Source organism: Vigna unguiculata, chromosome 3, assembly GCF_037176805.1.
Source record: "Vigna unguiculata cultivar grain cowpea cultivar isolate G323 ecotype 2 chromosome 3, ASM3717680v1, whole genome shotgun sequence".
Taxonomy (NCBI): domain Eukaryota; kingdom Viridiplantae; phylum Streptophyta; class Magnoliopsida; order Fabales; family Fabaceae; genus Vigna; species Vigna unguiculata.
The window spans coordinates 9,635,575-9,779,753 of NC_140794.1; the positions used below are offsets into that span (position 1 = coordinate 9,635,575).

Here is a 144,179-nt window from a genome sequence, read left to right on the forward strand (position 1 = left end):
AATCGCTCTTTTGAATTACCTCATCCAATTTTTTAATTATTACAAAATACTAAATGCTCAATGTATTATCTCTGCAATTCATATGGAGAAAGAAGTAGTTATTTGGTTTCAAATGACAAATAGATCTACCATTTTCAACGGGAAAAAGTGTTGTTCTATACTTTGTGATGAAAAGTTCACACCCTCTCACAGATGTCATAATAAACCATATCTACTCTTATAAGTGTTTGATGAAAATACTTTAGAATTGCAACCTGTGATAGAAGAGGTGGTACAGGATGTAATTCAAGATCATCATTTATCATATAATGCCTTAAAAAGTTCAATGGACTTGGGAACTATGAAATTTCATGGCACAATTAATGGCTTGGTGATTCAAATACCGTTGGATATTGGTAGTTCTGATAATTTTTTTCAATCTAGAATTGCAAATTATTTGAAACTGCTACTGGAAGATGCTCCTTACATGGTGATAAGTTTCAATTGTCTGGTCCTACTGAATTCAATCAACTTCGAAGAATGCATAATGCTCACGCCATAGAGGAGATTTTGACCTTGCAGTATAAGCAACAAGATGTGCTGAAAGATAGAAACGATGGTTCAAGAAATGTTTACCGAAAGAAGTGTTTGAGCAAACATCAGTTCTATGCTAAGCTGTCCAAATACTCATTTGATTTACAATAAGTGGATTCATACAGTTTCAGGATAAGGAGTGATAATAGATAAAGACAGTCAAATCAATTTTACAATGGCCAGTACCTGAAAATCTTAAACAAATTGAGAGGATTTCTTGGAAAATTTTACAATTTGTATTTTGGACCTTTTCCTATAATTAAGAATATTGGGGAAGTAGCTTATAAACTTCTTTTGCCTCCATCTGCAAAATTTCACCTGGTCTTTCAATGTTCAAAGCTCAAATTGTGTAAGGGTGATCACGCTCAGCCATATGTATCATTGCCTATTACAAATTCAAATATAAGGTCAGTGTTATAGTCATAAGCAATAAGGAGTCGACCACAAGTGCAACAACATTTAATTAAGTAAGAAGGTTTGGAAGATAATCAAGAAACTTAGGAGGATGCCATTGTCATAAAGCAGGCTTTTCCATAATTCAACCTTGAGGACAATGTTTCTTTTAAAGGGGAGGTAATGAGACAAATGTAAATGCAGAGAGAGTAATTCGAGAGAACAGAAACCAAACAAAGTGAACATATGACAAGCAATGAAACAAAAAGGCCTAGAATAACTCACTTTAAGCTAACTCATTTTGAGTGGTTCAGATATTAGTATATCAAGGTAGTTAGAAGAGAGACAAAGGAGGATAGTTGTAATATTCTTTTACTTAAGTATCAGAATTTTGTCTTTTTTTTACTTCCTTTTTTAATATCATTAAGAGGAGTTATTAATTGGTTTAATTACTTTTTTTTGTCTCTGTTTTCGTTTAAGAATGTCAAGTTTGTTCATGCAATTTAGTTATTTTTATTAAATTTTTTGAAACAAATCAAGAATTTTTCATCAACGTTAAAATTGTTAATGAAAATGGTTTACTTTGTTGATGTAATTAACATAATCTTAATGTTAATTTTGATAAAAATCCTTAATCCACTTCAAGAAAAATAATAAAAAAGATTAAATTGCATTAATTTTTTCAAAACTTGGATCCAAATTGAGACTAAAAGACATTAAGGAACCAATTTGATGTTTTTAGAAAAAAAAAATTAAATCTTATTCATATTTTGTGTGTGCTTCCTGAATTAATTTTCATACGTGATTATTATCGTAGAGGAACAACATAAAATTGATGAAACTTACGAATTTGCTTCTCCAAATTATAACTCTAAGGTTAAATACAACACACTTTAGGTAACAGATAAATTTATAGAAACTTCTCCCCCGCAATATAGAGATCGTGCAAAATACCCACAACTTTAGTTTAGGGGAGAGTTGAAAAAGAATAACGAAAAGGAAATAAATTGAAGAAAATAAAACTTAAAAACCAGAAAATGGAGAGAAAATTAAAAAATATATTTTTGGTTTAGAAGTAGAGGTAAAAAATAGTAGGGTGAAGAACCAAAATATCTATATCTAGATAAAAATTCGTTCTCGTGCGTTCTATCTACTTTCACTCTAAACACGTATTCTAATATTCAAGCTCTTTGAGGTTTCCATATAATGATAAGAACATAATTAACTGATGTTTTATTTTATTTATAAAACTGCAATCGATTTTTAATTGAATGAACCTAAATTAAATGCACAAGAAATCTCTATACGTAATTAGAGCTTATTTATCATATCTTTTAGCTAATGCTTTAAGAAACTGGGATATTAAACCTATTGTTTAGTGATATTATCTCGGTTTATGAATAGAAAAATTGTAATTATTTACATATTTACTCTTCGTTATTTTCATATTACAATTACTTTGGTAATTTACATATTTTCAATTGTTTCCCAAGTATATTCAAAAGCGATTTCTGCTTACTGTTATTCACCCAAAAATAATGCTCAGAAACTTCTTTTTTTTTTTCAGTTTTCATACATTGAAATGAACTAATAGCCAACCTGAAAAATGTAGACAACTGGGTAATGTTAAAATATTAAGAAAAAAAAGGTATAGTGAACTTGAGCAATTAATTGCCAATATTAAGGCACACCATTGTTAGAGAATGCATTAATATTGTGAAAATGGTAGTAGTTATTATACTTTTTGCTTGTATGTAGACATCGAGAAAAGATTCACATCAAGTTAAAGATAACAATCCAAGAACAACCCAACTATATATTAAAACAGATGGTCATTTCAAATTGATTAAAACAATAATATATTCTTTTGATGAACCACAATATAAAATATCAAAAGTTCATGAATTTACAGGGATCATGAGAGGATAATTAAGCTAATCTAACTATTACATGCTGGTGTTGAGCATGTCATTGGGAGCAACATTTACAACATACAACTGAAGACAGTTGAAGAAATTTATGCAGACTTAACGAGTGACAACTGATATAGGCTCTTAATCTCTGATTCATCAGCAGCAACTTCTCACTCGTTCTTACAGCCAAGGCATCAACATCAGCATGCATGAAACAGCAAGCAGGATAGTTTTCACAGAGGATTGACAATCTGCATTATCAAACGAATAGTTTATAAAAGCCATTGTTATTTGGTAAGGAATACTAAGGAGCAGGTTGCAAGAAAATTTAGACACTCCTGATATGAAAAAAATAATAATAATAAAAGTTGAAGAAAAAAATAGAAGTGCAAAGAAAACATTTGGAGAAACCAGTAAGGAGAATAGATACATATGACCTTTAGCCCTACGACAAAAGGTACAACCCTGAGATGAAATTATTAAAAGTGATCCTATAGCAAATGAGACAAGGCTATTAATGTTGTTGAACAATTTTCCATAAAGTGAAATTTTTGTTCTTAAAAGAAATATGTAAAATTCCAAATGCATTCGTGATGGGATACTTCAGGGATTTAAAGTGCAAGGTGTTAATTTTTAAATGAGATATTACATACCTGCAAGGTGTTAATTTTTAACACTCCATGCGCAAACTAACACCTACTGTTTGTGGAGTGACTAGATCATAAATCAGCCCCCAAAAAAGAGATCAGAAACTGATTCTTAAAAAAATGGAAAACCAGCCGAGTGATCAGAAGTATAGCAAGTCAAGTCCAAGATAGTATGGCCACCTTGGATGATAACAAACGTTGAAACCACCATGTCAAACTACGCAAATCTACGCCTTTCTTCCTGTACAACTCCAGTAAGCATACTATCTGATCCATTTCGTAGTTAGCCACTAATGTATCCTTTTCCACAACGTGAAACTCAAATTATAATAACGTAAGCCATTTATACAACCCGAGCCCATGTTCCACCACACATTGGACAGCCATGTACCCAGCGGCTGATCCACCACACTTCCCGGTCATTTGGACTAAGAGAAGGAGGAGCATCTGGTGAAGCAAAAGCAGAGGTCTGCCGCTGACATCTCACACACTGCACCCATATAAGTAAACAAAATCACAAATAGAAGATGAAGAAAAAATGAAAGGCCAGGTAGAAGAATTTTAGAGTTGATAGATAGATTTAAAGGAGATCATTCCGTAGGATTATGTTAAGCATCGTAACTTAGGCATTAACACGCATGAACATTAAATGTATTATAGCATGGGATATATGAACAACACACTTCTAAGAATAATGAATGCTCAATCTTTTAATTCACATAACAAAAAATTAATGCAATAATCTTCTGAATTCCTTAATTGATCCAAGGTAATGTAACCTTTATAAGTTTTCTTGGGCCCGTGTAATTCACAAACCGCCCAAATAACAAGCATTTATAAGTTATGTGACCTTTATATGCATTAGAGAGAAACCATATCAACAAATGAAAAAGATTTCTTTTCCAACCTTGTACCAGACCCCTTCAAGGCCAGTCTTCCATGTTGCAGTAACAACATCTCTTCGTGATCCCATTATGCCAAGATAACCTCCCAAACCCACAGAAGTATTCAAGCCAAAAGCTGCATCTCTTTCAGACATTCTGCGCTTCCTAGGCCATAAGCGATGAGTTCCGTAGTAGACATCAGAATGTTCCATTGAGCTGAAATCAAGTGGGTCAGAATTAACGAGTTTAGGTGCATCATTTGCACAATATACATCTTCCTGATCAGACCAAGGTCCACCAAACATATTCCGTCTATGCCACTCTTCTGCTGGAGGGTGGAGTTCTAGTTCGCGTAGAAGAAGACCAGCAGCATCTGCACCTCTAGGACGGGGCATATTCTGCAAATTACATTTTTTATGCAGGGAGCATAGGCAGAAAGGTTACACATGCAAAAGAAATAAATAAAAAAAAAAGATAAAGAGATATCAAAGGTAACAAACTTAGCTTTATCTTATCATTAAATCAGTTATAAAATTTCACTCTATACAGGAATCCTCGTGTAAAATAAGGTAGCCATGTCACATCAAAGCCAAACTTAATTATTAACTTTTATATCGTCAAGAAATTCATCAACTAGCATAAAAAGAATGGGGTTATTTCATGATATATTAAGTATAACTAGCTTACGTTGTCTAAGATAAATAAGAAATTTAAAAGATTAAGTACCTGCATATGAGGACCAAGGGATGCTTCCACAACCTCTGGCAGTACAGTATAGTTTCCATCAATATAATGCAGCCGAACCTGAATGTTGTTGCTCCCCACTTGAGAGACTGGCAATGGGTGTTGCAGCCCAGCTGTTCTGCGGCATAGATCCATAAGCATCATAAAAAGCACCTTGACCTGCACAGTACATGCATCAGAAAAGTAAAATAACAACCTATGAATATACATTGTGTAAGACACAAATTACACAGAGACAGGAATCTTCATACAAGTTGCAATGTTTATTAACTTATACCTCTTCAAACGTATATCCCTGGCCAGCATTCCCACTACCCAATCTGGAACGACCAGAAGGTACTTCTTCAGCTCCTTTTGCCCCAGCTCGACCAGTCTGACCATCATCAGACTTCACCACAGCAGAGACTGGTTTTGCAATCTCCTCCACCTTGCCAGGGGCAGGAGTATTAGATTGAGGCTTTTGTGTATTTGCATCAGAAGTTCTATTTGCAGACCCCATATAACGAGGAAGTTGTGTTCGACGAAAGAAAAAGCAGAAGAGCAAAAGTTGGCATAGTCTGTGAAGGAAATGACAATCCCCAATAAGTCTAACTGCTGGTGTTCCAGGAAATGTTCCTGTATTGATGCTAATAGGCATAAATGTTGAAGGGCCACTGATGGGATTGGGAGTTGGATTGGAACCTCCATCAGTTGTATTGCTAATCTTGGCAATAGCCCCTTGCACCCAGGTTTGCAACTGGGCACTTCCCATAGAGCTGCTCCCATTTTGACCTCCTGAAAAAAATTTATTTATTTCAGTTAGATACCTAAATTGCAAAACAACAATGATCAAGCAAATGATTTTTTTTTTAAAGCATGATAGAGTAGTATAGTTGATCATATTCTATAAACATTTGAAGAGAAGCACAGAACCTATGCTTGTTTGTTAGAATATATGAAAATATCCAATTATATCCAGACTGCTTCAACAGAATAATTTAGAGTACCTGGGATTAATTCATAATAGTTTCCATATCTATATATATTCCTTAATTTGTTTCTTTAGTGGATTTCATTTAGGAATATAGAATCTAGAATGAGTATAAAAATGAAATAGTGTTGTTGTCTTTTCTATCAACTTAGATCAAATTAATACACAGTGAATAGTTTATAAGCTCTCGGTTTCCTTCCTCAATACCAAAACCACCATAATTTCACCACTTCTAAAGTAGATCCATAATTACGCCAAATTGAAGTAACTTAAAATATACAAGTACGGATCTATACATTTTTTTTCAGTTAATTGAATAAGCAGTAAAAATAGGTACACCAAATGTACCATAGCAATCTTGGTAAGCAAACACCCCAGTGGTTGAGCAAAAACAACGAAGTGGGTTGCCTAAAAGTTATTTTCACCCTCTCCGTTGAAGGAGGTTACTCAACACGCATAAGTGTATCAAAATATCTATATGAAGGCACAATAATTAGTAAAGCAATCTAAATGAAAGAAAATTTTAGCATAAGAAAACAAGAAGTCGGAGCATAGTGTATTTGTTGGAAATAGAACCATTCAATGATTAAGAAGTAGCTTAGCTACCGTATTTGGATAAGTTATAGGAAATAGTGATATTTTAATTGTTCCAAATAGTAGCTATTTAGTACCTTTTGAAATCATCATTATCATATATAGATAACCAGCCCTGCGGTATGCTCACTCAAAAACGAAATTAGAAAATAAGATATTTATTTCTATCGTCAAATTTAAAAAAAAAAAACTATAAGTCCCTCTATTTTAAAAACTTTATCAATCAGAGAATGGGCTGAACATTAAGAATAATGAACCTACAGGACTGCACTCATAGTTTTTAAATCATGAGGACCAATTTTAAGATTCATAAATACAAATGGATATGCAGATCAATTTAAACACCAAAAATTATAATTTTATAAATGCACACTGACCCTGACTTGTTGCAGGTGTTGCCGAACTTTGGGTAGGACTGGCAACCATATTTCGGTTGCTCCCAGTGCCTGCAGTCACAGCATGACTTGCCAATGTGCGACAGAAACTAGCATAACGTCTCAATCGGGTAATAAAATGTGAAGCCAAATCTAGAACTGAATCCACATAAGCCTGCAAAGGATTGAAACAAATAAGAAAAAGGATTTATTGAAACAAATACAATAAAATTCATAAAATGTAATGGAAATACATGCACTATCACGCTTGTATGTCCAAATTTTTATGAAAAATAAGAAATAATGAATACAATTAAAAAATTTGACATAACTGTAATTACAATGAAAAATAATTACTCAAATAAAAATATCTACACAAAAAATGTTATAAAAATAATTTACTTATTACTATTTGTTATAATTGTACCAAAAGAACACTTTCAATCTTTCATTATGACTCCTCGTTATGGGTAATTTCTTGTAGACCATGGAAACTAAAAAGTAGGTTAACGAATAAAAGGTTTAGAAGGATAAAAGAGGTAAAAAAAATAAGTAAATGAAAAGAACAGTTACAAACACCTCTACAAGATGAAAGAATAACATTTGAAAGAAGAGCAGACAAAGAAAATCGTATACGGACATATTCAAGTAGGCTGGCAAGCACCTCTACAAGATGCACAATTATATGCAATCATCTGTGCTCGTGTGTGACAACATAATAGTACACATAGCTATCACAAGAGCAACTAATAGCATTCTATAGTTTCTCGTAGCTGCAATAGAACTGACACAGTAAACTTTTTCTGTGGGTGGAATAGCTTGATTCATACGCAGAAATCAGAAAATTTGCACTATTGCAACAATTAAATCCTGATTTAGCCACTCTTCTTTATTACTCCTCAGATTTTTGAAGTAACTTCTAAATTTTCATAACTTTTCCCACGTCAAAATGAATTATGAAGATCAAGCCCCCTAATTCTTCAAAGAGTGGCAAACATGGTTAGTGCTTTCTTGCTTTGAACCATCCAACTCAAACAGTAAATGCATTTTCCAGTAAAGCCCCTGCTTTTCCAATAGCCAACCACCGTTTTCTAGCATCACATAACCTATGTTGAGCCTGCTTCTTCTGGACTCTATGTTAAAGAGTTCACCTCCCTTTTTGCTGCTGCTCCTTCCATGATTCCATTTGATGATCCAACCAATTGTGTAGAGGAGAACAGAGAATAGCAGCAAGTAACCGATGGGGAGGATCCTGTTATGCAGGGTCATAACATGAAACGTGTCAGCAGAAGAGGGAAAAGGGAGCTATAAGAATCGAGAGATGGGCGGGAATATGGGAGGGGAGGGTATGCAACGTCTAGGGAGTTGTTGGATGGCTGTTGCCACAGGACAGAGTTTTCTTTGAACTTTCCCTTCTCATTTATGTTTTATTTTTTTGCTACAATTATGGTACTGCAGACAAGGCTAGTTCCTAGAATTTCCCTCTCAATTCTACAGTAAATTTCAGTTCCAATAACCATCCTTTTTGTTTGACATCATCTTTTCTGGTATTCTGGCTCTTTCTGCTGCTGATAATCAATTTCAACCCCTCTTTGGTACTACTACTACCATGGCATCATCTCAGTCACAGTTAACCCAACAGAGCACCTCCTCGATCACAGCCTCCATTTCAGTCAGTTCTCATGATTATTGACTAGTTAAATGTGCCACATATTGATGATTATTGTATGTCAAGACTATGACTTTTTTTTTATTACCAATGATATGTCTTGTAATTTTTCAGTATCGTTTTTGGTTTATAAGCATTCATATTTGTGTTGTGCAAAATGTATATCCTACTAGAATCTTCAAGGTTGGGTATTCAGTACCACTATCAAGAATTGACAAACCTAGCAAAGACCAAGCATAAAAAAATGATGTGCGCAAAAAGACCAGAGAATCACAACGAACGAAATTACAAATTATATAATCTGATGAAGCAAATCAGGTAAGTAAGTTCCAAGTTGTAACTAAACCATACCTGAATACTAGGAATTAGTGCAGGTTCAACAGCCATTGTTTCAGAGTCAATGCTGGATAATGTTTCACCTGATGCTTGCCACGGCTCAGGAACTAAAGCTGAAGAATTTATCAACGCAGACTCGATTCCTTTCCCAAGCATATCCAATAACAACCTAGCTTGCATATCCAGAACCATCGCCCTCACCTCTTGGGCATTTGATCCTTCCAGCAGCCTACATTTTATCCTGTCTAGACTCTGCAATCGTTTAGGACAAAGTTCATTTAGCCCAAAAAAATCAGTAACACAGATACTGTCACATAGCAGTAAAAAAATACAACAATAAAGAGAAGTAAAAGAAAAGTCAGTATTGTTTAGATTATAATAATAATAATAATAATAATAATTATCCCATATTAAACAAGGTAAAAGGGATCCATGGCAGAATTTTAGGAAGCTTAAAAATCATTCAGACTCAAACCCACATGGACAATCAAAATTTTAAATTTACGGCAGTGAACAAACCCTTTCCACACCAGCACTTTCTCATTGACAACTCACCAAGTATAATATTCGCATATAAAGGTTAAGCCTAATGATAAAAGTCGAAGTTTCAACATGAAATACAAAATTGGCACAACCAAACATTTGCTGCTGGGTTCAAAATTCCATTTTACGTTGTATCCCAGAAAGAATCCACCCACGGTAAATATGGAACACTTCCTCTCTCACTACAGTTAATTGGAAAAGAATAAAACCCCGCAGAAACCAAAAATGAGAAATTCAAAGAGGAAATTGAAGTAAACTATTAAAACCAATGTCAAAAATGTTGAAAAGGAGATGGTTCAACAGTAACATACAGGACCATACTGTTGCCTGTGCTGAATAGAAGGGAGAGAATGGAAATCCGCATCCAAAACTGCAATAACGCTGTTAAGTGAAACTGAAACCAGGTAAAGAAAAAGGGTCACTTGCTAACAGAGTACAAATATGAAACAGTAAACTATGCTCTCTTTTCTCTGCAAAAACTAGAACAAAAAATAGCAAAATATCTTGACAATGAGAGCTGCCTTACCAATACCATCCTCAGCAGCACTCTGGGTGCAGCCCACAGCATCCCACCAATCAACTCCAACTAAAAGGCTCCACCAAAACCTGATTTTGTAGCAGATATTAGAACCAGGCAATCATGTAAAACATTGACAAAAAAAAAATCACAACTTCCACGACCAGACACAGTAGACTAATTATTGAAGCATCTGCAACTTTATAGAATATTAAGAAACAGTTAATATCTCATACTATAAGGGATTAAGGAAATAACCTTTCAGCAATTGCACGTTCCCAAGTTGATGAATTGGCTTTTACTTGACTAATGGGAATAGAAGGAGGGAGAACTCTTATTATTCTCAATATTGTACAATTTTTGCTAGAGTCATGCCAAACAGAAGCTGAACAACAGCTTGTTGAAGAAAAAGCAGGAGCAGCAATTGCAGAACCAACGTTAATCTGATAGTTGTCCACAGGTGTAAAATTTGGACCAGAAAAGACATGGACACCACCGCGAAGAAAAGCAATAGCAATTTCACCACCGTGAGCAGAGTAAACAACCCGGGCAAGTGTCCTGACATCACTTGGAAGATCAAACGGATCAAAATTGACCCTTTTCGATTTGTCAGAACCAGACTCAGAAACCTTTTGCACATCAGAAGTCATTCCAGTTGCAGGTGATTGATGGCTCTTGAAATCATTTGTTGGAGTTATGCTCAGGTCCACTTTGGACTGCCAAACAGTTTGCATAGGGGATTGACCACCCATACTAGAAGTAGGGTTTCCAAATATAGGATGGAGAACCACATGCTGTAGAGATGATTCCCAACGTTGCACTCTCCACCCTGTAATTGATGGGCCCTCGTCTGGATCATATGGGGACATGTATTGCCCTGTACAGGTAAAATCAGATATACATCAATTTTTTAGTTCAATTATCTGAGCAGCACATAAAGCCGTTGGTGTAAAATCCCGAAAAACTTTTAAATCACAGCCAGTATTGTCACACCATAGAGGACCAAGAAGGCAAGACAGGTATAGGGTGCTATTTTTAGGCGGATCTAAGCTAGGTTGCCCAGGCATGAACAGTGAAACATTGGACTTGATATTGCTTTATCCAGTCCATTATCATTTTATAAAACATTTCTTTTTTCTTTTAAATTGGGGATGCTTATTTTGATTCACACCAGATTAAGGACATTTTAAATGGCAAAATATGACTTTAACGACAATAAAAGAATACTTAAATGAGCTTTACTTGCAAATCCCAAACTGTAAGAGCTGATTTGGTCAAACAACTGTCATCTTTAAAATGCATAGAGTAAAGATTTTTACTTGAGTTAAAACAAAGGAAACTTTAAACCAAAAAGTACACAACAGAAATATAAGTGATTGAAACATTATCACTGTATATATTCACATCAGAATCATCTTCATACCCTCAACTATCACAACAGCTATCACTGAACCAGCACGAGTTGGATCAAAGGCTACTGCTGTTACACCAGAACCCCATGTAGTAGTTGCTGCAGATTGAGCTGCAGCTTCAGGACTCACATATGCTGAAAAATTTGAAACTGGTGAGCAATACAGAGGTACAGCGTCAAGAAGGTTTTGGTCTGTCTGTTTTTTCCCTTGCTTAGCTTCAGATAGTAGATAATCTTGCCAGCTAAATAAATATGCAGCTAAAGGTGCAAAACCAGCCCAGTTGGGTGGGCTAAGAGGTGGGACAGCACAACTAGTACTTGTCTTTGGAGCTACCTGGAAACCATTTCCAGGCCCAGGTGTGACCTCCCAAACTACAATGGTGGACGGATTAACAATTGGTACACCTGCTACATGCATGGCACCACTGTCTGTAATGATAGCATCACCAGCCATAATCCCACTGGGCCCACAACCCAAAAGTCCTTTACTAGTGCAAAACCACTTTGGTGTCGTGTCATTCTTACTAGGAGGCCACTGGGACCAGTGAAGTTGAACTGAGCCCGATGAGAACACTGAACAAACACACAGAAAATTGGGCCATCTAGCTGGAGGAAAAAACAATAGCACATATTAGTTGCACAAGCATAGGACTATTTAATACATATATCTTACAATAATTTAAAACAATATCAAATGAATAACAAATATGGAAGACTTGTTCACAATCCTTTCTTCCATGCCTGAACACAGCATATGGAAATTGATCTATCTTGTGTTTGTGAGAAAGTTCTATCTAAACATCTCTTTGAGAAGAGTGTCTGCATAAGTTCAATGAGCTGATATGTTCTCCAAGCTTCACTTGCCTACTAGAGTAAACTACTTTAGTCATTATTAGGTAGTTAAGCCAGTACATCAGTCACTAAGACAACTGTTTCTGTGAGGTCTATATAAGAGCCTCTTGTAACAGTTTGTAACAACGTCTCATGACGACAGATTATCTTCTCTCTCTCTCTCTCTCTCTCTCTCTCTCTCTCTCTCACATTTCAATTCTATCACTAAGCAAGGAAGACTTATTGGCAAAAAGTCAAACAATATGAAAAAGCTACATCTATATATATATATATATATATATATATATATATATATATATATATATATATATATATATATATATATTACCAGTAGCAACTAACAAAATTGTTCTGGAAAAAGAAACAAAAGAAAAAACAAAAAATCAATCAGAGCCAATAAGCCTGTAGCTCAATTGGAAAGCGCCTGAATTTTGTGGCTTGGACATGATTTCAACAGTTCAATCATCTAAGAGAGCAACTATCCCCCTACTCATGCGCTTAGAATGTATTTAAGAGAAGGCAGTGTTGCTTAATATCGGCCATGACGCCGACATGGCAGAAACCGGTAGCAGTTTTCTGGCCTGCTGCCATAACAGGCGTGGGCGAATCGGAATTTTCGTGGCGGCCGCTTTACGCGTGGCAGTGGCGGAGCGCTCGTGGCGAAAATCTCGGACAAAAGGAGAAAAGAAGGAGAAGATAGCAAAAACCTAAACCTAATTGGTCTTATACATTTGAAATTGGGCCTTGCCCACATCCCCCGACGTCCAAATTTCTTCATTTCACCCATTTAATATTCAGCCATGTCCAAATTTCTTCATTGCAACCTCATTTCAGCCATTGATTGTGTTTTTATCCCGTTGTCAATTAATAAATTTAAGAATTTGATTACGTCCAAATTACTTATTATTTTACATTTCTACCATAATACAGAAACCTCTTCTCTTATGATTTTACTTTTCTACCCTAATTTCAGTTTCTCTTCTACTATTATTTTACTTTTCTACCCTAATTTCAATTACCATTTTTATTCTTTAAAACCTAAGCCTGGCCCATTAAACACATAATTAACCTAGCCTATCAGTAAAACTTTCTTCATTCTCTGTTATTTTATTCTATTCAAAACCAAAAGTTTCTAAAGCTTTCCTACCGGCCACTGCCACCAGCATCACCGGCCGTCACCATCAAGTTTGTTTTTTTTTATCTTTTCTATTTGTCTAATTTCACTATAATTATTTTTTAAAAGATATACCTATTTTTCAGCAATAATAATGGCCAATGATAATGATCCTTCAAGAACATCCCATGGGAGTGATCCGAGATGGAAACATTGTCATCCGATGGATGAATCAAATTTAAATACAACTATTTGCACTTATTGTGGGAGAGTTATGAAAGGAGGAGTTACTAGAGCAGAAGAACATCTCATGGCAAAGAAGAGCGATGTTGCTACTTGCACCAAGACTCCGAAAAATGTGAGAGAAGAACTTTGGAAATTATATAAAGAAAAAACAGATACCTCCTTTATCAATCCTAGATATAATGCAACCAATGATAACCATGAGAGTGAAGATGAAGTTGAAATTTCCACGGCTAGCAATGATAAAGGGAGAAATAGCGGTGGAAGGAAAGGACCAATGAATATGTTCTGCAGAAATCCAGCCGTTGCGATAGAGAAGAGAAAAAAGGAAAAACTAAGGCAAGCTAACATCAAAGAGACATGTGACAAAAATTTAAAGGCCACGGTTCATCAATATATTACTCGATTTTGGTACCAAGGAGGCTTGTCATTCAACCTTGTGAAATTGAAAAGTTTTCAAGATATGATTGATGCCATAGGTGCTTATGGACCCAATTTACCCGCGCCTAGTTATCATGAAATCAGAGTTCTACTTCTCAACAAGGAAGTTGAGTACACTGAGAAGTTGTATGGGAAAGATTGGTACCAAAATCGAGCAATCTATTGATGAATTGAGGCCTTTAAATTTTTGTCACATGCCTCTTTGATGTTAGCTTGCCTTAGTTTTTCCTTTTTTCTCTTCTCTATCGCAGCGGCTGGATTTCTGCAGAACATATCCATTGGTCCTTTCCTTCAACCACTATTTCTCCTTTTGTCATTGCTAGCCGTTGAAATTTCAACTTCATCTGCACTGTCATGGTTATCATTGGTTGCATTATATCTAGGATTGATAGAGGAGCTATCTGTTTTTTTCTTTATATAATTTCCAAAGTTCTTCTCTCACATTTTTCGGAGTCTTGGTGCAAGCAGCAACATTGCCCTTCTTTGCCATGAGATGTTCTTTTGCTCTAGTAACTCCTCCTTTCATAACTTTCCCACAATAATTGCAAATAGTTGTATTTAAATTTGATTCATCCATCAGATGACAATGTTTCCATCTGGATCACTTCTATGGGATGTTCTTGAAGGAATTATCATTGACCATTATTATTGCTGAAAAATAGGTATATTTTTTTTACAAAATAATTATAGTGAAATTAGACAAATACAAAAGATAAATAAAAAAAACTAACTTGATGGTGGCGGTCGGCGACGCTGGTGGTAGTGGCCGGTAGGAAAGCTTTAGAAACTTTTGGTTTTGAATAGAATAAAGTAATGGAGAATGAAGAAAGTTTTACAGATAGGCTAGGTTAAATATGTGTTTAATTAAATATGTGTTTAATGGGTCAGACTTAGGTTTTAAAGAATAAAAATGGTACCTGAAATTAGGGTAGAAAAGTAAAATAGTAGGAGAAGAGAAATTGAAATTAGGGTAGAAAAGTAAAATCATAAGAGAAGAGGTTTTTGTATTAGGATAGAAATGTAAAATAATAAGTAATTTGGACGTAATTAAATTTTTAAATTTATTAACCGACAACAGGATAAAAACACAATCAGTGGCTGAATGGCTGAAATGAGGTTGCAGTGAAGAAATTTGGACGTGGCTGAATATTAAATGGCTGAAATGAGGGTGGAATGAAGAAATTTGGACGTTGGGGGAAGTGGGCCAGAAGTGGGCCAAGCCTAATTTCAAATGTATCAGACCAATTAGGTTTAGGTTTTTGCTATCTTCTCCTTCTTCCTCCAACCAACACGCCACGCACCTCCTTTCTTCTCTTCTTCTTTCTTCTCTTTTCTTCTCCTGTTGTCCGTGATTTTCCCCACGAGCGCTTCGCCACCGCCACCCAAGCCGCCGCCATGAGCAGCCACGAAAATTCCAATTCACCCCCACCCTGTTATGGCGGCTGACCGTAAAATCGCTACCATTTTCCGCCATATTGGCACCATGGCCGATATTAAACAACACTTTAGAACATAAAGATAATAACTGACCTGAAGTTTGAGATTGCTGCGAAAGAAACTTTTCCTCAAATGTCGACTTCACATTGGCAGTAGCACTTGATTTGGATGATAGCCACCTATACTATTGATTCAGAAAGTAATTGATTCAGATTAAAAATAAAGTAACCAATAATAAATTGAACAGACATGGTTCTAACCGTCTAACAAACAATGCTTGAGTTCTTTTTTGAAATAAAAATGGATCCACATTATAATTTGAAACTATGGTCTATCTTACTGAAAAATGATAGGAGATACACATAAGGAAACAGTTGCTCAGAGGTTCAATCATTGAAAAACCATGTTTGGAAACAACCAAAGCATAAAGATAGACAGAGAGAATCCATATCCCTTGAATAACTATATAAGTTTGAGGACAAATTTAGATAAATAAATGACTTGAGACTGAGACTTTAAAATATATGAGTAGTGGACTACAGTACCACTCTCCTCCTCTTCTATTTATAATGAAGCAAGTACATATGAAAAGACTACTCTAAGATACTAGGCATGATTACATGCAGCAGTAGATAGTTTCCTACACTCAACACCCTATACATAGGGTTAATGATACAATAGGTAATAATTCTAACACTCCCCCTCAAGCTGGAGCATACAAATTGTATGAACCAAGCTTGGAGCAAATGAACTCAATCCGAGGTCCCCTTAATGACTTGGTCAACACATCTGCAAGTTGGTCATTTGACCCAACGAACTCAGTACAAATTTCCTTGGTCATCAATTTTTCTCGAACAAAGTGGTAATCAATTTCTATGTCTTTAGTTCTCTCATGAAACACTAGATTTGATGCAATGTGGAGACCAGCCTGGTTGTCACAGTACATCTTCATGGTCTGAATTTCGCAGAAGTTAAGCTCTCGAAGAAATTGCTTTACCCATATGAGTTCACACGTGAGAGACGCCATTGCCCGATATTCAGCTTCAGCGGTGGATCGAGCCACTACATTTTGCTTCTTACTTTTCCAAGAGATAACATTTCCTCCAAGGAGGACACAATATCCCGTAGTAGAGCGTCTATCAATAGGAGAGCCTGCCCAATCAGCATCACAGTACCCAGAGATTTGAACATTTCCTTTATCTTCATTTAACAAACCTTGTCCTGGAGCCTTCTTGAGGTACCTTAAAATACGGATGATGGCATTCCAATGTTCAAGACATGGAGTCTGCATAAACTGGCTAACAATTCCAACTGCGAAAGATAGATCAGGCCTCGTAATAGTGAGATAAATTAACTTTCCAACGAGCCTCCTATATCTCTCTGGATCGGAGAATAATTCGCCTTCTTCCGTTGTTAACTTCTGATTTGGGTCCATAGGACTCTCTACTGGTCTGCAGTCAATCATACTTGTTTCTTGTAATATATCAAGACCATATTTCCTTTGAGAGATTACAACTCCATCTTTTGACTGAGCTACTTCAATGCCCAAGAAGTATTTGAGGCTTCCGAGATCCTTGGTTTGAAAATGTTTACACAAGTGCTCCTTCAGTTGAGATATTCCAGTAGTATCATTTCCTGTAATAACAATATCATCAACATATACTATTACGTAGACACATTTCCCAGGAGAGGTATGTTTGTAAAAGACTGAGTGATCTACCTCACTGCGTCTTAACCCAAATTTCTGAACAATGGAGCTGAATTTTCCAAACCAAGCTCGTGGTGATTGTTTGAGGCCATATAAAGATCGATGCAATTTGCATACCATACCAGACTCCCCCTGAGCAACAAACCCAGGAGGTTGCTCCATGTAAACTTCCTCCTCAAGATCACCATGAAGGAAGGCATTTTTGATATCTAATTGATGAAGCGGCCTATGACGAATTGCTGCCATTGCAAAGAAGAGGCTAATAATAGTCATCTTGGCCACGGGAGAGAAGGTGTCACAATAGTCAAGACCATAAACCTGAGTGTACCCTTTTGCAACCAATCGGGCTTTGAGTCGATCAACCTGACCATCGGGGCCAACTTTAATTGCATACACCCATCGACAACCAACAGCCTTCTTACCCGAAGGGAGGGGCATGAGCTCCCAAGTATGATTGCTTTCAAGAGCTTGCATCTCTGCAATCATGGCTTGTCGCCATCCAGGATGATCAAGTGCTTCATTCACATTTTTGGGAATAATAATAGAAGACACTGAGGATAAAAGTGAACAATAGGAAGGCGATAATTGATGATAGCTAAGAAAATTATAAATAGGATGTGGATTTCGAGAGGAACGAGTACCTTTTCTGAGAGCAATGGACCAACCTGAATCACCTTCAACAGGAGTCGTGGGATCAAGAGACAAGGGAGAAGAATCTGAAGTAGGGGATTCACCATGTTCTTGAACAACTGGACTATTCGTCGACGTCCTGTGTTGGAGAGAATCAATAGGTGGAGATGATGGCTCAGGAGGACTTTGGTCGAGACTTGGAGTGACAGGGACATTGGAACTATTGTACTCAACCACGGGAATAGGAAGGACCTGCTGTATGACATGGACATCTTGAACAGATGGAGAGAAGTAAGGGGTCTGTTCAAAAAATGTAACATTGGCAGACATGTAATATTTCTTGGTTTCAGGAGAGTAACATCGATACCCTTTTTGAAGTCGTGAATAACCCAAGAAAACACATTTGAGAGAGCGAGCAGAAAGTTTGTCTAACTCGGGAGACATGTCATGAACAAAACATACACAACCAAAAACTCTATGAGAAGTGTGAAAGAGAGGATTTTCTGGGAACAGAATGGAGAAAGGGACCTTATAATTGAGAGAGGAAGATGGCATCCGATTAATAAGAAATCCTGCAGTTAAGATGGCATCTCCCCAGTGATGGACAGGAACGTTGGCACTAACAAAAGGGTACGAGCAGTTTCAACTAAGTGTCTATTTTTTCTTTCGGCTATACCATTTTGTTGTGGCGTATGAGGACAAGTTGACTGATGCAGGATACCATGGAAACTCAAAACATTAGAAAGAGCAGACGAAAAATACTCTTTGGCATTATCACTTCTTAAGATTTTAATTATTTGACCAAATTGATTCTTGATTTCATTCAAAAAGGATGTGAAGAGGGATAATAATTCAAAACGATCTTTCATAAGATAGACCCAAGTACATCTCGAATATTCATCAATGAAAGTAACAAAATACCTAAAGCCAAAAGATGAGACACGACTAGGTCCCCAGGTATCGGAATGGATGACAGAAAAACTAGAAGTACACTTTGATTGAGACCTTTTAGGAAAGGTAGATCTAACATGTTTTCCTAGTTGACATGACTCACATTCTAGAGTCTGGAGACGACTAAGTTCAGGAAACATTTTCTTTAACTTGGACAAGTAAGGGTGACCAAGCCGATCATGTAACATTTTAGGATTGGGAGCTGCAACACATGACACACGTGGACGAGATCCAAAATGGTATAATCCGCCCGCTTCATATCCTTCTCCAATCTGTCTCCCCGAGCCACGCTCCTGTATAACAAAAGATTTGTTATCGAAGGTTACAGAGCAATTCAATGTTTTGGTTAACTGACTTAAGGAAATTAAATTGAAAGGACAATTAGGGACAAAAAGGACAAATTTTAGATTTAAGGACGGAGATAAGATGGCTTGACCGACTCCCTTTAAGGATGTTTTAGAACCATTCGCGAGGGTTATAAAATGAGATTTTTCTTGGAATGAAATGGTTGAGAACAAGGAGGTATTACCAGAAATGTGATCAGAAGAACCAGAGTCAATTACCCATGAATTGTGACCTTCCATGGATTGAGAGATGCAAACAGTTGATGTACTTGGAGCTTGAGATGACTGTGCCAAGCTGTTGGATTTGAGGCGTAGGTACTCTTGATACTCGTCCTCAGTGAACTTGGAGTCAGTAGTCTCTGCCTGGGAGACATTGGCTGTTTTGGCAGGAAATCCATGTAAAGTGTAGCAGTTTTCTTGGGTATGACCCATCCTTTTACAATACGTACACTGAGGACGCCCACGACCTCCACGTCCACCTCCTCTAGTTCCACGACCTCCTCTTCCTCGGGTGGCAACTATGACAGATGGTTCCATTACAGCAAGAGTTTCTAGAGTTTGAAGAGTTGGAACACGTATCATGCGGGAGATCAAAGTTTCCATGGAAGGAACCTCATGAGAGGTCAAAAGTTGATCTCGGATATGATTAAAGTCTGGGTGTATAGCGCGGAGGATCATTACCATATAGTACTTGTCAAGCTTTTTCTTCATTTCATCTAGAGAGTCGACTTCCAAGAACATTCGAAGTTCTTCCACAACAGCTTGAGCGTCATTCATGAATGAAATCATATCATGGTTAGTCATTTTCATAGATGCCAACTTGTTCGCCGAATAATAGAGGCGTTGAATATCATTTGCATAGATATTCTGAGTTCGCTTCCAAAACGAGTGGCAAGTTTTGAAGGCCCGTAGGGACATCAAAAGTCGTGGTTCCACCGACTGCCACAATAGAGCACATAGTTGGAAATCTGCTTGTTTCCACTGTTCAGCTTTTTCAGAAGGTACGTGGCTGCCATCTTTTTCAAGGTGTTCGTGGTGTCCTTGACCGAGAAACCACATCTCAACGGCAGCGGACCAAGATAAGTAATTTTGGCCATTTAGTTTCTCGGACATAATGCAGGGGCTTCCGGAGAATGAAATAGCATTCCCAGTACCTCCAGTGGCCATGATATGATCAAGAGAATAAACAAAAACAGAGAGGATCTCAAAAAACAGTGAAACAGTGACGATTTTCGAATTTGAAAGTGACGATTTCCACAAGAGGTGCTACTGGACTTCACCGGAACAGAGGTTTGAGGGTCAAAACGGGTAGAGGAGGCTCCGGCGACGGAGGTGGCGCGACGACGAACCGGCGACTGGAAGGCGGCGCGTGGGCGGCACGCGCCTGACAGCAGCGAACAGAGATGACGCAAGTGGAGGCGCGTGGCGACAGCGCTGCCTGCGACACCGGCGGGGTTGGCTGTCGCGCGGAGAGGCGGTTCAGATCCGGTGGTTTTCGGACGGAACTGCATCGGTGGACAGCGGTGGACGGCGGCGGAGGACTGCAAACAGTGGCGGATAGTGTTCAAAGGTTGTTTAGTTCAGAAACGAGGTTAAACGAACCTGCACAGCCGCGGACAGCGTTGACGGACCAGATGAGACAGAAACCAGAGCGGGATCGACCCGCTCTGATACCAACTTGAGACTGAGACTTTAAAATATATTAGTGGACTACAGTACCACTCTCCTCCTCTTCTATTTATAATGAAGCAAGTACATATGAAAAGACTACTCTAAGATACTAGGCATATTACATGCAGCAGTAGATACGGCAGTAGATAGTTTCCCACACTCAACATCCTATACATAGAGAGTTTCCCACACTCAACACCCTATACATAGGGTTAATGATACAATAGGTAATAATTCTAACAAAATGTTAACTAGACTTTATCAAAATAAATGTACATGGAATTTGAACATAGCAGTAGAAGACTAGCTAACATTATACCGGAGACACCCCTGATAACCACTTTGTTACGACTGCAATATCTTGCCGCCACTCATGCTCACGTTGCCAACAGCTAGTATCATGGACAAGATTAGTTGGCCCCTGAATGGAAAAACAATGTGAGGAACAAATATTCAACATAAGCAAATATGTGAAAAAAATAGAGAAACAATGAATGGGCAGAGATGGGCAAATGACTGATGAAATAAAATAAATTAAAAGATATGCTAAAATAGGATTCAACATCTCTAAAGTGAGAAAGTGGGTAAGATAAGAAATTAAAAGTGTATTCACAATTGATTATAACTGAAGTACCTTGCAAAATTACCCCACTCCAACTTTTTCACTTTAGAGGAGTCAAATACTCAAGAATGTTTACTAGGCACATACATTGAGAAGCCCTAAGATAAAGCTCACTTACTTGAGAAGGTTGAGTCCAAATAGTTACCCTCCCGTGGAAATTTGAAATCAACAATGCACGGGGACAAGAGGTTGGGGACCATTCAATGAACTGGACAGAATCACGAGGCGAATCTGCAGAAGTCATAAATACAATTAAATTAAAATTCTAAAAGAATAAAAACAAAAAAGATCATATTAAGGCATAGCTTTAAGTCCTTTTTTAATCTAGTCTGGGATGAGCTTATCAGGGACATAAAAAGATTATCCCTTTTGAGGAATCAAAGAAGCCTTCAACTTGAAACTATACTTGGAGAGAGGACTATTAAAACAAGGGGTTTTCACTACGACAGGATGTATGTGTTGCAATTTTAGTATAGACAATGAATACACGACTACAAAATAGAAAACAAGAGATGTCATACCACAAGTTTCTAAGTTTAAATATATTGGATTGATACTACCAAATAATGGAGAAATAAATGGAAATGTCACAAAATATACAAAGAGAGTGCCTAAGCACACATATTTAATCCAATTTTGCATGTGCTTACCAGAGATGCAAAAGAGATTATCCATCAAAAGGATTAGTGACAAAAATAGGTCACGAAAGATAGTACTACTATGGTATCATGTTGAGAAGAGAAAAAAAGAAAGCAATATACTGATAATGAAGAAGAGATACAATTGTAAGGAACAAAATCCATATCTATGAGAGAAATTGGGTACAATATTTTTCCCATCAAATCTTATTATATCTCTATATTAATTGTGTTGAATAATGATTGTCCTTTGTTGTATATATGTTTATTAAATTGCTTCTGTTGTACCTAGTATATGTCATAAGCAACAACCTTTATTCTGATTTCTCAGAGTTGTATTTTCAATTCCTCATGTGTGTGTGTGTAAAGATCAAGATCAGTGAGGTGTGAGGACACATTGTTTTTCAAATCCAACCAAAATCTTGCTCGCTTGACAATCAAATCCCACACTCCATTATTTTTCCTAATGAACAGCTACTCCATATTCCCCCAAGCTTGGATATGTTATGTGCTAGAGCTATTAAATATGTTTTCTAAGAATACTCTCATCTTCAGAAAGGCTAAAAATGTTACTCTCTAAAGTCAATAAGGTATTTCATGTTGGTTAATGTTGCCTCTTTTCGAAGAGCCTCCTTTCTTATTTACCTCCACACAAGTTGTCTCCCTACAGAAGGTGCTACATGTTCCTTCTTTTCAATTTGTGTTATGCACTCAAGAAGAAAATCAACCTAATTCTCCTACAAGTAGTCCTCCTGCAGTTGTTTCATCCCCTCCCGAGTATAGCTCAACAACAGATACAAAGAAATGATCCAACACTTAAGAAAATAAAGAACAAACAAGAGAAAATATATTGAGAGCTTGAAAAGGTCTCCCTTAGGTGGTTCATTTATATACAACACATTTGTGACACAATAATGAGAATGGAAAGAGTAAAAGACAAGTATTCCTAGGTACATATAGGTACTGAAAAACAGCTTTTGAGTAAAGCTTAATAAGCCTACTTTGAACCTATTCTACTTAGCCTACAATGAACCTATTCTAGCACCTACAGAATCTCCTTCCTCATGTCCTTCACCATTAGACAACCTTATTGTGAAGCCTAGTAATGATAATGTTGGCTAGCCCATTGCCCTTAGGATAGGTATTCAATCTAATAAAAAACCCTCATATTTACAATTTATTGAGTTATCACCATTTATCTCCTTCCTATTTCTCTTCTCTTTTCTTTCTATCTTTTCTCGTTGTGGCTATAAATGAGCATGCATCACTTCATCATCCTAGATTGCAAGCCATGATTGATGAAATACATGCTCTTGAGCACAGTGGTACATAGGATCTAGTTCCTCTTCCTCCTCACAGTAAATCATTTCTTTGTCAATGGGTTTAAACCATTAAATTTGGACCGAATCGTGAAGTTGGTCATCTCAAAGCTAGGTTGGTGGCTAAGGGATGCACTCAAATCTTTGGCCTTGATTATAGTGATACCTTCTCTCCTCACCATTGTTTAGCTTTTATTACTATGATTGTCATTCGTCACTGGCCATTCTATCAACTTGATATTAAAAATGTCTTTCTTTATGGAAAACTTTCAGAGGATATTTACATGGAGAAACCTCCTTTGTTTGTTGCTCAAGTGGAATCTTGCTTAGCTTGCAAATTGTGAAGATCTCTCCATGACCTCAAACAATTGCCTCGAGCTTGGTTTGGGAAGTTTAGTCATGTAGTATGGATTTTGGCCCAAAATGAAGTGAAGAAAATCATTCAATGTCCTATTGTCATACGTCTCCCAAGCAATGTGTCTACCTAGTTGTTTATGTTAATGACACTGATTACAAGGAATTATGGTAATAAAATTTAACAATTGGAAAGGCATGTATTCGACCACTTTCAAACCAAAGATCTTGGTTTCCTAAAATATTATTGAGTTGGCTCAATCAAAGGAAGGCAAGGAAAAAGACAGAAAGCAAAAAATATACCTAGTTTCTAAAAATATACTCCTATGAGCATTGGGCACATAGGGAAAGCACTTTCTTAGTAGGTTCTTGATACAATGTTGAAAGAATTAGTAACAACAAATCACAGAGGATGATATTGCTTTGGTACCATGTCAAGAAGAGAGAAACTGAGAAGGAAGATAATGAATTTCATATGGGAGGTACACATGAGCATTCTTGTTTCCGGTGAAAAGAAACAATAATAAGGAAAAAAATCAATATCTAATGATGGGAAATAATTTTTTTGATATTTCCCAATCAAATTATCATATCTCCTTGTTTAGTGTAACTAAATCATATTTCTAACACAATCAATTCATATCTCAAACATTATCCCTAACTGCATTCTTTTTATAAACATATAGTGAAAACACACGCACTATGCGCATATGTTTTAAAAAAAAATTATAATAAAATTATAATTATAAAAGTAAATATAAATAATTATTACTATAAAAATTAATTTTTATTTATTTCATAAGAATCTTTTTATTATAATAGTTATTTTAGTTTAAAAATAACGGTCATATAAAAAAAAACAGTTAAATTTTAAAATATGGTCACTTAAAGGGTAAAATTGGTAAGATAATTACTTTAATTTAAAAAAAAAAAAAGTTATTAAAGGTAAAATTAGAAAACGAAATGTGTACACCAAAAGGGTGAATACCCTTTATATAATGGTATAGATAATTTTAATTGAGGAGTCAGGAGATGAAATTCACTCCAAACATTAGCTGTGGAGATAAACTTTGAAACCAAAGGGGTTTAACTTGACTAGGAGGATAACAAAGTACATGCATTGCCATTCTAGCAAGCAACAAGATGAAAGTGGAAGTACGGATGGGAAAAGATGTCATAGCATTGTTTTCTCAGCTTAATATCTACGATTAACATTACAAAGTTATGGGGAAAAGATAAGATTTATTTGTGATCATAAAGTACCGATTATGCTTAATGGAAAATTTTATCACATTATTATATGCTCAGCCATATTCCATGGTAGTGAACGCTCGACCTCAGAGTAAAGAGAGAAAAAAATGGAAGGTAAAGATAACGTATGAAAACAAAGATAACGTATGAAATCGTTAAGATGGATATATGACCGCAAAATGATTGTGTACAAATAGGGTGACACTAATTGAAGAAAAGATCATAGAAAGTTGGTTAAGGTGATTTGGACATGTGCAGCAGACTGGAAGGACATGTCATAACAGTATATTAATATTCCTAAAATGGTATCATGTGACAACACTATGTTACATTATAGTCCTACAGTGGTATCAAGGTCTATCCTAAATTACCCCTTTGAAATCATGTCCAAGAGAGACAGTTTCAGAGACTAGCCATCAATATCTATTACAGCAGCAAGAAAATTAAAAAAGAGTGATCAAATGTCAAAAGAAGTGATTTTGAAAAGATTATCCAGATCAAGGATCTCCCTTTACTGTTTAATTTCACTTATTAAAGACAATAACTAAAAATTATGAGAGGAAGACGTGACGATTTTAACTAAAACTGCATAAACCAAAATAAAATTGTGTTATTATTAGTTGATGTTAAATAATAGTATTGGATAGCCTTGTATAGTGTAAGCTAAATGCTAGGAACGCATAAGAACTTCAAAAAATTCACCAGTCTAAGACTTCACAATTGCTCAGGCTGCTTTGGCATTAGATACATCATACGGCAAAGCTGAAGGATCCAAGGTTACCAAATGAAGCAATGACATCAAAATACCTGCTATGACATTGAACACTGCACATTCAGTCGGCCTCTCTGGGATCACAATATGTATTGGGATCCAAAATGGTGGATTAGCTGTTGAACTACGTTAAAAAGAAAAAAACTAATAAGCATTACAAATTAGCAATAAAACCAAACACACAAGTGCCAGCAAACTAATGAAACGAGCAAAAGATACATGAATGAGCAGACAAGAGAACATCTGTTCTAGTTTGTAAAAATAAAGTTATATTTGAGCTTAGGAAAAATATAGATGAACCTTTAATAAATGGTATGGGAAAATTAAGTTAACCTAACAAAGAACTTGAATGAGACAGATGCATTTCAGGGTACACTCAAAATTCAGGTCATTTAAACAAAATGACCTGTTCGGAGCTTTTTTTCTTCTACTGATTTTGTATGCTCATTACAAGGTATGGTTTATGAAGCCTATTTTTTTATTTTTTTTTCAATAATGCAATTGTAGAAATTGAGTATTGTATTTTCATTTTGAGTCTTCATTAAATGTTAGCTGTGAATTTTTCCAGTTACTCATTGCCAAATTTGCCAGCCAACAAATAAGGGAACTGGATAAGCAGAGGAAGATATTATATAAGCCCACAAAGAAACATGTTAAAAGACACTGTTAAAAATGTTAAAAGATAAATTCACAATATATCTGCTCAGTACATCATTTAGGTATCCATAATCAACAAAGAAACAAGTAGATCAGAAAGTTTGAGATGTCTGTCAGCTAAACTAATGTGTTTATTACAGCTTCTTCAGACTTGTTGTAAGATAGAAAAACTTGTTTATGTGTTTTAGAGAACTTATGATATGCTTATACATTGTTTTCAGCTTATTTTCAATAAGCTCCATAATAGCTTACTGAAAAAAAGTTTACAACTTAAATGAAAACAGTTTAGCCATAATTTCCCTTTGATTCTTAAGACAACTTATACCTAAGTGCTTTTATGATAACTACGTATTCAATAAGTACTTTAACTAAGCTATTTACCCACACGTTAAGTCTGGTTGACTTCAACAATAAAAAAAAATCTCCAAAACAAATCTCACAATCTTATCAATTCTATTGATTCTTCTGCAGTTCTACTCATGTTCAGGCCATCCATATGAACAGAAAGTCCTGTCCTTGATTAAACGTATAGAACACACCAATGATTTGGAAACATTTTCAAATGAGGAAAAAAATCAAGAAACCTTGGAATTCTTGCACACGTTTCTGCTGCACAAGCTATAGCATTTAGTTTTCCACACCAGGAAACAGCACTGCAGAAAAACAAGCAAGAAGAAAGAAAAAGAAAAAGAAAATTAGCACAAGGATGTTGTGATATAATACGCCCACGGCCCATCCATCAGCACATGGATGAAAAAATCAACAGAAGAAGTGAATAAAAGCTACATCAGCAACCCTGCATTTTCCCCCCCAACTTCCTATCATGTACTACGTTTGAAAAAAAAAAAATTCTTCTCCACGATCACTCTCAGGAGGAAAATGAAGGTAGAGCAAATTAAATTTCCCCGGAAACTAAAATCAACTTACGCACTTAACTTTCATAGAACCACACATATAATTCTCGTTAAGTTGCTTGTGGGAGAAGTTCAGTCAACACATCCTCCTTATTTTCATTTCTCACGGGTGCTTACAGATCACTATGACACCAAAAAAAATAAACATCCCATTCACAGCATCCCCCCGCCAAAAAAAAAACAACAGAAACACTAATTTGAACTAAAACCAAACCAATTGAATCGAATTACTGACCTAAAATTCCGACACAGTTCAGGAACGCTCATCTTATGCAGCAAATTGGACCTAGGTTGCTTAAGCCTGATGGAGAAAACGGTGGCGGGATTGAGCGAATCTTCCTCCATGGGGACCGGCGGCTTTTCCTCCTGTCCGACCTCTTGCTCTTCGGTGGTGGTGGTGGTGGTGGTGGTGGCAGCAACGACCACGGCGGCGGAATCGGTTTTGTCTGGAGGCTTGGGCGTGTCTTGGGGTTGGGGCAGAGACTGAGCGACGGGCTCGGCCTCTGGGTCCTTTGTCCCACCAATTTGATTCATTTGGAAAAGCCCTAATTTTTATATGAGAGAAAGAGAGAGAAAGAAATGAGGATTGGGTTAGTGGTGGAAAGTCGCAATTGAAGGCGACAGATAGCACTGTTGGAAATGTAGAGAGAGAAATGTGGAGAGTGGGGTTAGTGGGAAAAGGGGGGAGAAACAGAGGGAGAGAGTTTGGGGTTTTGATTTGTTTAATAAAGGGAGATTGTGATAGGGTGAGTGATCTGGGGTTAGGGTTTTTGTGCTGGGCATGTGGTGGACAAAGCAAAACCGGTGATTCTCCAGAGTAACAAAGAAAGCAAGTAACAAAGAAATTGTTTTTCTTTTGTTTTTTCTTCCGAGTTATGGTGGTCGAAACTTTTTGCTTTTTTACCTTTTCGGGTGTTGTTGGGGCTGTCTCTGTTGTGAGATAAACAACGATTGAATGAGATGTTTATGATGCTGCTGTGTGTGGCTGCTCCTTAAAACAGTGAGTTTCTCTTGTTCAACAAAGAAAATTCCAGAAATGTTAGGAACTCGTGCTTTCTTTTCTCTCTTGTTCAACATAGATCTGAATTTTTCTTTTTCCATTTTATACTAGTGAGTTTAGTTATATTTTTCAAATATTTGGAACAATGATTTCTTGAATTTTCTTGTCGTTTCAATGGCACAATAAAATCAAACACTCTTAATATCTTCGTGTCTTCTCTCTTTTGTTGATCCTCAGAAAATATGTTAAAATATAAATACAGGGACAAAGGTAAATAATAACTACAAGTTTTAAATAAATACGAAATACCTTGTCATGTTTATATCAATTGATCTGATATATAAATTTGCTAAAGATTTAATTAGTAATTTATTTATTTTATCTAAGTTTTATTTTTGTTTTGGTTTTTAAATTTATTTTTTACTTAATTTAATCTTAAGTTTTAAATAAAAATTACAAGAATTTTTATATTTTTTGACAAAATTTTATCAACAAAAATAAATTTGTTGATGAAATCAAATTTGGTTGATGAATTTTATTAATGGGAATTTAGAATTCCAATTACTAACGGAAAATTTATTGATGATGAATTCATGGGTGAAATTGGTCGGTTACAATTATTGGTAAAACTATAATAATTAATATTTTGTCGATAATTAATAATTAATTTAAATATTGTTTTAGTTTTTATTTTTGTTGTTTTTACATAATTTTGTTTTTATTTTCGTTAGATACTATTTTTTATTAATTTAGTCATTTTTGTGTTTAAATTATGAGATGAGTATTTGTAAAGAATATTTTTGAATTTTGTGAATTTTAATTTTTTAAATTAAAAAATAAATAAATAAATTCATTGTATATCAAGTTAACACTACATCACATGTGTACATCGGTGTTACTTGTAATAATATTATTTTGTTTTATTCAATTTATTTTTTATAATTATTATTTTTTTTAACTTAATTTTTATATTCATTATTTTTGTTTAATTTTGATACGAAATATTATATTAATATTATTTTTAAAATTAAATTTTTATTAATTATATTTAAATTTAATTATTATTATATTTAATAATATAATTAATATATTCATTATTTAATTGAATATAATTATTTAAAATATTATGTGAGTATAATTATTATTATTTTCTTCTGATAATTACATTCTAAAATACTAATCTTTTTAAAATTGACATTTAAAAATATTACAAATATTTTAGAAAAATATACTAATATTTTTTTAAAAATGACATTTAAGATTTAAAACATTTTAAATTTTGATATTTAAAATACAATAAAAATATTAAATGTTTTTATTTAAATGTCCATTTTAGAAATGTTAGTATTTTTTTAAAACATTTAATTGTTATATTCTAATAATATTTAAATAATTATATTTTATTTAATAATTAAATCTAAGAGTTATTTTCAATTTATAATTGAATTTCAAAAATAATTTATAAAAATGTCAATTTTAATAAAATTATTAGTATAATATTTAAAAAAATTATATTAATTTGAAAGGGATAAAATTGATACATTTTAACTAAAACTATGATTAAATTGAACAAGTTTAACAATTGAACAAATTTAACGCAGTTAAGGAGATGAATTAAAAGAATAACACAATTATAAATTGAGATATGACACAACCAGTGACACGTTGCATAAGTTGACATGTGAACAATTTAAAAAAATAAGAAAATTAAATTAAATAAAAATAAAAAACAAAAAAACAAGAGTTGACACTTATCATGAACTGAGTTAATTATTTAAACACCATTGTAAAAAATGACCAAATTAACTAAAATTGACAAAAAATATAACCTTATTGAATGCAAAATGAAAATGAAGATCGAATTAAATAATGACAATGAAAATAAAGACTATAAGAGTATTTAAGTTTTAATAATTTTTTATTAGTGACATTTTTGTTTGTTGGTAAATTTTGTCCATAAAATAACATCAAACTTTCCACTTTAGGTTTTTACTAAATTTGTGTAAAATTTGTTGATAATTATATGTCTTAAAATTAATTGATAAAATTCATCAACAATTTAAAATTATTATTACCAACGAATGTTTATGTTGGTAAATTTGTCGGTAAAAATGTGTAAAATAATTATTAATGAATAATTATTAACAAATATGTATTGGTGAATTTGAGTCATCATTAATTATCAACAAATTTAGATTGTTTGATAATTATCGATGAATATGTACTTAGGATTAATTTTTTGAAATGTTAATAAAATTTATCAACAAATAATTTAGTGATGAAATTGTTATCATCAGTAATCTAAAAATAAACTCGAATTATCTATATTTTTATTTTTATTCCATTGAGCCCTTATATTATTTTAATAAAGACCGGTTCTTTTTTGAAATCAGTTTTGATGTTATTTTAAAATAACCACATGTGAGTTAAAACACTCTTTTTCCTTTCCAATACACTTATTGTTTCGGCAACACAATTTCACTGGGGTGTCTCCTTTATTTTTGTCTATTGTATAATTGAAAATAGATACATAAAGTCAATTGAGTTTTTTGAATTATTTTTAGGATCTGTAGATGATGATAAAAAGGATCATATTATTTCCATATAAATACGAGTCAAAATAAAAATATTATGATCAAATTACTAATAAAATATTTATTAAACTTATACATGATCAACTTTCCTATAATGTTAAGGTCAAATTAACTGAAAATATCATATATCTTTATTTAACAAATATTAAGATTGTAAAAAGTAATTATATAAACTAAAACAAATTAAAAATTTAAATATAAGAATAAAAATTTCTAATTAAGTCATATTTGTTGAAATAGTTAGTTCAAATAGTGACGATAAAATGTGAGATGTGTATTCGGCTTGACTTTTTGTAATTCGAAAGATGGGTATGTTTTCTTTTATTTAGATATCTTGTTACTCAGATTGTAAAGACATAAATCATGTAATTTTGGAGCTAGTGGTAAATTGAAAAGCAAAGTTCATGTTTTTTTTTCCTTGCAAAACAAATTAATTATATGTTCATAATAATCATAAATAAAAATAATACTTGAAAAAATTGTAATCAATATACTCAAATGATTATTATTTTCTAATTTTTACTAAAAATTATTATTTATCATTCTAGTTTTATACTTGTTCGGTAATTAAAAGTGTATAATATTTTTTAAAAATGAAAATTATCATGTTCATAATTATAAAAATTTATATAAAAAATATTATCGAAATTATTATGTTGATTCTTAAATCTCATTTATATGATAATTTTAAAAATCATTAATTACTGTGTTAAATTTCAACATTTGCATAAATATAATATTAAACTTTGCTTTTAGATTATAGATTTTAAAAGCAAAACAACTATAAATTTTAAAGGTAATTTAACACGAAATTAAAATTTATGGTTGTCTTAAATTTTAATATTTTGTTGTCATCAATTTTAAAAAAATCAATAAATATAACATTTTTAACCAAATGACATTATTTTTTTATGTATTAAATCACGTTTTAAGTTAACATTTTAATTAAAATATATGAACTAATATAAATAGTTCAAATATCAATCTAAAATGTCATTTAACAAAAAAAATTAAGACAATGTTAAAATATATCATTTTTAAAATTTAATGATCACCAAACTTTATTAAAGTGTGATAGAAGAAATTTTAATTTCAGGTAAAAATTTAGAGATCAAAATCATATTTTGATGTTTCATCATATTTTTATCAAGAATAATAAAATAATAGTTTTTTACTATTAAATTTGAGCTTTAAAATTGAAATAAAATATTTATTCTGTTAAATTGTCCTAAAGGGGCATCACTAGAGATGGCAAATAAACCCGTGCCCGTGGGTATCACCCGAACCCGTCCCCGTTTTAACGGGGAATCCCCGCTTTGACTGGGTATGGGTATGGGTATGGGTAATACCCGAAATTTTCAACTGGGGATGGGGATGGGATGGGGATATATATATACCCGCCCAAATACCCGTCCCCGCTTAAATTACTAAACTATTTATAATTTATTAAATAATCTAAAAAATATATATAAATAAATAATATATTTACACATAAAATATAATATAATATAATATAATATAATATAATATAGTATATATACATATAAATAAAATATACTTATATATATATATATATATATATATATATATATATATATATATATATATATATATATATACTTACACATATACATGTAATATAATATAATATAATATAATATAATATAATATACATATAATATATATACATAATAATATAATATAATATATATAATATATACGTATAAAACAAATTAATCATTTAACTAGTGAGATCTTTTATAAACAAATTTATAACATTACAAATTTATAAAAATTTAAAAGAAATATATATATATATATATATATATATATATAAAAGCATAAAATATCTACGCATATACATATAATATATATACATAATAATATAATATATATTATTATATTTATATTATTATATAATATAATATGATATATACTTAAAATAAATATATATATATATATATATATATATATATATATATATATATATAAACATAAAATATCTACGCATATACATATAATATATATTATTATATAATATAATATAATATATACTTAAAATAAATATATATCTATAAATATATATATATATATATATATATATATATATATATATATATATATATATATATATAACATAAGATATCCCCACATATAATATATATACATAGTAATAATAATATAATATATAATATAATATAATATATATAAATAATTATATATATATATAAACATAAGATATCCACACATATAATATATATATATACATAGTAATATAATATATAATATAATATAATATAATATAATATATATATATATAACATATTTCTCATTCTCTTTATTTTTTGTTATACATTTTGTTTACTCTCTCAATTGTCTGGTTTGCTTTTCAAGATTTAATTTTGAAGGTAATTTTTCTACTTCTTATTACATAATTTTTACTCTCTGTACATGGTTATGTTCAAATAGGTGTTCCTCAATTTCATTCTATGAAATAATTTTTAGGTTACACATTTGATTATCTTTATTTATTTATTTATTTTCATGAAAATGTTTGACTCTTATTTTGTAGCTCTTCTTTTTGTTACTTTGGTTATACACTTTTTTACTCTCTTTTAATTGTTTGGCTTGTTCTTTAAGGTTTAAGCAGATCTTCAAGGTACTTTTCCTTTTATCATAATCTTAATTATACATTTTTTTTTCCGTTATGTTATGTTCAAATGGATATTCTCAAATTTGGGTCACATATTTAATTATCTTTACTCCTTTATGATAATTTTATTTATTATTTATTTTTTGTTTCATGATAATGTTTAATTCTCAATTTTAAGTGCTCAATTGCATAAATCCTTAATGTGCTATGATTTTAAGTGATCTGAAACTTAGTAGGATTCGTCAAATGTGCTATGATTTGGTTTTGGAATATCAATCAAAAAAGAATGAAACTTCTTCTTATAGAGCTACATCATTGGAGTTGGGAAAGGATGTTGATAATGATGCGAATGAATTTTTAGAGTTTATGGCAAAAAAGAAAAAAATCTAGAACTACAGTTATGAAAACAGAGTTGGATTATTACTTGGAAGAAGATAATTTGCCGATTACACAAGAATTTGATATCCTATCATGGTGGAAAACAAATGGGTTAAAGTTTCCAACCCTTCAAGCAATTGCAAGGGATGTTTTAGCTATTCCAATAACAACTGTAGCTTCTGAATCTGCTTTTAGTACTGGTGGTCAGATATTAACTTCTCACCGTAGTCGACTTCATCATATTACTATAGAGGCTTTGATGTGTACAAGAAGTTGGATATGGAACTCAAACCATCTAGGTAAGTTACTCAAATTTATTAATATTTTTTGTTAGTATTTTTTGTGAATTCTCATCTAATATTCTACATTTGGTGTTTGTAGGTGTTAAAAAATTAAAAGGAAAAGATGTTCTCATGAGTGAAAATGAATCTGATGAAGAAGGTACATTATATTCTAGTAATTAAAATTTTCAATTTCAATTATTATATCATATCTAATTTTTCATTTTTTTTTCTATGTGTAGGTGGATCGAATGCAAATGAAACCACTGATCATTTGTAAAATTAATAAATATTTTGGTTATTATAAAATTTTAGTAATGTGTAATTTTTTAGCTTTTATATAATTATTTGAATTTTATTTAGTTGTTATTTGATACTTTAATTTGAGATTTATACTATTATAATATTTTTCTTAATATTTGACATCATGAAAATCAAAAAGAGTATGTTATTTTAATATTGAATATTTTGATAGTATCATGATTCCGTTGGTGTGATTTTTAAATTTTTTTTATAAAAAATATTTAATTGATATATGGAACAATAAAAAAATGGGTATGGGTATGGGTATAAGAAAATACCCGTTACCCGGTGGGGATGGGGATGGGTCAAAAGTTGTATACCCGTTGGGTTTGGGGATGAGGATGGGGATGAATTTTTATTATGGGGATGGGGATGGGGATGAATTTTTATTATGGGGATGGGGATGGGATCATGATACCCGTACCCGCCCCGCCCCGTTGCCATCCCTAGGCATCACTCTTAAACAAAAGAATGACATTGCATTTTCTTCTCGTGTATTAAATTGTTAGTTCAGTCCAGTAAGTGTAAAGAAAAATGAAAAAAAAAAAGTCAGAAAGAGAAATAAAAAAGTTGAAATGAAATGAAAATGTTGAATAAAACGAAAAATGACAATGAAAAAAAATGTTTTAAACTTGTAATTAAAATTAAATACTATATTAAAATATTTAATACATAAAGAAACATTATTTTACCTGCTATGCTCCACATACAAATTTCAAATTAAGTTTCAATTATCATTCATCCACAATTTTAAGTTGAGCATCCTTTTACGTTGTTATTTCATCCTTTAGTATTTCATTCAACACTCATTGAACAATTTTTTTACTCCTAATTCTCTAGTAGCTTAACTCGTGTGTTGTCGTCAAATCATTCCAAATTCTAACATTTTCATATTTCATCATTCCTCTCATTTATACTTTATTTAATTATTTATATATATGTTAAATATGTTTGTACTTATAAATCATATTAAAATTTATCTATCTCTCAAATTTTAATATATTTAGTTTTCAAACTTTAAAATGAATTAATACAATATTCAATACAAATGCGTTACATTCCTCTTACATGTTAAGTATCGTTTTAAACGTATCAAATTATGTAAAAATTCAAATATTAGTTTCAAATATTGTTTGATACAAAAAAAAAATAATAATCCAATTGAATTAAAATGGTTATATATATATATATATATATATATATATATATATATATATATATTAAATTAAAAATCAAATTGTATTAAAATTTAAAATAAAAACACATTTTAAAATTTTATAAAAATTTAAGAATAAAAACATATTTAAGTCTTTATACATGCATTCCCGAGGGAGAAATTGTTATCTTGATCGAAAAATTCATTAACTTGAGGCATGTATATTATATCATTTTCCTATATCATATTTAGCTTCTTCGTGCATTTAGTAACAATTGATAAAATATTTTTTGCAAATTGTGTCAATTTAAACTCTTAAAAGTAGGGGCACCACCATTTCTCATCGATTACTATTTTTTGAAATCCAAGTCTTTGACATTATCATGCATGTTGATGATAATAATACTTAAACTTAATGAAATAAATAAATAAAACATTTCCTCGATGAATAAGTTACCCAAGTTTTAGTTTACCTCAAAAGCATGCAATTACAAGTGTGAATTAGTGTGGATTTACAATTTGTGCACTAGATTTTAAATATTTATTCTTGAAAAAAGATCGGAAATGAAATAAATAAATAAAATATTCTTTAACCTACATGTCATTTGTTGATGTTTATCACATGTAATATCACACATATATGTCTCACATTAGTCAATCAAGCGGCATCATATCACTTTTAGGTTGTGTTTTTTTTTAAGTGATTACTATTTAAGAGAAGTGGTTTACGGATTTGGGGGAGCTAAAAAGTATTTTCCTCCAATGATTTAGTCTTACTAACTTGGATGGATTCGAGAGAGTAGATAGATTTTAGAGTAAAATGTATGTTATTTTTTTTTTAAAGATTTAAAGGTGATTGTAAGTAAATTTGAAAGTAAAGTTTATAAGAGTTCGTGAGTGATTTAATTGATGTGATAAATTAAAAAAATATTTTAATGGATGTAAAAGATAGATTACCATATTTCTCTTTATGTAATAAGTAGTATAAATTAGTATTTGTATGAGTTACAATTATTTTTTTAATTTTTTTTACTACTAAAATTAAAAGAAAGAAATTATAAAAAAAATATCATTTAATTTTTCCATAATTTATTGAAAAAATGTTGCGAAGCAATTGTGAAAAACATTTTATAATCTATAAAAACAACCACTTTCACGTTCTAACACCAAACTAAGAAGTGGATCTCTATAATGGGGACCGGATCCACGAGTAAGGGATCAGATCTGCACACAAGGCATCGAATCCCACTCTCAAAGTCCATCAGATCCATTCCAAAGAACAGAAGAACAAAGGATCAGATCTACTATGTTGGGATCGGTTCCAACGATCCACAAATATCTACTCTACTCTTAAACTTCCCAGATTCGTTCCAAACAAGCATGGGATCGAATCCAAAGACCCATAGATTGATCCTTAAATGCATTGCCACAGTTTGCACTGTGAAGTCATGAAAAAACACACCTTCATGCATGGATTTGCACTCCATTATTGATAGCGCGTGAATAAATCGTGACTCGAGTAAAACAATCTTTGATGTGGTAATCCTCTCAAATCTTCTCTACACCCAAAAGATAACAAAGTGGATGGATCTCTCAAACTTTTGCAATCACTCATTCCTAATTCAACCCAAACAAATGTTGATGTCACATGTTAATCCATCTATTGTTTTTGTTTCAAACAGAAAATATGTTCAAACAAACATGCCTTTACGAGAGAGGGAAGACGTCGAATAGCAAAATCTTCACTTTTCTCATTTCGCTTTAGTTTTGGATATTTGAAAATAATATATCTTCTTTTACCATAATACCTTTTTAACATACTTGGACTATTATTTGTCATGCTTTTGATATGTTAATTAAAATCAAAAGTATTTTTTTTAATAAGAGTTCGTCCATCCACGAAAATATTTCCGTAAATGTTTTATTTTTTAATTTTAAAACTCAGGGAAGAAACGACCAAGAATTGTTAAATAGTAACTTTTTATTGTAGAATGTTATTAAATAATTAAAGGTATAATTAGTCGTAACATACCCTCTTTCGTTCCAATGGGTCCAAATGGTGTCCGCTTTTAACTTTGTGTGTGGTTTAATTTATTGTTGTTACAGTGTTGTTATCCAATTATTTGTGATTTGGTTGACGATGGTGGTCCATTAAGTGAGAAGAAGCACTGTGATTACGTGACCCACACGAACAAAACGACCACAAATGACTAAAATTGCGAGACATTTCCCACTTCAAGCACGACCTTACCCCTGCACCAAATGAGTTTCTTTGGCTCAAGATGAAGAAGAAGATGAAGATGGCAATGGACAATTAGGACTTTCAAATGGGAAAAATCATGTAAAATAAACTTTAAAAGAGAGATATGACACGTTAATCCAAAATTGCCATTGTAAAATTATGTCCGTTGACACATATGCATTCTGAAATGCTACATTAGTGCATTGTTAACGACGTTTTTGAAAACTTAACGAGATAGACTACATTGATGCAAATTAACTAATTTGGATACTAAGTAGACACAAAGTTAAAAACAGGTATCATTTAGACACATTGAGACGAAAGTGGGTATGTTGCAACTAATTATACCATAATTAAAACATAATTATGAATTATATATTTTGAAATATAAACTTTTATCAATGTTAACAGAATGTGCAATATAATTTTTTTAACATATTTCCAAAATTTATAAAGGGTCTTCTCTGTTCCAACTAGGGATGGCAACAGGGCGGGGCGGGGACGGGTTTCACTATCCCATATTCATTTTCGTAAAAAAAATTCATCCACATCCCCATACCCAAACCCAACGAGTATCAAACTTTTGTTCCATCCTCATCCCCACCTGGTAATGGGTGTAATCGCGTACCCATACCCATACCCGTTTTCTTACTACTTTAATATTAATTTTAATTAATTTTTATAAAAAATATGATAAAGGAAACATAATATTATTAAATATTCAATATTAGGAGTATGGTCGTTTCTTCAATATCAAATACTTTGAAATAAATTATAATTGTTTACATTTTAGATTATAATACCAAATAAAATTTGATGAAAACCAAAATATTTATTAAATTTGCAAACATTAATTAAACCTAGTTGATAAATTTTAAAAATATTTTTAAAAAAATATAAAAGGAAAAAATATTTTTAAAAAAATATAAAAGGAAAAAAATATTTAAATTAAAATATATTTTAAATGTTTGTTTACTTCAATTTTTTAAATTATAATGAATCTACTTTTTATACACTAATAAAAGTTATAATACATCACTTGATAAAAATGACGCAAAGAACAAATAATAAACATAATAATAAAATTTTAACATAGATCTTGTATCTTTTGAACCACAATATATGTTGGATGGTGGTAAAAAAATATTCATGGCAATTACATTAAAATTTTATATTGTAGTAAATAAAAATTATTTATACAACTATAGTGAAAAAATTAAAGTATGATTGTAATGAGTAAGAAAATAAAAAATAATTAGATAAAATTTATCGAAATAGTATTCTACATGATGAAAATAAACAAAAAAAAATAAAAATATTAAAAAATTAACAAATGTGTGTCTTATAAACAATTTGGAGACTATTGGAAGGAATCACACAAAGGAAAACAAATATATAATTAATGGTATGATAAGATGAAAAATATCTTAGAGATCTAAGAAAACTTTTCAAATATCAACATATATACTCAATGGTTGATAAAAAAATGACTCAAAAAATAAATAATAAACACAATAAAATTTTATCATAGATATTTTATCTTTTAAACTCCAATATATGTTGGATGGTGATAAAAAAATATTCATGACAATTACATTAAATTTTTATATTATAGTAAATAAAAATTATTTATACAATTATAGTGAAAAAAAATTAAAGTATGATTGTAATGAGTTAGAAAATAAAAAATAATTAGATAAAATTTATCGAAATAATATTTTACATGATGAAAATAAACAAAAATAAAATATTAAAAAATTAACAATGTGTGTCTTATAAATAATTTGGAGACTATTGGAAGGAATTGCACAAAACAACAAATGTATAATTAAGGGTATGATAAGACGAAAAATATCTTAGAGATTTAAGAAAACTTTTCAAATATCAACACATATACTCAATGGTTAAGAAATAACAAAAATTGTTTTAGCAAAATAAAAGAGTTCTTCAAATGAAACAAAAATTAATAATAACAAGTAAATAATTTTTTTTATATTATTTAGTAAATGAAATGTTTATCCTATTAAACACTTAAATTGAGAGTATTAAACATTCTCATGTGAAAGGAAAATATACAATAAATAAAAATATAAAAAAATGATAGAAACATTCAAATGTTAGACATAAATTTTTTTTAATTGACATACATCATTTTAACATAATTACATAAAGGTTATGATAAGATAAAAAAATATATTAGAGATGCGAATGAGTTTCATGACAAACCAAATATTTAGAAGAAATAAAAAATAGAAATAATATATATATATATATATATATATATATATATATATGGTTAATTAATTAATTGTGAATATTTTAATAATTTAAAGGAGAATGAATATATGGCGGGGACAGGTATTATGGTGGGGATATATTCATCCCATCCCCATCCTCATCCCCATACCCAATCGAAAAAATCGGGGATTCCCCATACCCATACTCAGTCAATGCGAGATTTCCCGTCAAAATGGAGACGGGTTCAGACAATATCTACGGGGACAGATTTATTTAGCATCTCTAGTTCCAACTAATATATTTCAACGAAGTATCTTTTGTTTGAGCAGTCTTATTACAACAATAATTACTATTAATTAGTAATAATTAAATATATAGTTTTTAAAATTTATTATTAAAATGAAAATTATTTCAACATGTCAATCAAATAATAACCACAACAATATTTAGCGTCTATTTTTTATATCAAATACATTTTATTGTTTATTTAATTCAGTATCAATTTTTTTCTTCAAAATTACATAAACCTCGTTTCTAAAAAAGATATTTTAATTAATCCAAAAATCATTTTATATTACATTTATATACAAAAATAATTTGGTGATTTTTAATTTTGATTTATTAATTTTTTTCTTTTATCTATGATATCATACAACTTATTTACAAACTTCATCCCAAATTCATTCATTCTCACTTTGAAATCCTTTAAAAAAAACAACAACACAAACTTTATCTTTAAATTTATTTAAATCCATTCATTCGATCTCCTTCAAATTCATCTTAAGAAAATAACACACCCTTAAGTTGTGATTGATTACAGAGATGAATTTGAAAGAGAATGAATAAGTGAAATTAAGGAGATAAAGAGAAAAATATGGTTGTTTATTTTAAAGGATAGAGAGGTGAAAGTAAGAAAAGTTAAAAGTAAAGTTTACAAAAACTTATAGATATGATTTGATTGATGTAATAGATAAAAAAATATATTTTAATAGATAAAATTGTTAAATTATAATTTTGCCCTTATGATTAAAATTAATATAAAATTAAATGTAACTATTATTATAATAGTTATTATCATCACCATTATTATTAATTTTAATTTTATTATTATCAACATTATTATTTTTAATTATACAGAATTTAATATTAATATTAATAATTGTTAATATTATTTAATTATTTTTTCACGTGTTTCAATTTTAAAATTAAAAGTATATAGTACTTTTATGTTATCACGATGTTGTTATTATTATTATTAATAAAATTTATATTATTGTTACTATTAATTATTATTCGTTATTAAAATTAATTATTATAAATCATTAATATTATTATGATCATTATTAATATTAATGTATGAAAAATATTTAAATTTCATGTATATACTAGTTTAATTTAAACTAGTAAATATTAAAGTATTTAATATATTTTATAACTTAAATATGCAAAATTATTAAAATAATAAATAGACCATTAATTAAATATTAGGAGTAAATTAGTAAAATAGTACATGATGATGTAATTTTTTGTGTCAGTCTTTTTTTATTACGATCTCCGCTTCTCCAAATTCATCCCCATCTATGATGCACCGATACTTCAAGTTGGATCATGTATCCATGTCCGACACGTATCGTGTCCGATAGTTTAACAATATTTATCAATGAAATATCTATTTATAAAGTCATAATACATTACAATAGAATCTTTGAATAGTAAACAATTTTAATGACAAAAAATAATTAGTCACTATATTGATAATTAAAATAGTTCCAAAAAATTATAATTGGTCTTTAAATTGATAATTAAAATAATTTCAATTATAAATTATTTTTTAAATTGGTTATTAACATTAACTACCAGGTTTTGGCTACCAACATAATTGGTCTATAATTAGAAATTTTGGATTCACACATTAACAAAATTTTGGATTCACACATTAACAATCATATATTTATTATACTTGTAAGAATTATTGTATATTTTTCAATATTCATATATCGCGTATATACCACGTATCATATTTTATTACTTTAAAAATAAACGTATCGACGCATCATATACGTATCTGTGCATCATATATCCCCTTAAATAAGTGCAAATCCCTTTAAAACAAATTAGGAATATCTTATCATTCTATTTCTCTTGAACAGTATATCCCTGAAAACAAATATATCCATAGACTTTAACTGTTATCTTATGAATTGAGTATAAATATATATTTTTTTCATGCGATGTTTGCACACCAAAGCTCAACCTCTTTAAACTCGGTGTCTATCTAACATTTGCAATAAATTTCAACTTTCACCAATCACTTGCATATTTATCTTGTGCTTAAGTTCAATATTTGTTTCACACCTATGTCTTTATTCTATGTGTAACAAAAAACTATTTCAAAATATATTTTGTTTCATTTAAATAATTAATTACAGATCGTTAATCCTTTTTTTTTCACGTACTAATTTCAAAAAAATTAAAATATAATAAACTAATTTACAAGTAAAAATTTAAATTAATTCATTCCCTTTTACTTTATTTTATTTATTATTATAATATTTTTATTACAAATAATTTATTAACACAAATTAATTTACAAATATATATATATATATATATATATTTCTCTTCTTTATTAATACAATGATAATTTGTATGTGTTATATTCATGTATGAGGTCAACATTGACTGTTTTGTTGTATTTATATATTATATAATTAGATTATATAAAAATATTATTCTCTATTTTATTATTGTTGTGGATTAATATTAATTAATAAATTATACTATTTGTTCGTATTAATTATATTGTACATAATTATTAATTTTATGAATAATATATTATTTTGAGTTTTTAATGAATAGTCTGTGATGATTTAGATTGTTGAGTAAATAATATGTAATACACTTAAATATTTAGTTACTTATGAGAGGTTCTGATCTCCATCAATAAAAATATAAAATTAATATTTCATTAGTCAGTTCTAATAAATGATGTAAAAATAATTTTATAAAATGCATTTTAGAATAATCTATCACACAAAAAGCAATATTATCTTTTGTGTAACCAGAGATGGATCTTTCATTGATCATGAGATACAAAATTCTTTTAAATATATGTTTATATGCTTGAATATACTGTATTATGAATCTTAAATATTCATAATAAGCCTTGTCCAAATGAAGCATTAAAACAAGGCATGATAAGAGATGTGAAGCACGAATGCATTGTATTATTGTACTGTAAAGCTTTTCAGATATGTGGCATCATTGTCAAATGAAATCAATTAATATTTTCATCCAACTTACTCATAAACCCACAAATATCTTTTGGATATGTCAGTCTTTTTATCCATTAATGGTTGCTTCTTGGTGAAAAAAAATAAAGAAAAGGTGAAAAAAGATAAAGAAAAAGGTTTAACTTAATTCATACTTCGTTATGTGTTATTACCCGTGCAATTATTTTTAACATTTATTATAAATTATAATTATGTAAAAAACATCGTAGATTAATGTTTTATTATTAACTAAATAATTTAATAAATATAATTAAATATAAATTAATGATTAAAATGTTGAGATTTTAAATAAATATAAATACAATTAACAACTTAAATGTACGAGAATGTTATCTAAATGATCTAATGAAACATAAAAGTTTATAATTAAATTTATTAATAAAAATCATATTATTTAGAAGTTAATACACTTTATAGTAAAAGACCATTATGATAAATTACTTCTTTACTATTTTCAAATATTTAATAACCTGTATTTAAAAAAGATCATTATGTCATGTCAGTAATAAAGATCATTATCTTCAAAAAAATAATTGAATAAGTAGATAAACTAAATATATATCATGATGTCATAAATCAATTTAGAGGAATGGTAACCACACAAAGACTTGTCCAAATGAAGCATTGGAAGCATTGTACTGTATAGCTTTTCAGATCTGTTGTATCACATTCATAGACCCACAAATATCTTTTGGATTCATAAGTCTTTTTACCCATAAATGGTTTTTGGTGAAAAAAAGATAAAGAAAAGGTTCAACTTACTTCATACTTCGTACTCTGTACCAGCAAAATCAAACAAACTGAAAAAATACACGTTTTCTTTTAGTTTGAAATGCATTTCTTCGACGAAAAGTGCGACAAGGATAAACAAATCGATTTGATTGGCTAACTGAGTGAACACTATCCTAACTGTATAAAGACTATTATTGAACCATAGAAAATAACTTCCAAAATTCCATTCTCACCTCAATTTTTCGGATGGATTCTCCCAACCTTCTCGTAACTCACTCTCTTATCTTCCCTGTTTCCCTGTTTCTCTTCCACTGCTTCAGTTTCAACCCTAATTTTTGTTTGCTTTTTGCATTCTTCAGTTCGCGACTCCATCGGTAGGTAGGAAGAATGCAACCTTAATCTGCGCCCCTGTAATAGCAGAATCAGTTGAAAAATGAAGATCGATATGCACAGAGCCAAAGCTGAAGGTGCAGACCTCGTGGAACTTCGATTGGACTCGTTGAACACCTTCGATCCCTTCCAAGACATCACCACTCTTATTCACCACCGTCCGCTACCATTGTTGTTCACGTACAGGTTGAGATTCCTTTCTCTGTCTCTTCCTCTGTTTTTCTTATCATGTGGTAGAAAAGAATGTTGATATTTTTATTAATTAATTTTTTAAATTTTAAGATTAATTTTTTTGTTTGTTTTTATTTCGGTTGATTGGTATAATAAATAATATAAATAATTGGTAAAATTAAGAAATTGTAGATAAAATTAGTTAGAATTAATGATATTTTGCATTGAACTAAAAATATTAAGATCATTATATTAAACTAGCTCGCTGATATGAATTTGCATTTCTTAATTTTTAAAAAATTTAAGATCAATAATAAATATATATTTTTTAAAATAATTGTTAAATATAAAATTAAAAATAAATAAAAGAAAATTAAATAATAATATAAGATAAAAAAAATTTGTAAAAAAATAATTAAAAATAAATTATTTATAAAATAATTAAAAGTAAAATAAATATTATAAAATGTGGATAAAAAAGAAGAATCTTTTTTATTGTTATATATAAATAATAAAAAATTATATAATAAAATATTTCAAAAAATTAGATAAAGTAAATGTTTATATGGTAAAAAGAACACTGTAGAAGCAATCCTTAGTATTCTTTGCTTTTTTTAGTTTTCAAATATATTTTATTACGTAATTTTTCATTATTTATACGAAGATTTCTTATGTTAGTTTTTATATTTCACGATACTAATTTTAATTTTTATAATATAATTATTTATTAAATTTTTAAAATTAACAATTATTTTTACTTATTTTTTATAAAATATTCATTAACAATTATTATTTTTTATTTCACTTTATTTAAAAAATCTAAATTTATTTTATATATTAATTTAATAACATTACATTATTATTACCTACTAACATATTATTATATATTTAAAAAATACGTACACATAGTCTTAATATTTTTAATTTAACAAAAAATATCATTGATTTTAACTAATTTTATTTATAATTTCCTAATTTTACTAATTATTTATGTTAATTTATTATATCGATCGATTAAAATAAAAACAAAAAACATAATTTCTACACTTAAATAAATTAAATTAATAAAAAGAAATACATAACTAAAGTGACGACTTCAATTTTTTAATACTATTGTAAAAAGAAAAACAAAAAATCGACCATATTTATGAAAATTTTATTTTGAATGTCATTTTACGAATCCTAACAATTTAAAAAAAAAATCTACTAATTCTATTTTATAAATATGTATTCAAAACAACTCTCTTTTATAAAATAAAAGCCTTATCATTCACAATTTCTGTGTGTTAGTTCAAGTAAGAAAAAGAAGGGAAAAAATTGCATTAACTTCGTACGTGTGTCTGTTTTATAAAATGAGACTTAAATCGGTTTTACTTTTAAATGGACTATTGTTAAATGTTCACCTCGCTCATAATCTTATAAAGAGATGTTATATTTAACTATAAATTGTCTTATAAAAATAGTTCAATAACTATATGACTACTTTTATTATTACATATGATTTTTTAAACAAGTAAGTATAATTGTAAAATCGGTAAATATAAATATAAATATAAAATAGATAAAAGTATAAAAATCATTTTATTAATAATAAAAGAGAAATAAATGTCTATTTTAAGACAATATATATATATATATATATATATATATATATATATATATATTTTTTTTTTTTTAATTTCTTGAACGACTTTTCCCAACATATTATATGGGAAACTAATCACATTACTAATTAACTCGGAGACTTTATATTGAAAAAATAAATTAAATAACTCAAGTTTTTATTTATACAAATATATTTATCTTTTAATAGTTTAAAACATTATTCTTATTTCATATTTTTTTTATTTTAATAAATATGTTATTATTAAATAAAAAATAAGGGGATAAATGACACTTAAAAATATAAGAAATATGAATTTTATATAAAACTAAAAAATATATAATTTTTATTGGAAATATAAGAAAATCAATTTTTTATTTTAAATTTTATATGCTTGTATAATTGCACCCTGCTTCTAACGATTTGTGTTTCGACCACACATTAATTTTAATTTTGGATCCTTTTTTCTCTCTCAGCAAAAGAAATTCAATATTCAAATGTAAATACCATTGTGCAACAAGAATATTATAGAATTAAATTAAAACAATTTCAGGCTTAACAAAATCTCTGCAATATATGATTCAGGGTTTGTTTCGAACAAGTTTTTCACAAGGATTTATAAGGATTTATAAAGGAAAAAATGAATTTAAGTTTTCTGTAAATTAAACTTAACTTATATATAATTTTTAAAAAAATTATATATATAAAAGTTACATAAGAGAATTTCTACAAATACATAGACCAAGTTTAGCTTATGAAAAAAATGATTTATTTATTTTTAATTATTTATGAAAAAATTATCTAAGCAACCTGAATTATACCACATGTTGTTTAGTATCAAATAGAAAATATTTTAAGGATGTAGTAAATTGTATTATTACTCTTTAACATGTTTTATTATAACATGTATCATAAAATGTCATAAAAGTTGTTATAGTTTTCAAGATACAAGTAGTTATTATATAAATTTAATAGAAAAATATTTTTTAATAAATATTAATACACAATAATTTCAACCCCAAAATGCTTATTAGAGAGTTTTATAGTGTTTTTCATTCTATTTATCAATGAAAAGGTCCGTTTTATGACGTATGAAATAAAGATGTTCACGGTTTACTGTTTATCCACATTTTTATTACATTTAAATAATACAGCTTTAACCAAATATATCATTTTGTAAAAAAAATTAAAAATATGTATGCGGTTCTTCTTTTTTATGTAAAAAAGCTATATAAATTATCTTTAAATAAAATAAGTTATGAAGTTGAAGGATTACATATTTTATTAAATAAAAGAAATACTTTTTGTTTAGTAAAAGATAAAATTATTTAATTAAAAATAATAAATGTTTATAAAGAGGTGTATCTTCTTATATAAAATGGTATAAATGAGTTTCTTGAATAATAAATGTTTTCTCTTTCCTAAATGATTTAGTTTTACTTTTTCTTCACAGTCAAATTATTCTATTTCTGAATTCAACTTAGTCTATATGAATTATTATTATTATATGTGTTACTAATTTAGCAAAGAGACTATGGTCAGCCTCACCCAAAGAAATATGCTTCGCGTTGAAATGTGAAGTAAAAAAAAACTTATTGTAATATTAAAGTGGCAACAATCTATCCAACTTAATATTTAACTTGGACATGAAAAAGTGAGGAAATAAAAAAAAAGGTAAGAAAATAAAAAATAAAATTTTATATAATGTGAAATAGAATATAATATTTTTGTTTATTATTTATTATTATAGTAAAAAAAAGTAAAATAAAACACCTATAAATGATAACAACTTAATGTTTGTAACAGTGTATTAAGTATATTATAATACAGTTTTATAAACTAGTTCAATATCTACTTACAACATTTTCCAAAAGTAAAATTTTATCTGAATCTAACTTACCCACTCCTTATCTTCTAAAGGTATCTTTAAAACTGTAATCACATCGTGGACAGAAACACAAAAAAATTATAAATTAATGTATAAAAAGATTTAATCATTTAAGAATCCAAAAACATAAATTATATAAAATTAATCATCCTATTTCACACAAAAACTTAAAGTTATGACTTAATTTTCAAATACAAATAATAATTCTAACATGATTGTAACTTAAAACAATGCAATTAACTTTCCTCATCTATTATCCTGACAATTCTATAAATATCAAACATCTCTGTCTAAATAATTTTATAAATATCAAACATCTCTGACTCCATAAAATACTTATAATAAATCTTTTTAATATTAAAATAATTGAATCAGACTATTTTTAAATCATTGTAACTCTTAAAATATCATTTTATACAATTTCACATAATTGATTATGTGTATCAAATATAATGTTTTAAAGCTTTTGGATGTCCCACTCTTGTTTAAATTATCAGATTCAAATATTCTCATTTAGGACCTTTACTCTCTAAGAATGTTAACCCTTTGAAAAAATATGTGTTACCTTCGTGTAACTTCCCTTCCAACTTTACCATAACTCCCGGTAACTCCTTGACTATTTTATTTTATTTTCTTTTTATCTGTAAATGTTAATCCTTAGTATTTTGTTAGTAAAGGCAGTTAGGTTGATGTGATTTGAAATTGGAAGATTTGATCTCTTCGAATGATGAAAATTGAATGCTTTTCTAAGGCCGAAATGGGAGGGTGGTATGTATGATGGTGATGAAAACAAACGGTTGGACGCACTAAGGGTAGCAATGGAGTTGGGAGCCGATTACATCGACGTTGAACTTCAGGTTCTTTTTCTGTTCCATTTGATGAAAGCCAGATTATATAATGTCTGAACTACGAAACTCAGATGAAACATTTCCTATAAAGGTGGCGCATGAGTTCTACGACTCTATACGTGGGAAGAAATACAACGAAACCAGGGTCATTGTTTCATCTCACAACTTCAAACTTACTCCTTCAACTGAGGATCTCAGTAACCTCGTAGCAAGAATACAAGCAACGGGAGCAGACATTGTGAAGATTGCAACAACTGCTGTGGACATTGCTGATGTGGCACGCATGTTTCAAATAATGGTGCATTCTCAAGTAAGGCTTGTGTGATGTATGTCTAGAAACCGAAATTTAAGAAAAAGTTTTGATTTTTATTCAACTTTTTTACACCCCATTGTTGATCTTATCCATTAGAGACTTTAATTTGTGTTATTGTAAAGATAGCCACTGTTCTAATTTACAGGTTCCGTTGATTGGACTTGTTATGGGTGATAGGGGGTTGATTTCTCGTGTACTATGTGCGAAATTTGGTGGCTATATGACTTTTGGTACCCTTGAATCAGGAGTAGTTTCAGCTCCTGGTCAACCTTCACTTAAGGATCTATTGCATCTGTACAATTTCAGAGCACTGGCACCTGATACAAAAGTGTTTGGGCTTATTGGAAAGCCTGTTCGTCAGAGTAAATCACCCATGTTATTGAATGAAGCCTTCAAGTCAGTTGGTTTTAATGGTGTTTATATAATTTTACTGGTCGATGACATTGCCAATTTTCTCAGGACTTACTCTTCTACAGATTTTGTGGGATTCAGGTTCCAACTTCTTATCAGAATTTTTCATTTTATAATTTTTCGAAATAGAAATTGATATTCACCATTTCTATATCAGTGTTACCCTTCCTCACAAGGAGACGGCGGTTAAGTGCTGTGATGAGGTTGATCCAGTGGCTAAGGTAAAATGATTTACTTTGCATTACGATATACGTTTCACAATTTTGGATCGAAAATTGGAATTGATTTTACTCCAATTGGTTATGAGCACAGTGTATAGGAGCTGTGAATTGCATTATCAGAAGACCAACCGACGGGAAATTAATTGGGTATAACACAGACTACGTTGGTGCTATTTCTGCAATTGAGGATGGGTTACGAGGTAGTTGTCATCTTCAGTGGTTAAACAATGTTACAATCATTGTTGTTGGTAACTGTTATTGTGAAGATGGTGTGTGTGTGTGTGTGAGCTTCAATTACTTCTTGGTCAGGTAAACATAATGGTAGTAGCACAACTGTTTCGCCATTAGCCGGTAAGCTGTTTGTTGTAATTGGGGCCGGTGGTGCTGGCAAAGCGGTTGCTTATGGTGCAAAAGAGAAAGGAGCAAGGGTTGTGATTGCGAACCGTACCTATGGTAAGCTTCACGATTTGCCTTTTTCTTTCTTCAAGTTAAAGCGTGTTAAACTTTCAGAGTTACTTTTTCGATGTTTCTGACAAAACATTTTAGTAAAATGTTATATATGGTTTTCAAGTTTTGGGTACAAAATCAGTGGTTTGAAGTATCTCACTCAGTTGTTTTTCTTTCGGTTTTATTTCTCCTGATATCTTGATAACGATTTTAAGAAAACTTGGATTTAGTTAATGGTAATGTCATAATCTGTTTCACTTTTCCTCTTTTGTTTACGCTGTACACACTATTGTGCTTCTTCCTTTCAGCATTCCTTTCTTTAAATTTTCATTTTATGTGTAGCTTTTTTAGCAGAAACAATCACAAGTAATATTACATATGTATTGCACTGTTTATATACAGAGCGAGCCAGAGAAATTGCTGATGCAATTGGAGGAGATGCTTTAGCCCTTGCCGATTTAGATAATTTCCATTCGGAGGATGGTATGATTCTTGCAAACACAACATCAATTGGAATGGTACCAAAAGTTGACGAGACGCCTATTTCTAAGGTTTGTTCCTTTAATATGGATGTTCCATGCCAATTAGGACCTTGAAATATTGGTGGTGTGAGTTTTCAATTTGATACCTTATTTCTTTTGCTGATGAAGTTGGTTTTCTATTCAGATGAGATATGCTTATTTTTTCATTACTTGATCTCACAAAAATTATGATCAATATGTTGAGCGAGGTAACCTTTTTGTTCTTTTTTTTATGCAGCATGCTTTGAAACATTACTCCCTAGTTTTTGATGCTGTGTACACACCCAAGATGACTAGACTGTTGAAAGAAGCAGAAGAAGCAGGAGCCACAATTGTGACAGGATTTAAGATGTTTATAGGGCAAGCGTATGGGCAGTTTGAGAATTTCACCGGATTGCCTGGTAAGCTGAATGTAAAAATTTGGGTTAAATATGTTTTTGGTCCATTAATTTTTAGTGAAAATTAGAATTAGTCCTTTTTCGGAGTTTTTGTCTAATTTAGTCCCTCAACTTCAAAATTGTGTGAATTTAGTCATTTTAACCAAATTTTGTTAAGTTTATTTGACATTTCAAATGTTTAAGTTTATTTGACGTTTCAAATGCGTTTCATGATAGTTTCTTAGTTAATAAACTTACCAAAATTTGCTTAAAAGAATTAAATTCATACAGTTCTAAAATTGGGAAACTAAATCAGGTCAAAGTTTCGAGAAGGGACTACTTTTAATTTTCACTTAAAGTTGAGGAACTAAAAAACATATTTAACCCGTAAAAATTTAATTCAAGAGAGTTTGATGTATTATAGTTGATCCAATGGATTTTGAAATCTTGTATTTCTTTGATTGTATTTTGATTTTGCAGCACCAAAGAAGCTCTTCAGACAAATTATGAAAGACTACTAATGAGGTTTGCAAGTCATTATCCTTTTAAAATATAGAAAATTTTATATATTTGTCTCATAATTTTGTGTTCTTTAATTTTTTATTTTTATTTTAAAATATTATTTGATATAGATTCAAAGAATTTCTAATTAATTTCGATGGCTTTGGATATTTTGCAGACAGCCACCTAAACAACTCAGTTGGAAAAGGAGTAGGCATTTCGGATCGAAGAAATCGCGTAGAAGTTAGATTTTGCCCTTTGTAAGAACAGTATATATATTAACTGAATATGGTAACTATCAGTATTGGCTTGTTTTATATTTTATTATCTTTTGATTGTTAAGATAGATTCTTGAAAACGATTATAAATGGAGACAAAAATTTAGAAAAGATTGTCGGTGTCTGTAACCAAATGTAGGACCATATACGATAAAGAAAAAAAAATTGAAATGTGAATGAAGAGAAATAGAAAGGGAAAAGAAAAAGAAATAATAGACCTTGATCACACGTTCTCACGTTAAATACTAGTTAAAAATGAAGAGTTAGGTTTAAAATATTAACGTCTAAAGTTTTGTTAAATATATTGTTAATCAGGTAATTAATCTGTTTGGTCAATAAACCTTTCTTACTGTTTGAAATGTCCTTCATTCAATTGGAATCTGGCATGACCATGTCAAACAACAAAACCTTTATTTTTTGTTTAAAAAATATTTATTATCTTTTAGTTAAAAAAATCAGAAAGAAAACACTGATGGTGACTATGAATTATTTTTTATTTCATTTGCTCAAAAACCACTAAGAAAACAGTGACAGTGGCAGAAAAAAAACCTACTTTATTGAATTTATTATTTTTGTCAATATGAAATGAAATTTATTTTCACACTTCATATACTTATCTAACTTGAAAATTTCAATATTAATATAAGTATTTCTATTTTAGAAGTCTAATTATTCATACATATTTTTTATGGATCACGTCCAATTTTCTCATAACTGAAATAGAATTTTTCTTGTGTCTATACCTGAAGACACTTCATAGGTTGGAAAGTTTAATTTTGTATTTGGTGTGAAATTGACAATGTTAGGACTCTTTTTATAATAATAATAATAATAATAATAATAAATTGGAAAATTTCAGTATCAATTATTCTTTTAATTCCATTAACTAGCTTGCAAATGTTAAAATTTAATTAAATTTTAATCATTTCAATTTATATTTGGCATGTATGTTAGTTTTTACCAAACACGTAGTGAAGGAGAAAGGAGAAGGAGATTACGCGTGCGAATTAAATATAAAACTAATTCAATGTAATATAATTGAATATATCATCATTTAATATTTTCAATTATTTTCTCATTAAGATTAAAATTAATTTTTACTACTTCAAAATATATAAAAGAATAGTTAGAGTATAATACATAATTTGTACTTTTTCAAATAAGTTCTGATATAGAAGAATACGTTTACTTTTTCTTTTTAATAATAGCTCTCAAGAGTCGTATTTATTTAAGATAGCGTTTAATTAATTGAAATTATAAAATTTGTGTTATCCTCGGGTTTGATTACACACATTTCCCATTTCGAACTATCATTATTTTATAAATTGACTACTTAAATTTGTTTAGCACATTTTTCCGTTTTTTTTTGTAGATTTTACTAATTTCTTAAATATTTGATGGGTGTTCAAAAAACATACCAAATAAAGTTGTTTAGAAAAAATATTATGTAACAAAACAAAGTATTTTTATTTGTTAACACTTTTTTTTTTCGTAACATGTTAACACGTTGTTAAATATTTAATCAATAGGAAATTTATAACAAAAATATGATGATGCATGTAGAAAATCTGGATAATAAAATTCAGAAGTTATGGTAAATGAGTAGTTAAACGTAAAATTAAACATTATTATTGTTATTATTTTGAATAAAAAATTAATATTTCTGATAAATGTGTTTTAATATTTGATAAACCCTTATAAATTGACTACTTAAATTTGTGTTAGCATAAGTAAAATTAAGACTAAAATTTCTTAAGTATACGATATTTTGTTCATTTTTTTTTACCGAAAAAGTGTGGTTGAAAGAAACGAAACTTTACAAGTTGTTAACCATATTATTTAGCAAAAATTAAAGTTGATTAATTTATTATTATTAGTTGTATTTTTATATTTTTTAATATTACTAATAAATTTAAAATATTTTCTAATGCTAAATATACTTTTTAATATTTATATTTTTCATTTTATAAAATATGTAGTTGGATTTTAGTGAAGATATCCTCGTGATTGGAATATGCATTAAGCTATTGTGAAATGAGTTTATATAGAAAACTTGATAAATACTTCTTGAAAAATTAAACTAATAAGAGAAAAAAAAAACTTATTTTATAAGTTAAGATTAATTTACGTACAATTTAAAAAAAATTAAATAAGTAATACAATAAATTATAAAGAACATCTATACATAAAGTTAATTTTAGTTTAATAATGGTTTTTTCTTGAAGTGATTATGGATAAATTTGTGTGAAGAGGCTCAAGGTTGATTTTATACGCGTTTGGATTTTTATTCCCTCAAATAATAACTATCTAATAAACTTTGTTAAATTTAAGACTAAAAAAAATTCATGGTAAAAGACTTAACAGATCAAGGATTATGATTCAATGTACCCATCTTTTTCTATATCTTATTAAGTCAATTGAAGGTTAAACTTAATAAAAAGTCAAACTTATGGTAACATATTTATATAGTACTAGGGTAAATATAGACGCTATCGCGTTTGTGTAGATGTATTTTTTGAATATGTATGATATTATATTAGTAGTTAATGATATTGTAATGTTAGTAAGTTAATAAACAAAATAAAATTATATTTATAAAAGATAAAGTGAAATGTACAGAGAAAATATGAAAAAATAATTGTTGATGAATAGGAGAAAAAAGAAGAAAGAGATAAATAAATAGATTTATAAAAACTTGTAAAAATAACCATTAATATTTTAAAATTTAACAAATAATTACATTATAAAAGGTAAAGTTAAAATTATGAAAAATGGATACAAAAGAGAGAATCTTCTTTATATATAATAATTATAGATAATGATTTGAAATTGTAACTAATTACAATCCCTTAAACACATGTTAAATTATTAGCACAAAAAATTTGTTGATTTATACATTGTGCCAAATAAATAAAAATATATAATTTATTTTCTTTGGATAACATATTTGTATTTGATACATATTTATTGTCGATACCTAATGAACTTTTCTATCTATAAAATAATAATACTTATATAATGAAATAATTTATAATTTTGGAGAATGTTCGCTATATATAATTTTATTTTAGATTTATATAATAATAAAAATATATTTATTATTTTTAAAAAAATATTATACATTTTTAATATATATATATATATATATATATATATATATATATATATATAAAAGTGCATCATAAAATTAAATCATTAAATAAATAGTTTAGTACAATAAGTATTAATATATATATATATATATATATATATATATTATTTTTAATAAAAAAGAAATTAAAGTATTAATATAATAATTTTAATTCCGCTATCTTTATTTGAATTCCCTGTATTGTTAATATGATTGAATAGATGTTTAGTTTTGAGTAACGCACACAATAATTATGAGAAAAATTAAATTTATCATGCAATTAAATTAATAACAAATTTAATATAAAACAAAAAATAAAAGATAAAACATTTTATTTATTACTAATTACATATTGGTTTTATTTTTTAATAAATAAATATGATAATTACCGATAAATATTTACGTATTCAAAGTTAAAAAAAATTAACAAAATTAATTGTTTTTCTACTTCACCATACTTAAAATAAAATATATTATCATTTGTAAATTTACTGTTACTAAAAAAAATTAGTTCTCGCTTGTTAAAATGATTATTTAGGTATGAATTATAAATGTACCTTTAGACGTATAATTTATTCTGGTTCTTATATTCTTTTATTCAAATTAATTTTAATATTCACATCTTTCACTAAATTTATTAAAACAATTTAAATATGTTATACGTAAAAATTTATATCATCTTCTTCCTTAGAATTTCTCTTATTATTATTATTATTTTTTTCTTTTCCCTCTAAGTATTTCTAATGTTCATAGGCTTAGGCTGTTGTTCAAATTTGAGTTAGGGTTGGGCGAGTTTCGTGGAGGAAGGAAAAAGAAATAGAAGGATTTAATTTAGAAGATGATCAAAATTTCTATGTATCACACTCTTCAAACGATGCTAAATTCAAATTTACATAAGGACCAAATTGGATGTATCTAACCAATACCGAAACTTATTTGATAAAAAAAACTAAAGTAAATTGTATAATAAATGTAGGACCAATTTACTAATTGAATTATTATAAATAATTAAAAAGAATATTTATTATATTTTTTCCAAAGTTGAATCTTGATTATGATTTTAGTGAGGAGAAGTGATAATTTAATTAATTCAAGATCTTCATACGTACCAGAATATCGGAATTAAAAATATTATAAAATATGGTATTATATACGTAACATATATATTTATATATAATATTAAAAGAAGTAGAAAGATTATTAAAAATTTGTATGTAAATAAAAATTATTTTACATAGAATGTTTTTTACTTTATCTTCTTTATCCGTAAATATATTTATTAAGTAATTGATCTAAACTAAACAACAAATCATGATACCCAATTGGGGTAGAAAAACATGATGGTTAGATTATTATTATTATTGTCCTAACTTGGTGGTTGATTAGACAAAAGTGTAATTGTGTTGACACGTGGCAGAAATTCATGATTCTTAATTAGAAGTTATGAAGTTTTAATTATCTTTGCAGTCTCTTTTCAATTTGGAAATTACGTATTGTCCAGTGCTATCTGCTGTCCACATACAGACAATTGACTCAGTGAATATAATCAATTTTTGAATGACTTTAATACAAATTCATTGGATTTTTCTTTTTTATCTTTTACGTGAATATACAACCAATAAATCGCTAATTATGATTATACAAATTGATTGTATCACAATATTTCATATGGTTTTAAATTAAAATAACTTTAACTCATTTCATGTTTTAATTTAATATCGGCATATAACTAAGTTTCAAAGTACGATAAATTTAAAAATTTTCATTAAGTTTTGTTGATTTATTAAGTGTTTAAAATTTTTATATTTTTTAATTAAGTTCACATTATTTATTTATTTATTAATAGAATGATGTGACTTTTATCAAATATTAAGAAATATAAAACTACATAATTAATATAAAAAAATATTACAATTAATATAAAATAATAAATAATTTTTATTATTTTAATTAAAAATGTGTTAAATAACAAGATCGTCTATGTTGTTATCAATGATATCTAACAGATATTTTTATTAAAACAATACAAGTCAATTAATATTTTACAATAATTTTGATATTATTCTATATTAATCATATTTTTAATATATATATATATATATATATATATATATATATATATATATATATATATATATATATATATATATATATATATATATATATATAAACAAGTAAATAAGATGATGAAATAATATTTAAAATGAGCTCAATAAAAAAAATAAAGACTTAATTAAAAACATGCATATTTATAGTTTGTTTATTTTTTATATATAATTTATAATATATAATAGCATTTTTGTATTATTATTTTGAAATATAAAAATATTTAGACAAATTCAAATATATCTATTATTAGATGAGTACAATTTTTTACTGATAATTTTGAATAGTCAAACTCGTATTTATGTTATCCAATGACTATAAAATGTTGAAATTAGATGAAACTATCATGAAAGGTAAAAGTGTTTTTAAAAAGTATTTGATACAAAATGACGTATTTAAATTCGAGATCTTTGATTAAACTTAAAAGAATTATGTTAATTAATTCACATTCAATAATAATTATAGTAATTGATATTATCATATAGTTGGTCAATATTTTGAAGAAATGTAGTCCTGTTGTATAGATTTTAATTTTAAGATTCCAATTCGTAGGAAACTTAAATGTTGGGAAAAGTCTGAAGAAATTGAAGCTTCTAGATTTTGTGCAACCATGACTATTGGATTCATATACGTCATGGTGACATCACCTTCGTCCAAATTTCAAAATTAATCTTCCATTCTTCACTCCAAATGCTTTAAATTAAGACCAACATGAATTAACACATTCTACACAATAAGTTAATATGCAAAATATTAAATTTAATGTTTGCCAGAATCTATCTAAGACTTCTCAACTATTAATTTTCTCAAATTTAGTACTTTAATTAGTTCACTTAAAAAAATATATACACTACATCGTATATCCATCCTCTCTTAATTTTGCTTTTAAATGAAATAATTTGAATTATTAAATTTAATAAGGTGATTGGTTGAAATGAATGTAATTTCAGTATAAATACATATAACTGTATATATGTAGAGAGATGTTTGATAAAGTTATAACTGTAACATCATTTAATATATGTTTTAAGATAATTGTCCCAAAAAAATCATAAGTATTTATAATATTTTATGTTTTCGTTAAATCTTCGTATTAGAAAATTAAATTTTGTTTTGTTTGCCAAGAAAAAATTATATATGATATGTAAATTTATGTCTACGCTATGTTATATAAATTGCAATAAACAAATTGATATATAACTAACTTTTAAAATGTAACAGATGTATTGTAAGAAAAACTACACACAAATATTACTTAAATTTAATAAATATACTCTTAATTATTGAAATGTAACCGAATGTGTTGTTAGTATGGTTAGTAGATTCATGGTGAATGCTAGATGTAATTGTAGGAAAATTTTGTTAAATAGTAGTAGGTGATAATAAAATATTGTCTTTTTTAGAGATATTATGCTTATAGGTATGTAGGTAGATAAGGTTTAGGGGGGATAATCTTAATAGAAACAATGACAAATCAAGAAAAAAAAAAGGAAGTGACACCTATGAATTTCGCCCATAAGACTCATAGGAAATAATGAAGAATGATCTTTGTCTATAGGACTTTCAGGGAGCAGTGATAAAGGTAACTATGTGTAGTTGCATCGTAGGTGTACTTCGCTAGGCTCTCGAGGAAAGTGATGAGAAGTGACACACATATACTTCACGGAGGCTTCTAAGAAGAGTAATGGAAAATGACACCTACGAGCTTTGTCCTATGGGAGTTTATTTGTAAGTTCAGTTGGAACCTAGTTTCTCAACACTGAGATCACTAGTGGTTGTACTCTTAATATTATAATTTGTTTTCTTTTAATTGTTGTGAGGCAACATGTTTTGTGTGTGTTTGTATGATATGTTGTTTGATTTTATGTTTTTTATTGAAAATATAGGACTAAAAGATTGTCCCCCAAATGTAACATCTTATTTTAATAACATAAACTACTATAATAAAACATTTCATTATAAATATTAAGAAAGTAACCTATCTAAGGTATCTCTTATATTGGTACAATCATTCAAAAGATATGACTATAATAATATAAGACATATACATCTCTAACTTCTATACCGTGGTTCTATTTCAACATTATAACTAACATGATCTAATATTCTCCCATGACTAGGACAACTGACTAGAATAACCTTTAAGATGTGTCCTTACACCTGTATCTTCATCTGTTCACACTGATAAGGTAATCATTGAAAAAAGAAAGAGACAACTACGCATAACACAAACAAACACAAGAGGGTAAACTAACTTGCAAAAAGAAACATCATATATAAATGAAACACATTGTATCATAATACAATTCACTCCAAACAATCACATTGACATAAATTGTATAACCAAAGACTTTCCTAGACTCAATTATTTGGATAAATGCATTGATATCAGATTCACTAGAGACATGCATTTGTGGTGACTTCTATTGATTTGAAGAGCCATTGTCAATGGATTTATTCCTACCATTCACAAGGTTAATTCCCTTCGCATCTTAGGCGAAGAAAAAGTTCTTAGATTAAAATCTCCTGCGATTCTCACCACATAACTCATTATACTCTATATGAGTGTGAATGCTTATTAGAGTGTTAGGATATCTCCTTGCTTGAATCCATATATAAATGCATACACTAAAGAAGCATACATCAAAAGGGCTTCCTCCACGAAATTCCATACATTCTCCTCATTTCATATCTTCAACATACATACTTTAGACTTCATATCACATTTTCTCAAGTATATTGCATAATAGGTTAACAACACATATACCAAATGTTTAGGATTTTAAAAGTAAAACCACAACTTCTAGAAAACTCTGAAAATTACTTTCTTACATTCAAATTAAATATAATTAAATAAAGAATTCAATGCAAAAAGAATCAACTCAATTGGGTAACCATGGAAAAAGTTATGCACCAAACAAGCAACAAAGGTCAAAGTTGTCAAAAACCTAAATTATAGGAATCTTACATGAAAAACTTCTCTCACTACAAATATTCAATTCAAGATCCCAACGGTCAAAACAAGAAATCATATGTCTAGGACCTGCTATAAAAAATTCAGTTTGATCCGACGGTTATTGAATTAGGAATCTGATTTACCCGATTGTTTCTGTAAAATTATATGATCCAAATCATATGATTAGGACGTGTTGTCAAAATTTTAGCTTTATCTGACAGTTAATTAATTAAGAATCTCATTTTTCTCAAGATGAATCTGAACAGGAACACCCAACTCACCTAGTGAGAGGATTGCTTGCCCAATGAGAAAACCCCTCTGGAAAAATTGATTTTGGAACTCACTCAACGAGTTGTTTGCTGGTCCAGCAAGTATGCACGATGTAGAAGCCAAATTTCCTAAAATTTGACAATACCAAATGACCAAAAACCTAATTTCATGTATCATACATGTTCCAAATACATCGAACTCGTGATAAACAACTCAAACCATCTAACATTACCACATTTGTAGTTCATACTATAGAAAGCCCCAAATTTCATGACACATACATATTAAGATATATAGTTAGGGATTTTTCATCACATACTTACAAGGAACAAAAATTAACAAACCCATTTAAGCTAATAATCACATGAATCAACATACAACCAAAAATCAACAAGAAAGTTCCTCATGTAGCAATTGGAATTTTAGCTTCCCTCACCTTAAACAATACTCTTGAGCTCCTAAACACTTTCCTACAACTTCCATCCACAAAAAAACCTAACTACACACCACAAAAGATCAAATCAATGATATAGGGCATGGTTTGACTCAGAACATGTAGGAAGTCCATCCTAGCATGAAGGAACCACATGCATCTTAAAAAAAGCTAAGAAAATGGAAAACACATATTCGACCCTAGAAAAAGTGTAATAAAGAAACTTACTCTATTCATGTTTTTGATCAGACAAGGTGGAAGAGCTTTCCATGGTGATTCCAACAGTAGGCCTTGAGGTAAGAATGAAGGAGGTAGGAGTGAGATATCAAGGAGAGAAGATTGAGGTTTTAAAGAGAAAACTGATTTGGGGAAGATGAGAACTGCGTTTTTGTTTTCTAGAGGGTGTTGTTTTTATTTTTAAGAAAGAAAAGGTTTTCACACCAAACATGTCCTTATATTGACCACTCTCTCTAATGTTGTGCATCTTTCTCAACACCTACACAATCATATGCTCTCGTGATAAATTATAATCAGGTGGAAACCACAACCACAAACAAGTGGGTGAGCTAACGTAAACAATAGTTGTCATAACAACAATTTTCATCACATTATAAGTTTAAATATATTTTTCAATAAAAATTATAAACTCAAAAAAGATATCATACAAACATACACAAAATCTATTTTCTCACACAATAGTATAACCACTAGTGATCTCAACGTCATAAAACTGAGTTGTAACTCTCACATGCAACTTACAAACAACTGTTCAACTTCCCTTGTTCTCCAGGAGTCTTGTTGACGAAGCTCGCAGGTGCAACTTTCCATTACTCTCATCGCGAGTCCTGACGAACTTCACCTTCGATACAACTATACAAAGTTACCCTTCACCACCTTTCTCTAAATCACCACACACACAATCATTTCAGCAATCATCCCCTTGCCTATATAGGGTTTCTCACGCAACATTAATACACCACCAAAACTCGTTATATATTCACAAATGAGATACAAAAACAAGTTAAACGATGTTGAAACAATTAAAATAGCTGAAAACAATTAGCTCCTCTCACAATACCAACAAAGACAAGCAAAAAAGAAGAAGAAGGAAAAAACACGGTTAAAACAGCTAAAGCAATTAGCTCCTTTCACAACACCAACACAAGCACAAGGAAAAAAAGGAAAAAAAACATGCTGAGATATTTTAAACAAAACAATATTATCATCTAAATTGGTGAATGAACAATATACATATAATGGAAAAGTTATAAAAATGTTTGTTTGTTTGAAACTACAATTTGTTGGAAAGATAGTTTGTAATCAATGGTGACTTTACTCACTACTCAAGTTGGGCATATCACACTTACAAAAGTGGTGAAAGAGACTCAATGGTTAAAGAGGGTGATACGAGAGTTGGGCATGTATAACTATTCTTTATGATAGTCAAAGTGTCATACTTTTAGTTGATCATTAGATAAATATATGATAGAAGAACCAACCACATGTATGTGAGACTACACTTCATTAGAGATGTTGAGTATAAAGAAGTCATGATTACAAAGGTAGCTTAGAAGGATAACCATTTACGAAAACTCTACCAAGACTGAGATTCAATCATTGCTTGGAGGAAAGGGTTCAATATGTTTTTAACTTAGACACGAAATTGGAATTACTCTTTGTATCAAACTTTAGAAATTAATGGATATAGTCATTTTACCCAACATTTTTAACTTTTTTTAAGTGTTAAATGATGTTTTAGGCTATCTTTTGAGTTCTTTACACCATGTGACACATTCCAGCTCAAATGCCAACTTGGAACAACATTTAACACATAAAAATAAGTTAAAGTCGTTGGGCTAAAAAGACTATATCAATTTATTTTTAAAGTTTAAGACCAAAATATATCAAAGTTTGAAATATAAATTTAAAAACTAAAAATATATTTAACCCTAAAGAAAAATTACAAGAAGCTTTTCCATGATTTGAAGTCAAGGTAAATAATTGTAATACATTAACTCTAAATCACAATCGTCTAATGAAAAAGCATACAAGACCATCTACTAAAAAAATGTAATAATGTTTGATTTAGTTAGATTGTCTATCGTCTACTACCTCTATTAGATAGTGTTTTGTCCTGAGAGGTTTTATATTATTCCTTTTCTATACTATATATATAGCATGCAAAACTCTATATGTAAATAACAAACATTATATTAAGTCATATTCTAATTATAACATTTTGTTATGATACAATTTTTTCTTTTATTCTTATTATTTGTATTTTCTTTTGTGATGATTTTTCTAACCCAACAAAATAATTTTTTCCTTAATTTCTCTTATTTAAATGTGATTTACTTAAATATTTAACTTGAATCGAACTTTGCGAGTAATTTCATTACTTATAACCTAACGATGGTAACTCCAATCCAATGACTTCAAATTGATAACTTTACATTCTTAAATTTATTAGGTCCGCCATTACTTTTTTGTTTTTTCTAAGAATGACTGTAATGTTGTGTTTGGATGAAGCAATTCAATAGGGTCATTGATTTCTTTGGAGAATTTGAAATTCTTTTTAATGAAATGCTTTGTTTGGATAGAGAAATTAAAAAGCATTTAAAAATGCATGCATTTTTTTGAAGTATTTCAATTAGATAAATTAGAAGAAATTCAAATATCCTAAAAAAAGGTGAAATTTGAAATTCTTCTCACTAAACCCTAAATAGATCCAGCAAACCCGACAACCATGACAGACTAGGCTAACCAGACGATCCATATGAATCAGACCAATCTGACGACACAAATGGGTCGAGCATGCCCAACGACCCAGACGGGTCGGGCATGCCCAACGATCCAGACGAACCGGGGTGTTCAGGTCAGCCCGACCCATTTGGGTTGTCGAGCCCATTTCCAAGTTTATCATGAACTCAAAACATAATTAAGCCTAAAATAAATATTGTTAAAATAAAATTTTATCTTATACAAAAAATTTAATTATTTTATCTAAACAAGAAATTGAAATGTAAGATATTTTAATTTCTTTATCCAAATAAGTTATTTAGAAAATGATGAAAATTTAATTGCAAGCAATTCAAATACAATCCATTTCAATTTTTCAGTATTATAGAAATGCGTCATCCAAACACAAAGTAAGTGTTTACCTAATGAAATGACTTTAAACTTTTCTGTAATATTATATATTATATCGATACAATTCAAACTATTAAACAATAACTTTTTCGATGTTTTCTTATGTTTATGGAATATTAATTCTTCTTATTTATATTTTATTTTCGGCAAAAGTTAATATGGTTTTATAATAAAGTATTTAACAGCTAATTAGTTAAGAATGTTTATCTTTATTTACGTAACTAACATACAAAATCTTGCTAATCGCTACCTTGTTAAAAGAAAAAAAAAATAGTACTTTCAAATAGTTGATAGAGTTTGGCAAAGTAAACTAAGATAAGATTTTATATGTTTGACATCTAACTAGTTTCGAGTATCCTTTTTAGGAATAAATACAAGTTTTGAGTCTTTATATTCCCCTTTAAAGTTAAGACGTGTGAATAATTTTCTTTATAGGACTTACTAGAAGTTTTATTTTTCCTCAACCATTAAGTTAATTTATACATTATTTAATTGATACAAACGTTTTTAATTTATATATACAAACTCGTTTTTTTTTTCTTGAAAAAAATATTGTTTTATTGTCATTATTTTTGAAAAAAGAATAATGTTACTTAATTAGTCATATAGTTGATTTACTTCCTTAGTTCTTTTTGTTTTTTTAAATAAAATTAGCGAAAATATAACATGCTATCGCGCCGGTGTGTTGAAATTTTCTTAATTTTTATAAATATTTAAATTAAGATGAATAAAAATATATAATTAATTTTGAAATAATTATTAAATATAAAATTTGAAAAATAATTTTTTTAAAAATAACGGTTAAAAATAAAAAAAACTTTTAAAATAACGATTAAAAATAAATTATTTATAAAATAATTAATTTTAAAAATAATAATTAAAGATAAAATTGAAATATCAAAATATAGACATTTTTTTATATATTGGTATAAATACACCTATTTAGCAACTCACTTTCATTATATAATATTATATATATATATATTACTTTTAATTTTTTAATAGTAATAATCTTAACTACAATGATTAAAAGAGGATAAAATAGTGGCATGACATGAACAACTTTTAAATTAGAAACTAAATAAATAAAAAAAGATTGTACATGACGGTAAATACTAACCAACAGGAAAACTTGATGTGATGAGACAAATTTTCTTCTATAACTTAAAACCAAAAAGTTTGAACACGAAGAAGTAATAAACACTAAGAAAAATAAGATGAAAAAGGTTATGCAAATAAATGTTAGAGGGTATTCATTTGAAAACCTTAATTAGATTATTCAGTTTATGAATTTGTAACGAAGACAAGACTTCACATCGAGAAATCCTTAGAAAAGGACCACATAGAATAGTAGAATGAATGCGTTGAGTTACACATTAATTTGGATGCAAAGAAAGAGAAAGAGAGAAAGAGAGAGTGATTTGTGTTAGTTGGAGAGAGTCTTTGGCAGCCTGGTGGAAGCGAAAGAAGAAACGGTCATTTGTGTGGCACAGAGTTGGACCAAAGCAAGTGAGAATACAACACAAGACAACACAACAACGCAACCATGAAAAGAAAAGAAACACGAACAAACAAACGCGCATTACTCGCTATCGCCGCAAGACCAAGCACACAACAGAAACCACTTCTTTTTAATACCATTCTTTCCCCTCTATCTTTTCAATTTTCAACTCCTTCCTATTTAACTACCTAACTCTCCTTAGACTATAGCATTTTCTCTTCGCTCCCAAAGGTGATCATACTTTTTCTTTTACTTTTCTCCCTTGTTTCCCAAAAGGGGTTTTCTCCCAAATGGAGTTCCTGTGTTTCGCATGTTAAAGCTGCAGTCTTTCTGGATGATAAGCTGAATGCTCGAGTCAGATTGGGATTATCAGCTGATCTGGAAATGGGGTTTTATCTTTGGAGTTCATTCTCTATTCTGCTTTTCTTTTCTTTTTTTGGGTTTGTGAAATTGGAAAATTATCCTTCAGTATAGTTCGGTGTTTTTTGGCTGTATAGAGTCGTCTGAAGGATCTAAATTTGATCACCGATTCAATTCAGCAGAAAAGAAATACAAGAATGGAACAATTGATAGGGAAATTGAAACAATTGACTTTTCTTGAAATTTCTGTTATCGAGTCCATGCAATTCGGTTTGGTTTGTGAGAATTTTAATATTCCTATTCGTGATATTTACCAAGTTCATCAATTCGTGTCAAGTTGTTGGACAAAGTCGTGAATAATCTCTGTGGAGCATGTTATTTGTTCTAGCTTGTTAAAGTGTGTGCTTGAGTTCCATGCCTTTGCATTGCTATATCTATAGTGTTTGCAATTGAAATGTATAAATTGCACTTTTCACTTATGTTGAAATATGGTAAATAGTGCAGAGTGCAGCAGTCACATCCCAGGATCATTATGAGTTGTGGCTGCTTTGGAGCCTCAACTCTTAAGAAGAAAAGGAATCCTTCTCATACTCCTAATGAGATTGATGGTGAGGGTGGTTGTTGATTACTTTTTTTGATATTCTGCAGCCTTTCAATAATGCTACACACTATTGATTGCAGGTTTCCTGTTCCTTTTATTGGCTTTAGTTGGAACACAGGCATAATTTGGGGATTTTTTCTAGTTTGGTTGTTTTTGATATGTGGTACAATAATGATGTTTAAAAGAGTTCTGGTATATATATTTAGGAATACTTTTATAACTACACTGTTTTGTTTTTCCTATATTTATCACTGTTTTGATTGTTATACACATAATCTTTTGTTTCTCAGGCTTTCCACTTGATAATGTTAAGAATTTTTCTGATAAAGACCTGAGACTGGCCACTGATAACTATCATCCAAGCAAAAAGCTAGGACGAGGAGGTTTTGGAACTGTTTACCAGGTATTTAAGTCACAGAATCTAGTATAAGTTGTAACATCATGGGAATTAATGTGCCTGTTCATCAGTTGTAACATTGCCAAAAAAGATTCTTTCAGTTCAGAGGTGTCTGTGCTACAAGAGGGCTATTTTTAATTTTCTCTTTTCACTTATATCTTTCTGTAATGTTGAAATAAGATTTCATTTGTTACTGGTTTAGCTTAGTTAAGCTGAGGTACCAAGAAGAAATAACATCACATTTTTATTATTTTATTCTCCTCTTGATTGTTATGCCTGTACTAAATATCCATGTTGAAATTTGCCAGGGAACCTTAAAAAATGGAAGACAGGTAGCAGTGAAGACACTTTCAGCTGGGTCAAAGCAGGGAGTTCGAGAATTTTTATCTGAAATTAAAACTATCTCAAATGTTAAACATCCAAACCTAGTTGAATTGGTTGGTTGCTGTGTTCAAGAAACTAATCGCATATTAGTGTATGAATATGTGGAAAATAACAGCCTTGATCGTGCATTACTTGGTAAATTTCCAAATGCTTTGGTGTGAATCATGGAATCACTAATTAAAATCCATGTGCAGATGATAGAATGAAACGATAACCTTTTGTTTTTTGTTTTATTGTACATTTTGTAGGTGCAAGAGGTTCAAATATCAGATTAGACTGGAGAAAAAGATCTGATATTTGCATGGGTACTGCTAGAGGTCTTGCATTTCTTCATGAAGAACTTGTGCCACACATTGTGCATAGAGACATCAAGGCAAGCAACATACTACTTGACAGACATTTCAAGCCAAAAATAGGAGATTTCGGGTTGGCTAAATTGTTTCCAGATGACATCACTCACATTAGCACAAGGATTGCTGGAACAACGTATGTTGTATTTCAGATTCATGGATAAATTTTTATGGTTTTTAAACTAATACCTATTTTTCTTACAGGATCTTGTATCTCAAGAGATATGATCATGGAAAAATCTATTTGTAGTTTTTATGAAAAGTGAAGAGGTTCACAACCTCTTGTTTGAATTATAACTAAAACTTAGATGATAGCATATCAAATTTCCTCACAGTTGTGTAGGAAATTTAGGTCAAAACATTTCTAGACCTGAGCATTACTGTTCACTGGTTCCTCAACCTATGCTCTACAACATCAATTTTTATGTTTATACTCAATGCTCCACAATTTTCACAAAGAACCTAGAAGGAACCTACGTATAAAGGAGGGTGGGCAAGCGCACCTCTTGGTTTTGTTAAAATTATTACCAAATATCAGAAGAAAATTTATTTTGCCTCCCTTAATTCTTTACTTTTATTTTAAAAGATTGCTGGATTGAGATTCAAATAATTTTTAATTGTCCGCACTAATTTAGGGTTTTAAATCCGATACTGCTTGGACAGTGGATCTGAAAAGTGTTATGACCTGCTTTGGTTTGAAAATGCAGTGGTTACTTAGCACCAGAATATGCAATGGGTGGCCAGTTAACCCTGAAGGCTGATGTATATAGTTTTGGTGTTCTCATTCTTGAAATAATCAGTGGCAAAAGCAGTGCAAGGACAAACTGGGGAGGGTCTAACAAGTTCCTCTTGGAATGGGTATGTATGTTTCATCTTCCCACATATATGCAACCTATGTGTTCATTGTTCTCAATTTGGACTTAATGATCTTTGCAACAAGACAGGCCTGGCAACTGTATGAAGAAGGGAAACTATTGGAGCTTGTGGATCCAGACATGGTTGAATTTCCTGAGGAAGAGGTAATAAGGTACATGAAGGTTGCTTTTTTCTGCACACAAGCTGCAGCAAGTAGAAGGCCAATGATGTCCCAAGTTGTGAATATGCTGTCGAGGAACACGAGGCTGAATGAAAAGGAACTAACAGCACCAGGGTTTTTCCAGGATTCAGGAACATCGTCTCAGAAGAAATCATCTTTTGAATCCACAAGCTATCAATTTAGCTCTAACCCTTCCAGTATTACTCACTTGGCCCCACGGTGAACCCTTCCACTAAACGTTTGATGTGTGAATTGCAGAGTTAAAAAAATAGTAGGAAAGAAAGAGAGAGAAAGTGAACAAAGAGGGATTGTCTTCTTTTTTTATTTTACATTTTTCTCTTTTTTGTATATTATTTTTTATAAATGTATTTTAATTTATAACGTGGGCTTGGATTAGTTTTCTTTTCTGAAAATAGGGTTTTATATTTTTTTTGGTAATAGATTTTTCGAAGTAATCTCTTTTTGACATGCGATAAGAAAATATCAATGTTTGTGTGTGTATAAACAAATTTCCTGTATTTTGAACTGGAGGCCGGCCTTGCCGGCCTTTTTTAAGTGTTTGGTTTAATTAATTTAAGAAATTATTAGTTCTTTAGTCAGGAGAACATTTTTTCAAAACTGTCATATTCAACTTATAAACAATGTCAAGCTCAGTTGTGAAAGGTCCAATCCATTGTTAAACCAGAATTAGACTAACGAAATTATGAATTTTGCCATTTAATTTCACATGACAATACAAGTCAAACAAATAATATTCGTCAAAATTGTTTACGATCTACGAAGAACTAAGATAATAAAAATATAAATAGAGAGAGAGGGATCAAAAACACAAACAATGAAAAATAAGAATACAAAGCAATAATCATAGAAGAGAAAAAATACTCTTTATTTTAAGATGATGTATTAAACCCATCAAGATATGAATTTCCAAGGTCAAATAATAGTCAATAAAGGATACAATTGATACAAAACCTCGAAGTTGAAAACAAATTGCACACCAAAAAAACCATAGAAGTATGACATAAGGATCCGTAAAGAATTGCCAGATGAATAAGGATAGCAGAAGAAAGATTGTTAGGGCTATAGTGTGCAAAATAAGGCTTATGTAGAAGCCTGCTCCTCAAGGGGTAGTGAAGCTTCTTTCTGGGGTAAATCCGCAGAACCGTTATTAGTGGTGGCATCCTTTGGTTGTGATTCAGGTGTACCTTCTGATGCAGATCCATTTGTTTTAGGTGCTGTTTCTTTTTTATCTTTCCCATCTTTGGGGTCTTTAGCTGGTGCAGGGGGAGGGGGAATCATGTGAGGTGGTGGTGTATGCTTAAGCTTCAACAATATCTGCCTCAGCCTAGAAAGATCTGTGGGTTTGCCAGGCTTTGGGCCTTGAAGAACTGTGATTGATGGCTTCTTATCCTGATCCTTTTTGGCTCTTTTCTTCTCAATGTTGGGAACCTCACGAGGAATTATCTCCCCTATAGCTTTCCAGTAATTTTTGTCAGCCTCTTTGTGGAATTTCTCTTGATTAGCCAGGTACAACTGCTCCATAAGTTTATTTCTGAAGTTATACGAACATAAAATGATAATTGCGAATATAGATTATATGTGTTGGGTCTAGAAATTACCTTTTCCCTTTCTCTGTTTTGAACCTTGTTGGTTTCAACATTAAGCTTCCTTTTCTCATAGAAAGCCACCTTATACTCCTCGGCTTCCTCAATAATCTTTATTCTCGCGTCCTTTTCCCTTTTCTCCTTCTCCTCAAGCTGAATGGCATTTTGACTGCAATGAATTCGCTTTTGTTAACCGATTGAGGAAAACATGCAATAGATCTTAAACATTAATTGGAAAAGATCAAAGAGCAAGCAAGACACAGAGTTACCGTAGGTTCAAGAATAGTTTTCGTCAGAAAATCATACAAACGTAATTTGTATTAATGGACACATTTAACATTTTTATATTGAGTATATTAATTAATAACATAATTGTTAGAAACGAGCTTTAAGCCTAACTCAACCCCAGACAACCGACTATGTGAGACTCTAAGTACTCTAATATATTAAAGGATGAGATTTAAACCTAACTCAAATCCCACAAACCGACTTGTAAAATGAGGTTTGCACCCACTTATATATTGTGAATTTGCCTTATGTCTAGTCGATGTTGGACTTCCAACAATAATTATATTTTAAAATTCCTTTTTATGCATTATATTGTCATCTTCCAGAATGCACTATGCAAAATAAAACACATCCGATACCAATATTTATAAAAGAAAAATTGCACTGTCATCAAGTATCTGGTTCTCTGATTTTATTGAGTAATTACCAACATCAAATTCAGGTTATTTACGAATATGAACTTGAAATGACAACAGCAGTTTATGAAATAAATTTTAGAAAAAAAAAAAAAACCCTACCTTAGTTGCGTGTAAAGTTATGCACCACATAAAAATTAACGTAAATATTAATATTTCATATTAAATTAGAATCCTAATTTCACCATCGGCGCCACTTAATATTAAAGCAAAACTTGAATTCAGCAGTTTATGAATCAAAACATCGTTAGTTTATCTTCGTTGAGCCTACAGTAGACACTCAATGCATGACGTAAAGAGAGAAATCAAACATTAGAAATGCAAAATAATGTACCACACTTATAAATAGATAGAATCAGTGTCAATGTAAACCTACGTAAGTATCAAAATTCATACAAGATGAATCTTACGTACTTACACTAGGTTATATTACTCCATGAACTACACAAGCAGAAGAAACGGAAAAGGGGGAAAATAAATAAATTCCGCTAGAAAAATGTGCTTGGGACGATTCCACACAATTCTTCCCAAGTTTGATCATCATCAGATCAGGTCATTTGTAAATTGCTTCCCTGGGGAAGAGACGATAATGGAAAATGGAACACTCAATGTAATGAACTGGAATACGATCATCTCACTTCAACCGCTCAACAAAGTTACTCGATCCTTCCACTATTTTATTAATGCAGACCATTCAGATAAACCAAACTGTAGAATTAGCTGACTGAAGTCCAAGCTGCATAGCATCCAACAACTTATATTTTCATGCGACAAAATTTACTCTCAAAAACACTAACCACTCAGATCCAACGTCCACATTACCAGTAAGGGACCATGGAAGATAAAAACCGGTGAATGCAAATCATTTACTCCCTCCCACCAATGCACAAAATTATACTAAGCGGAAAATCATGCAAATCAATCGCTCAAGTAACTATTCCAAGTAAAATAGGATAAAAAAACTACATCAATTCGCTTCTTCCTATCCCCAATCCTAACCGAATAGATCTAAGCGAACTCAAACAAGATCTGAAAATTCACAAAACGAACGAACTCTTAAAACTTAAAAAAAGGTTTAGACAGAGAGAAAGTTACCGGCGCCACTCCCGAAGGACGTAGCCTTCCTCCGGCTCCATTTCTCCCGGTGGCGGCAGCACCGGTCCGTCGGAGACAAAGACGCCGTTGCTATAGCCGTTTTCGGAGCCATTTTCGTTCCCATTCTCGACTACGTCGAAGGGAGACTGAGTGTAGCCTGGATCGGGATCGCTGAAGCCGAAGATCTCCGGCGAAGCCGCCGCCACATGGTCGATGGGGACGTCTTCGGCGGGGAAGGTGGAGAAATCGCCGTAGCCGGAGAAGGTGTCTGCGGCGGCGGGGGCGGCGAAGTGGTCATCGTCGACGGTGAAAACGTCGAAGGTGGAAGACATGTCTCTTAGATTTTTCTCTGAAGAAATGGGTATTTTCTTTTTCTCCGTACTGTGAAGCGCTTTGAACGGAATAGAGAGAGATCAGTGCGAAGCACAAACACTTTTGTTACTTCTGCTTGACTTTTCAAATAATTAACGGAGAAAAGAAAAGTATCCAAAATATCTGCCATTATGTCGAATTTAATTGAAATGTCTTGTATCAATTATATTTTAGTTCAATTACACAGATTATTAATTTATATATACTAACAGTAAGAATGAGTTGTTTTTTCACTATGGTTTAACTATAAATTGTTATTTAATTTATTTATTAACCTTTATAATATCATCACTTAAAATTTATATTAGTTCACATGAAATCGAATTTCCTAATCTCCTATTCTATAGAGCGTGAATGGACACGCCAACAATATTTTAATATATATGAGCATAACTTTAAAAAGTAATGATAATTATTTTCGCATTTTTTAAATCTTAGAAAATAATATAATTATATAATGTAATTGAAAAGTTTTAAAAAATTATTTTAAATATATTTTCATTTATAGTATGAAAGAATGAAAATTAAAGTTGAAAGATTATGTCTGGGTGACAAAAAACCCGGTTTGACCTATCTTGTCCTTAGCTCACAAATAATAGATTGGGATTGACTACGGATGTTAACGGGGCGGGTAGAATACGAATATTAGTTTTTTTGCCTGTTGGATAAATTTTTGTCACGTACCCGTACTTAAATCTGTTCGGGTATACATTCACATATTTTTGTAATATTCATGGATATCTCCGGGTATCTGCAGGTATGTTCAAAAGAAAAAACTAATACTTAATACCATATTTTAACCGTAAATTCGAATAAAAATACAATGTATAACATTCATAAATTTCAAACAAAGTGCAAATAACTCATTTAAATAATATTGAATGACAGTTTACAAATAAATGAAGATTTTTAAAAACTAATTAATAAAAAATAACCTATTCAAATTAATATTTTAATCATGTTTTTTTTAATTTAAATTAGAGTATGGCGGGTACGGATATCCACAGGTACGGATATTATGATATCCGTACCCGTCCCGTTGACATGCGGGTATAAAAAATACAAGTACCTATTACCTGCGAGTATCAATATTCATTTGCTACTCATGAAAAATTTTATCCACAAATATTTTTGACATACCTAGGTTGGACCGGCCTACTAATAAAAAATGCGTGAAAAACTATAATCTATCCCACCACAAAATTGGTGACAGACTCCACTTTTTATTTATTTTTAACTTTTTTTTAAATTTATTTAAATTTTTATTTATAAAATTTATTTATATATATACTTATAAATAAATATTTAGATCATATAAATATTTTTTAAATTTATAATTGGTCAATTAATATCTTTAATTATATAAATTAAAATAATAATTATATTTATATTTAAATTTCTATTATTATTAATAATTAAAATTTAATTTATAAGTGTTAAGAGTTTAAATTATAAAAGTATTGTTTATTTACATTAATATAAAATATAATATTATGTATTATGTATAAAATAAGAAGATCGGTTCAGTGACTTTTTGGAAATAAGTTTCGTAATTTTACTATTGAATAGTTAATTTTAATTTTCAAAAAATAAAATAAAATAAACCGGTTAAAAGTTAAATAAAGTTACTTGACTCAATCCGTCCCTATAAAACAAATAGTTATATTTAAGAGTATGATATATTTTAAAGGTAAAGTAAATAGTTGACTTAAATATCTTTTTAGTCTTCATTCTCGTAGTGTTTATTGTGGATGATCCTCATTTTTACCAAATGTTTAAAATGGTCCTTATTTTCGCAATTCGTGTTTCAATTAGTCATTTTCTGTTACGTTGTTTAAATCAGTAACGGAGCACTGTACAAGTGACACAGTTTATATTACGTTGTATTGTGGTGTATTACGTGTACAATACAAGTGGATTATTAACGTTAAAATTTCAATTTTGGGCAAAATGTGCAATTAGGTATTGTCGCTGCAATTAGGGATTGTCGTGGGTGGGAGGCGATTTCTGCATCTCCGATTTGCAGAGGAAGCAATTGGACGTGGTGATTTCTTCATTCGATTTTAATTTTCCAGATAATCATCATCGATGAGGTAAGTGCTTTGCTCGGGGGTTTAGGATTTTTGGGATTGTGATAAATTTTGCATATTTCAATCAGTTGGGTTTAGGGTTTTCGTGATTATGTTTTGGGATTTTTTTGTGGTTCGAATGTTGTGATGTTATGCATGGCGAGGTGTTACTTGCGTGATTTTTTGTAGTTTTTGTTTGTAGGTGTAAGCCTTTTTTTTTCAGTGTTATAAAGTTTTGGGCCTGGCCTTTTCGGAGGCCCAAGGCCAGCCCTTCAGTAGGACCCTATACCCCATTCAGTTGTCTCATTTGATTCTTGTCACCTTTTCAGAAACAACTCTCCTCTCCATCCCATAACTAAAACAAGGAGCTCTGCTAGGGCACAGAGGAAACTCCATCTTCAAAGCTAAGCTCAGTGTTCTTCTTTGGTAAGTATCTCGGATCTTTTATAGCCTTCCTTTTTCTCCTTCTACCTTCTTCCAGTTGGCGTTTGGTTGCGGTTAGGATTCCATTTCTCACTCTCGTTTTGGGTCTTGGGGTTTCCATTTCAGCTCACCTTTGTGATCCGTAGAGCTGTTGTGCCAGGTTGCATTTCCTGGGGTTGCTGCTCTTTTCTCGTGTCTAGAAAAGGTAAGGGGAGCTAGATTTAACCGTTCATTTTGTTGTTGGGTGTCTTGTTGGTTTGTTCCATGTTTATGAGCTTCAGAAGCATGTTTAATCGAATGAAACTTAGTTGCATGTGTTTTTGGGCATTGTTTTGGGCTGTTTCTGCTACTGCATGTATGCTGACAGTGGTGAGACCTGTTAATCTCGCCCAAGCGAGCTAGTCTCGCCTAGGCGAGAATAACAGGGCTTTTGCTTAGGGTTTTGCCTCGAGAACTCGCCTAGGCGGCCATTTTCGTTTCTGAGCGACGCCTAGTCTCGCTCAGGCGAGAAGGCCTCGCCTGAGCGAGATCTCGTGAAACCTCCACTGTCGCGCGTCTCGCCTGGGCGAGAATTCGCTGTTTCTATGAGGACAGCATCTCGCCTGAGCGAGTTCGCGAAGGCGTGCTCTGTTTTCCTAGCTGTTTGGATGGTTTGTTGCATGCCTTGGTTAGGTTATCCTTTCTAAATAAGATGTACATAAATATGCTTGGGTGTTTGAATTTTTTGTGAGTTTAATTGGCATGATTGGTATGTGGTTTATCATGGATTGTGGGTTTGTAGTACTTGACGTGAGAATTGGATCAATGACCAAAATGAGCTGGGGAATTGTATGAGAAACATGATTCTGATTGTGAAATAGGCGTAATTCCATGAGTCCCGTGGGGAGACTTCATGGTGGCGTGTAGTGTATATATTAAGATAAGGATTCAAGTAAGGACTGCATCCCGAAACTCTGAAAGGGTCAGTGAGTCTCAAGTAGAGCAAACTGACCCAAGTGGTAAGAGTAGCGGGAGGCCCTAGTCTATGGCAGGATAATGGCCCTAGACGTTTAAAGGCTAACCTTGTGCGTGGTAGGGTGAAACCCATTGGCAATGGCTCTGCAGAGCAGTAGAGGCCGCCACAAGTGCAAGCGTCCAGTGAATCCGATCTTAATATATGTATCCGGATAATCGAGTCACAGTGTTTTGCTTGCTTGTCATAATATGAATTATGTGCCTCTGTGTGTATCTCTGGGAATGTTTATGCACTTATTCCTTTATACCATGATGAGTCTTATATTGCACTAGCTTACCCTTGCATTCTGTGTTGTTTCTGTTATGTTTTCTCTTTTGCGATGATCACCTTCTGGTGGGAGCAGATGGGAGGGAGGCTCGAGATGGATCCGGGGGACGCAGCGGTGAGCCCTAGATTTCCCTGTCTGGATGTCTTAGGAGTAGTTTCATGGCCATGAGGCCTTTTGTATTAGTTGCCTTAGTGGCAACCCTTTTGCAAAACTGTTGCACCCTTTTAAATTTCCTTTTGCTTAGGACTATGTGGTATGCCTAAGTTTCCTTTAAGTATTTCCGGATGACTGTAATAGTTACCTTTCCTACGATTTATAATTCTCTGAGTGCTTCCCGTTATTATAAACTTGTGACGTTTTATTTAGTAGTTTAATCTTTCTAAAATGGGATGTCACACTTTTATGGTATCAGAGCCTTCGTTCCTAAGTGTCTGTGGGTTATGTGTTTGCTTAGCTTTTGTTCTACCCTCCTTGTCGTGTTTAGGTGAGATTCCAGTCTAACCCAATTTCTAATGGTGCTTTCTGTGTGTCCAGTGTTATGGCACCCCCGCGTATCGCTCCTCCTCAACCCCCTCAGGGCGACGGACAAGATCTGGCTAGGGCGATTGAGGCAATGGCTGCGGCTTTGACTCAGCAAAGCAATGCCATGATGCAACAGCATGAGGCGGCGATGCAGCGCCAGGAAGCCTCTCTTGAGCAGCAGAACTTCATGATGCAGCAGATGGAAGCTGCTAGGCAGGCTGCAGAGGACGCTCAGAGGCAGCATGTGGATGCTCTCCGTCAGTTAGGGGAGAATGCTGCTGGTGCTCCGATGTATGGTCCTCATCCCCAACCCCCACCCCCTGAATGGAGTTTGGAAGACTTCTTGAAGCACCAACCTGCCAAGTTTGATGGTAAGAAGAGTCCCGATCAGGCGGACCAATGGATGAAGGACATGGAGCATATCTTTGACGCCAAGAGGTGCCTGGATGAGAGCAGGCTTGCTTTCACTGTCTACATGCTCACTGGAGAGGCTGAGCATTGGTGGGCCAGCATGAAGCTGGTGATGGAAGAGAGGCACGAGGATATCACATGGAGAGCCTTCAAGAGGAGGTTCTTGTCGGAGTATTTCCCTGATAGCGTGAGGTACGCTAAGGAGGTAGAATTTCTCCAGCTGACGCAGGGAAACAGGTCAGTGGCCGAGTATGCCGAACAGTTCAAGCATCTGGGGCGTTTCTATACCATGCCACTAGATGACGAGTGGCGTTGCAGGAAGTTTGAGAACGGTCTCAGAGGGGACATCCGCTTGATGGTAGCTCCACTGTCCATCAAGGACTTTGCGGCCTTAGTGGAAAAGGCCAGGGTCATGGAACGTATGAAGGTAGAGGTGGAAGCTCAGCAGCAACCACAACAGAGAGTTAGTGGACCGTCTGGGTCCAGGCCGAGGGTTGAAGAGAAGAGGAAGCCATATGCTAGGCCCCATCCACAGCCACAGGGATCTAGAGGTTTTTCTTTCCCGCCCGGCAGGATACCGTGTTATCATTGCGGGGGACCGCATGCGAAGAATTTCTGCCCTCAGCTACCAGGTTTCCGCAGATGCAACCTTTGTGGCAGGGGAGGCCACTTTGGCAGGGATTGTCCTTCCAGGAGGGGGGCAGTAGCACGACCTTCATCACACACTCCGAGTCAGAGTTCAGGCCAGACTCAGCAAAGAGGAGGAGGCAGCAGGCCTCAGGCTACAGGCAGGGTTTTTGCTATGACTGGGTCAGAGGCAGCAGGTTCAGGTAACCTTGTTATTGGTTGTTGTGTGATATCTGGCAAGTCTTGTTGCGTGCTTTTTGATTCTGGAGCGACACACTCATTTGTGTCAGAGTCTTGTGTGCGGGAGTTGAGTCTGCCGGTGTGTGAACTACAGTTTGATCTTGTGGTATCGACTCCGGCATCTGGGTTGGTTAGGACTTCTTCAGTGTGTTCTAGATGTTCAGTTGAGGTAGAGGGGCGCATATACAAAGTCAATCTTATATGCCTCCCCCTGCAAGGGTTAGATGTGATCTTGGGAATGGATTGGCTATCTGCCAATCATGTTCTCATAGACTGTCGGGAGAAGAAGCTGTTATTCTCAGACTCAGAGGAGCCTGAGTTGTTGTCTTCTCATGGGGTTATGAAGGAAATCCAGGGCGGCGCACAGTGCTTTATGGTTTTTGCCAGGATGGAGGTTGAGAAGGAAGAAAGGATAACAGTGATACCAGTGGTCAGAGAGTTTGAGGATGTGTTCCCCGAAGAGGTACCAGGTTTGCCCCCGAGGAGAGAAGTTGAATTCTCTATAGACTTGGTACCGGGAGCCGGCCCTGTGTCGATAGCTCCCTACCGCATGCCCCAGCGGAGTTGGTGGAGTTAAAGAAACAGATAGAGGAATTGCTAGAGAAACAGTTTATACGGCCAAGTGCTTCGCCGTGGGGAGCGCCTGTCTTGTTGGTAAAGTAGAAGGATGGTGGCTCAAGGCTGTGTGTGGATTATAGGCAGTTGAACAAGCTGACTATCAAAAACAAGTACCCCTTACCGAGAATAGATGATTTGATGGATCAGCTGCATGGGGCGTCAGTGTTCTCCAAGATTGATCTCCGGTCAGGTTATCATCAGATTCTGGTGAAGGCAGAAGATGTTGAGAAGACTGCTTTCAGATCTAGATATGGGCATTACGAGTATGTTGTCATGCCATTCGGTGTGACTAATGCCCCGGCTTTGTTCATGGATTACATGAACCGGATCTTCCGCCCGTTTCTAGATAAGTTTGTCGTGGTCTTCATAGACGACATTCTCATCTACTCCAGGACGCATGAGGAACATGCCGAGCATCTGAGGATAGTGCTTGGTATCTTGAGGGAGAAGCAACTGTTTGCCAAGTTGTCAAAGTGTAACTTCTGGATGAGAGAGGTGCAGTTCTTAGGGCACGTGATATCAGCTCAGGGTATAGCTGTGGATCCAGCTAAGGTAGAGGCCGTGATACAGTGGGAATGTCCCAAGTCAGTGACGGAGATTCAGAGTTTCGTGGGTTTAGCTGGCTACTACAGGAGATTTATAGAGGGGTTCTCCAAGATAGTGGCACCCTTGACACAGCTAACCAGGAAAGATCAACCGTTTGTATGGACTGATAGATGTGAAGAGAGCTTCAGGGAGCTTAAGCAGAGGTTGACGAGTGCTCCAGTGTTGGTAATCCCAGATGTGAGTAAACCCTTTGAGGTTTACTGTGATGCCTCTCATCAGGGCCTGGGGTGTGTCTTAATGCAAGAGAGGAAGGTGGTGGCTTATGCTTCAAGGCAGTTGAAGATTCATGAGAAGAACTACCCCACTCATGACCTAGAGTTAGCAGCGGTGGTTTTTGCTTTGAAAATATGGAGGCACTACTTGTATGGTGCACAGTTCCGTGTGTATAGTGACCACAAGAGTTTGAAGTATCTCTTCGATCAGAAAGAGCTGAATATGAGGCAAAGGCGGTGGATAGAGTTTTTAAAGGACTACGACTTCGAGCTTCTCTATCATCCAGGGAAAGCGAATGTGGTGGCAGACGCATTGAGTAGGAAGACAGTGCATGTGGCGCACTTGATGATAAAAGAGATGGAGTTGCTAGAGAGCTTCAGAGACTTGAAGCTACAGTTTGAGTTGGAGCCGAAATTCATTAGGTGTAGTACCTTGGTTATATCTAGTGACTTCTTGGGCTTAATCAGGGAGAGGCAAGCAAGGGATGTTAGTCTACAGAAGGTAAAAGAGTTACTGGGATCAGATCAGGCCAAGGAGTTTGCCTTGGGCAGTGATGGTGTGTTGAGATTCAGAGGCAGGGTTTGTGTACCAGAGGATGTTGAGTTGAGGAAGTTGATCCTTGAGGAGGGACACAAGAGTCGTCTTAGTCTGCACCCTGGCATGACTAAGATGTACCAAGACCTCAAGGAAAACTTTTGGTGGCAGGGCATGAAAAAGGAAGTTGCACAGTTTGTATCGGCCTGTTTGACTTGTCAAAAGGCGAAGGTGGAGCATCAGAAACCCGGTGGGACGCTTCAACCCTTAGATATTCCGGTATGGAAGTGGGATAGCATAGCCATGGATTTTGTTACCCACTTGCCTCGCACCGTGAGAGGACATGATGTTATATGGGTAGTGGTGGATCGTTTGACGAAGAGTGCTCACTTTTTGGCGGTGAATCTCAGAATGTCTATGACCAAGTTGGCCCAGCTCTACATCCGAGAGATAGTGAGACTTCATGGAGTGCCTAGTAGCATAGTGTCTGACAGAGACCCCCGGTTCACTTCCAGGTTCTGGCAGGCACTGCAGGAGGCTATGGGTAGCAGGTTGAGGATGAGTTCTGCTTATCATCCTCAGACAGATGGCCAGTCAGAGAGAGTGATCCAGTCCTTGGAGGACTTGTTGAAGACGTGTATCTTGGACCACCTTGGCAGTTGGGATGAAGTGTTACCGCTAGTGGAGTTCACTTACAACAACAGTTACCAAGCGAGTATCGGGATGGCGCCTTATGAGGCTTTGTATGGGAGGAGGTGTAGGACTCCTTTATGTTGGTACCAGGACGGTGAGTCAGTTTTGGTTGGACCAGAGTTGTTGCAACAGACCACAAAGAAGGTGCTGTTAGTGAGAGACAGGTTGCAAGCATCTCAGAGTCGGCAGAAGGCATATGCAGACCGAAGAAGGAGGCCCCTAGAGTTTGAGGCTGGGGAGCATGTGTTCTTGAGGGTGACCCGAACCACTGGTGTGGGGAGGGCTATCCGCTCAAGGAAGTTGTCACCTAAGTTCTTGGGTCCGTATCAAATCTTGAGGAAGATAGGGCCCGTAGCTTATGAGATTGCATTGCCACCCCAGTTAGCTAATCTACACCCAGTCTTTCATGTCTCACAACTACGGAAGTATGTTTTTGACCCATCACATGTGTTGGAGGCGGAGGATGTGGAAGTCAGGGAGAATCTCCAGGTAGTGGTACAGCCCGTGGCTATAGAGGATCGCCAAGTGAAGGAGCGCAAGGGAAGAGCCACTAGTCTCGTGAAGGTCATCTGGGACCGGAGGACAGGTGACGCTACTTGGGAGCTTGAGGAGGACATGAGGAGTTCATACCCACATCTGTTCTGGTAAGTCTAATTTTTTTTCGAGGACGAAAAATTTTGTTGTTGGGGAGATATTGTAAGCCTTTTTTTTTCAGTGTTATAAAGTTTTGGGCCTGGCCTTTTCGGAGGCCCAAGGCCAGCCCTTCAGTAGGACCCTATACCCCATTCAGTTGTCTCATTTGGCTCTTGTCACCTTTTCAGAAACAACTCTCCTCTCCATCCCATAACTAAAACAAGGAGCTCTGCTAGGGCACAGAGGAAACTCCATCTTCAAAGCTAAGCTCAGTGTTCTTCTTTGGTAAGTATCTCAGATCTTTTATAGCCTTCCTTTTTCTCCTTCTACCTTCTTCCAGTTGGCGTTTGGTTGCGGTTAGGATTCCATTTCTCACTCTCGTTTTGGGTCTTGGGGTTTCCATTTCAGCTCACCTTTGTGATCCGTAGAGCTGTTGTGCCAAGTTGCATTTCCTGGGGTTGCTGCTCTTTTCTCGTGTCTAGAAAAGGTAAGGGGAGCTAGATTTAACCGTTCATTTTGTTGTTGGGTGTCTTGTTGGTTTGTTCCATGTTTATGAGCTTCAGAAGCATGTTTAATCGAATGAAACTGAGTTGCATGTGTTTTTGGGCATTGTTTTGGGCTGTTTCTGCTACTGCATGTATGCTGACAGTGGTGAGACCTGTTAATCTCGCCCAAGCGAGCTAGTCTCGCCTAGGCGAGAATAACAGGGCTTTTGCTTAGGGTTTTGCCTCGAGAACTCGCCTAGGCGGCCATTTTCGTTTCTGAGTAGGGATGGCAACGGGGCGGGGCGGGTACGGGTATCATAATCTCATCCCCATCCCCATAATAAAAATTCATCCCCATCCCCATCCATCCCCAAACCCAACGGGTATACAACTTTTGACCCATCCCCATCCCCACCGGGTAACGGGTATTTTCTTATACCCATACCCATACCCATTTTTTTATTGTTCCATATATCAATTAAATATTTTTTATAAAAAAAATTTAAAAATCACACCAACGGAATCATGATACTATCAAAATATTCAATATTAAAATAACATCTTTTTTATTTTCAAGATGTCAAATATTAAGAAAAATATTATAATAGTATAAATCTCAAATTAAAGTATCAAATAACAACTAAATAAAATTCAAATAATTATATAAAAGCTAAAAAATTACACATTACTAAAATTTTATAATAACCAAAATATTTATTAATTTTACAAATGATCAGTGGTTTCATTTGCATTCGATCCACCTACCCATAGAAAAAAAATGAAAAATTAGATATGATATAATAATTGAAATTGAAAATTTTAATTACTAGAATATAATGTACCTTCTTCATCAGATTCATTATCATAAAGGAGTAAAAATAATTAAATGTGTGACCCAATTTTGAGAATATCCATTTGAACATAACATAACGGAAAAAAAAATGTATAATTAAGATTATGATAAAAGGAAAAGTACCTTGAAGATCTGCTTAAACCTTAAAGAACAAGCCAAACAATTAAAAGAGAGTAAAAAAGTGTATAACCAAAGTAACAAAAAGAAGAGCTACAAAATAAGAGTCAAACATTTTCATGAAAATAAATAAATAAATAAAGATAATCAAATGTGAAACCTAAAAATTATTTCATAGAATGAAATTGAGGAACACCTATTTGAACATAACCATGTACAGAGAGTAAAAATTATGTAATAAGAAGAAGAAAAATTACCTTCAAAATTAAATCTTGAAAAACAAACCAGACAATTGAGAGAGTAAACAAAATGTATAACAAAAAACAAAGAGAATGAGAAATATGTTATATATATATATATAATATATTATATTACTATGTATATATATATATTATATGTGTGGATATCTTATGTTTATATATATATATATATAATTATTTATATATATTATATTATATTATATATTATATTATTATTACTATGTATATATATTATATGTGTGGATATCTTATGTTTATATATATATATATATATATATATATATATATATATATATATATTTATAGATATATATTTATTTTAAGTATATATTATATTATATTATATAATAATATATATTATATTATTATGTATATATATTATATGTATATGCGTAGATATTTTATGCTTTTATATATATATATATATATATATTTCTTTTAAATTTTTATAAATTTGTAATGTTATAAATTTGTTTATAAAAGATCTCACTAGTTAAATGATTAATTTGTTTTATACGTATATATTATATATATTATATTATATTATTATGTATATATATTATATGTATATTATATTATATTATATTATATTACATGTATATGTGTAAATATATATATAAAAGTATATTTTATTTATATGTATATATACTATATTATATTATATTATATTATATTATATTTTATGTGTAAATATATTATTTATTTATATATATTTTTTAGATTATTTAATAAATTATAAATAGTTTAGTAATTTAAGCGGGGACGGGTATTTGGGCGGGTATATATATCCCCATCCCCATCCCCATCCCCAGTTGAAAATTTCGGGTATTACCCATACCCATACCCATACCCAGTCAAAGCGGGGATTCCCCGTCAAAACGGGGACGGGTTCAGGTGATACCCACGGGCACGGGTTTATTTGCCATCTCTATTTCTGAGCGACGCCTAGTCTCGCTCAGGCGAGAAGGCCTCGCCTGAGCGAGATCTCGTGAAACCTCCACTGTCGCGCGTCTCGCCTGGGCGAGAATTCGCTGTTTCTGTGAGGACAGCATCTCGCCTGAGCGAGTTCGCGAAGGCGTGCTCTGTTTTCCTAGCTGTTTGGATGGTTTGTTGCATGCCTTGGTTAGGTTATCCTTTCTAAATAAGATGTACATAAATATGCTTGGGTGTTTGAATTTTTTGTGAGTTTAATTGGCATGATTGGTATGTGGTTTATCATGGATTGTGGGTTTGTAGTACTTGACGTGAGAATTGGATCAATGACCAAAATGAGCTGGGGAATTGTATGAGAAACATGATTCTGATTGTGAAACAGGCGTAATTCCATGAGTCCCGTGGGGAGACTTCATGGTGGCGTGTAGTGTATATATTAAGATAAGGATTCAAGTAAGGACTGCATCCCGAAACTCTGAAAGGGTCAGTGAGTCTCAAGTAGAGCAAACTGACCCAAGTGGTGAGAGTAGCGGGAGACCCTAGTCTATGGCAGGATAATGGCCCTAGACGTTTAAAGGCTAACCTTGTGCGTGGTAGGGTGAAACCCATTGGCAATGGCTCTGCAGAGCAGTAGAGGCCGCCACAAGTGCAAGCGTCCAGTGAATCCGATCTTAATATATGTATCCCGATAATCGAGTCACAATGTTTTGCTTGCTTGTCATAATATGAATTATATGCCTCTGTGTGTATGTCTGGGAATGTTTATGCACTTATTCCTTTATACCATGATGAGTCTTATATTGCACTAGCTTACCCTTTCATTCTGTGTTGTTTCTGTTATGTTTTCTCTTTTGCGATGATCACCTTCTGGTGGGAGCAGATGGGAGGGAGGCTCGAGATGGATCCGGGGGACGCAGCGGTGAGCCCTAGATTTCCCTGTCTGGATGTCTTAGGAGTAGTTTCATGGCCATGAGGCCTTTTGTATTAGTTGCCTTAGTGGCAACCCTTTTGCAAAACTGTTGCACCCTTTTAAATTTCCTTTTGCTTAGGACTATGTGGTATGCCTAAGTTTCCTTTAAGTATTTCCGGATGACTGTAATAGTTACCTTTCCTACGATTTATAATTCTCTGAGTGCTTCCCGTTATTATAAACTTGTGACGTTTTATTTAGTAGTTTAATCTTTCTAAAATGGGATGTCACAGTAGGTGGGGTTGGGTTGGATATTATTTTAGTTCGTTTCTTTGTCGGTTATCGGTGGTGGGTATGGTCCCCATTACTTTATTTGTAATTGATTGTAGTAGTGGTCCCCCATTGCGTTAAAGTAGGCTTAATAATACAAGTTTTTTCTCTGTTGAATTTACTTTAGGGCAATGAGTGATGATAGGTTCAATGTTGTTGTCAACCATGGTGGTATATTTTTGTACATAATCGTGGGTTGCATTATATGAATTGGGAAAAATCAACTTGGTCATGCGATCCGGATAGGTAGAGTTACTTTGAAGTTTTAAATGCAATTAAGGAGGTTGGGTATGTTAACATTAAGGGGATATGGTATGCTGTCGAAAAAATGCTTCACCTTTTGTCAAATGACGATGGTGCTATTAATATGGTGAATGTTGCTAGGCGTTATAGTGAGGTGCATTTGTTTGTGGTTCATGGTGTGAATGAAGCAGAGATAGTAGATGGTGTTGATGAGGAAGAGGTATACCTTTGTCATGCACCAACTCTTGTTGAAGAGGTTGGTGAAATGGATGCTAAGGTTGGAGAAGTTGAAGTTCAGGGTGCAGAAATGGAGGCACGGGTTTATGAAGTGCAAGCTGAGGGTGAGGTTGGCGAAATGAATGGTGAGGGGGGAGGAATGGAGGCTGATGTTTGTGAAGAGGACCAGGTTGGAGAAATGGATGTTGAGGTATGTGAAGTGCATGTTGAGGGTGAGGTTGGGGAAATGGATGGTTAGGTGGGACGAATGGAGGCTGAGGAAGGTGAAGTGGAAGTTCACGTTGGACAAATGGAAGTTGAGGTTTTTGAAGTGCAGGTTCAAGGTGAGGTTGGGGAAATGGATGGTGAGGCTGAGCAAGTGGATCCTCGGGCTCAGGTTGATGAAGTGCAGTATGAGGCTGCTGAAGTAGAGGCCCATGAAGAAGGTGCTGAAGTACAGGTTGGGGATGCGAGTGGTCTGAATAGGGACAATGTTGAGGGTCAAGGGCTTGTGGACGTGGATTTGAATGTAGCCAGTGATGTTGAAGTGGAAGGTGATATTGAAGTGGAAGGTATGTCTGAAAGCAATGGAAGTGATGATTCCAACATAGGTAAATTTGAAATTAGAGCACGCCATTTAAGTCAATTATCTGATGATGAATGACATTCAAAAGAATTACTTAGTGGGCCAGATAGCGAAAGTGAGACAGTTGGGGATGAAGAAAACACTGATGAAAGGACATGATGTGGTCCATTCCAGACATTTGTAATGCCAAAAAGTATGGCAGATTACAAATGGGAAGTTGGAATTGTCTTTCTAGACAACAACCACTTCAAGGATGCTATTAGGACTTATGCAATTCATACAGGAAGAAATATGAAATTCTTGAAAAATGATAGTAAGAGAATAGGGGTTGGTTGTTTGGATGCACAAAATAAATGTCAATGGTCCGCATATTGTTCATATATTCCTAGTTGTAAGATTTGGCAATTGAGGAAACTATTTGATGTTCCTTCTTGTAGTAGGGAGTTCAAGATTAATATCATTAAAGCAAAGTGGCTTAGTGAAACCTTGGACCAAACTCTAATTGAGAATCCAAAGTTAAAAATAAATGACGTATGACGAAGGGCTTTAAGAAAATGAAATACATGTGTCAATATCAACAGCTCGTAAAGCAAGGACAATGGCTGCAAATATAGTAAATGGGTCATTTAAAGAGTAGTATAAAAGAATCTACGACTAAGATGTAATCCTGGATCAACTATAAATAAAAATCAAAGTGGAAAATGATAATGATGAAGCAATTTTTCAGAGGTTTTACTCTTGCTTAAAAGCATGTAAAAATTCCTTTGTGTCTTGTAGACCCATCATAGGTTTGGACGATTGTTTTTTAAAAGGAAAATACGAGGGTGAGTTGTTGAGTGTTGTGGGTAGAGATGCTAATGATCGGTTACTACCCTTAGCATATGTTGTTGTCGAAGTTGAAAACAAAGAAACTTGGACATGGATTTTGGAATTGCTTATTGGTGATCTTGGAGGTGTTGACGTGTGTGGGACAATGACATTTATGTTTGACCAATAAAATGTATGTTTAATTTATGTTGAATTACTTAATTTATCTTTACTTTTGTAAATATTAATAATCTCATCATTGCTGCACAGGGATTAGTGCGTGCCATCCACGACCTATTACCCACTACTGAGCACAGGTTTTGCATGAGGCATCTGTATGCAAATTTCAAAAAAAGATTATCTGGCTAGAAATTAAAGATACTCATGTGGAAGGCTGCTAGAAGCACACACCCAACAGCTTAGGAAATAGTGATGTTAACAATTAAAGAGCTCAATATTGATGCTTACAGATACCTAATTGTTATACCTCCAAGGTATCTCTATCTTATAATACTTTTGTACAAATACCTAATTCATATGCATATCAATACTGACGCTATTATTGATGCAGGTTCTGGTCCAAATCAAGGTTTAGTGGTCGAGCCATATGCGACACAATTGTCAACAATATGAGTGAAGCATTCAATAGTGTCATAGTGGATGATAGAGACAAACACATAATCACAATGCTCGAGGAAATAAGAGTTTATTTAATGAAAAGGTGGGCCACCAAGAGAAAAAAAGGTTACAACTTTTGAAGGAAATATCTGCCCCAAGGTCCTTGTCAGACTTGATAAGGAAAATGAGTTAACCAAATATTGGATCCAAAGGTTAGGTTTTTGTATTTTTTAACACAATCCACTTATTCGTGTATTGGATATTTGTACTGATTAACACACTTTTATTACAACTGGTCAGGAGAAAAACTATTTGAGATAAGTACACAGTCAATGCGGATGCTCAACATTGCAGTTGTAGGAAATGGCTTATAACTGTTATCCCTTGTTGTTATGCTATTGCAGCAATGGATTTCAATGTCATTGCTGAGGACTTCATACCAATCTGGTTCAGGAGGTCTACCTATGAACAAACATATCAATCCATCATCTTTCTAGTAAATGGTGAGGTCCTATGGGAAATAACTCCCTACCCTGACGTCCACCCACCACATAAGAGGATCTTACCAGGAAAACCCAAGAAAAAAGAAGGTTGGAAGAGTGGGAATTAAGGAAGGATAACTCACAAATGAGCAAAGGTGTTCACAGATAAAAAAAATGTAGCATATGCCGCCAGATTGGCCATAACAGGAACAATTGCCCAGAAAAGCCTGTGGATGAGCAAACTGCACCACCTGCTGACGAAACTGCACCACAAGCTGAGGAAAGTGCACCACCTGCTGAGGAAACTGCAACACCTGATGAGATTGCACCACATGCGCAAATTGCACCACATGCTGAGCATGCTGACCTTGTTGAGACTACACCACATGCTGAAACTCCAACAACTCAACCACCACGGAATGAAGTGGAGAGAGTCAATCAACCCAGGCACCACAATCAGTGAATGAAAGTCAGGTAGCTCCACTACCAACACCAGACGAACAATGTCAGTAGTTTAGGATGGAATTACATATTAGAAGGAGGCCATGCTAGCAGCATCAGACATCCTATTTATTTTTTGACATTTCTGATGTAGAATTGATTAACCTTAGTAGGCAATTATATGTATTTTAACTTTTCCCAAACTTCATTGAATTTCACTTTTGCAAACATTAATGTACTGCATTTTGAGGAGGATGACTTAATGTTATGAATATCACTTAGTTCAATGCTCATATTAACATTTAATTTTAAGCAGGTTGGGACTAATATCAACATAACCACACTAATTCATTTCTTCATTTCACAATAGTACAAAATAGATTGGACTTAAAAATATTACACAAAACAACACTACGAAAAATACAATAAGAACACAAGTGAACCCTAGTACTAATTGCAGCCTCTTCTCAGCAACCTTCAATGAATTTTTCAAATCATTAATTGTCTCCTTTGTGTCATGATGATGACATCCCTTTCATCATCATCTTCTTCACACCACCATTTGAAGAAGTTACAACACACATTATTGGAACCACCACTTTGTCAATCAACAAACCAAAAATTAAAACTAATTTATTATTAACACACAAAAAACAGATTGTACACTTAATCTCACCTTGTAATTGGGACAACCCAAAATTTTCTACCAATATTCTTTGGAGTTTTTGTCATCCTCAAAGCTGCTATCTCTCCGCAGTTACAAATCGGGGTTAATCCATTTCTCGTTGAACCACCAACATTGCAGGAAGTGCTACAACATTATTGCCTCCAACGATTACAACCAGAGGTAAAGGAAGAAGATTGGGGTCGTGACATACCTATATAATGGGAATGGAGGAAGAAGACTGCAGGATGGCACCAACTGCCCAACAATTCATTTTTAAAACCCTAGCTCACCTATTTATCTCCAACTATCTAATTACTACACATGTACTGTATACATAATACACCATAATTCAACGTAATACAAACAATGCTACATGTACAACGCTTCGTTACTGATTTAAACGACATCACAGAAAATGACTAAATTAAACACGAATTGAGAAAATGAGAACCATTTTAAACATTTGGTAAAAATGAGGACCATCTGCAACAAAAATGAAGACGAAAAAGGTATTTAAGCCTAAATAGTAGGGGTGATCATGGATTGGATTTTTAATGATCCAATCCACATCCATTTTGGATCCAAATAATTGGATTAGATTTTCGATCCAAATCCATTTTTTTCAAAAAAAAGTATTTTGGATTTTTTAAAAATCCAGATCCAAATATTTAGATCAAGTTTAAATTCAGATCTAAATATTTGGATCAAGTTCAAAATTCAAAATCCATAATCCATTTTTCATAAAATAAATTCAAATTAAATTTTTTAAAACTTGTGTCCATAGGCTGATACCATAGAATTTGGCAGATTTTTTGTCGGGGCCATCGAGGCCAAATTTCAGCATGGGATGAACTTGGATGACTTTCGAACGAATTTCGGTCGGGGATGACGTCACCGAATTTGGACCAAGGTCGACTTGACAAAATTTCAATCGAGATCTACTTGACTGGATTCGACTGAATTTCAGTCATGGCCGATTTTGCACAATATGACCAAATTTTGGCCAGAGCCGACTTGGCCAAATATGGCCACATTTAGGCCAGAGCCTGATCAGTGAAATTTCGGTCAGGGTTGACTCCACTAAACTCATCGTCGGGACCGACTTGATTGAAGATGGCCAATTTTCGATCACAACCGACAAAGTTGAATATAGTCAAATTTCGTTTGAGAGTTACTCGACCAAATACTGCTAAATTTGGGCTAGTGCTGACTCGACCAAATTTTGGTCATGACCAACTCGACTGAATTTGGCCAAATTTAGGTCAAGACCGACTCGCCGAAATATGACCAAATTTCGGTCGCGATCGACTCTTCCAAATGCGACCAAATTCAAGTTAGGACCAACTCAGTCAAATTTTAGTTGAGGCCAACACGATCGAATATTGACCGGAGCCGACTCGACTGAATTCGGCCGAATTTCGGTCGTGACCGACTCAGTTGAATACGGCCAAATTTCGATTGTGACCGACTCATTTGAATAAGACCAAATTTCATCCCAGGTCGTCTCAGCCAAATACGACAAAATTTGGGTCAAGGCTTACTCGGTCAAATCTCAATCGGGGCCAACTCGATTGAATTTGACCGAATTTTGACTGAAGCCAACTAGGCTAAATACAGCAAAATTTTGGTCGCGGTTGTCTCAGCTGAATACGGTCAAATTTTGTCTAGGTCGACTCAGCCCAATGCAGTCAAATTTGGGTCGGGGTGAACTCAACCGAATACTTCCAAATTTTGTCCATGACCAGCTGGGCCAAATTTCGATCGGGACCGACTTGGCAGAATTTGGCCTAATTCAGCCAAATTTTGTATAGAGTCACGTCAACTCAATCAAATACGACTAAATTTGGGCTAGTCTATCTCAATATTTAGCCTAACCTAACCAAAAATATAAACTAAAAATTTGGATTGGATATTTTGGATTATCCATTTTGAAAATCTAGATTTAGAGTATGGATATACAATCCATAAAATATATAAAATGTAGATAAGATTGATATCCAGATCCAATAAAATGGATTGGATTTTTAATAAAATGAATATTAAATGGATTAGATCATAGCAAAAATGGATGGGATCATAGCATAAATGGATTGGATCATGAAAATTAGATTTTTTTTACATCCTTAGTTTAACTTTTCAGATCATCATCTGCTTCCTTCCGCTCATCTGAGAGTTCAATAAATATAAATTATTGTTTTTATCCTCGTAATTTTTATTTTTAGGTGTTAAATAAACATTAATTATTATTTTTACCCTCATATTTTTATTCATTCAATTTTATATGTATTTAATCTCTTTTTATTAATACATTTTTTTACAAGAGTATAATTTAAATTTGTTAGTACAAAATTATGGATACATTAACAAATCTTTTATTAAACTTCTAAAATTTTTAATTAAATTTTAAGGTTTATAGTTTATGAATATAAATTTCAAGGTTTAGTGTTTACGGATATCTCACGTCTCATGTCTCATGTCGCACGTCGCACGTCGCACGTCGCACGTCTCACGTCTCACGTCTCACGTCTCACGTCTCACATCTCAAGTCTCTCGTCTCACGTCTCACATCGCACGTCTCTTACGTCCCACGTTCCATGTCCCACGTCTCACGTCCCACGCTCCACGTGCAATGTTCCACGTCCCACGTCTCACGTCTACGTTCCACGTCTCACGTTTCACGTCTCACGTCCCAGGTCTCACGTCTCACGTCTTACGTCTCTCTCACGTTTCACGTCCCACGTCGCACGTCCTACGTCCCACGTCTCACGTCGCACATCCTACTTCCCACGTCCCACGTCCCACGTCTCATGTCTCACGTCTCACGTTCCATTTCCCACATTTCACGTCTCACGTCCCCCGTCTCACGTCTCATGTCTCACGTCCCACGTCTCACGTCCCACGTCCTACGTCTCACGTCTTACGTCCTACGTCTCACGTTCCACGACTCACGTTTCACGTTCCAAATCGCACGTCTCACATTATTGCACTGAAATACTTGATTCTTTAATAAAATAATGGTAATTTGGTTTACTGGTTGTAGTATAGCTAAGGTTCTTCTTTGCTGTTTATCTTTCAAATAATAGTTTCTTATTGATCGAAAGAAGGAAAAGAAATGACATTATTTTACCGGAAAGAGAAAAGCTAACCTTATGCAACAACATTAATTTGAAGCTTTTGCAGATGTCTGCTATCATTACATGGATGATTTTAGAAAAGTGTTTAGATGTTAGCAAGCAATATTTTTTTTTTGGTTTTCTGACATTCAATATGAGAAGAGATGTGTCAATAAATTCTAATCAAGGGTGGGCAAAAAATCCACTTTTTATAATCCAATCTATTTTTTCTATGATCTAATCCATTTAATATCTATTTTATTAAAAATTCAATCCATTTAAAATTCATTTTATTGGATATGGATATCAATCTTATATATATTTTATATGTTTTATGAATTGGATATCCATTCTCTAAATCTATATTTTCAAAATGGATAATCTAAAATATCCAATCCAAATTTTTAGTTTATATTTTTGGTTAGGTTAGGCTAAAAGTTGAGACCCACTAGTTCAAATTTAATCGTATTTGATTGAGTTGGCGTGACCCTATACAAAATTTGGTCGAATTCTGTCAAGTTGGTCTCGATCGAAATTTGGCCCAGCTGGTCTTGGACAAAATTTGGAAGTATTCGGTTGAGTTCACCCCGACCCAAATTTGACTGAATTGGGCTGAGTCGACCTAGACAAAATTTGACCGTATTCGGCTGAGACAACCGCGACCAAAATTTGGTTGTATTTAGCCTAGTTGGCTCTAGTCAAAATTTGGTCGACTTCAATCGAGTTGGCCCCGATTGAGATTTGGCTGTTAAATTCTATGGTGTCAGCCCTATCGAAAATCTAATCCACATCCATTTTGGATCCAAATAATGGATGTGGATCCAAATTTGTGTCCATAGGGATGACACCAAAGAATTTGACAGATTTGGCCAAATATTTCCAAATTTTGTCCAGGACCAACTTGGTCAAATCTCGATTGGGACCGACTTTGACAGAATTTGGCCTAATTCGGCCAAATTTTGTATAGGGTCACACCAACTCAATCAAATATGACTAAATTTGGGCTAGTCCGTCTCAACCTTTAACCTAACTTAACAAAAAATATAAAGTGAAAATTTGGATTGGATATGTTTGATTATCCATTTTGAAAATCTAGATTTCAAGAATGGATATCTAATCCATAAAATGTAGATTAGATTGATATCCAAATCCAATAAAATGGATTGGATTTTTAATAAAATGGATTGAATTTTTAATAGAATAGATATTAAATGAATTGGATCATAGAAAAAATGAATTGGATCATAAAAATTAGATTTTTTGTCCACCTATAATTTTGGAGAAAAAACTTATGTACTAAATTTAAAATTATCATTTATATATAGACAATTTTTAATTAGTAAATATAAAAATATTTTCTAATGAAATGAAGTTAATTTTTTTGGAAACATTATAGTAAAATTCTAGATATATTTTGGAATCTCTGATTGCTCTCGATGGATTGTGTATTTTAACTTTTAATGTTAGCTCAAATCCTTCAAAATTTAATTTTGACTTTATATAATTTGTTTAATTAAGAAAATAGTTTATAATGCAAAGACTAAAGTGAAATATACACATTAAAACACGATCAACTCCTACGAAATAAAGATTATAAGCACTTGAGTGAAAATCAATAAAAATTAAAATATTTTCAAAACTGTTATGTAATAAATTCATGGAACATTAAAATCGATACAACATAACTAAAAAATTTTACTCAACGCCTCGCCAAGCCTTCAATAAATGTATATTTTCAAGGCATACATATATATATATATATATATATATATATATATATATATATATATATATAAGAAATACTAAGATAGCTTGCATGAGATTATCAATAAACTATATATATCACTAGAGTAGAATGTCAAGTTACAAAAGCTTTCCAAATCAGTAGTTGATTGACATATTTTATCTTTTGTAACTTTTAAAGTGTAAGAATACTAAATTCTGATAAATCTTTGCATTTGTAAAAACTAAAATATTTGGGGCATTTAGCTTTACATTTCATCAATTCGTTGTTGAATTTGCAGCTCCAACAAATAATTTGAGTTCATATATGAATTTTGTCAAAAAGAAAAAAGGTTGTACAAGAGAACAAGCATCTATCCAAATTCTTGTTAATCTGATGTAAGGATCTTAATCTGATGCAGAAGAAGAAGAGGCAACTCTACCTGGTCGTTTGCTTTATTTAGGTACCCTGCAAAAGAATCTCCCTCAAATTATTGTTCCAATTTCTTGTGAATGAGTAAGAGGAATAGTTCAACAAAATTAACAGGAAAAGCAGGCTATGATGCAGAAAACAATGCAATACGTTTTGGACTAGGAGGATGAAATTGCACACCCATGTAACAATGCTCCATTTTTCGCATGATAAATTAAACATGTGATGTCACAAATTTAAAATCTGCTAGAGGTGTTTGCTGTATGTAAAAAAAAAAAAGACCCTAAAGAATGTGGTAGTGATACAAACATTGAAATAGAAGGGCAAATTAGGAAGGCCCAAAAGGTGTACGAGAGGAGAAAGTGGAAGCCCATTACTTGGGGTCCACAGACACACACTCACTGATTCGGTTGCAACAGAATTTCCTACGTGGCTGTGAGGAGGGAAGGAGAGAGGATCGGGGGGGTATAGGAGAGAGGGTCCGAATGGAAGAGGGGGGCTGGTTTTTTGGAGGAGGGAACGAGAGGATAGGTTGGTCTGGGATGGGACGAGAGTGTTACTAGACCTCTCTGTTTTGAGAGTGCATGGTGATTACGAGAAACACAATGGAAAAGCGTATGGAAGGCCTGGAACAACAACTAGTGGAGTTGAGAAATTTAATCATCTCGCGTAGCAGGTCTCGTCGGGGACGATCTTACAAAAGACGAACACATAGGCAAAGGCAGAGGAATGATGACGGAGATGGAGAAGTCGAAACTGAAGGTGGTTCGCGCTTCACTTCACGAAGCTGGAGTGGCGAATCGTCGCACGACTTCGGGGGACGCAAACTGAAAATTCCCATTTTCAGGGGCGATGATGCTTATGGTTGGATAGTTAGAGCTGAAAGATATTTCAAATTGAATATGGTGCACGATGACGAGAAGTTGGATGCCGTGGTTATTGCCCTGGAAGATAAGGCATTGAGCTGGTTCCAGTGGTGGGAAGAACAAAGCCCAGAGTTGAACTGGGAGGAATTTAAGGGGGCTCTTATTAGACGCTTCCAACTAGGGTTGGTGCAAAACCCGTTTGGCCCATTGTTGAGTATTAAGCAGACAAGCTCAGTCATGAAGTACAGGGAGAGGTTCGAGAGGGAATCGGCTCCGTTGAAAAAAGAGGAAAGAATTATGTTGAAGGGTATTTTTCTCAACGGATTGAAAGAAGAGATACAAGCTGAACTAAAGTTATATGCCACCGGGTCATTGGAGGAATTAATGGATAAAGCATTATTGTTAGAAGAAAAAAATAAGGGTTAAATATGTTTTTGGTCCCTCAAGTTTGAGCGAAATTTGGGTTTAGTCCCTCATCACAACTTTTGACCAATTTAGTCCTTCATCTTCCAAAATGCGTGAATTTAGTCCTTTTAACCAAATTTTGTTAAGTTTATCTGACATTTCAAGCGCATTTCATGATAGTATTTAAATTATTTATACTATTTGACACATTTTTGCTTCAATGTTAACTTAAATACTATCATGAAATGCGCTTGAAACGTCAGATAAACTTAACAAAATTTGGTTAAAAGGACTAAATTCATGTATTTTGATGAGGGACTAATTCCAAATTTCGCTGAAACTTGAGGGACCAAAAACATATTTAACCCAAAAAATAATGCTTTATGTAAAGTTGGGTTGATGGGTACAGAGAAGAAAGGAGGGGAACGACCTCTAACAAGGCAGACAAAAGGCTTTACTAGATGGGAGAAGGGAGGAAGTAAAGAGGGGTCAACCATTAGAGTGACTGAAAATGATTCTAGTGAAAGGAAGATAGTGGGGGGAGGAAGATTATCACAGGCAGAGCTACGTGATAGGAGTAAAAAGGGATTGTGTTTTAAATATGGAGAAACTTGGGGCAAAGATCATATGTGCAAATTTAAACATTATCAATTTGTGCTGGTGGAGGATTTGGAATGTGAGGAGTCGCAAGGGAGTGAGGGAGAGGGAGAAAATGGGGGCAATCTTACTGCTAAGATATTGCAGATTTCATTGAAAAGCAAAGAAGGGTTGACTTCTAATCGGTCTTTCAAGGTAATGGGAAGTATTGGAGGAACGGAGGTATTGGTTCTAGTGGACTGTGGAGCTTCTGCGAACTTTATTTCAAGAACTTTAGTTCAACATCTCAATTTAGAAGTGAATGATACAAAAGAGTTCGAGGTGGAAGTAGGAACAAGAGATAAAGTAGTGAATAGAGGAATATGTAAACAGTTGGAATTGGTGGTGCAAGGGATTCCAATTGTGCAACAATTCTATCTAATGGAATTGGGAGGAACTGATTTGGTGTTAGGAATGGAGTGGCTCACAAGCTTGGAAAACGTGAAAGCTAATTTTCGAAACTTAGTGTTGTGTTGGGGACAAAAAGGGGAGAAAAAACGGATGAAGGGTGATCCAACCCTCTGTAAATCGCAAGCTTCATGGAAGGCAATGATGAAGGCTCTCAACAATGAAGGGGAAGGACTTGCACCCACTGGCAAAGTGCCAGACAAGGATACTCTCAATGATGATATAACAACTATTTTAGCAGAATTTGAGGATATATTCAGTATACCCACTGAATTACCTCCTAAAAGAGCTTGTGATCATGCCATTACTCTTAAGGAAGGTGTGGATCCTCCCAACATACGACCCTATAGGTATCCCTACTATCAAAAGAATGAGATTGAGAAGTTTGTGAAGGAAATGATGATTGCTGGAATTATAAGGCCCAGTAACAGCCCTTACAGTAGCCCTGTAATTCTAGTAAGGAAGAAAGATGGGGGATGGAGGTTTTGTGTGGACTATCGAGCCCTAAACAAGTTGACAATACCAGATAAATTTCCTATACCAGTAATAGATGAACTTTTGGATGAATTGGGAGGAGCTCAAGTGTTTTCGAAGTTGGATTTAAAATTTGGGTACCACCAGATTCGCATGAAAGAAGGAGATGTTCAAAAAACAGCTTTTAGAACTCACGAAGGCCACTATGAATTCCTTGTCATGCCCTTTGGGCTTACTAATGCCCCATCCACATTCCAAGCCCTCATGAACCAAGTACTAAAGCCTTATTTGAGGAAGTTTGCTCTAGTTTTCTTTGATGACATACTCATATTTAGTAAGAATATGAAGGGTCATTGTGAGCATCTGAGAATTGTTTTGACTGCTTTGAGAAGGCATGGGTTAGTAGTGAATCAAAAGAAGTGCTCCTTTGGAAAGGAAAGTATTGAGTACTTGGGACACATCATCTCTGGGCAAGGAGTTGCGGCTGATCCAGCTAAAATAAAGGATATGTTAGAATGGCCAGTCTCGAAAGATGTCAAGGGATTGAGAGGATTCTTAGGCCTCACGGGATATTATAGAAAATTTGTAAGGGAGTATGGAAAAATAGTGTGGCCTTTAACACAACAGTTGAAGAAAGACAAGTTCAATTGGGATGATTTAGCTCAAAAAGCCTTTGAAAAGTTAAAAACTGCTATGACACAAGTGTCTGTGTTAGCAGTTCCTGATTTCAATAAGACTTTTGTGGTGGAAACTGATGCGTCTGGGAAAGGATTGGGGGTTGTTTTGATGCAGGAAGGACAACCCGTGGCATACATGAGCCAAACATTGTCAGACAAAGCTATAACTAAGTCAGTTTATGAGAAAGAATTGATGGCTATGGTATTGGTGATCCAAAAATGGAGGCACTATTTGCTAGGCAGGCATTTCATTGTTCATACAGATCAGAAAAGTTTGAAGTTTTTAATAGATCAAAGATTGATGAGTGAGGAGCAAAATAAATGGACCTCTAAGTTGTTGGGGTTTGATTTTGAAATTAAGTACAAACCAGGAATAGAAAATAGAGCAGCAGATGCTCTTTCCAGGAAGCTACTCTTCTCAGCTATGAGCACAATTTGCTTCTTTGAGTGGGAGGAATTAGAAGCCGAGATCGAGAAGGATGAGAAACTGAAGAAGATCCTTCAAGGGTTGTTGGTGACGGGGGTTGAACACCCAGGATATAAAGTGACCAATGGTAGATTATATTATCAATACCGATTGGTGATACCTAAAGAATCACAGAAAATAGGTTCTATATTGAGAGAATTTCATGACACAGCCGTAGGAGGGCATTCTGGGTATTTTCGAACCTACAAGAGGATTGCCAATCTGTTTTTTTGGGAAGGAATGAGGAGGAACATTAAGGAGTATGTGCAAAAATGTGAGGTATGCCAGAGAAATAAATATCAGACATTGAGTCCTGCAGGGTTGTTACAACCTTTGCCTATCCCTAAACAAATTTGGACAGATGTCTCTATGGACTTCATTGGGGGGTTGCCCAAGTCGGGAGGGATGGACACTATCTTGGTAGTGGTGGATCGGCTCACAAAATATGCCCATTTTATTGCTTTGGCACATCCTTATAATGCCAAAGATGTTGCTGAGTTATTCTTGAAAGAGGTGGTGAAATTGCATGGATTTCCCGAATCCATAATTTCTATAGGGACAGGATATTTATAAGTTCCTTCTGGACAGAGTTATTTAAGATGGCTGGAACTAAGTTAAAATTCAGTTCTGCTTATCACCCACGGACAGATGGGCAGACGGAAGTAGTAAATCGATGCTTGGAGACGTATTTGAGATGTATGACAGGTACTAAACCCAGGCAGTGGCATAAATGGCTTAGTTGAGCTGAATATTGGTATAACACCAACTATCATGAAGCTACGAAGATGACACCTTTCAAAGCCATGTATGGCCGAGATCCTCCTCCCGTGATTAGAGGAGATGTGGCAGCAACATCCCTAGATGAAGTCTCATTCATGATGAAGGAGAGAAATGAAATGCTAGACATGATGAGAGAGCACCTGGTGCAGGCCCAAAATAGGATGAAGCAACAGGCTGACAAAAAGAGAAGAATGGTGGAGTATAAGATTGGAGATGTGGTTTATTTGAGGATACAACCTTATAAGTTGAAGAAATTGGCTAAGAGAATTAATCAGAAACTTAGCCCAAGGTATTATGGTCCATATGAAATTGTTGAAAAGGTGGGAGAAGTGGCTTATAAGCTGAAATTACCGAATGATAGCAGAGTACACCCTGTTTTTCATGTATCTTTATTGAAGCCCACTCTCAAAGCTGATGTTGTTGTCCAACCTTTACCAGAATATGTGAATGAAGAATTGGAGTTACAAGTCCAACCAAAAAAGGTGTTAGCAGTGCGTGGAGAAAATGATCAATTGTTAGAAGTGCTGGTGAAATGGAAGAATATGCCAGAATGTGAAAATTCATGGGAATTTGTGTCCAAGATGATGGAAGCCTTTCCAGAACTCCACCTTGAGGACAAGGTGAATTTTAAGGGAGGAGGATTTGATACAAACATTGAAATAGAAGGGCAAATTAGGAAGGCCCAAAAGGTGTATGAGAGGAGAAAGTGGAAGCCCATTACTTGGGGTCCACAGACACACACTCACTGATTCGGTTGCAACAGAATTGCCTACGTGGCTGTGAGGAGGGAAGGAGAGAGGATCGGGGGTATAGGAGAGAGAGGGTCCGAATGGAAGAGGGGGGCTGGTTTTTTGGAGGAGGGAACCAGAGGATAGGTTGGTCTGGGATGGGAGGAGAGTGTTACTAGACCTCTCTGTTTTGAGAATATTGAAATAATACATACCATTTTGTCTTTAAAATTCCTTTTCCTGTTTTATTGGGTTCTATCAGGTAGTTTCTGGTTTATTTTTAGTGTGAAAACTTAAACATAAAAAGGTACTAATACAAATGTATCCAAAAGATGTATCAAATTTATAATAGTTATGGGGCTGAATAGAGGCAGAATGGTTTTGTTAAGGTAGGAACTGATGCTAAACTTGTATTCGAGGATTCTCTACCACCCCCTTTGTCAAAAGTATATTCAACAGAAAAGTCTACAATGACCAATTTTCACTGCTTTGGCAAGGAGAAGCTTTAAAATTTGGTGAAGATTTGACCAATAAAGTTTTATAAAATATAAACAGTCCCGTTCTTATATACATAAGTTTTAAAATAGTATCATAATATAACTTCAATCTACTATTTATCCGGATAGTAAAATTCAGGATGTCTTCATCCTGTAATTTGTTTCTTTTACTGATTCATTGTAGCCACTGGGTGCTCCACATTGATGTATGGAAAAGGAAAAAGAGATGGTAAAATAGGAACACCACTTACCACACTAGACACTACAATTTTATCTGACATTTCCTTGCACCTTCTATTAGAATTGAGCTCAAAGATGCCCAAATTGCTGGCGAAAGCTCGCTTTCTGTAACTTGAGAAAAATAAACCTTATCTACTTATAGCATTTATTTCCATGCCAGAATTGGCCTCATAAAAGTACCTGAACAAATAATAAGTAAAAGCAGATAAGAAATCTCGCACTGCACCATATATACTTCAATTTTAAGGAAACCGATAAGCCTCAAGAGGATATGGCTTCATATTATGGGGTAGGTTTTTCATCGTCACTGGTAGCTTGAAAAGATGCAGCCAGCCCCGAAAATCAAATGGGTGCAAACAACCCGCCAGATCAAGAAAGCTGAAAAAGACTAAACTCCATTCATTGTGGAAGAGAAAATGTAAAGAACATTAAATATAAACTAACGGACCTGGGAGTGCTCTGACGTTTCTGAATGCTTTGGCCAAGCTTTGACCTTAGACTTCCTAGTGCCTTCTCGGCAGCCTAAACAAAAGAATGCATCTTTAGTGCTCCAACACCATATGTGAAGAAGTTAATGGAAGAACACAAATATATTCATAAATATTATTTCATAATAAAAAAAATGACAGACCTGCATTTTAGCTTCATCCCATGTTAATCCGATACCTTTACCAAAGACCTTACCATCTATTTCGACCTAAAATATATAAAACAAAATATTTAGATGCTGCCCGAGCTTTTCTATTTTAAAAAATGCCAGAATTAAATAGGAAAGGTCAAAATGCAGGGGTAAACAGCGTGATCGAAATGTTCAGAATTACTATATAACACTCATCCTTCAACTTCCCTTGAAAATATAAGCATAAAACACATAAATAGAAGGAAAGTGACTATTTCTGATATTTCATCCTGGTGACACAAAATGGCCAAAACACCAGCATAATGTCTCTCTTCTTGAACTACCTCTTTTAAGTAAAAAACAACAACAAAGAACTAAAACATATAAATAAGACAAAGTTCAGAAACAAAGTATAATCCTTTTGCAACGCAATGAAGCCAATATTTTTAACTCAACTGGTTCAGACAACCGAAGCATTTGATTACAAACCTGTGCATGTACTTCGTCTTTCTGAAGTGAATTTGTTGACACTGGAGCAGGTGCAGATAGAAAATTGACACCAAGACCCTCCATCATGCACTGAAAAAATTGAGCGCAAAGTTATAGCATATCAATAACACAAACACTTAACTATAGGTAGGTCAATTTAAAAAATCTTACCAATTCTTTTAGGGCAGAGATTGAACCCATTGGCCTCTTAGAGACTTCCAACCTAGGATCTAAAACCCTTGATGAATCGGATGCAGTTGAAAAGGAAGCTGAATCCTCTTTAGGCAATGACTGGTTAGTAGAGCTGGCGATAACCATATAACCATTGTCATTTGCATTAGGAAACCCACCCACATCCCCATATGTGGAACCAGGCTCATCCTTAGCACTAGACAAATATATATCTACAAAAACAGCCAAAGTGTTCAAAATATACATTAAGAAAACAAAATTTTGAAAAAAAAAAGGAAAAAAACTTGAACAATCATTATCAGCTAATATTTTTCTGACAATGGGATCTAGCGAGAGATTTTAGGCGGCTTAGAACCAGCTAAAATTTGTAAATCAAATTATAATCATAATTTCTTATTCATCTACTGCAACCAACTAACTTTCGTTCATCATAAATAACATGATTGTTCACAAAAGATCTTTTGAACCAACTGTTGTAAGATATTTAATTTTGGAGGCGACAATGGTTTTACCATTTTAGATCACTAAATATCCTAATCCAAGAGCCTTCTAAGCTTGAAGCATGGATACTCCTTATGCTGAATTTTAAGTTAATAATAAAGAACAGGCAACATGGCTTAAAATATTGACCATTTGGTTCAAAAGATCAACACTCTCAAGCTGCAAGGAGGAGGCCCTAAAATGATTTATCTCTGACACGATTTACACTGAACTTTTATTGGTAGCAGGGCCATGGATATGAGCTTAATACACCATTGAGTTAGTCAATATCAAGCCAATACATCCGTTAACAAAGCAAGCTCTTCTTTTGATTTTGCAGTGGTGGAGATCGCCAATGCAAGAAAAAGTTTTGATAAAGTCACGATAAAAAAAATTAGAACATCTTACCGGCCAAATGCTTGATAGAATCCTCAGCAGCCTTATGTTGGGCTTCCTTTCTAGTTCTTCCAAATCCATGACCAATTTTTTTTCCAGAAAACCACGCCTAGAAATAAAAATGACAAACAATTATGAGTACACAGTCAAGCCAATAAATTCTGATACAAGAGAACCAAAAACATATTTCAACAAGTGACTTCACTCTACAGCAAGCAAGACGACATCAGCTTTGAGTCTCTAACCTAAAGATCACATTAAATTTGTAAACTTGTTTCTAGAAGAAACAACATCCATTCATCAAGGTTACCCAACCTTGTGTTCTAATACATAAACTTCAAAAGATTGGTATGCGTACACTTTGCATGCAAAATCAATTTTGTCCTGTTATTAAAGAGTAGGGGAAAGTATAAATCCCACGCAGTAACCAATTCTAAACTAACTCATATGTCCTGTGATAATTTGCAAGCGCCAGAGAGAGATTTTGTACCCACTGAATGAAAAATTAAACTAACTCATAAATCTAAATCCCTGGAGAAAAATATAAAATGAAAAAAATGCATGCAAATATAATAATCAACAAGGAATCATAGTCATGGAGTCCTCGATGAAAGATACCTCAATGGAGAACTGTAGTTCTGCACTTGCAACCAAAGATGACATAAATTCCACCTGTTCACATTAAACATTAGAAATTTGAAGCATCGCACAGAGAAATTAATATATCCAATGATGCCCCTCTAATTATTTACTAGCAAATAATCATATTTGTACTCACCTTAGTTCCACACTTCAGTGCAATTTCCTGTAACACTACAACTGGAGTATCTGCATGAAAAACAGAATGGCCAGATTCAGAGTCAAGATCCCTGTGGCTGGAAGATGATCTACTAAAAGGGAGTTCATCACCTTCACAACAACAATAAAATTATGTCATTCTCATGTTAGCACTAAAACAAATAGAATTGGAAAAGAAATTGTATAAACCTCATACCAAAACAAAAAGCACAATGAAGGCCTGTTTGTTTCAAGTTTTGTAGGAAAACTCCAACAAAAGTTGGAATATGACATTCCTATGGTTGGTATGCATGATCATTATGCCTATGCTTTACTAGCATTTTACTCCCACTGTAAAGCGTAGACATATTACTTTCTGAGGGGAACAGAGGTTACTTTGAAACCCATTAACTTCAACCTATGAAGCTCAGACATGCCTCATAAATAACATGTCCCGTGTCCGACACGTATCGACACCGACACTCGTACGATACTCGTAGGACATACTATGTCCAATTTAAAAGAAATGTTTTTATCTTTGACATGGTTCCAACACAATGTTAATAACATGTCTTATACAATCACTCCTTTTCGTTTTTTGAATATTAGATAGATAGATTAGGTTCATTTTTGTGTTAGTTGACAATGTGTTAGTTGACAGTTTCAAACTAATATGTATATACACTTAGTGTCCCGTGTCCTATATTTTTTTAGTTTAGTTGTATCTTCATGTCCGTTTCATATCCGTATCTAGGCAACATAGACTTCAACTCCCTATTTCCATTTACCACATTATATTTTTTGTTTTGACTAATCAAAATAGGAAAAAATTTCAGGAAAATTAAATGCTAGCCCATAGTTTGTAATTTACCCAATAATAACATAAGTGCAACAGAGAATCAGGGGTAGTTATTGGCAGAAACTAGTAGTAGTAGTAGTAGTAGTTAGATATTAAATAGGTGTAATAAATAATAACTGTCACTAGTATTTGTATCCTCCCTTCGCTCCTTAATACAAGGCACCATTTAGAAGATATCAATGGTCATTTTTTTAACGTATTTTACAATTGCAAAGAGGCATTTATACTATCTTCGCTGTTTTCTTTTATTGACAGTGGTGCTTTCAGATGTCTTCACATCACCACAATAATTTAATGATAATTAACAATGATAAAATTGGCACATTAGTAATAACTTTAAAAAACCAACTTATTGACTTATATTTACTGATTTGTGTAAATCTGTAACAAGTGTCTTCTACCAATATTAGAGGGAGTATTATTTGAATTAGTTGAATAGTAATGTCATGTTGACGACCTAAGACAGAAAGTTAGGAGCAATTGTATATTATGAAAAATGTGTGTAAGATGGAATGGGCGTATGTGTGTTATGTTTTTGAGTAATTTTGACAGAAAACTCTTCTCTGCAGGAGTCCATGACTCCAGACAGCAAATTCTGCTTTATTTGCGTCTTCTATGTGATTTAATATTACTCTTCTCCAAAATATCCATTGGTGTTCTGTAATAACATTCCTGCCTATATTGATCTTGGGAATATAACCATATATCTTGAGACAAACAACTCCCAATAAAACATTTTCAAATTCATATAATGCATTTTGAATGCTTACTACTATGTCCAGTTAAATAGAAAATGAATTAAGACAGGCAATCCTTCGAGATACTTTATGGAAGAAAAAAAAAAGTAGACATAGGAACCAAAAACACAGATTTGTGATGCATTAATAAAAAATATGGAGTTAAAAAGTAAATGAAATAGGACAAAGGAAATCATATCAAGAGATATGTTTAGTATGAAGAGAAATACAGAACAAAAAAAAAATCTATGAAACATTAATAATAAAAACAAACTTATGCATATATATATATATATATATATATATATATATATATATATATATATATTAGCTCAAAGAACCAAATTAAGCATACACAAGTTCTAAATTACATTTCGGGAGATCCAAATAACTGCATCCAAACACTAATCCTTACAAGAGAATACGTTAGGGACAGACTAGAAAGAAACAATCATATATGTAACAGCAAGTACTACAGCTTACCAGATAAAGATCGATAACTTGAGAGCATATGGTTTGATCTTGGGCGATCATCTCTATGATACATCTGCATGCACATAAATTATCTTAATACAATTAATTGATTAAATAAGCCAAAAGTCTAATCCTACGGTAAAACCACAAATGATAGACCAAAACATAGCCATTACCTCCTTCGGTAACCTTTGGTGGCTATCATGGAGAACTCTATCAGATGAAATGGAACTTTCAACCTTAGAGAAAAAGGATGGATGATGAGGCCGGTGCTTTTCAATACCCAATGGACCAGAATCTACGGAAAACTCCTTAGGTACTACCCGGTTTAGTGGCTGTGAACCAATATCCTCTTCTGCAGGAAACCAACCCCCTCGTGATGATACACGAGGTGCAGAGACTGGCATGGGATGTCTGATTGCGTATGTAGGCTCAGTGGATGCATGATCCCTGGTATCTTGTCCATGTTGCAATATGAGAAGCCTTCGCCTTGTATCTGGATCTAATTCTGATTCAGGTACTTCACCTTCTTCTCTGGCGGGAGAGCTATGCAAGCTAGATTCAGAAGGGGCAGCTTGACCCATTGGCTTTACTAGTGCAGCGGGTTGAGGAAACTGTACATGGGTAAATGGCATCATAGATGCCTGCGCTGTTGGAGGAGGAACTGAACCAGAAGACATTGTGTACTGAAGAGAAGTGAGTCTGGGGTCTAGGTTAGCAGTTGTCACAGGGATAGTTGAAGCTGCTGATAGTGCATCCTAATAGCAAGAACAATTAAAAAAATAAATAAAAAATGAGACAAGCTTCAAATTTAATCATACATATATCACAGTTCTCATGTATTCATTCAGAGTTCGGGGTTGATACCTTCAATTTTCTATCTACCTCAGCATCTGCCATGCCATCAAACAAGAATGGATCTCTGTTTCCATTGGAAATGGCACTAGAACCATCATCCTGAGTTCCAGTAAAACACAATGAAATGATACAAATATTACTTCGACATCAACAAAGTAGCCCAATTGATAAGAGGCAACAAATATGTATATTTGTACATCTATATACACTAACCTCTGAGACTAGATAATTGCTCACATCAGGAGGAGTAGGTATATCTTTGATATCATCTTCATAGGCAATTTGAGGAATCTTTTGTAAAAGACCATCATCAAAATCTCTGCACCAAATCATAAGACTTAATTAGGTTCAAGAATCCAGTTAACTATTTACTTTTATACTGATTTAAGATACGTAAACTGCTCTAAGAGCAACCTATAACCATTAAATACAGTTGTCCCCCAGATAGGGAAGGAAAAATGGTGAATCTGTGTATATCTCTTTCTTTAAGGTGCAGAGATAACAAGTCAAAATTACTTTCTGAAGGTTTAACACTATAACTTACTTAAAGAAGCCACCCCTAACATTGCAAGCAACATTTCTTGCGACACACAGGACAGGGATAGTATTACTTGCCTACAAGACAAACAGGTTGAATAAGTTCATATAGTGGAAAAAGTGCAAAATTCCATTCATGCAATTGAAGGTATTGGGCTTCCAACTATAGAAGAAAGAAAACTTACTTCCGCTTGAGGAGCATAATATGGAGCAAATGCAGGGACGACATGCACTCGAGGTTGATCCTTCTCATCCCACACTTTCAAGCGATCATCAATAACCAATGCCATCTTTGGATGGCATAAACCATCTTGGAAGACATTGAACAATGACTTCTTCAAACCTATATTGCATTATTGAAACACCATATTAGAAGTATTACAAGTAAATGAAACACAGTAGCAGAACTAAATCTGCATATGAATCTCAGATAGGTGAACTTTTACATACAAGCTGTCCTCATTTTCACAGTTTGCTTCTTTTAGGTGCTTCATTTCAAATATACAGTTTGTCAATGAAAACAAAACTAATAGTATAGAAAACAGCCATGCAATGCAACTTACCAGACTTAACACATACAATGCGACCTAACAGTTCTTTAGAATTTATCAAATTGGAATCTGGATCAAGAAGTCTCCACATTTCTAGTGCATAGTCCCTTTCAGCCATCGTGCACACATAAACCTCAAAACGCTTGCGCCCCCTTGCAGTCAGGTAGCTCCGAAGATCTTCCCATGCCGGTCTCAACCTCACAAGAACACTTGTATCTCGAATCTTTTCAAACACAAAATTTTGTTAGTTTGATGATCCTGACAAATCTATCAGCTTGCATAAGTTAGACAAATACATAAAAACAGCTCATCTATGTCTATATCATAGAATTAAACATCTGGACATAGGATAGCATAATGAATGCACTCTGATGTGAAAATGACATTACTCATCCAAACCAGGCAGCAGTCATAACAATGAGAAAGTGTACTAATCAAGTGTTTACTTGAACTAATAATGAAATCAGTTAATGTCTAGAAAAAACATTTTAAAACAGGTCTAAAGTATAATAATAAATATAAAAGGAAAATAAAAAACCCTAGTATGTGACAGTAGATACAACAAAAGTAGTGGATACAATAATAAATACCTGTGGATTGATGCGTGTCAGAATAATGTTCTTATCATGTAACCGTATAAGTGGTCGAACTATAGGCTGATGATTGTCAGATAATGCCGGGACAATCTCAGATTGAACTTTTATCACTCTCCCATTATCAACAACCTGATCATTTTCTGCATATTGCTTCAATATATTCTTATCATCTAGGTACCGCTTGACCTCTGCCTGCATGCCAGAAATTCGTTGTGGATCTACCTCAGAATTTATTTTTCTCTGGAGTGCATCAATTCTATCCTCAAATGACCGCATTGTGTTTGCTACTATAAGTGTTTCGTCCAGATCAAACACTATACCCAAACATCTAAGATTTAGCATAACGAGGCATGAATCATAAAGTCCCAAAGCAACAATAAATCCCCAAAAGCATGGTCTATCATCATTTCGTGAATGCATAGCAACCAAATGTATTTCTTCCCCACCTAGTGGAATTACAGCAGTCTGCAGGGTCCAACATCATAACATAGTTAGAATCCAGAGAGAACTAGTAGGAAACAAAAATATACAACTGTTAACCTGGCATATTTAAGAGATAAACATGATTGGTCAATGCTCACAAAAAAAAAAAAAAAAACTACATGTCGTCTTAATTAATGGTGCATTAACATATTCGCAACTCTATTCAAAGATTTAAGATCCTTTCTTCAACAAAACCAATTTTCACTGCTTTGGCAAGGAGAAGCTTTAAAATTTGGTGAAGATTTGACCAATAAAGTTTTATAAAATATAAACAGTCCTATTCTTATATACATAAGTTTTAAAATAGTATCATAACATAACTTCAATCTACTATTTATCCAGATAGTAAAATTCAGGATGTCTTCATCCTGTAATTTGTTTCTTTTGCTGATTCATTGTAGCCACTGGGTGCTCCATCATTGATGTATGGAAAAGGAAAAAGAGATGGTAAAATAGGAACACCACTTACCACACTAGACACTACAATTTTATCTGACATTTCCTTGCACCTTCTATTAGAATTGAGCTTAAAGATGCCCAAATTTCTGGCGAAAGCTCGCTTTCTGTAACTTGAGAAAAATAAACCTTATCTACTTATAGAATTTATTTCCATGCCAGAATTGGCCTCATAAAAGTACCTGAACAAATAATAAGTAAAAGCAGACAGGTCAGTGTCACGAAATCAGATAGAAATAAAATCATTTTACAACATCTAACCAGACATCAAGGAGATAGCAAAGAACTATAATGAAAACATTAATAGGTCATCGTAAAACAGCAAAGAACTATAATGGAAATAGCACTCTGCCCGGGTAGTCTCTTCTCCTGAACAACAAAGCAGCCATACTTTGCACTAAAAGAAATTAAAGACTGAAACATATTTCCTACACCAAATAAAGAAATAACTACACGTATATGATTTAAGAGAAACCAACATCAATCTATGATAATAACTCCAGGAGAAGGTAGAGAATCCTCAAGATATCCCAGTCCATATACAATATTACAATCAAATAATTGGATAAAGGTTACATACCTAAAAATCTTTTCACAGCAGAATTGTGTTCTTTTCTCCCTTCAGCTGGTGTGTATATCCCAATGACTGTCTGAGATTGATGGATTTGTCAACAACTTGATCATATGGAGTATGCTACTTCAATATATTCTTGGCAAAGGAGTAGCAGTTGACCACGGCCATCACATAAAAAAATTCATTGTTGAATCATCTCACCCTTGATTTTTCTCTTGAGTTCCAATCGTTCAACGATCGTAATGGATTTGTTACTATAAGTACTTCATCCACAACTTCCAATTCCAATCACATAAAGTTTAGCATCACAAGACAGTAATTATGATATAAAGATGTGGATTGTCTTTGTTAAACCTTTGTCTTGTTGCTTAAAACACCATAACCTTCATTTCCAAACAAAGAAGATGGTTACAGTCCACTCATTTCATCATCCCAATTGGACTTTGTAAGACATTAAGAGTCACTTTTTATAGGATTGGTCATAGTTTGAGTTTTGTATCATATCTCATCCATTAGACCATTTGTCACAAGTCCTTCTTCTGGGTAAATACCTTCAATAGCCTCCTGGCATCAGCCCTTTTTCCTGGCATAGAAAAATTTGAACTGAAATATAAGAGAGTGGTCTCAGATGGCACATGTCCTTTTTCACACATATCTCTCAGCAATTTTTTTGCCTCATTCTGATATGACAGTTTAAGTGCCCTGTCCATCTCTGGCTCACAGGATAATTTGCACCATCCACAGATTAGAATGTCATATGTAGAAGAGTTAGGAATTCTTCCTCTTGTCAACATCTCGTTCAAAAGTTCTCTAGCTTGGTGCATCTTTCCTGCTTTTGCACAATCTTGAATAAGCACATTATAGGTTCCTGTTGTAGGAATAAAACCTTTGGTTACCATTTCACAATATAGTTTTATAGAATCTCGTTTATTTCCAATCTTTCCATGGCCAGAAACCAGTATGTTATAAGTACTTGCATTTGGAACAAGTCCTCTTTCCCTCATCTCACTAATTAATTTATCCGCATCTCTCATCAAACCAGCAGTTGAAAAACCTTCTAAAAGGATATTGTAAGTAGAAATATTAGGAGAGATTCCATCCGCCAACATCTGTGAATAAGTATCAATAGCCTTCTCCACATGACTGCCTGTGCAATAACCACAAATAAGGGCATTATAAGTAACAATATCAGCTGAAATTCCTTTCATGACCATTTCCCTAAGCACCACATTTGCTTTTTTAGTCATCCCTAATCTGCATAATACTGTGATTAGCGTGTTATAAACTGTCTGGTCAAGATTGAGGCCCATAGATAAAAGCTTCTTGTGAATTTGCAAAATTGCATCTGCTTTTCTATTCCTTGAACATGCTTTAAGCAGAAACTTGTGAATGATTGGCGTAGGAATATACCCCATAAGCAACATTTCATCCAAAACATCTATTGCTTTTTCAATTGCACCAGTTTTACAAAGACCACCAATAAGAATATTATAAGTGACCATATTTGGCATTATCCCATAGCTCTTCATCTCATTCAGTACATCCAGGGCATTTTCCTTTTTACCTTGTATGAAGTATGTGTTAATCACAGAGTTATATGTAACACAATCTGGAGTCAGACCCAACTCCATCATTCTTGAAAACACGGAATTTGGTTCAAATTTTCCTGGCCTTAAGAGCCCCTTAATCAAAGCATTGTAAGCAACAACATCAAACTGAATGTTTTTGTCTGTCATTTCCTGAACTAAGGAAAGAGCAGCAGACTCATTTCCTTCTTTAAAGTAGCCATCTATCAGAGAAGTGTAGTTAAAAATGTCTGGGTAAATACCCTTGGAGCAAATATCTTCAATTAATGAATTAGCTTCCTTCATGCTTCCAGATCTTTTCAAATTGTTCAAAAAAATATCTAATATAATATTGTTGTCCTCCAATCGCCATGATTTCATTTCCTTATAAAAACCAGCAGCAGCTTCTTGTTGACCTGACCTAAAACAGGCATCCATCAAAATAGCATAAATAAAAGCATTTGGCATAATATTCATTTGAACCATCTTCCTTAACACATCAACTGCTTTATTTAGCATTCCCTTTTTGGCATATCCATTTATAATAGAAGAAAAGGTAACAACATTTGGGAGAACATGTTCTTTCTCCATTTTTTGCAACACCAACTCTGCAGATTTCATATCTCCTAACTTACAATGACCATCTACCAATGCTGAATATGTGACACAGTTTGGGACAAGATTGAGCTTTAAAACACTTTGGAACATTTCCTCAGCATCTTCAGATTTCCCAACTTTGAAAAGTCCATCCATTATAGTTGTACACAAAACTAGATCAAAAGAAATACCTCGAACGATCATTTGACTTTGAAAACTAAAAGCCTCCATCACCCTCCCAGATTTTAATAAAGCATCAATAATTGTAGTGTATGAAACATGATTAGGATCTAAATCCATTTTATACATCTCTCTCAGAAGTACTGCCGCTTCAGGTAATTTACCGTGCCTGCAAAGTCCATAAAGAATAGAACTACAAGTAACCACATCAGGCATGATTCCACTCATAACAATCCGTTCATACAGAGAAAGGAAATCTCCAACTCCGCGATGGTTACAGTAAGCAGAAATTAAGGTTGTCCACGTAACAACTGTTGGCTGCAAATCTCTTATCTCATCCTGACTTTCAACACTACAATCATTTACTACACCAGATTCCTCACCCCTCTGAAAGCCCAAAATGTCATTGATAAGAGACTCCCCCTTCGCAAGATCCCCATTCTTACAAAAAGCATTAAGCAAAGTATTATAAGTAACAATATCAGGCTTGATTCCATTCTTCCAACTATCCTCCACCAATGCTAACGCACGACTCATCAACCCCGCTTCACAATACCCATCAACCAAGGTGTTCAAACCTGTAACATCTAGTGGAACCCCCCCTCTAACCAAGTTGTCCACAATACCCTCAGCATATTGAACCAATCCAACTTCACAATACCCCTTAGCAAGTATATTACAAGTAACTGAATCAAAACACACACCCTTCTTAACCATTTCGGACAACAATCCAAAACCCTGATCAGCCAATCCATGCTTACAGAATCCCCACAGAACAGTATTATAAGTAACATGATCAAAAACACTGTTGTTCCTGAGATACCCTAAAGCCAAACCCAAGTCCCCCACTTTACACAACGAATGAACCAACACATTAACACTGAAAACATTAGGCACAACCCCGCAAAAAAACATCTCAGAATACAGCACTTTTACCTGGGAAACCAAACCACAGGCGTTGAATTCATACAAAAGGTCATTCCACAAGGGCAAGGAGGGGACGAGAGAAAGGGCACGCATGCGAGAGAAAGCGTGAGAGGCAATGCAGAACCTGCCACAAGCCAAGTAGAGGCGAATGAGCGTGCAGAAGAAGGAAGCGTAGAGATGGGTCTTGGTGGCGGGGATAAAAATCGAATCTTTGGGGAGGAGGGAGGAGAATCTTCTGACGGGGATCAAAGGGTAGTGAGGGCTGTAGTGAGGAGGGTGGAGAGTTCTATAAGATGAGAAAACGAACACAAGGGTCTTGCTTTGCAGGCTCTTGAGGTGCATCATCTCTGCACGAAGTAGTTACTTCAAGCTCTCAAGAACATGGTGGTATCTCAGAGTCTCAATTCAAGTTGCTGCACTGCAATGGAGTGGACTGTGAGAGAACACGAAGGAGAAAGAAACAGATTGTTACCGCGTCATTATTATTGTTATGTTTTCTTCTTTTCTGTATTAATCCTCAATTTCCTAGGGCTTGCATTGCTACAATGAAACCACAACAATGGTAATGTATAACATAATATTATCACTTACTAATATAATATCATATATAATATCATGCATATTTAAAAAATACATACACACAAGTATGATAACGCCTGTGTTACGCTAATATATATATATATATATATATATATATATATATATATATATAATTCTTGTAAAAATAATAATAAAACATATTATGTAGTAATTATTTTAAAGAACTTATTTAGTTGTTTAAAAACAACAAAAAAAAGTACTGAATTACTTAGTTTATTGAATACAGAAATTACTTTATATTTATTAAAAAATAAGATTATCTAATTAAAAACCAAAATAAGTTGTCCAATATTTTAAATAATAGTATAAATATATAAATAAGTGAAGTCAATTTACGAAAATCAATATACTTATAGTGGTTTATTAAAAATGAATGACTAAGATTGTAGTTGCCCTTATGCATGTACTTCTTCTTTTTTCCATAATAGTAGTTATTGATTTCTTTTTAACAAATAATTGTGGTATATGTTGAGCGAAGGATCGAAGAAGACTATTTCAATAAGAAATTGCTAAGTCGAGAATTATTTACATGCCTATTACATTTTATTTTGAAATAAACGTTGGCCTACATATTTGTTAAATAAAAAAAGTTTGTTATTTAGAACTTGCTAAACCATCAAGAAGCGTGTTTAAGAGTGATAAAATGGGTTGAAATCGACAATTGTCTAAAATGGAACATGAAGTTCAAAAATTCAATTTGTTAACTTATTTTAGTTTGATCAGTCTAGTCAATTTAATGGATTAACTCACGGTTATCTTGACCCATAATTTAAGAAATTAAATTTTTTCTATTATATATTTTACAGAAGTAAATATATAATAATATTATAATTTAAATTATTAATATTTACAAATTAAGTTGAATTATCAATTATCATATAATAATTTAACATATAAATATAATAATTATTTTTATTTATATAATTAAAAACATTAGTTAATTAATTAAAAATTTAGAAAATTTTTACATCATTAAATATATTTTTAATATTCATTTATTTGTATATATAATTTGTATATATAAATTGTATTGCACCTAGGCGGCGACCTAATAAAACTGTTCACCCTTTTTATCTTTTGCCGATATGTCTCCACCAGCAAAGGTTGGGGAACTGGTATACTACACCTAGGCAGCCCGATCAAACTACGCGACTCAACCCGCATACGTAAGACCTTGCAAATAATTATCAAAGCGAATAAACATACATGTATAAGCGACCTGAACCGCCTACTTCAGATGACATGATGACATCTATCAACACTTCCAGATTTAGAGTATTTCAAACAAAGGCTCTAAGACCCACAATCACTGAAGGCCCAGGCCCACCTACAACCCTACCAATGGTCCAACCCATGACAAGACTAGTCATAATTAATAACTATAAATATACGTGGACCCCAATAATTAAGGGTACACATTCATTAATCCCTTAATCACGAGATTTGACTTTCTGAAAATCCTTTGGTTGACTTCAGCATCAGAGTCTTCTCTGCAGGTAACCCCTCTTGGGTCCAAGCCAGTCCAAACCGTGATACCAGCAAATGACATTCGCGAGCCGAGGAGAAGCCAACTAGAGAGATTGCGGATTGAAATAACGTGATGTTTGTATCTGACTTCTCTTATTTGTTCTCCGCAGGAACATAAACAAATTTTAAAAATTAAAAAAATTGAAAACAAATTAAAAAATAAAAATAATGAGTCAGTCCGGCAGAGGCCGTCAATCCATTTTATGTAGAACAAATTATTACTAATAGTTTATTTTTGTTTGACAGATCAATCCGTTCTAATATGTTTTTGACCTACAAATGACGAACTGGACCAAAATAAGTAAGATCAGACTGTTTTACCACTCTTAAGCGTTATACTATAATGAAAGAAAGAAAACACGGTTAAATTAGTAGTAGTCTAGTAGAAGGAGAATAGACACAAAATTAAAGAGCATGTGATGAGTACATGATATGAGAATCTTGTAAAAATCGTCAATTCGATAATGATAGGAAACTGATATGCATGTCTTGTGAAATCAAACGGATACTCTTCAGCTCTTATTGCCATACAAATAAACAAAGACTTAAAAAAATAGATTTGTCATGTTACGAATTGGCGAAACATTTAAAAACGGAACAATATCTCTTTTTGAAATCGGTTGAAAATAAAAAAACAAATTTTAAAGATTACATGGTATTAGTTATGATTTCAGAATAACACAGCAACTAACTAAAATTCATAAATACACTTCTAACCATGAACAAACTCAATCAATTATGAATACTCTAGCAAGAAAAACTAAGAATAATATTGAGATATTTTTGGCCACAACAAAACCTATCCTACAAATTACAAATATATACGTTTATCTAATCTGAGAAAAGATAAAAAATGTTAACAGTTAAATTCTTAATCAAAATTCATATATTACTGTATTCAATTATTTCCCTTCTCTTCCTTTGTAGTGAACGAAGACTCTTGGAATATAAGTCCCGAGCTAATTGATCACTCATGTTTATAATAGGAGTTTTATTCTTTTTATTTTCTTCTATTCTTACCTAGTTAGTATTTTTGAACCCAAAGAACAATATTGTTAAAAGCATTCATAAAGAGCCACCCTCATCACGCTGTGATTGTGAAAAATATTTACAGGTGAATGAAAACAAGAGCAACATTCTTTGATCTCCTCTTTTAAACATTCCACTATTAGATAAATTTCGTACAAATCTAAATCTTCTTATTTAATGTCTAGTTTGTGAAATCTATGACATGATACTAAAGTAGAAAATAAAGGGTAAAAAGTAAAGTAAATATCTCAAGATTTTGATCCTAATCAACTCTTAGGCAAACAAAATCTGTGGAGACTCCATAGTTACCATCACCTAAATCTAGAGTATTTGTTCTTATATTATCCCATTTAGATAGCTCACACATCTCTGTTTTCTTTCAAATAACTGTCATTTATGCAACATTTCTCTCTCTTTATCATCCTAGGATTCATCATATCACACACATTTCCCCATTTCTATCCCATTGTTGTACATATAACACTTTTCTTTTGAAAAAGATGTTTATAGAGCAGCACAACTCTCCTTAAATGAGTGGGAATAAAATTCACAGATAATCACAATTGTTAAGTGTATTACATCATGAGTGAGTTACAATACTATGCAAATTCGCGAACCTCAGACTCCGCAAATAACAGAATCCTGGGAGGAGCGAATGGTGACAGAATTAGTGCAATGAAAAACTATTAGCCGGATAGGTTAGCGAAAACCGACTTCCATGCATTAAGAAAAGAAAAAAAAAAAAAAAGACCTGTACTAAATCATTGTACCATTACTTGAGTTAGAAAAAAGATGAATCAATTCTCAATTTCAATAAGGTTACTACTCTGTCTGAGTATGCTGCATCATGTATATAAACCACAGAAATGCAAATAAGCATCGGACTTGCCTCATCATCTCGTCTTGTGAAACCGGTGGTCTCAAAGCATTTCCAGGATACACAACCAATACTGCATTGCTTGGGAGTTGGGAGGGACCAAGATGAGAGAATCTTACAACATCTTTCACCAGTAGAGCACCCCACTTCAGTGAGGAACTTCTATTGGTACAAAAAGTGGGCCTTCTATTTTGGCTTTGGGCTCAGTATCATATCATAATGACTGAGGCCAAGCACCCACTTAAATGGAAATGGTCCAACCCAACAACCATTCTCCGTATTGTTGAATCAGTAACATATACACATGCCCCAACAACAGTCATATCAGGATCTAAGTCCAATACTCTTTTCAAGGAATTGGTGGAGCATTCCTGGGATATCGAGCTGATGAAGGAATCCGCTGCATTGTTCTAGGGTATTCTTGCTTCAAACGTTTATTTGAAAATCCTTGATGTGACCTGATTCACAAAACAAAAATTATGTCATGTAAGAAAAAGTTATTAAAAGGAGCACAGAAAGGGGGTAGTAAGAAACAACGAATTTTGAAAACCAGCACATCATGGTTAGAAAATGGAAGCCAATTCTATTCTATATATATTTGATTTGTCTTTTTTTATTTTATTTTATTTATGATTTAGACCAAAAGCAGATAAGAAATCTCGCACTGCACCATATATACTTCAATTTTAAGGAAACCGATAAGCCGCAAGAGGATATGGCTTCATAATATGGGGTAGGTTTTTCATCGTCACTGGTAGCTTGAAAAGATGCAGCCAGCCCCGAAAATCAAATGGGTGCAAACAACCCGCCAGATCAAGAAAGCTGAACAAGACTAAACTCCATTCATTGTGAAAGAGAAAATGTAAAGAATATTAAATATAAACTAACGGACCTGGGAGAGCTCTGACGTTTCTGAATGCTTTGGCCAAGCTTTGACCTTAGACTTCCTAGTGCCTTCTCGGCAGCCTAAACAAAAGAATGCATCTTTAGTGCTCCAACACCATATGTGAAGAAGTTAATGGAAGAACACAAATATATTCATAAATATTATTTCATAATAAAAAAAATGACAGACCTGCATTTTAGCTTCATCCCATGTTAATCCGATACCTTTACCAAAGACCTTACCATCTATTTCGACCTAAAATATATAAAACAAAATATTTAGATGCTACCCGAGCTTTTCTATTTTAAAAAATGCCAGAATTAAATAGGAAAGGTCAAAATGCAGGGGTAAACAGCGTGATCGAAATGTTCAGAATTACTATATAACACTCATCCTTCAACTTCCCTTGAAAATATAAGCATAAAACACATAAATAGAAGGAAAGTGACTATTTCTGATATTTCATCCTGGGGACACAAAATGGCCAAAACACCAGCATAATGTCTCTCTTCTTGAACTACCTCTTTTAAGTAAAAAACAACAACAAAGAACTAAAACATATAACTAAGACAAAGTTCAGAAACAAAGTATAATCCTTTTGCAACGCAATGAAGCCAATATTTAACTCAACTGGTTCAGACAACCGAAGCATTTGATTACAAACCTGTGCATGTACTTCGTCTTTCTGAAGTGAATTTGTTGACACTGGAGCAGGTGCAGATAGAAAATTGACACCAAGACCCTCCATCATGCACTGAAAAAATTGAGTGCAAAGTTATAGCATATCAATAACACAAACACTTAACTATAGGTAGGTCAATTTAAAAAATCTTACCAATTCTTTTAGGGCAGAGATTGAACCCATTGGCCTCTTAGAGACTTCCAACCTAGGATCTAAAACCCTTGATGAATCGGATGCAGTTGAAAAGGAAGCTGAATCCTCTTTAGGCAATGACTGGTTAGTTGAGCTGGCGATAACCATATAACCATTGTCATTTGCATTAGGAAACCCACCCACATCCCCATATGTGGAACCAGGCTCATCCTTAGCACTAGACAAATATATATCTACAAAAACAGCCAAAGTGTTTAATATATACATTAAGAAAACAAAATTTTGAAAAAAAAAAGGAAAAAAACTTGAACAATCATTATCAGCTAATATTTTTCTGACAATGGGATCTAGCGAGAGATTTTAGGCGGCTTAGAACCAGCTAAAATTTGTAAATCAAATTATAATCATAATTTCTTATTCATCTATTGCAACCAACTAACTTTCGTTCATCATAAATAACATGATTGTTCACAAAAGATCTTTTGAACCAACTGTTGTAAGATATTTAATTTTGGAGGCGACAATGGTTTTACCATTTTAGATCACTAAATATCCTAATCCAAGAGCCTTCTAAGCTTGAAGCATGGATACTCCTTATGCTGAATTTTAAGTTAATAATAAAGAACAGGCAACATGGCTTAAAATATTGACCATTTGGTTCAAAAGATCAACACTCTCAAGCTGCAAGGAGGAGGCCCTAAAATGATTTGTCTCTGACACGATTTACACTGAACTTTTATTGGTAGCAGGGCCATCGATATGAGCTTAATACACCATTGAGTTAGTCAATATCAAGCCAATACATCCGTTAACAAAGCAAGCTCTTCTTTTGATTTTGCAGTGGTGGAGATTGCCAATGCAAGAAAAAGTTTTGATAAAGTCACGATAAAAAAAATTAGAACATCTTACCGGCCAAATGCTTGATAGAATCCTCAGCAGCCTTATGTTGGGCTTCCTTTCTAGTTCTTCCAAATCCATGACCAATTTTTTTTCCAGAAAACCACGCCTAGAAATAAAAATGACAAACAATTATGAGTACACAGTCAAGCCAATAAATTCTGATACAAGAGAACCAAAAACATATTTCAACAAGTGACTTCACTCTACAGCAAGCAAGACGACATCAGCTTTGAGTCTCTAACCTAAAGATCACATTAAATTTGTAAACTTGTTTCTAGAAGAAACAACATCCATTCATCAAGGTTACCCAACCTTGTGTTCTAATACATAAACTTCAAAAGATTGGTATGCGTACACTTTGCATGCAAAATCAATTTTGTCCTGTTATTAAAGAGTAGGGGAAAGTATAAATCCCACGCAGTAACCAATTCTAAACTAACTCATATGTCCTGTGATAATTTGCAAGCGCCAGAGAGAGATTTTGTACCCACTGAATGAAAAATTAAACTAACTCATAAATCTAAATCCCTGGAGAAAAATATAAAATGAAAAAAATGCATGCAAATATAATAATCAACAAGGAATCATAGTCATGGAGTCCTCGATGAAAGATACCTCAATGGAGAACTGTAGTTCTGCACTTGCAACCAAAGATGACATAAATTCCACCTGTTCACATTAAACATTAGAAATTTGAAGCATCGCACAGAGAAATTAATATATCCAATGATGCCCCTCTAATTATTTACTAGCAAATAATCATATTTGTACTCACCTTAGTTCCACACTTCAGTGCAATTTCCTGTAACACTACAACTGGAGTATCTGCATGAAAAACAGAATGGCCAGATTCAGAGTCAAGATCCCTGTGGCTGGAAGATGATCTACTAAAAGGGAGTTCATCACCTTCACAACAACAATAAAATTATGTCATTCTCATGTTAGCACTAAAACAAATAGAATTGGAAAAGAAATTGTATAAACCTCATACCAAAACAAAAAGCACAATGAAGGCCTGTTTGTTTCAAGTTTTGTAGGAAAACTCCAACAAAAGTTGGAATATGACATTCCTATGGTTGGTATGCATGATCATTATGCCTATGCTTTACTAGCATTTTACTCCCACTGTAAAGCGTAGACATATTACTTTCTGAGGGGAACAGAGGTTACTTTGAAACCCATTAACTTCAACCTATGAAGCTCAGACATGCCTCATAAATAACATGTCCCGTGTCCGACACGTATCGACACCGACACTCGTACGATACTCGTAGGACATACTATGTCCAATTTAAAAGAAATGTTTTTATCTTTGACATGGTTCCAACACAATGTTAATAACATGTCTTATACAATCACTCCTTTTCGTTTTTTGAATATTAGATAGATAGATTAGGTTCATTTTTGTGTTAGTTGACAATGTGTTAGTTGACAGTTTCAAACTAATATGTATATACACTTAGTGTCCCGTGTCCTATATTTTTTTAGTTTAGTTGTATCTTCATGTCCGTTTCATATCCGTATCTAGGCAACATAGACTTCAACTCCCTATTTCCATTTACCACATTATATTTTTTGTTTTGACTAATCAAAATAGGAAAAAATTTCAGGAAAATTAAATGCTAGCCCATAGTTTGTAATTTACCCAATAATAACATAAGTGCAACAGAGAATCAGGGGTAGTTATTGGCAGAAACTAGTAGTAGTAGTAGTAGTAGTTAGATATTAAATAGGTGTAATAAATAATAACTGTCACTAGTATTTGTATCCTCCCTTCGCTCCTTAATACAAGGCACCATTTAGAAGATATCAATGGTCATTTTTTTAACGTATTTTACAATTGCAAAGAGGCATTTATACTATCTTCGCTGTTTTCTTTTATTGACAGTGGTGCTTTCAGATGTCTTCACATCACCACAATAATTTAATGATAATTAACAATGATAAAATTGGCACATTAGTAATAACTTTAAAAAACCAACTTATTGACTTATATTTACTGATTTGTGTAAATCTGTAACAAGTGTCTTCTACCAATATTAGAGGGAGTATTATTTGAATTAGTTGAATAGTAATGTCATGTTGACGACCTAAGACAGAAAGTTAGGAGCAATTGTATATTATGAAAAATGTGTGTAAGATGGAATGGGCGTATGTGTGTTATGTTTTTGAGTAATTTTGACAGAAAACTCTTCTCTGCAGGAGTCCATGACTCCAGACAGCAAATTCTGCTTTATTTGCGTCTTCTATGTGATTTAATATTACTCTTCTCCAAAATATCCATTGGTGTTCTGTAATAACATTCCTGCCTATATTGATCTTGGGAATATAACCATATATCTTGAGACAAACAACTCCCAATAAAACATTTTCAAATTCATATAATGCATTTTGAATGCTTACTACTATGTCCAGTTAAATAGAAAATGAATTAAGACAGGCAATCCTTCGAGATACTTTATGGAAGAAAAAAAAAAGTAGACATAGGAACCAAAAACACAGATTTGTGATGCATTAATAAAAAATATGGAGTTAAAAAGTAAATGAAATAGGACAAAGGAAATCATATCAAGAGATATGTTTAGTATGAAGAGAAATACAGAACAAAAAAAAAATCTATGAAACATTAATAATAAAAACAAACTTATGCATATATATATATATATATATATATATATATATATATATATATATATATATATATATATATATATATTAGCTCAAAGAACCAAATTAAGCATACACAAGTTCTAAATTACATTTCGGGAGATCCAAATAACTGCATCCAAACACTAATCCTTACAAGAGAATACGTTAGGGACAGACTAGAAAGAAACAATCATATATGTAACAGCAAGTACTACAGCTTACCAGATAAAGATCGATAACTTGAGAGCATATGGTTTGATCTTGGGCGATCATCTCTATGATACATCTGCATGCACATAAATTATCTTAATACAATTAATTGATTAAATAAGCCAAAAGTCTAATCCTACGGTAAAACCACAAATGATAGACCAAAACATAGCCATTACCTCCTTCGGTAACCTTTGGTGGCTATCATGGAGAACTCTATCAGATGAAATGGAACTTTCAACCTTAGAGAAAAAGGATGGATGATGAGGCCGGTGCTTTTCAATACCCAATGGACCAGAATCTACGGAAAACTCCTTAGGTACTACCCGGTTTAGTGGCTGTGAACCAATATCCTCTTCTGCAGGAAACCAACCCCCTCGTGATGATACACGAGGTGCAGAGACTGGCATGGGATGTCTGATTGCGTATGTAGGCTCAGTGGATGCATGATCCCTGGTATCTTGTCCATGTTGCAATATGAGAAGCCTTCGCCTTGTATCTGGATCTAATTCTGATTCAGGTACTTCACCTTCTTCTCTGGCGGGAGAGCTATGCAAGCTAGATTCAGAAGGGGCAGCTTGACCCATTGGCTTTACTAGTGCAGCGGGTTGAGGAAACTGTACATGGGTAAATGGCATCATAGATGCCTGCGCTGTTGGAGGAGGAACTGAACCAGAAGACATTGTGTACTGAAGAGAAGTGAGTCTGGGGTCTAGGTTAGCAGTTGTCACAGGGATAGTTGAAGCTGCTGATAGTGCATCCTAATAGCAAGAACAATTAAAAAAATAAATAAAAAATGAGACAAGCTTCAAATTTAATCATACATATATCACAGTTCTCATGTATTCATTCAGAGTTCGGGGTTGATACCTTCAATTTTCTATCTACCTCAGCATCTGCCATGCCATCAAACAAGAATGGATCTCTGTTTCCATTGGAAATGGCACTAGAACCATCATCCTGAGTTCCAGTAAAACACAATGAAATGATACAAATATTACTTCGACATCAACAAAGTAGCCCAATTGATAAGAGGCAACAAATATGTATATTTGTACATCTATATACACTAACCTCTGAGACTAGATAATTGCTCACATCAGGAGGAGTAGGTATATCTTTGATATCATCTTCATAGGCAATTTGAGGAATCTTTTGTAAAAGACCATCATCAAAATCTCTGCACCAAATCATAAGACTTAATTAGGTTCAAGAATCCAGTTAACTATTTACTTTTATACTGATTTAAGATACGTAAACTGCTCTAAGAGCAACCTATAACCATTAAATACAGTTGTCCCCCAGATAGGGAAGGAAAAATGGTGAATCTGTGTATATCTCTTTCTTTAAGGTGCAGAGATAACAAGTCAAAATTACTTTCTGAAGGTTTAACACTATAACTTACTTAAAGAAGCCACCCCTAACATTGCAAGCAACATTTCTTGCGACACACAGGACAGGGATAGTATTACTTGCCTACAAGACAAACAGGTTGAAAAGTTCATATAGTGGAAAAAGTGCAAAATTCCATTCATGCAATTGAAGGTATTGGGCTTCCAACTATAGAAGAAAGAAAACTTACTTCCGCTTGAGGAGCATAATATGGAGCAAATGCAGGGACGACATGCACTCGAGGTTGATCCTTCTCATCCCACACTTTCAAGCGATCATCAATAACCAATGCCATCTTTGGATGGCATAAACCATCTTGGAAGACATTGAACAATGACTTCTTCAAACCTATATTGCATTATTGAAACACCATATTAGAAGTATTACAAGTAAATGAAACACAGTAGCAGAACTAAATCTGCATATGAATCTCAGATAGGTGAACTTTTACATACAAGCTGTCCTCATTTTCACAGTTTGCTTCTTTTAGGTGCTTCATTTCAAATATACAGTTTGTCAATGAAAACAAAACTAATAGTATAGAAAACAGCCATGCAATGCAACTTACCAGACTTAACACATACAATGCGACCTAACAGTTCTTTAGAATTTATCAAATTGGAATCTGGATCAAGAAGTCTCCACATTTCTAGTGCATAGTCCCTTTCAGCCATCGTGCACACATAAACCTCAAAACGCTTGCGCCCCCTTGCAGTCAGGTAGCTCCGAAGATCTTCCCATGCCGGTCTCAACCTCACAAGAACACTTGTATCTCGAATCTTTTCAAACACAAAATTTTGTTAGTTTGATGATCCTGACAAATCTATCAGCTTGCATAAGTTAGACAAATACATAAAAACAGCTCATCTATGTCTATATCATAGAATTAAACATCTGGACATAGGATAGCATAATGAATGCACTCTGATGTGAAAATGACATTACTCATCCAAACCAGGCAGCAGTCATAACAATGAGAAAGTGTACTAATCAAGTGTTTACTTGAACTAATAATGAAATCAGTTAATGTCTAGAAAAAACATTTTAAAACAGGTCTAAAGTATAATAATAAATATAAAAGGAAAATAAAAAACCCTAGTATGTGACAGTAGATACAACAAAAGTAGTGGATACAATAATAAATACCTGTGGATTGATGCGTGTCAGAATAATGTTCTTATCATGTAACCGTATAAGTGGTCGAACTATAGGCTGATGATTGTCAGATAATGCCGGGACAATCTCAGATTGAACTTTTATCACTCTCCCATTATCAACAACCTGATCATTTTCTGCATATTGCTTCAATATATTCTTATCATCTAGGTACCGCTTGACCTCTGCCTGCATGCCAGAAATTCGTTGTGGATCTACCTCAGAATTTATTTTTCTCTGGAGTGCATCAATTCTATCCTCAAATGACCGCATTGTGTTTGCTACTATAAGTGTTTCGTCCAGATCAAACACTATACCCAAACATCTAAGATTTAGCATAACGAGGCATGAATCATAAAGTCCCAAAGCAACAATAAATCCCCAAAAGCATGGTCTATCATCATTTCGTGAATGCATAGCAACCAAATGTATTTCTTCCCCACCTAGTGGAATTACAGCAGTCTGCAGGGTCCAACATCATAACATAGTTAGAATCCAGAGAGAACTAGTAGGAAACAAAAATATACAACTGTTAACCTGGCATATTTAAGAGATAAACATGATTGGTCAATGCTCACAAAAAAAAAAAAAAAAACTACATGTCGTCTTAATTAATGGTGCATTAACATATTCGCAACTCTATTCAAAGATTTAAGATCCTTTCTTCAACAAAACCCAAGTCAGCATAGATACTACATTTCACTATGTTCACATACATTTCGTGACAACCAACCCTAGCAGCAATTGCCATAAGATTAACCAGAAACAATAGTCTTTCATAAAAGAGTCTCATTGAATATCATGAAACTCAGTTCAGTTTAGAAGTAATGTCAATCCTGGGTCCCTGTTAAGTGACCAATTAGCCAGTTCCTTCATCATCTGGGTTCAAAACAGCAGATTCGGTAAGTCCAGGCAAATTATTACAAAATTAACACACAAGTCATAAGTGGGTTATCCAAAGATTTGAGTGCAGTCCTCTGAGATTAATTAAGTCCAGAGTCAAATTGTCATGGAAGATAGTGCTTTAATAGTTAATTTATTTTGAGCCCTTTTAATTTTTTAAAGTGTTACTATATACCTTGTTCTCTCTGATACACAAGGAGTGCAAGTGAAAGAGGCCGTCCTGCTGCTGAGTCTTTGACTCCATTTTGAAGCAAACACCACATGAGGTAACAGTGTGAAGCACAGCAAGTGGGGGACACCTCTCACTTGGTTGCGAGAAGTGGCTTATTCTGATTTCCTTCACATGGAAGTTCTTGTAGTTGTTCTCTTCCGGGTATACCTCTACCTCACCCAACACCACCTCCCCCTGGTACACCACCGATTTATACATTCTCTTTTTTTGTTCCTTCAAATCAAATCACCACAACACACAAAAGTCTTTGAAAATTCTGTCAAGATTCCGTGTAAGTAAGGGAAAAAGTATTCATCAACATCATCATCATCATCACCATCATCATGGCCGTGTCAACAACGCTTTAAGGATTCGTCTGATTTTTGCATTACCAGAAAGGGAATGTACATATAAAATAACACAAAAATGAAAATTAGGGCGTTTTGTTTCAGGAGAAAGTTTTAGATCCGTGATTGAAGGTGATGGCGGATAAAAAATAATATTCCAAAAAATCGAATCGCGACTCTGGCTGGGGTGTGTGGATCGTGAATCTCCGACGCGGAGGCCGGCAAAAGGTTTCTTTACGCGTGAGAAATGCGATTGTTTCGGTGGTAGCTAGGGTTTGATGATGGGTGTGCGCGTGGAAGATGATGATGATCACAGAGGCGAAACCCTAGATCCGGAAAACGAAAGGTCAAAAACTGTACTTGGGGTTCCTAATGCATAAGCCACTCCCAATAAATAACACAGCAATAAAAAATTAGTATATCCCTCTTTTTCTAATTTCATAAATGATTAATTACAGATCAACTCTATATCTTTCTCTCTATTTGACCCGGCGCATCCTCGTATATATGATAATAATTTGCTTAATTAATAATATTAATGATATTACTAATTAATAATGTTTTTACTGGGTAAAGACCTTTTTATCCAAATATTGCAATTTATATTTTATTCTCCACAAATTAGTGTAATTTTAAATTAACTATCGACTTGTAATAAGTTATTCACACAAAAATAAATCATATTTTGAAACTACGACATTCAATATAATAAAAAATATGTGTCATTAAAATAAAGTGGTTAAATAAATACTCATGATTTTTTTTATAATGAATTAGCATAAACACAAGTAGTTACATATACATCTATACATCTTTTCTTAAGTTAAAATCTCATATTTAAATTATTTTCGTTTTATACTACCTTAAACACATGGACTCATTTTTTAAAATATCTAAAAAACATTAAATTTTGAAAGTACCGATTAAAAGGATAAATTTGAAAATATAAAATATATATAATTATAAATATATATATATATATATATATATATATATATATAAAATAAATTTTAGTTATAAATAATATTATGTAAATAATTTTTTTAGATAAAATAATTTTAGTTATTGAAATAAAATATATTATAAGTAATATTGTGTAAAAGAAATTATTATGATTAATTATTTAAATTGGAAAAAGTAGTTACTAAAATGATAAAATCCAAAAATATAATTTTTATTATTTATACTTGTGTATCTATACTTATATATAAATATAAGATACCCATTTCAGTATCACATTTCTATTTTTAATTTCATCTTTTAATAAATAATTATTATTTAAATTAATAAAAAAAAATTATCATTTTTACCTTTTAAGTAATTGTTTTGTTAAATTTACTTGTTTTATTCATTTAATTTTTTAAAAATTAATTATTTTTAAACTAAAATAATTATCTTTAATAAAAAAAAACTATCTACAAAATAAATAAACAAAAATTTTAAATAAAATTTTAAAAAATATATTTCTATTTATTTTTAAAATTAAAAAGGTGTTTGCACATATGTCTTACATGTGTTTTCTTCACTGATGGATAATTATTTAAATTTAAAAGGTAGATATTAAATGGATAAAATTGAAAAAAAAAAAAACACCAAATAGATTATTTATATATAGTTATAAATAGGTATAGATATATAATTATAGATTATTTAAATTTAAAGAGTAATTATTATGAGACTAAGATTGAGAAGAAGAAAACAAGAGAACCCATGATAAACATATCTCTTATATATAGTTATATATATATATATATATATATATATATATATATATATATATATATATATATAGTTATAAGTATATAGTTATAAATATTTTTTTAAATAAAAATATATAAATTATTATTTTTTATATGTATACGTAATTTATAATTCAAATGAAAAATAGTGTTAAAAGAAATAATATTATAAATTAAAAGGTTAAATATATTTTTGATTCTTTAATTTTCATTTAAATTTTGAATTAGTTTTTCTTTGAAAATTTGGATAATTTAATCTTTTATTTTTTTTAAATACGTGGATTTAGTCCTTTTAATCAAATTTTGTTAAGTTTATATGTTTGATAATAATATTTGACTTAATACTAAAGCGGAAATGTGTTAAACAGTATAAACAACTCAAATATAATCATAAAATACGTTTAAAACATCAAATAAACAATAAACTTAACAAAATTTGATTAAAAATACTAAATCTATACATTTCTAAAAGAAGGTGACTAAATTGATTCAAAATCTCAAAAATAAAGTAATTTCAAATTTCAATTTTTAACCCTAAATAAATATAGTAAAAAAGTATTGAGGCAGTAGTAAGTAGTACATAGACTCTTTTGAATGCGGATGTTTTTATGGTTACTATTTTTTTAGTTGTTGCATATATAATAATTGATAAAGATTTATGATATCGTTATTCGAAAATGTAATTAAGATAAAATGGAAATATAATATAATATATATATATATATATATATATATATATATATAATTATATAAAAGTATTTTACTTTTTTATGTATATATTTCGTTTTTTAATTTTATTGTATTTTTTAAAATTAAAATATTTATCTATAATAAACAAATATTTATAAAGTAAAAAATTATGATTTGTATTTATTTTTATAATTTCATTATTTTTTGCTATAAAAAAATTAAACATATGTTCATAACACAATACTTTCATTAGTATATATAATAATCTTGTGATAGGTATAAATTAATTATAAAAATTAATTTTCTCATAAATTGCTTTAATGTAATCAAACAATGTATTATAAGTAGATTTCGAAATAATAAATTACTTCAAATAAGGAAATTATGTCGAGTAAGAAATTAAAAATATGAAAGTCTAATAAAAATATAAAGCAAGGATAGTCATTTCATTTATAACTAAGTTTCTTTTCGTTTAGGCAGGAGAAATTCTATTCATCAATTTTAATCACACACGATAATAACAAAAGTTGTGTGTTATAATACAGAAAAATTCAACAATGTTGACCTGTATTAAAAAAAATACTTTTGTATTATAAACGTTAATAAGTAATTAATAAGAAAACAAATTAAATGTATTTTTTCTTTTCTCTTTGATTTTTAGTGTATAAATAATATATATTCATGGTAACTAAATTTTATCTTCAATATGAACCAATAATGACTATATCTATATTCGTTATAATGTATTTAATGGTTTATATTTTTTTATTATTAAATATGTAAAAAATGTTTGGTAATTAATTAGATATAACTAATGTAGAATAATTATGTGGATAAATGAAAATTATTATTTTGCCTTATATGTCAATTATATAATTTTGTTGTTGTTTTTCAGTTTTAATTATCTTAGCTCAATTCTCACTTTCATAACATAATCTCTTATATATATATATATATATATAAATATTTAAATGACAATATGTCCTAATGATAAAATTAATGATACATTAGAAATAAAAAAATTAAAATTTAATGATAAAATTAACATGTTCATTACTTCAAAACTTTAATATGAATACAACTAAATAAAATTAATTAAGAAATTTCAACACATTGTTGAGGACAATGGCAAAGTTAAATAAAAACTTTAGAAAGTATATATGTAATTTTAAATATAGGATAAATGTTTCGAACAATAAACGAAAAAGTTATTCTAGTCATTTTTTTAGTTCAATCTCCTAGTTATTTTGAAATTTATTATGATTTTAATAATGTATGACACATATTTTGTGTATACTTTCATTTTATTGAACATGGAAAACAGATTCAATACGTTTTATTTTCAGTTTTTAAATAATTTTTTATCGGTAGTGAAGAATTAGATTTTGCTAGAAGTTAAACATTGATTTTCACCATAACTATTATAAAATCTTGTAATTTTTTTTCCTAAATAACTCTAAATTTTAAGCCTTTTGTTTTGAAAAGCATCTATAACTTTTTTTCCTTTCTCTCAACTCCACTTCCTTCTTCTCTATCTTTGAATTTTCATTCTTTGTTTGCTCATACCGAGACCGTTAGGTTGTTCCTCGGGACAAGGTCTTCGATTCCTACCGATCAATTTCTTGTTTCGTGTAAGTCAATTTTTCTCTTTATAGTGCGTGTAAGTCTTTCTTGCTTACATATGCCTTTTTGGTTGCCATCTTGTATCTCTTCTAATCAATGGTTGTGTGGGCACAATCGAATTGTTTTCTGTTGTCTTAGGTCGAGGTGAAATTTTTGCGAGTTCGAAGGTGCCTTCTCAGAGTTCGAGTTTATCTTCAAAGGTGAAGGAAGCCAAGTTTTCACAAATTGTATGATGGCTTTTCTGCCAAATTTGTTGTTTGCATTTTGAATTTGTGTTATGGGTATTATTTGTTATGATGCATAATGGGTGATTTGATCCATGAGCTATTGATTTTATTCCTCGAGTGGAAGGGGAGAAATCCCTAATTTTTACATGTCTTGACGTGTATGTGCTATGAAAAATCAAGAGGTTTGTTGGATGCATATTAATTGGTATAATTGAGTTTGGCTCTTCTAGTATGTTGTGCTTTTTAGAATTTGACTAAAACTTCGGAGTTTGATCTTTTGTGTCGTGCAAACTTGTTAGGCGAGCAAACGACTCATCTAGCGAGTGCCAAAATTAATTTTTACAAAGTGTTTTCCTCACTAGACAAGCAATTCTCGTCGGGTGAGCATGTCCTCTCGATGGGCGAGTGGGTTTTCCAACTTTGAGTCATCTTGCAAATTTTTGAATTCTCGCTTGGTAAAAAATGGTTATGAAAAAATATCAAGTACATAAATTTTCCTTTTATATTCATAAAGGAAAAAAATATACAAAAAAAATCATGAGATGCAAAAAAATAATAACTATTGAACTAACATTTCACTATCAAGAGACAATAAAGAGTTGTCTTTTTTATCTTCAAGAAGGAAAGAGAACAAATGGGAAAATGAAAGCATAGAGAATGAATTTGTGTCTAACTTTCTATTTTTGTTAAAAAAAAGACAATGGTACAGTGAAAGATTATACGATATGTGATAAACTTATAAGTGAATGAGACAAAACATAAAAAATACCTTAATAAATTTTTTTATTCTTTATTTAATTTAATTTTATATTTCATTATTTATTAACGATAAATATTATACTTTATAACCAAAAAAATAAAAATTATCTAATTTCATTTCATCATTATATTTTAAAAAAAAATAAAATGGAGGGGGGGGTGGCCCCGTAGTTCACAACTAAGATTCGTTGTTGAGTATAAGTGTAGGAGCAAATCAAATTCAACATGTACAAACAACTATTTCAACTATGATGGTATATCAAATGTTTTCTTATGGAAACACTTTATGAAGTTGTGTTTAATGATTACTAGGCATGAGGAAATTATTAAGAAACATTGATAGGTAAAGTGAGAAAGATAAAGGGAAAGTTGATACACAAAGTGAGAAAAAATTATTCTTTAGTGAAAAAGTTTGAATTCTAAATGAACTCAGAGGGGTGGATTAAATGACGTCATTTTGTAATTAAATGACGTTAATCCAGATGGGTGAATTTGTCTTTACAAATCTATCTAGGTCAGAATGCTAATAAGCAAAAATTTTTGAAAGATATTTAAAACGATAAAATAGAAATAGATAAGAATATGAAGTAAAAATCGATAGAAATCACATTTCTAATGATGAAAGATAAGGCTACAAGTTTAAACACACAAAAGGTATAAAGGACATGTGATAAGACTGAGGAGTTATTCAATCACTCAAGAACTACTTAGGATAACCACTCTCACTGACATAAAATATATACTCTAATACAAAAGCTTTAGCTAGTAGAATTATAAAAGACCCATTAATTGCAATTACATGTCCACTTAATCTAACAATGATCTCATTACTTAATGATTAATTGTAATTGAAATTGTGGCAATCAAAAGTCTTTAAAAAACATTCAACAAAGGTTCTCTTGGTATTCCAAAGTTTGGTTCCTAAGTTGTCAAATGGATCCTCATTACAACTTGAAAATAAAATTAAACTAAAACTCATTCATTGTTTAACCGAAAACAAAATTTGATCAACCAATTTTACAAATGATTGATCCATTATTTCAACAAACTAATCACATAGAAATTGTAGTAAAGTGACATGTTAGTCCTCTTCTATTTGGGTCATGGTGCAATTCATATCAGGAAGGGAGAGAACAATAAAAAGTAGAGGAACAATGAATAAATTGTATATACTTGTTGGATTTTAAATAAACCCATATTATTTTGCTCAGGTATATAAATAAACCTTTAGCACTTAGCAAAGGTTCTAAAACTTCCGTTATTTAAATATTTTACCCGAGTTATATTAACCTCCCGTAAATAACCTCCACTAAACACAATTGTTTTAGTGACAATAACAACACTACTACTAATATTAATGCTACTAATACCTATAATAATATTAATAATATTAATACTATTTGTAATAATAATAATAATAATAATAATAATAATAATAATAATAATAGGATAATGATATTTTGACCCATTTTTCTTAACCCACTACTCCAATCATCCTTTAATTATCTATTTTGATTTTTGTAGTGATGTAATAATACTAATGATGATGATAATAATAATAATAATTTGAATAATAACAATAATTGTATTACTATTACTAATAACAATATGTAATAATAATAATAATAATAATAACTATTATTTTATTAGATATTTTTTTCCTATATAATTTATAACAATATATAAAGAAATACTCTTTTTGGTGTCCACATTTAATTATTCCAATTTTAACCTTAATTATTATTTTAAAAATTAATTATTTTGTAAATAGTTTTTACTTTTAACCATTATTCTAAAATCCTCTTTTGTCTTTAAAAGTTATTTTAATTTTTTTGTGTATATATTTTATTTTTCTAATTTTACATTTAACAAATATTTTAAAAATCAATTATACATTTCTTAATAATTTTAACTCACGAATACATATGCGCGGCACCTGTACTTTTGCTAGTAATTGATAATAATAATAATAAAATAATACTAATATTAACATTTCTACTAGTACTACTAATAATATAATACTAATACTACCATTCATAATAATAATAATAATAATAATAATAATATATGTGACGATAATAAAACAATGCGATATGATAAAATAATATTCCCATTAAGTTAACTGAAAAAATTAATAAAAAAGTTAAGTAATTCAATTCAAAAAGTTAAATTTATTCCGTATTCAATAAATTATAAAAATTAATTAGAGATACTTGATTGATTGAAAGTTTCTAAATTTATCAAAAGCTTAAAACATAATTTAAACATTAAATTGAGAGTTTTATTGCAATTATATTAAAATATAAATTTCAAAACAAAATTCTAATAAAATTTCATGTAAAATATAAATTTAAAAATACTTAATATTGTTAAATATATTTAATAAAAAAATATATTTTAATAAAAAAATATCAATATAATATTTATATAAAAATTAAACTTAGTTCAGAGGGACACAATTACTCAATTAAAAGTATGAATGACTGAATTGAATTAAAAAAAGCAAATACATAGACCCAGTGGCGGAACTTGGACCAAAAATTCAGAGGTGCCAATTTATAATTTTTATATATAATTTATTAATTAAAAAATTCTTTATTTTTTTTTACTTAAACCTCTCTCATACCGCAATTAACACTTCTCAATTTTTAATTTTTCTAATGAATTGAATTCATGCAAAATAGGTATTCTAATTTCCATTCCAATTCAAGATTATTCAACTAATTCATTATATGAAGTGGAAACATAAAATTCCAACATTTTATAATGTAGGGTAATACTAATTTGGGAAAATATAATTAGGGTTCATGCCAATTTCATAAAAAAATCACTAAAATCAAATTAGTTTTCATACTAATTTAGGGAAAACTTAATTTAAAAGAAATATAGTAATGAGATAATCATAAATCTAATCTACATAAATCATATTAAGATTCTGATTCAGGATATCTTGTGAGTATGAGTTATTCGATCTCTTTACTCTCCAATCTCATTTTCTCAATCTCTCTTTCTTTATACTTTTACACTTTATCAATGGTTTGCTCTGAAAAAATTCTACGATCAGATACAAAACCTTAATCGCTTTATTAACTAAGATTTATAAAATTAGTTTTTATTTTATTTTTAAAAAATATATACATAACTTAATACATAAATAATATATATATATATATATATATATAACTTAATAAAAATAATATATAAATATATAAATTTAAAAAATATATAAATATATTACAAAATTTAAAATTAAAAACCTAGGGGGAGCCATGGCTCCCCTTGGTCATAACGTAGGTACGTCCCTGTATAGACCAAATGGAGACTAAGATAATGACATTTGGTGTGACATTAACATGTGATATTGTCACTTCCATTATCACATGACACGATGCTAATTGTAACATCCTTTTTTTTTAATAAACTGTATTATTTATTTAAATAAAGCAATTAGAAAATCTTATGTTTTTACTAATGTTTCATATATTATTATAATGTACTTTAAAAAGTAAAAAATATATTTTATCATGTTTTTACTTATTGAAAATAACAACAAGAAAAAAAAACAAAACTAATAAAAAATATATATATTTAAAAAAATATATTAGGTAAAAATATATTAATTAAAATATTATTAAATAGGTGTGTGTATTAAAAAAAAAAAACTTCAAAAGAGATAAGTAGATAAGGAGAAAAAAAGAAGAAGAAGAAGAAGAAGATAAGAAGAACATGAGAAAAGATAAGAAAGAAGAAAAAAAAAAGGATAAGAAGAGATAAACATTATCTCTTAATTAATGACACTAATGATGACTTTAGCACATGCATGGTGGCTTGGCTTATATATATATACACAAATGAAATGAAGTTACGGGAAAGTGAAAGAGAAAGGAGAAAGAAGGAGAAAGAAAAAGAGAAAAAGAAAGGAAGGAGAGAGAGAAAGAGAAAGAAGAAAGAGAAAGAGAGAGAGAAAGTAGGGAGGGAAAGAGAAAAATAGGGTAAGAAAGTTTAGAGCAAAGATTCAAAGACATCCTAGTCCTCTTCAAATATTATTGTGCCATTCAATCAATAAGGTAGGGGGGAGTGAGGTTAAGCTTTTATATATTAATCTTGATAAGCTCATGGGTTTTATATTAATCTTTTATTTATTTTGACTCATATATTATTCTATTTACTTTCATTTAACTTATTTTCATTTATTATCCTCTTATATTTATTTTATTTAATCTCCAATTATATACTGATCCTGTTTATTTATTTATTTTATTTAATCTCCAAATATGTATTGATCCTGTTTATTTATTTTATTTAATCTTTAGTAACGCGCTGGTCCTATTTATTTATTTTATTTTATTTACAGTTACGCACTGGTCCTATTTATTTATTTTATTTTATTTACCTCCAGTTACGCACTGGTCCTATTTATTTATTTTATTTACCTCCAGTTACGCACTGGTCCTATCTATTTATTTATTTTATTTTATTTATCTCCAGTTACGCACTGGTCCTATTTATTTACTTTATTTTATTTACCTCCAGTTACGCACTGGTCCTATTTATTTATTTTATTTTATTTATCTCCAGTTACGCACTGGTCCTATTTATTTATTTTATTTTATTTACCTCCAGTTACGCACTGGTCCTATTTAATTATTTTATTTTATTTACCTCCAGTTACGCACTGGTCCTATTTATTTACTTTATTTTATTTGCCTCCAGTTACGCACTGGTCTTATTTATTTATTTATTTTATTTTATTTACCTCCAGTTACGCACTGGTCCTATTTATTTATTTTATTTTATTTACCTCTAGTTACGCACTGGTCCTATTTATTTATTTTATTTTTATCTCCAGTTATGCACTGGTCCTGTTTATTTATTTCAATTAATATATCTCAAGTTATGCACTGGTCCCGTTTAATTTATATTTTTATATTTAATTATAATGTTCTAATCCTTATCTAATTATTTACTTAAAGTTCTTGCTTTGATTCTTATTTTATCATTATTTTATAATTAAAAATAAAAATAAATGTGAAGTGAAAGCAAATATTATTTTATTTAGTGAGCTTGGATAGAAGAAAATTGCATATCCATTTTATCGTTGTTTTATATTCTTTGTATATTGTTTATACAATGACATGAATTGATAGTCATCACATTTAATGACCTTTGAAAATATCCAAGAGTATGTCAGTTAAGTAAGAGTTAAGTTTGGTTTCAATAAGTTAAGATTAAACCAGTGTCAAAGTGTTTGTATTTGGGAAGTCACAGTTTGGTACACTGCGGGATGAAAGGCAGGGACCATGGTGGGGTCTAAGGAAGTTTTACCAAGTAGGTGAATATCTGGATAGTTCAGAATAGCGCCCTGGACTAGGATATTCATAGGCCAAACTTGGGACTATCCGATACCTGCTCGGCATCGCCAAGGTTAGGTAGTGAGTATATATCTCTTTTGTGAACCGATGAATGGCTAATATTCTCGAGAAAGAAATAATTATGATTGTACCAATGTTTTATGAGAAATACTCAACTACCTAATCACTTCCCAAAGTAACTTTTGATGTTCAGATTGGATCATCAGAAGTGAAATATGGATCCATATGTCTGGTAAAACAAGATTAAGTTTTGTGGTTGTAGGTCCAAATCTAGGCCCCCGGTGTCTGCATTGTTTGTTGAGTTTATTAAGATTGATATTTAAGGCTTATAAAGACCTCACTCCTTTCATATTTTTCTTTCATATGTACCTGTTGCATGAGCAGAAGAGGAACCTGCTCAGTGAGAGTTGTTCGGGATATTATTGGTGGATCCTCTGAAGATTGACTCATGGATAATTTCTATTAATATCTTTAGGAGATGTTAAAAATATAGAAAATCTTCTATTCTGATGTAGGACTCTTAATATTAACAAATATATATTTTTGTAATATTTCATGAACAATTACATAGATGCAAACTACATATATGAATATGAAGTTATGTTATTATTAATGTTCTCTCAAGGATAATCGTAAAAAAAAAATTGATTCCATATCTTTTTATCAAATAATAATTATTTAGTATAGTAGTCGGGGCGTCACATTGAGTGGTATCAGAGCAGTTCCTTCTGTCAAGACCTTGGGTATGGGGTCTTCCATGTTTGTAGTCTCTACTAGTAAGTAAAGGTGCAAGTTGTTTGTTCTTACATTTTTCTTGTAAAAGAGAAATGCAAGATAAGTAGACTAATAAAAGTATGTAATAACAACAATTAATACTTGTAGTAAGGATAAGTTTTAACAATAGTTAAAAAAAAATCTAAAGAAAACTAAGGAAATTGTTCATTCTTTCAGGAAAAGATGGATAACGGACCAAACATTACCAATGAGTTGTTGGAAAGAATGACAATTGTCCTGGAAAATATGAGCCAAAAACAAAATGTTGAACCCATGGAAAATCAAGGATTAGAAACTTTTCGCAGAAATAATCCACAAAAATTTAAAGGGGGATTTAATCCTGAAGGTGCTCAATCATGGATAGCAGAAATTGAGAAAATTTTCATCGCAATGACGTGTGCAGATGCAAATAGAGTCACATTTGCTACATTTATGCTCATTGAAGAAGCTGAAAACTGGTGGAGATTTACAAAACAACAATTGGAGGATGAAGGGAGACAAATTACTTGGGAAACCTTCAAACAAAAGTTTCTGGAAAAATATTTTCCAGAGGATCTTCGAAGGAGGAAAGAAGTTGAATTCCTTAATCTTCGTCAAGGAATCATGTCTGTAGGAGAATATGCAGCAAAGTTTGACGAGTTGTCAAAGTTTTGTCCTTACTTTCATGATAGAGTTGATGAACGTTCCCGTTGTTCCAAGTTTGAAAGTGGACTGAGACCTGATATTAAACAAGCAGTTGGTTATTTAGAGATTTCTTCTTTTCCCACTCTTGTAAATCGTTGTAGGATTTATGAGGATGATACTAAGGCAAGACAAACTCAATGGACGCAAGGAGGGCCTTTGAGGCACAAAAGAAATGATTTTAATAATAAGAAACCCTACCAACGTCCATCTCATACTTCGTGGAATTCTTCAGGACAAAGACATTCCTCTACTGCCAATAATTCAGGCGCAACCCACCCTATCAAATGTTTCCACTGTGGAGGAACTCATCTGTCAAGAAACTGCGCCACTAGGACTATAACTTGCTTCAATTGTGGGAAGTTGGGTCATTATCGTAATGAATGCAAAGAGTTAATTAAGGAGCAAGGAAGTGGAGGAAGCATCAACAGAGGAAAGAATCAACTTGGAAGACCAAAGACAACTGGGAGAGTCTTCACGATGAATGGTACTGAAGCTGTTCAATCTGAAGATTTAATCCAAGGTAAATGCATCATAAATGGTCACCTCGTTAATGTACTATATGATTCAGGTGCTACTCATTCTTTCATATCACATGAATGTGTCAAACATATAAAGTTACATGTCTCTTTATTGCCATATGATTTAACTGTGTCTACACCTACCAATGTTCCAGTCACCACTTCACTTGCATGCACAAATTGTCATATTTCTATAGGGAATAGAAAATTTTCTGTAAATCTTATATGTCTACCCTTGTCTCATTTGGATATTGTTCTTGGAATGGACTGGTTATCTTCCAACCATGTTCTCCTAAACTGTCACGATAAGACTTTAATTTTTGAATCACACATAGATGAAGTTTTTGACTCAAAAGAATTAAAAGAGAGTACTACCAACCACAATGAAATCCCAAAAGGATCTCAAGTATACATGATCTTAACTTCTTTAAAAGTCAAGGAAATTCCAAACATTAATAAGTTTCCTGTTGTTTGTGAGTATCTTGATGTTTTCCCTGAGGATGTCCCTGGGTTACCTCCACAAAGAGAAATAGAATTCACTATAGACTTGGTACCAGGATCAAGACCTGTGTCTATAGCCCCTTATAGGATGTCACCTCTAGAGTTAGCAGAGTTGAAAAAACAAATAGAAGAGTTATTGGATAAACAATTCATCAGACCTAGTGTTTCTCCCTGGGGTGCGCCAGTATTGTTAGTCAAGAAAAAGGATGGCACGATGAGGTTGTGTGTGGATTATCGTCAGCTTAACAAAATCACCATTAAGAACAAATACCCCCTACCAAGGATTGATGATTTGATGGATCAATTGAGAGGAGCTGTGGTATATTCCAAAATTGACTTAAAATCTGGCTATCATCAGATTCGAGTCAAGGCGGAAGATATTCAAAAGATAGCATTTAGGACAAGATACGGTCATTATGAGTACTTGGTAATGCCTTTTGGTGTGACCAATGCTCCTGCCATTTTTATGGATTATATAAACCATATTTTTCATGAATTTTTGGATAAATTTGTGGTTGTTTTCATTGACGACATTTTAATTTATTCCAAAAATCATGAAGAACATGAGAGACATTTGAGGATTGTGTTACAAATTCTAAGAGAAAGACAATTGTATGGAAAATGGTCAAAGTGTGAATTCTGGTTGAGAGAAGTTCAATTTTTGGGTCATGTGATATCACAAAATGGCATTGCAGTTGACCCCTCAAAGGTTCAAGCGGTATTGCTTTGGGAACAACCAAAGAATATCACAAAAATACGTAGTTTCTTAGGATTAGCAGGCTACTATAGAAAATTCATTGAAGGATTTTCTAAATTAGCATTGCCTTTGACTAAGTTAACACGTAAGGGACAACCTTTCGAATGGAATGAAGCATGTGAGTTTAGTTTTCAAGAGTTGAAGAAAAAATTAACATCTGCACCTGTTTTAATCCTTCCTGATCCTACAAAAAATTTTGAGGTATATTGTGATGCATGTGGACAAGGATTAGGATGTGTGTTGATGCAAGAAAGAAAAGTTGCAGCTTATGCTTCACGGCAACTCAAGCAACATGAGCTTAATTATCCTACACATGATTTGGAATTAGCTGCAGTGGTGTTTGCATTGAAAATATGGAGACATTACTTGTATGGAGCAAGGTTTGAAGTTTTTAGTGACCATAAAAGTTTGAAGTACCTTTTTGATCAGAAAGAACTAAATATGAGACAACGTAGATGGATGGAATTTCTTAAGGATTATGACTTTGAGCTGCAATATCACCCTGGGAAAGCAAATGTTGTTGCTGATGCTTTAAGTCGAAAGTCTATACATGCATCCATGATGATGGTGAAAGAATTGGATTTGATAGAATCATTCAGAGACTTGAACTTAGCTGTAAAACTTAGACCCAATAGCATATACTTAGGAATGTTAAAAATATCAAGTGAATTCTTAGAAGAAATAAAGAGAGCTCAAGAAAGAGATCAATTTTTGCAAGAAAAATTGATAGCAGAAGTTGAAGAAAAGGAATCTGAATTCCACAAAGATTCAAATGGAATCATCAAGTTTAGAGATAGAATTTGCATACCTGCAAAAGAAGAGTTGAGAAAGTTGATAATGGAGGAAGCTCATAAGAGTAGCTTAAGTATTCATCCGGGTACTACAAAGATGTATCAAGACTTAAAGAAAATGTTTTGGTGGTCTGGGATGAAGAAAGAAGTGGTGGAGTTTGTTGCACGTTGTCTAGTGTGTCAGAAAACAAAAGTTGAACATAGAAAGCCTTATGGGGAACTACAATCCTTAGATGTCCCAGAATGGAAATGGGAAAGCATATCCATGGATTTTGTGACAGGTTTACCAAAGACTGTGTCAGGTCATAATGCAATTTGGGTCATTGTGGATAGGTTAACAAAATCTGCTCACTTTCTACCTATTAACATTAGATTTTCCTTAGAAAAGTTAGCTCATTTGTACATAAAAGAAATTATCAAGCTGCATGGAGTACCTTCTAGTATAATTTCTGATAGAGACCCTCGTTTCACATCTAGATTTTGGGATAGCTTACAAAAAGCCTTGGGAACAAAAGTTAGGCTCAGTTCAGCTTATCACCCTCAAACTGATGGACAATCAGAAAGGACTATCCAATCTTTAGAAGACTTGTTGAGAGCCTGTGTTTTAGAACAAACTGAAAGTTGGGAGAAATTTCTACCACTTATAGAGTTCACTTATAACAACAGTTTCCACTCAAGCATAGGAATGGCTCCATATGAGGCTCTATATGGGAGAAGGTGTAGAACCCCGTTGTGTTGGTATGAGAATGGAAATTCCTTAGTTTTGGGTCCAGAGGTAATTCAACAAGCAACGAGAAGATTAAAATGATCAGGGAAAAGATGAAAACTTCTCAAGATAGGCAGAAAAGTTACTATGATAAACGAAGGAAACCCCTTGAGTTTGAAGAAGGAGATCATGTTTTCTTGAAAGTTACACCTGTAACTGGGGTTGGTAGAGCTCTCAAATCTATAAAACTTACACCTAAATTCATAGGTCCTTATCAAATCCTTAAAAGAATTGGTTCTGTCGCATATCAAATTGCTTTACCTCCAAACCTTTCAAAACTTCATAATGTTTTTCATGTGTCTCAACTTCGTAAATATATTCATGACCCTTTTCATGTGATAGAACCTGATATAGTACAAATACGAGAAAACCTTACTTATGATGTGCTTCCTGTAAGGATTGGAGATCGAAGGATTAAACAACTTCGAGGAAAGGACATATCTTTGGTAAAGGTATTGTGGAGTCAACAAGATGAGGGTGATGCAACTTGGGAATTAGAAAGTAATATGAGAGAGATGTATCCCCATCTTTTTGCAACCACGTGAATTTCGGGGACGAAATTCCTAAAAGGAGGGGAGAAATGTAACATCCTTTTTTTTAATAAACTGTATTATTTATTTAAATAAAGCAATTAGAAAATCTTATGTTTTTACTAATGTTTCATATATTATTATAATGTACTTTAAAAAGTAAAAAATATATTTTATCATGTTTTTACTTATTGAAAATAACAACAAGAAAAAAAACAAAACTAATAAAAAATATATATATTTAAAAAAATATATTAGGTAAAAATATATTAATTAAAATATTATTAAATAGGTGTGTGTATTAAAAAAAAAAAACTTCAAAAGAGATAAGTAGATAAGGAGAAAAAAAAAAGAAGAAGAAGAAGATAAGAAGAACATGAGAAAAGATAAGAAAGAAGAAAAAAAAAAGGATAAGAAGAGATAAACATTATCTCTTAATTAATGACACTAATGATGACTTTAGCACATGCATGGTGGCTTGGCTTATATATATATACACAAATGAAATGAAGTTACGGGAAAGTGAAAGAGAAAGGAGAAAGAAGGAGAAAGAAAAAGAGAAAGATAAAGGAAGGAGAGAGAGAAAGAAGAGAGAGAAAGAGAAAGAAGAAAGAGAAAGAGAAAGAGAAAGTAGAGAGGGAAAGAGAAAAATAGGATAAGAAAGTTTAGAGCAAAGATTCAAAGAGATCCTAGTCCTCTTCAAATATTATTGTGCCCTTCAATCAACAAGGTAAAAGGGGAGTGAGGTTAAGCTTTTATATATTAATCTTGATAAGCTCATGGGTTTTATATTAATCTTTTATTTATTTTGACTCATATATTATTCTATTTACTTTCATTTAACTTATTTTCATTTATTATCCTCTTATATTTATTTTATTTAATCTCCAAATATGTATTGATCCTGTTTATTTATTTTATTTAATCTTTAGTAACGCGCTGGTCCTATTTATTTATTTTATTTACCTCTAGTTACGCACTGGTCCTATTTATTTATCTTATTTTATTTACCTCCAGTTACGCACTGGTCCTATTTATTTATTTTATTTACCTCCAGTTACGCACTGGTCCTATCTATTTATTTATTTTATTTTATTTATCTCCAGTTACGCACTGGTCCTATTTATTTACTTTATTTTATTTACCTCCAGTTACGCACTGGTCCTATTTAATTATTTTATTTTATTTACCTCCAGTTACGCACTGGTCCTATTTATTTACTTTATTTTATTTGCCTCCAGTTACGCACTGGTCCTATTTATTTATTTATTTTATTTTATTTACCTCCAGTTACGCACTGGTCCTATTTATTTATTTTATTTTATTTACCTCTAGTTACGCACTGGTCCTATTTATTTATTTTATTTTTATCTCCAGTTATGCACTGGTCCTGTTTATTTATTTCAATTAATATATCTCAAGTTATGCACTGGTCCCGTTTAATTTATATTTTTATATTTAATTATAATGTTCTAATCCTTATCTAATTATTTACTTAAAGTTCTTGCTTTGATTCTTATTTTATCATTATTTTATAATTA

At 32.4% G+C, this 144,179-nt stretch overlaps 7 protein-coding genes, 1 long non-coding RNA gene and 1 pseudogene across 14 annotated transcripts; 3 read left to right on the forward strand and 6 right to left on the reverse strand.

Moving 5' to 3' along the window:
- Positions 1–2,783: 2,783 nt before the first annotated feature.
- LOC114176251 (mediator of RNA polymerase II transcription subunit 16-like) lies at positions 2,784–28,438 on the reverse strand. Its single transcript, XM_028061225.2, has 17 exons — positions 27,722–28,438; positions 27,157–27,225; positions 25,951–26,039; positions 21,700–21,812; positions 21,279–21,380; positions 15,749–15,839; positions 11,581–12,174; positions 10,416–11,034; positions 10,167–10,246; positions 9,952–10,034; positions 9,113–9,349; positions 7,096–7,267; positions 5,432–5,928; positions 5,137–5,313; positions 4,434–4,808; positions 3,533–4,016; positions 2,784–3,130 (listed from the first exon to the last, which is right to left on the reverse strand). The coding sequence occupies exons 1-16, from the start codon at positions 28,018–28,020 to the stop codon at positions 3,870–3,872; spliced, it is 3,744 nt and encodes a 1,247-aa protein (XP_027917026.1). The 5' UTR covers positions 28,021–28,438; the 3' UTR covers positions 2,784–3,130; positions 3,533–3,869.
- A 15,719-nt stretch (positions 28,439–44,157) lies between these two features.
- Positions 44,158–44,791, reverse strand: LOC114176255 (uncharacterized). The gene is made up of 2 exons (XR_003602983.2): positions 44,590–44,791; positions 44,158–44,424 (listed from the first exon to the last, which is right to left on the reverse strand). It is a non-coding gene; the product is annotated as an uncharacterized LOC114176255 (long non-coding RNA).
- LOC114176253 (bifunctional 3-dehydroquinate dehydratase/shikimate dehydrogenase, chloroplastic-like) lies at positions 44,456–52,436 on the forward strand (annotated as a pseudogene). Its single transcript, XR_014993851.1, has 12 exons — positions 44,456–44,623; positions 44,716–44,932; positions 49,160–49,265; positions 49,348–49,566; positions 49,715–50,061; positions 50,138–50,201; positions 50,293–50,401; positions 50,511–50,654; positions 51,051–51,199; positions 51,408–51,570; positions 52,027–52,071; positions 52,226–52,436. The product of XR_014993851.1 is annotated as a bifunctional 3-dehydroquinate dehydratase/shikimate dehydrogenase, chloroplastic-like (transcript).
- A 13,312-nt stretch (positions 52,437–65,748) lies between these two features.
- Positions 65,749–69,395, forward strand: LOC114176254 (cold-responsive protein kinase 1-like). Of its 2 annotated transcripts, none has more exons than XM_028061229.2 (7): positions 65,749–66,102; positions 66,731–66,839; positions 67,123–67,235; positions 67,538–67,748; positions 67,862–68,099; positions 68,671–68,821; positions 68,908–69,395. In XM_028061229.2, exons 2-7 carry the CDS (start codon positions 66,764–66,766, stop codon positions 69,220–69,222), a joined length of 1,104 nt encoding a protein of 367 aa, XP_027917030.1. In that variant the 5' UTR covers positions 65,749–66,102; positions 66,731–66,763; the 3' UTR covers positions 69,223–69,395. The 2 variants fall into 2 exon arrangements, with proteins under 2 accessions (XP_027917030.1, XP_027917029.1); XM_028061228.2 differs by having other exon boundaries at positions 66,736–66,839.
- Positions 69,396–69,866: 471 nt separating this feature from the next.
- LOC114174935 (clathrin light chain 1-like) lies at positions 69,867–72,863 on the reverse strand. Its single transcript, XM_028059668.2, has 3 exons — positions 72,403–72,863; positions 70,619–70,772; positions 69,867–70,532 (listed from the first exon to the last, which is right to left on the reverse strand). Exons 1-3 carry the CDS (start codon positions 72,732–72,734, stop codon positions 70,101–70,103), a joined length of 918 nt encoding a protein of 305 aa, XP_027915469.1. The 5' UTR covers positions 72,735–72,863; the 3' UTR covers positions 69,867–70,100.
- A 4,224-nt stretch (positions 72,864–77,087) lies between these two features.
- Positions 77,088–78,926, forward strand: LOC114165564 (uncharacterized). Its single transcript, XM_085671512.1, has one exon. The coding sequence runs from the start codon at positions 77,088–77,090 to the stop codon at positions 78,924–78,926; it is 1,839 nt and encodes a 612-aa protein (XP_085527638.1).
- Positions 78,927–94,631: 15,705 nt separating this feature from the next.
- LOC114176910 (RNA polymerase II C-terminal domain phosphatase-like 1) lies at positions 94,632–109,699 on the reverse strand. 4 transcript variants are annotated; one of them, XM_028062111.2, is made up of 18 exons: positions 109,557–109,699; positions 108,599–109,069; positions 108,021–108,231; positions 107,643–107,800; positions 107,465–107,535; positions 107,134–107,239; positions 106,930–107,019; positions 106,239–106,820; positions 106,072–106,135; positions 103,994–104,124; positions 103,834–103,887; positions 103,228–103,324; positions 102,319–102,551; positions 102,148–102,237; positions 101,671–101,736; positions 101,488–101,561; positions 101,051–101,219; positions 94,632–94,898 (listed from the first exon to the last, which is right to left on the reverse strand). In XM_028062111.2, the coding sequence occupies exons 1-17, from the start codon at positions 109,584–109,586 to the stop codon at positions 101,168–101,170; spliced, it is 2,580 nt and encodes an 859-aa protein (XP_027917912.1). In that variant the 5' UTR covers positions 109,587–109,699; the 3' UTR covers positions 94,632–94,898; positions 101,051–101,167. The 4 variants fall into 4 exon arrangements, with proteins under 4 accessions (XP_027917912.1, XP_027917911.1, XP_027917910.1 ...); XM_028062110.2 differs by lacking the exons at positions 94,632–94,898; positions 101,051–101,219 and adding an exon at positions 101,244–101,417 and having other exon boundaries at positions 103,994–104,043; XM_028062109.2 differs by lacking the exons at positions 94,632–94,898; positions 101,051–101,219 and adding an exon at positions 101,246–101,417.
- Positions 109,700–110,641: 942 nt separating this feature from the next.
- LOC146887457 (PPR repeat protein) lies at positions 110,642–113,906 on the reverse strand. The gene has a single exon (XM_085670635.1). The coding sequence runs from the start codon at positions 113,729–113,731 to the stop codon at positions 110,642–110,644; it is 3,090 nt and encodes a 1,029-aa protein (XP_085526761.1). The 5' UTR covers positions 113,732–113,906.
- Positions 113,907–117,073: 3,167 nt separating this feature from the next.
- Positions 117,074–127,289, reverse strand: CPL1 (C-terminal domain phosphatase-like 1). Of its 2 annotated transcripts, none has more exons than XM_028062973.2 (17): positions 126,525–127,289; positions 125,438–125,908; positions 124,860–125,070; positions 124,482–124,639; positions 124,305–124,375; positions 123,974–124,079; positions 123,770–123,859; positions 123,079–123,660; positions 122,912–122,975; positions 120,816–120,865; positions 120,656–120,709; positions 120,050–120,146; positions 119,141–119,373; positions 118,970–119,059; positions 118,495–118,560; positions 118,312–118,385; positions 117,074–117,877 (listed from the first exon to the last, which is right to left on the reverse strand). In XM_028062973.2, the coding sequence occupies exons 1-17, from the start codon at positions 126,777–126,779 to the stop codon at positions 117,769–117,771; spliced, it is 2,781 nt and encodes a 926-aa protein (XP_027918774.1). In that variant the 5' UTR covers positions 126,780–127,289; the 3' UTR covers positions 117,074–117,768. The 2 variants fall into 2 exon arrangements, with proteins under 2 accessions (XP_027918774.1, XP_027918773.1); XM_028062972.2 differs by having other exon boundaries at positions 120,816–120,946; positions 126,525–127,288.
- Positions 127,290–144,179: the final 16,890 nt, after the last annotated feature.

What these genes read in the sequence shown, in the direction of transcription:
- LOC114176251 (XM_028061225.2), bottom strand. Translation starts at nt 28,020, where the DNA reads ATGAATCAAATTGGTGGGACAAAGGACCCAGAGGCCGAGCCCGTCGCT. An exon ending in GCAGCAATCTCAAACTTCAG is followed by an intron (nt 12,175 to 15,748) that starts GTCAGTTATTAT and finishes TTTTTCCTCCAG; the next exon opens with CTAGATGGCCCAATTTTCTG. An exon ending in CACTAATTCCTAGTATTCAG is followed by an intron (nt 7,268 to 9,112) that starts GTATGGTTTAGT and finishes AATCCTTTGCAG; the next exon opens with GCTTATGTGGATTCAGTTCT.
- LOC114176254 (XM_028061229.2), top strand. Translation starts at nt 66,764, where the DNA reads ATGAGTTGTGGCTGCTTTGGAGCCTCAACTCTTAAGAAGAAAAGGAAT. An exon ending in TACTCCTAATGAGATTGATG is followed by an intron (nt 66,840 to 67,122) that starts GTGAGGGTGGTT and finishes TTTGTTTCTCAG; the next exon opens with GCTTTCCACTTGATAATGTT. An exon ending in ACAAGGATTGCTGGAACAAC is followed by an intron (nt 68,100 to 68,670) that starts GTATGTTGTATT and finishes TTGAAAATGCAG; the next exon opens with TGGTTACTTAGCACCAGAAT.
- LOC114174935 (XM_028059668.2), bottom strand. Translation starts at nt 72,734, where the DNA reads ATGTCTTCCACCTTCGACGTTTTCACCGTCGACGATGACCACTTCGCC. An exon ending in GTCCTTCGGGAGTGGCGCCG is followed by an intron (nt 70,773 to 72,402) that starts GTAACTTTCTCT and finishes AATTCATTGCAG; the next exon opens with TCAAAATGCCATTCAGCTTG. An exon ending in AAAACAGAGAAAGGGAAAAG is followed by an intron (nt 70,533 to 70,618) that starts GTAATTTCTAGA and finishes CTTATGGAGCAG; the next exon opens with TTGTACCTGGCTAATCAAGA.
- LOC114165564 (XM_085671512.1), top strand. Translation starts at nt 77,088, where the DNA reads ATGGCACCCCCGCGTATCGCTCCTCCTCAACCCCCTCAGGGCGACGGA.
- LOC114176910 (XM_028062109.2), bottom strand. Translation starts at nt 109,586, where the DNA reads ATGTCAGATAAAATTGTAGTGTCTAGTGTG. An exon ending in GTTAGGGGTGGCTTCTTTAA is followed by an intron (nt 107,240 to 107,464) that starts GTAAGTTATAGT and finishes GATTTGGTGCAG; the next exon opens with AGATTTTGATGATGGTCTTT. An exon ending in AACTACAGTTCTCCATTGAG is followed by an intron (nt 103,325 to 103,833) that starts GTATCTTTCATC and finishes TTTTATTTCTAG; the next exon opens with GCGTGGTTTTCTGGAAAAAA.
- LOC146887457 (XM_085670635.1), bottom strand. Translation starts at nt 113,731, where the DNA reads ATGATGCACCTCAAGAGCCTGCAAAGCAAGACCCTTGTGTTCGTTTTC.
- CPL1 (XM_028062972.2), bottom strand. Translation starts at nt 126,779, where the DNA reads ATGTATAAATCGGTGGTGTACCAGGGGGAGGTGGTGTTGGGTGAGGTA. An exon ending in GGGATGAAGCTAAAATGCAG is followed by an intron (nt 118,386 to 118,494) that starts GTCTGTCATTTT and finishes TCTTTTGTTTAG; the next exon opens with GCTGCCGAGAAGGCACTAGG. An exon ending in AAACGTCAGAGCTCTCCCAG is followed by an intron (nt 117,878 to 118,311) that starts GTCCGTTAGTTT and finishes TTTGTGAATCAG; the next exon opens with GTCACATCAAGGATTTTCAA.